Consider the following 120,133-nt stretch of genomic DNA (forward strand, 5'->3'; position numbering starts at 1 on the left):
TCGCTACATGGTCCGTCGCTCCCGAATCCACAGTCCACAAAGGATTAGACTCGGTTAAGAATACGGAACTCGAAACAAAAGTGAAGTTCTGAAAAGTACAAGGGGTGCATACCTTCTTTGGCTCACGACAGTCGCGAGCATAGTGACCCTTCTTGTCACAGTTGTAGCATTTCACCCTTGCAAGCTTTTTCATGCAGGGATGCTTCCCTCTTTCATGTTGGTTAAATTTGGGTTTCTTCCCTGAAGGACCTGCTTCTTCCTTGCCTTTTCTCTTATCAAACCAATTAGGGTGCTTGCGCTTGGAGCTCGAAGCTCCATTTGAGCTAGAACTAGCATGATAAAGTTCAGCATTCGGCTTAGCCGCCAACAAGCGGTCCTCTTCCAGCTCAAGATGACGCATTGCATCATCAAAGGTTTTGATATTTTCATTATGAGTCAGGTGCACCTTCATATGCTCCCAACTCTGAGGCAAGGAACGAATCACTGCTTGCACTTGCTGCTCATCTGTGAGGACATGGCCAGCATCTCTCAGCTCAGTTATCATGTTTGACATCTTTCTAAGATGTTTCTAAGATGTTGCTCCATGGTCTGACCATGAGGCTTCTTATAAGAGTCAAACCTGATAGTGAGCTGCCTCAGTTTAGTCATCGAAGTATGACCAAATCTAGCTGTCAATGCCTCCCACATTTCCTTAGCATTGTCAAAACGCCGAAACTCTCGCATGACGTCATTTTCCATGCTGCTCAGCAACGTGATGCGGGCTAGAGTTCATTCTTTTCCACGAAAAAAGCTTCTTTGTCTCTTTTGTCTTTGTGGAGTAGTTCCCTCTTCAGGTTCTACCATGGTCATGACAAGAGCCTCAAGTGCTTCTTGCTCTTCCAGCACATACTGGATTTTCATTTGCCAAATTTCATAATTGTCTCCATTGAGCTTTTCACCTTTGTTCAGCTCGGCAACTATGCTCTTTGTGGCTGAAGCCATTGATCTGAACAAATTAGACAAATATGCACGAATTATTAATGCCTATCATTTATGCATCCCTATTTACATAGACCCATCATATTAATGAATAATTTCAAGTAAGGTTTCAGAATCAAAATGTCACTATGTTTCCAATCATCTTCCAAAATCTAACTTAAAACTATCATCAATATAATTGTCTTATGCAAAATCAATTCTATGAAGCTACAAAAACTTCTAAAACTACCCACACTAATTACCCACAACCAGCAATAATGAGAAAGCAACACATTATAGGCATCCAATAAAACAATAATGCTTTCAATTAACACCAATAACATATAAGTTGCTACAAGTAATCATAATTATTACATTAAGTTGTCCACAAATCACACTTAATATATATCAGCCAATACAACTAACACCAAGTCAGCACACGAACTGGGAAAGATCCTCTTTTGTTCAATTTCTTGATCTTTTCCCTTGAAACAATACAATAATATTCATTTACAAAATCCATCACAATCTTCTTGTAGGAAGCAGCTCCGTTGACATCCCATATGCGATTCAACACATCTTGCCATTCAGGTGGAAGAGTATTTATGAAAAATCGCACCATTTCTGACTGTGACATAGGACGACCTTTCCATATGACCTGTTGAATTTTCCCATTGACTTCAAGGACATGATCAATTAAGTCACCTCTCTCCCATCAATGATCAGTTAGCTCAGCTATCAACTTAGACAGCCTATCCTTTTGTTCATCGGTAATTGCATGAATAGGTGCGCGTAATCTCAGAGGAGGCATTGTTCCTGCAACAAATGCAGAACAAATAAGGGATCACATTATAATCCACATAGACTTAATTGAAAAAGAAACACATTCTTTTCCTTTTTTTTTTCTTTTTTTTTGGGGTCAACGATCAACGGTCAACGGTCGGTCGGTCAACGGTCAACGGAGGTCAACGGTCATCGGTCGTCGGACCGGTCGGACCCGCCGAGTCGGTCGGGCCGATGGGCCCGGCTCGCTCGAATCGGCGGCACGTGCCGCGCGCGTGCGCGGGCTGACGTCACGCGGGCGTCATCCGGCACGTGCCACGTGCGCGTCGGGTCTCCGCGGAGTTGGGTCGCCCGGTGACCGTCCGGCGAAATGTCGCCGTGCGGCGTCATCGATGACGTCACCCTAGCGGTTATTGACCGTTGGGTGACGTCATGCTGACGTCGGACGCGATCGTCCGCGGACCGGCACGTGCCGCTCATCGCCGGCCGGCGGCGCACGCCCCGGTTACCGCCGACCGGCGCGTGTGCCCGCACGGCTTGGGAGACCAGCGCTCCGGGCGCGTCGCGCCCACGCGCATCGGCTTCGGCGCGCGTGGGCGCGTGCGGCGTCTCCCCGGCGGCGCACGACGTACCTCGCCGACTCATCTCGACGTCGCCTTTCTCCCCATCTTTCAGAAAATAGTTTCGACTTACGAAAACTCAGTAAAAAGGCCGAAGAATGCTCGGGTGTCGAGATTTTTGTCCCGATCCATACGGCCGAAAATTTCTTCGCGAAAAATCAATCAAAGAACATCAAATTGATCGGGAAAACGTGAACTAGGGCTCGATACCAATGTTGGGAATGACCGATCCCGAAATACCGGATTCGACACTAAATCGAACCCCTAAATCAATGCGGAAGACGAAGCCCGGAAAAACGAACACGCGTCACTGATCCTAAAGCACACCACGGATTCGAGCGTACCTTTTAGCCACAGATTAAACACCGACGCTAATTGAGGAAGAAAATCCGGTCGAATTCGATCCGATGAAGCCTTGAAGGGAAGAATTTGAAGCCGTATGCCTCTTGTTCCTTTTGAGAGAAAAACGCGTGAGAGAGAAAGACGTGCGTAATTTCTAATTCCAACGAGACGTCTTCTCTCTCTCTCTCCCTTTTATACCTCCCCCATCCACCAGCCATATTCCCGTGGGCCGGGCTCTCTTGGCCCAACTTGGGCGGACGGGCCTTAAGCCCAAATTAAATAAAGCCTTCAAATTCATTTTCCGTGAAACGAACGTCGGAAAATTCGAAAAATATTTTCCCGGAAATTATTTTCCGCGAAACGAACGGAGCCTAATTTTTTAAATAATTGGATATAACCATAAAAGGCTTTTCGTCCTTGAGTAACTCGGAGGGTATAAACGTTTCTCTCAAAAATGCCGGTTAACTGAAATATAATCTTATCTGAAAAGATGATTAAGACATGCTTAGGAAGATCATGAAGAGCATTTCACTGAATTCATAAACAGTTACCGAGAAACCCATAAGATGAACCACTTTATATAGACTACACGAACCGAGCTTAAATGAGGAAAAAATTGAAGAAAAAAAGTAAAGATAGAGAGCCGAATCATGAATACATTGCTAGAGATGATGAACTCCTCGTAATAGGGCTATTTGCACTTATAATACAGTGAAATGTACTTCTAATACGAATGAAACTTATAAAATATTCAGTGGGAGGATTTATGGTCCGTTGGATCAGTACGCCATTTACAGAGGTCTTCTTATAGATGATTTGTGTAATAGTATGTCAAAATTACCAAAAAAGTTCTAAATCTATTTGTATCAATTTAGTCCTAAATCTTTTTAAACTAATTTACTCCTAAACCTTTTTTTTTTATTTGTGTTCAATAAGTCTATCCGATCAATTTTGACCGGAAATTATTAACGTGGACGTCAAGCCATCCTACGTGGTAGTGGCAGCACTCACATAAACAATTTTTGCAAGTTTTTATTATTTTTCTATTTTTATTTTTTTTATAGTTTTTGTGTTTCTTTTTTTTTCTTTTTTCTATCCTACCATTTTCCAACTCTAAAAATTCGTTGTTTCTAATTCCTTTTAACTGGGTCTAAATTCCTTGTAATTGGGTCTACTCTGCTTCATATACGTTTCAAGAGATCACTATGGCTCTTTTCTCTTCTAGCTTTTATCTCAATAACGTTGCTATTGGCTGTGTCATATGCCACTTCAGTTCTCTAAGATGGAAAATTTAACGGGGAGCACTCGTGCTCCAATAGAGGAACTACGTAAGTAATTTTTGATCGTTTGAAAAGTCGGGATATTCTTGTCCTATAGGAATACGTCGAGTTTCTTTGCGGGCTTTGGCCGGAACTTGATCACAACAATTATGTGATCAGGACCCGATTTGAAGTTAGATTACCAAAATTAGACTTTAAACAGAAAAAGAAACGAGAGAAAATATGCTACAGGTACATATGACATTACCGTGTTTGGGCGTGCATACAAACTTCGAGCCCGACTTAGGCTGCGTTTGGGAACAGCTTTACAAAGCCCTTTGAATCTCTAAAGGTCCTTGGGCAAAGGCAAGTGTGTTTGGCATTTAATTTTGGGGATACATTTCCCAAATGCTAGCATTTCCAAAGGCCTTGTAAAGGCATTAGAATCCTTGAGCACACATCTCCCATCGGCCTCTCCGCACGATTTGCAATCGCGTTGATCCTAAAAAGAAATCTTGGAGAGGGCTTTGAGGATTTATCTGACAACCCACGTTTCATAGTTTACACAATACTATAATTCGTTTTACAAAATAAAGTTGTCAATACGAAATGTTGAAATGAGGTGAAACTCCGAAGCATGATTCGACAAACAAGACTACAAACCAGATTGGGTATGCTGAAGTCACCGATTATGGTGTAGACCCCAAGAACAGGACGTTCGACCTAACTATGACGAAATCCTTTTGCAAAAGTCAAAATACTTGCCATGGTAACTCCGGTCTCAATTCTATGTATTTAACCCAAATCAGTAATTGTCTACTCTTTAGATATTTCTCGAATGACACATACCGAAAGTCCTGAAGAATTTGTGTGAAATGCACTTTATTCCTAAACATTTATAAGAAAATGCAATCAAGTCTTCCTAATCAATTAGCATCCGATTCTTCATATGTGTAGTCTAAACATCTCATTCATCCTATATGTTACAATGATTGATGACGTAGCCAGAAACTAAAGAATCAAAACTCAAATAACAGCTCTCAATATAGTGGAGTTGATGCAACCATCAAGATAGTGGATATAGTATAATTTCTTGTAACCGCAAATAGGATTAGAAAGTTATTTCTAGATCTAAATTCAGTGACCGTTTGCATAACCACCAATTGTAGGTTTTAAATACCCAAGTGTATTCTTTGCTAGGTCCTCCCAAATCAATTATATAACTCAACATTTTTCTGCAGATTTATCTTTATCTTTATCCTTATCTTTAGTTTCCTACCATTTATTTGTAGCACTACTAGCAAAAAAATTTCTCATTATTTGTACTTTTAAATTCCTCATCATTTACTTTCCTATCCAAATCAACAAGGGATCATTCGCAACCTTTATTGATTCATATAGATTCATTCATAATTTGAAAGGCATTTCATCAATTCGGTGAAACATATCCCTCTTGAAAATTTCCATAATTTCTGCAAGTTATGCAGGGCCAAAAGCCTAATGCCTTAAAGCACAAATATTAAATCTTCGCATAACTATTATTGGATAGGCTCATTTTATAAGTGACAAAATGCACATGATTAGTCAGTGTCGCAAAAACACGGAAGCATGTATGTCATTTCCTAAGAATTAATTAATCAAATTTATAGTTATTTTTCAAATCATTGATTCGTTCTCGCTTTAAGGTGATATCGGCAATCAACATGTCCTTTTTTACCACTATGCTGATGTGTATATAAGTGGAATAAAAAATCTTTGTCACACACACACACCACAAAATGATGGGCAGCCCCAGTCCAACTAAGGCTAGCACAGTTCGTTCTCGCAAACTCAATATTTGAACCTATCCTCATCTTCTGGTTTCAATTGTTACTCGAATCATTAACCAAAACTCGAGACATTCTCAATAGATTCAAACTACCAAGATCGAATGTTCTAATTTATCAATCCTAATGAGTTGGGTTGAGCGAAGCTCATGATCCCAATGCAATAGATCCAATGTTGAATCACATCGACTCAATGTATAATTGGAGAGCATTCAAAGAGTATTAGTAAGTTGAATGGTCATATATTATTTGTTAATTAAGAAAAGGGAGGTGGGAGAATCGTAGACTTCTTCGTAGGCATATAGAAGTCTCCGTGAGCAGCACTTCGTGTTAAATGAAAGCAACATTCTTTTTTCAAAAAAAATTAAAAAAAGAGAAGAAGATAATTCTCTGATAGTCTTCCTAAGCCTTTTCTACCAAATACAAATAGCTAGATTTGATGAGTCACAAGCCAATGAATAAAAAGACTTGTGGAATTTATTTAACTTAAGACATTTTACAAGACCATTTCTTAAGCAAATGAGTACACCATACGATACAACTATAGTCCATTTGCAACTTGAACATATTGTACAACACAGGATATTCTTTATAGTTAGGGTTTATCATCAAGACGGACATGAAGCATATAACTTACTCACTAAATGGGTATGCTTCATATCGAACCCTGCAATCTTTAAGTTGAATTTGAGCACCTATGCTGTAGTCGCATGTGTCAATCAGAGCATTTTCGGCCGCCAGGATACAATCGGAGCAATCAGATTGTGTCAGTGCCCCATTGCACACACCATGACCATAACAAGAGGAGGACTCGGCATAATAATTGTAATTGTTGGTTGCCGTACCATCACTCAAATAATCTAGGACACGAGCTCTATCAACGACAAACTCATCAAAAGACCAACACTTTTCTCCATTGCATATGTGATAAACCTCTGTTGTATCGGGAGTACATTTCACAAAATTGCAAGTGGAGAATAGCCCTATGACGAGGAGTTTCACCATTTGTTGCATGGTGTTCCTAATTTGGCTCTATAACTTTGCTTTTTCTCCTTCTTGTTTTGTTTTCAATGAAGCTCGGCTTGCATGGTCTATATAATTGATGTGCTTCTTATAGGTTTTTCCGCCTAGTTTTTGTTTACAAATTCGGACCTTGCTAAGCATATCTGAAGGCCTCTCTCTCTCTCTCTCTCTCTCTCTCTCTCTCTCTCTCATCATGACAGACAAATTAGTAGACGGACACTCATATCTATAGGTCTTGTATTGAGTGGATTGAATTTGTCGCTCTCCTCACTTACGACGATTATGTCTTGTTAATTATTGTCCTTGTGTTAGCAAAGCATTGTCATTGAAGTCATCACAATAACTCGTTCTTTTTCGGCCGGTGTTACAATAAGCGGTGATGTCCGCAATTTGGTTTTTATTGCCCTACTTAACCCAAAAAAAAGAAAAACAAAAAAAGAAAATCTTCGATAATTACCCTTGCTCCATCGTAAAAGAAAGGAAATTTGTGAACTGATTTTTTTTTTTTTTCCTTTTAACACATGTAATATCATTTTTTTTAATATCCGAACCGCCCAGTATAGCCAGCGGCCGACGACATAAATCTAGGGGTACTAGCACGAGGACCCACCACTCACGACATCTCACTTAAGTCGCGCATTGTGACGAGTTGGGGAATCGAACCTTGACCTTGCGTGTGGCCAACATTTGATTCCACCAACTCGGCCACCACGGTGGATGTAATATCATTGTTTACTACTTTATTATCAAATTGTTAGATCAAAGCATCAACTTGTCGTTAATGTTGAGACCGTCAAGAAAATAACGGGTGATCTATTTTCATGTTACGCAAATTCACAATACGGCAAGGTCCTTAGAACACCAATTTATAGCAATTATCATGTGATGATGAATTCTTGACCATAAATCGTTGAAATACTAATTTCCTTTTAAAGTGATTGAGGTTGGCTATTTCTTCGTGCATTTGACTCTTTGCTTGTTGAATTGCAAAATCCCAGCTGTTATCACGCGCTGGCCCGAGAAACATAAAGTTTTTGAGATGCAGGCACTTTACTTTATCACAAATTACACACAAAATCATCGATTAGATCGGCTTGTCATTTAAATTGTTCTCTGGCTACTAAGAAAGAAAAAATATATATTATTTCTTGTCTACCCTAACTACATCTGATTTTGAAGCATTGTTCTCTGAATGGTGCGATTGTTCGACCACTATTAATATTGGAAGATTAGAAGCATGCGCATCACCATATTTATAGTTGACTAAGTTTGAATGTATGTGTGATGTGTATAATTTGTACCCCACCAATCAAATCATGGACATTACCATATTTAGTCAGGAACCCCCCCTGGGTCTCTCAGATTGGTAGATTAGAAACATTCACATCACCATAATTATGTTTAACTAAGTTTAAATGTATATGTGATGTCTTTAAATTGTACCCCACCAATTAAAAACATGGACATTATCATATTTAGTCACAAACCCCCATTGGCTCTCTCTCTCTCTCTCTCTCTCTCACTCTCTCTCTCTCTCTCTCTAGATTTTATTCTCCACATGATGGAGAGCGCCTTTTCTACTAGATCGACGTGTTGTTTAAACTATTCTCTGGCTACAAATTGTCTTTCTTTCACAGGAGAACAAGGCCAATGATCGAAGGATTTATTTTCTTTGGGTTCTGCAGGGCAGTAAAAAAAAAATTATGTATATTCAACGACTCATTTTAACGTTGGCCGAAGGAAAAAATGGCTTATTGAAACGACTTCGATGAGAATATTCTGCTTCAAAACAAGGACAATAATCGGCTAGACATAATCGTGGTAGAGAGAGAGAGAGAGACAGATTCAATACAGGACATATTGATCAGATCAGAGAGGATGTCTGCAAATTTGTCTCTCACAATGAGAGAGAGAGAGAGAGAGAGAGAGAGAGAGAGAGAGAGAGAGAGAGCTGATAATTGTTTGGGCCTCCGAGCCAATAATAGCTTTTTCACAAGATTTTTTAAATAATTTGATTTAACCATAAAAGGCTTTTGCCCTTAAGTAACTCAGAGAGGTATAATCATTTCTCTCAAAGATGCAGGTAAACTGAAATATAATCTAATCTAAAAGGATCATTAAGACATGCTTAGTAAGATCAGAAAGAGCCTTTCACTGAATTCATAAACAAAAATTCATCGGACAAAACCCGTAAGAAGAAGCACTTTTATATGAGCTTTGCAAACCAAGCTTAAATGAGGAAAAACTGAGGAGGAAAAGTAGAGATAGAGAGCCAAATCATGAACATATTGTAGGAGACGATGAAACTACTCGTTATAGGGCTATTTTGCACTTGCAGTATTGTGAAATGTACCCTCAATATGAATGAACCTTATGATGCAATTGGTGACATTTTTATTTTCAAAAATAATGTTTTCCATTTCTGCTCTAAAAAACAAAGAAGTATGCAATTTACTGAGATAATCCAGTGTATGGCATTAGTTCTTTCCTTCAGCATGACATATCTATCTTTTAAGGAAGGTTGGAGAAAATCTTACACAGTGAATCAGATGTCAAGATTACTGCGATAACACCACATGGACAGAGAAGCAATGATGCTGCGTATGGAGAGTCCACAGAAGACTTTGAGGAGATTTTGTTGTCATTCAGGCTTCGCTTCTGTAACACATCCTGGTCATTACTCTGAATGTGGACTCGTTGCCAAATCCACATTAGACATTGCATATAGGGAAATGTTAGGTTAATTATGAATATTCTTCCCCTTTTGTGTTTAGCACATTTTAGGAAGCATCATACAAAACAAAGGATTTACTATTCTTGCACTTTCGGTTTAGGATTGCATACGTGGAACATTTTACACTACATTAGATTATATTTTACTTTTATAGTGAGAAGTCCATCTTAGGAAATATACTGGATTCCCGAATAACATTGGTTCGTGTGCTTATTTTATTTTCTTTTATACATTAGTTTATTTTAGGAAAAATATATGCACGGACATTCTTTTGGAGCTTTCCTGCAAAAGGGCAATTGATTGAGGGCGAATTTTTACTTTTCACCCACTGCCCATGGGGTCTAGATACGGCTCACGTTCTTTTCCATTCCGTTATTAATTGCTTGAACATTTATGCATTCACGTGCAGATGCAAGTTAGAGAATAAAATTGAAAAGATTGCATAAATAGTCTTTTCATATAAAAGAGAAAAAAAATATACTTCCCAGAAGTAAGACTCCAGCACATAATAAATTAATGACAGCTCTTAAAACGAAAACAAATTTAATATTTGAAATCAGCAACGAAGTTATTATCGATAGGGTTTGAGAGAACTCATGCTAAGTACAAACACTATCTCACAAGAGGGGTCATTTTTGTCCGCTTGGCAATCCATCGCACTCCCTTGGGTATGCCTCAAGAGGGTCAAGACAATTATAACACGGTAGGGTGTGTTTAGGGTTTCACTCTACAAGTATTGCTATTCTAGGGAAGACTCTTGAGAGATTGAGTGAAATGTATATTGAGTAACAGGGGTGTAATCTCGAGCTTAGGTGTGAGAGATTTAAGATTGTAATATCAATCATTAACATTTGACTCATCACTGGCTCTTCATATGATAAACAGGCATATATCACCCTCAAACCAAACCACTTAAATTCTCGTTCATTATTTTTCTCTATTAGCTGCTTATTTCTCAATTGATCACGCGATTGTGTGGATTCCACGATTTTCTTTCTGCAACATAAATAAAGCTATAGCCACTCGAGAGCTATCTCTGTCCACGTATAGATACACACAACAAGATATAAATATAGTTGGGGGGGAGGATAAATACAGGGAATATACCTTATGGTTCCTTATACATGCGGTGAATCTAACCAAATCCTCTCATTTGTCAGAAGTGTCTAATCATAAACTTTAGAAAGGTGCTACAAATATAATATGGTAATATCCATATTTCTAATTGATGAAATTTAAGTAATAGACATCACCCTACTTTCAAACTTAAATTAAATAAAAATATGGTAATGTCCATGTTTCTAAAACTACCAATTAGCTAAAGCGGTTGAAGAATCACACTCTTGAGAGAACAAGGATTCAAAATTAGGTTATTTAGGGTAAAATTAAATAATCCTTCTTCTTTTTTATCTTTCATAGTACATTGGGAATAACCATCGGCAAGTCGATCTAATCGATGATGTTATCCATATTTTGTGATAAAGCAATTTGTCTACATCTCACAAACTTTATGTTTCTAAAGCCAGCGTCAGATAGCACTTGAGAATTATCAATCACTTTAGAAGGAAAGAAATATCATTTCAATGATTTTGGTTAAGGATTCGACTCACATAATAATTATCATCAATTCATGGTCCAAGGATCTTGTTGTAACGTCAATTCGTGTAACATGAAAACAGATTACCACTTATTTTTTCTTGATGTTCTCAACCTTAATGACAAATTGACATTTTGATCTGATAATTTGCTAGCAAAGTCGCAAATAATGGTAGTACACGTGTTAAAATGAAAAAAAAAAAAATCAGTTCGCAAATATCCTCCCTTTTACAGTGCAACGAGGGATGATCGAAGGTTTTATCTTCTTTTTCTTTATTGCGTTATGCAAGGTAACAGATACCAAATTGTGTATATCATCACAACTTATTATAATGCTGGCCAGAAAAGAACGAATTATTGTGATGACTTCGATGAGAATATTCTGCTTCAATACAAGGAGAATAATTAACAAGACATCATCATAGTAGAGAGCGACTATCCACTTAATACGAGACATATTCCTAAGAATGTATGTCAAATTTGTCCCTCATAATATGAGAGAGAGAGAGAGAGAGAGAGAGAGAGAGAGAGAGAGAGAGAGAGAGAGAGAGAGAGAGAGAGAGAGAAGCCCTCCATGGAATTTATTTTCTGTATTAATTATCAAATTGCGTATCTCATGGATAGACAAATAACATGCAGACTATAGAAGTCATTGCCTAAATTTGTGTTTAAACAAATGACACAAATCTTCCCATTTTCTAACTTTGTAACTGAACATACGCTCACTACGTGGTCAATAGGATGAGTCCACCTGACATTATCTTTCGCCTTCAAGCCAATAATAGCTTTTGCCCAAGATTTTTTAAATAATTTGATTTCACCATTTGAGGCTATTGCCCTTTGAGTAACTCAGAGAGTTATAAACGTCTGTCTCATAAATGCAGGTTAAATGAAATATAACCTAATCTAAAATAATTATCAAAATATGCTTAGATGGATCCAAAAGAACCTCCCACCGAATTCATAAACAAAAGGTTGGTGGAGAAACCTATGAGAAGAACATCTTTTATATAGACCATGCCTACCGAGCTTTATTGAAAGAAAGTTGAGGAAAGTAAAGGCAGAGAGCCAAATCAAGAACACAATGCAACATATGGTGAAACTCCTTTTTATAGTGCTTTTTTTTCACTTGCAATATGGTCAGATGTACGCCCGATACAACAGTGGTTTATTATATATGCAGCGAAAGATAGTTTAGTCATTCGGGTGGATATGACCTTGACAGAGGTTAGTAGTACACCAATCAATGGTTACAATTATCATACCACCTCTGGGGACTGTTACGGTTATGGTGTGTGCAATGGGGTATTGGCACAATCCGATTGCCATGATTGCCTCTCGGAAGCTGCACAAATTCTGTTCGACGTATGCGACGTAAGCCTGGGTGCTCAAATTCAACTTAAAGATTGCAAGATTAGATATGAAGATTATCCATTTCATGAGTAAATTATATACTTCACGTTCGTCTTGTTAAAAAAAAAACTCTAATATAAAGCATATACTTCACATTTGCTATGTCGTATCTTATGTTGTGCCTTATATTCAAGTTGTAAGCGGCCTACAGCTGTATCCTATTGTGTACTCACATGCTTACAAAATGGTCTAGTAAAACGTCTAAGTTGAATAAATTGCAGATGTCTTGTCGTTCGCCGGCTTGTGTGTACATCGAATCTAGCTATTTGTGTTTGGTGCAAAGGCTCATCGGAATTATATTTGGGGAATTTTCATTTTTAAGAGAAAGTTGCTTTTATTTAACATAAGGCACTGCTCACGGTGAGACTTTTATATGCCTGTGGAGAAGTCTTCAATATACCTTTCTTTTCTTTTTTTCAAATAACAGGTAATATAAGATAAATTTCTAAATAAAGGACTAAAGTGAAACTATTTTCTCAAAAATAGGTCCAAAGTGAAACTTACTTTAAGTAAATATCTGAAATGGCCAAGTCAGTCTCAATAAGAGCTTGACTTCGCTAGCCGATTAAATACTCAGGAATGTGATTTTTCTGGTGGCCAGAACAAAACACATTTGTCTGAAAAAAAAAGAAAGTGCAAAAAGTGCAATCTCTGAAAGTATAAACAGGCGACTGCTCCCTCTTCTTTCTTCCAAATTTCTGTCTTTCCCATCCTTGTTTCTTGATTTTCTTCTCTATCTTCCCTTTTCCATGTCTATGTATTTCCATTGCCTGTGCCATTGGAAGATTGGAAGAATGAGTGTCGATTCCATTCGCATACTTCTTTTGCGTTTCTCTCTCTATCTCTGTGAACCGGGTTAGGGAAATATGTCAAGATTGGCGAAATTGGATTGAAAATTTTCTAACCCATCAACCACCGAAACCAAGCAAAATGTTAGACCACAGCGCATGCACAAAAAGAAAAATAGAGCAAAAAAGGGGCAATTGTGAGGAGAGCTAGATATTGCAAGAACAAGATAAAGGAGAATTATTTGAAAAGTTCTAAACTTATTATAATTGTGTTAATTCAATTCTAAACATTCTTTTTTTGCTAATTTAATTCTAAATATTTTGTAATTGTGTCAATTTAGTACATTCGGTCAAATTTGGCCAACCGAAGCGACATAGACGCTAGCAAGCACCGATTATCCAGTTGACGCTAACATAGTAATTTTTAATGATATTTTATTTTTTGAATTTTTGAATTTTATTAATTTTCTTCTTTTTTTCTTTTCTTTTTCTCATCTTCCTCCTTTGACTTCTTCTCCCGCAATGGCCGACGAGAGTCCAGTGGGGCTCACCGACCATTGGGCGAGAGCCGCAAAGCCCTCGCCGGCCACCGGCGAGGGTTGCCGCCATCACCCAGCCTTACCCACCCTCGCTAGTGACCTCACCCAGGTCTAGGTGAGGCCTGGAGGTCGCGGGCAAGGTGACTTCACCCAAATTTGGGCGAGGCTAGCTTCGTCATGGCCTTGCTACGAGCAAAGTTGACCTCACAATCTGATCACCTTGTAACTACATCAATATGTCTCTAGTGAATGCCCAGACTTAGAAGAAAAGCTTGTAAGGCACGCCACAATCCGTCTCCTTGAGCCGATCGATCTTGTGTCCTAGACAATCCTCCTAATACTGAGCCTCAAATTGAGCCCGAGCCTTCTCTTCTTTCTTTAGCAATGCCTCTGTGTTCACCATTGTTTGTTCTTTCCTTCCCCCCGCCTCCCAACTTCACTGCTCTTCCCTCATGATGCTTCGCAAGCGACCAAAATATGGAGCAATGGTTTATTTGTAGATGGCAATGGCCTAGCCCACCATGGCCTCAACAGCCCTGGGCGAAGTCACCTTCACCGACGGCAAGGTGATGACGAGGCTGGCCTCGCCCAAATTTGGGTAAAGCCGCCTCACCAGCAACCTCCAGGCCTGGCCCAATTCTAGGCGAGGCCCTTGGTAAGGGTGGGTGAGGCTAGGCGAGGGCTGGAACCCTCACTAGCAGCCAGTGAGGACTTCACAGCCCTCACTCAGTGGCCGGTGAGCCCCATTAGAGCCTCGTCGGCCATTGCAAGGAGAAGAAGCAAAAGGAAGAAGAATAGAAAAAGAAAAGGAAAGAAAGAAAACTAATAAAATTAATAAAAGAAATCGAAAAAATAAATATATTATTTTAAAAATTGTCACGCTAGCGTCGGTCAGACAACCAGTGTTCACATGAGCACTAGTTAGCCAAATTTGGGTGGATGCACTGAATTAGCGCAATTACAAAAGATTTAAGACTGAATTGGCATAATTATAATAGGTTTATGACTTTTTTAGTAATTCTTTCACAAGATAAGGAGGAGACTTGCGGAGAAGGTGAGATGCCAAGGGGGAGCGATGAGACATGGATGTCATTAAGGAAATCTTTTCTAAAATAAAACAAAGAAGACACGATCACCGAAGAAAAAGAAGAGGAGCAAGAGTAGGCGATCAAAGGAACTTTACACTTGCCGATTGTTTCAGCTGCTCGATCTAGGGAGGAACAATGGCTGAGTCTCCGACATGTCCCGATGGCGGCGGTCACAAGAGCGGCGAGCACAGCCCTTGCTCCGACGTCCGCTAGCAGGACCAGCTTCCTCCCATTTGCCAACGTTAGCCGCATCATGGAGAAGGCCTCCCCCACCAACGGCAAGATCACCAAGGAGACCGCGCAAAAGTGCACCTCCGACCAACGAGCTTGGATAATGTTTTACAAAAGCAATTTTTCAAGAAAAATGATAATATTTTTCGGTATTCAGTTGAAACCTAATAACGAATTAGAAAATATTTCCACCATATAATAGGGAAAATCTGATTTAATTTTTCTACCGAAAAATCAAATTTTTAATTTTAAAATTTTTTTTTTCAGCCATGGCGATGGACTCGGCAACTTCACATTCCAATAGGATCAGTTAGCGTAAGCCTCACCCATTTCATGTAATGCAAATTCACATTCCAATAGGATCAGTGGACCATTTAATGGATGATAATTATTATGTGGTCATGATGTTTGACCAAAATTATTGAAATGATGCTATTCTCCCACTAAAGTGATTGAGGTTGGCTATTTATTTGTGCATTTGACTTTTTTTTTCTCGGTAGATCGCAATCCCAGGGGTTATTTGGTGCTCGCTCTAGAAACATAAAATTATAAAAAGTAGAAAAATTACTTCATTACAAATTACGGAAAAAAATCATTGATTAGATTCTGGATTACCCTATGACTATGACAACATCTTTTTTACTTGTTTAAATTATTCCCGGTGTACTAAATAGAAAAGAAAAGGATTATTTCTTATCTACCCTAACTACATCTAATTTTGAAGCATGGTTCTTTCAAGAATGATTGTTCAACCACTCTCCTTATTGGTCGTTGAGAAATATGGACTTCCCTACATTATATTTAACTAGGTTTGCATGTATATATGATGTATATAACTTGTAATCCTCCAATCAAACCATGTCTGGAAAAAAAAAATAGCCTTTTTAGGTATCATGGGTCCACGTACGAAATTTGATAATCCTATGCATTTCAATAGTATAAACTCCGGGCGTATGGAAAGCCCCTTTTGAGGAGTACTTCCTATCGAATGAAGAAAAAAAGCATTTGGAGAAGAACTTCTTTAGAACATAATTAATTCCAACCACTCAAAATAACGAACGATATGCTAATTTCAAATTTGCATGTTCTCACGAATAATATGGTTTGTGCAATTTATCGAACTTAAGTAGACACCTTATTAGTTAGGCCTTTTCCTAATCGCTTGTACAACTACTTTTGGTCTAGGAAATAACTTAATCATTCAGAATATGGGCGTTAGGCACCTAAATGTTGGCAACTCATTTATTGCATAAGAAAATTGGGGATGAAACCGGACCCCTAAACAAATATAGCATGTGCATAGTTTACATTCACATTTCATTTAGGTCATACGTTGGATGTGACGATCACGTGGCTTTTCTATGATTCTACCGTTGACCGACGCATGCATAGAATCACTCTTCATTGGACGCCTCCTCCGTGGACCAGCGTACGCTGCCATACCTCCCTCGAGGCCGGTTGACTTCAAGATAAGCTCTGGATTTTAGGAATTATATATGGCAATCTCGAGATAAAGATGCTCTTGGTACGACAACCAAGTTTTCTTTTAAAGGTAAAAAGTAGTAAGAGTTGGGATGGTGATTTCAAAGAGGAACGAGCCAAAGACAAATGTAACACCGGTGGCTCTCTCTCTCTCTCTCTCTTCCTACGTCGTTCCGGCGATTCCATCTCGATGCTTGACGGCTCCCTTCATCTTTAGGCCTTCCTCATGTGGCCTCTCATCCACGATGTGCAACACCGATTTCTCCTCTTTGGTGGCCTTACATCTCCCGGCAAGCAACATTACCGCAGGCAAGCACAATTGAAGAAATAGCAAATGGTGATCCTCGGGTCATGGAGAATTATCAATAAAATCCTAAACTTATTATAATTATATCAATCCAATCCTAACCATTTCTTTTGCAATTGAGTCGTAAACCTATTTTCCTCTCTCTCTCTCTCTCATTTTTAATCACAAAAGCTACATAAAAGATTAAAAATTTCTATTTATTCAAATAGTGTGAGTGAACTTTACCCCAAAAAAAAAAACTATATTTTGAAGTTGAAAATTAAACTTCAATCTACGTATCTAGTCAATCTTGATCAAAAATAGAAAAAAAAAATTGATCAAAATGGAAAAGTTTAATTTGTTTGGAGCAATGTTAAACATGTTTATATTTAGATTATATTTGAAGATTAACAAAAGATAAGCACAAAAAGGAGAGAGAGAGAGAACTTCTTACTATTCCACTTCTAACATTAAGAAAGTAATAAATATTAATGGTGGATCAAATTTTTAAAATATGCCTGAAGCTTTCCTCCGGAATAATTTGTTGTGAGTTTGAAAGTGAAGAAAGCGTGGCTGAATTTTTCTACCCTCATCTTGCAATTTAAATTAAAATACGAAAAGCTCAGAAGAAATCACAAAATAAGCGATTTTGAACTCTAAAAACCTATGAGGTCAAGATAGGTTAAATTTTTCACTTCACAAAAATAGATTCAATCAAACTATTATGAATACAATTAAGGAATTGACTGTGAATTCATAAATTGTCATAAAATAGAAATTGTTAATTGTCTATATAGCTTTTGTATAAAAAAATATGAGACGACAAATTAAAATCAACAACCTTCTCTAGGCATAGTGATAAGAGGATGTAAGATAAGATGATTAACTTTTTGGGCTGTAATGAGGCATTAGTCTTGTGAAATTGAGGGAGATAATAAAAATAAAGTAAGTCTTGTTAATTAGCCTGAAAGGAAAAAATACATTGAAGAAAGGGAATGGTATTTCGGTCGATTAACTGAAAAATCGGAATGTCTCAGCCAAAATGGAAGTGGAATTGCACCACCCAGAACAAATTGTTAATATTCAATTCAACGACTTATTGCAACGCAGGCCGAAGAACAAGGTGACCTATTGCGACGACTTTGATGAGAAGATTGTAATCCAACACAAGGACGACAATAAACAAGACATAATCATGGTAAGTGAGGACGTCATCGTATTATTCGCAGATATGCAGGCTGACTGAGATATTACCTAATCTAAAAGGATCATTAAAACATGCTTAATAAGATCGAAAAGAGCCTTCCACCAACTTCATAAACAAAAAATTGATGGAGAAACGGATAAGAAGAACCTTTTTTTATATGGAGCACGTAAACTAAGCTTTAATGAAGGAAAATTGAGGAGAAAAGTAATGGTAAAGAGCCAAATCATGAAATTGCGGTATATGATGGAACTCCTCATTGTAGGGCTATTTTGTAAAATGTGATTTTGATACGAGAAAGGTTTATAAAATATGATGGAAGGACATACAGTCCTGTGGATGACTATGCCAATGCCACTAATAAAGGCATTAGAAGACTCGTGCGATAGTACACCAATCAAAATGTTACAATTATTACACTAGCTCCAACAACTATCACTGCCATGGAATGTGCAACGAGGTAATGTCACAATCCGATTGCAGTGTGTGAATGCAGGGAGCTATAGCTATTGTGAACGAGGAATCCAATTAGAGCCGAGTGCTCAAGTTCAACTTAAGGACGGCAAGATTAGATTTGAAAGCCAACTACAAATGTACATATCCATAAAGGATATATCTCACATATAAAGTTCAATGCTCAAATTGCAAGTGGACTAAAGTAGTATCCTTTACACAAGTCTTAGTATTCACTAGCTTGTAAAACAATAAAATCTAGCCTGTTGTGTTTGGTAGAAAGGATAAAGGAAATTATATCCGGAGAATTTTCTTTTTTCAAAGTGTTTGTTTTCACTTAATATCAAGAATTGCTCATGAGAGACTTTTATATACCAATGGAGAAGTCTCCAGTATCCTCTTTTCTTTCAATAATGTATGATATATGACCATTTAAATCACTAATACTCATGAATGCTTTGCCATTATACCTTGAGTAGATGTAATTCAACATTAAAGCTGTTGCATTGGGATTAAGAGCTGCACTCGGACTTAACTCGTTAGAATTGATCAATCAGAACATTCAATCTTTATAGTTAGAATATGTCTTTAGTTTTTGCCTACTATTCAAGCAAAGATCGACACCCGAAGATGAAGATAGGTCCGACAACTAAGTTTGCAAAAAACAACTGTGCTCAGCGATAGTCGACCTCTGGCCACGTAGAATTTCCGAGCTATCGGCCACAAACGGACCGGTTTCGCTTAGGCCGCTCGGCACCGCCCGGCAGGTCGTTACGAATTTAAAGACAAGGCAAGTTGTACAAGAAAATGCTAGCGACGCGGATTTCCTCATACAACCCCGGAGGAAAATGAGATTAGCCAACTAGAGAGTCCATCACTGAGGGCTGTGTCTCGAATCACACACCCCTCTCTATAAGCTCACTTCAATTCCAGCAACCATGCTATTTGTTAAAAACTGGGCTACGATGTATGTCCCCACCTCTACTCGAGAAAGACAAGGTGCTTTTCTCCTAGAGATAAGAATAGTACTAAGGGAAAACCTAGCTTTGGTTGGTGGAGCCAGCCATGGAGAAGGTGGAGAGGTGAGTGTTCAGTAGCTAGATTTGGTTATATTTAGATCTGAGTAATATGCAAACATCATTTAAGCATTATCACTGCTAGATCTCATACCCAGAGACTTTTATGTACTAAGGTATTAGAATTTTTCTTTTTTTTTCATAAAACCCGTTGTTGGTCCACAAACTATAGGACATTGATATTTGTAAAACTATACTATAAAGTATGATGTAACGGATAATGCATATTAGCTCATTTTGGAAAACGTGACCGTAGTGGCTACCAGGATTTTATGCATCTCAAGTCTTAGATCCACGTCACTCGAGGTAGAATAATAGGCTATTAGTGCACCTACGACGGATTATGTGGATTTTATCCATCAATCAATGAATCATGTGATATCCTAACGATGCATGACACATGATATGTTCCTTTTCTTTCTTGCCAATGTAGGTACATCCGGTTTGATTCTCATTATTCATCGATCTTGAGCATGCATTATATCAATCCTTACATTATAAGTTTCTCAAAATTTACACCTTGGTTTGGTCGAAAGGACCATCTCGTTCTCAAACTGAGTTCAATCTCCTTGCGGTTCTTCTCTTGATATTTTCGAGTGACAAATTTCCCAATCATGTTCATCAAAATGGATGTCGAGCCTCGTATTCGGAGCTTAACAGAAGTACTAACGTTCCAAAGTAGATCCGATTCATGGAAAAAGAAGGAATGGGAATGGGAATCATAGTACGAAAATGGAGTTGGTCCCCACTCTGCAACTGGGGCTCCATCCAGAATGCTCCGTTCATATGACCCTGCCTACCCTTTGGTGTTGGGGTCCCCCCATCAAATTTTTCCTGAGGGAATCTCAATCCCCAGGGAAAAAGGATGTGGGGTCTAGCACTTTGTCAAAAAGAAAACCCCATGATGTTGAACCTGGTTATCGATTATGTGCACGGCACGTGTTTCGTTCCTCGCGTCATCGACTACAAATAATTTCATGCGAGCCATCTATTAGTATCTTGACTCGTGTTTTACTTAATTCATTGGGCCAGTGAGATATTTCCTAAAACTCAAAATCTAAATGCATAATATGGGTTTCTCGTCTTCAAAACCATGTTGGATCTTAGCAAAGCGGGTTGGGAAATACGGAGACGTGCGCACGGAAGCCATTAAGTAATGAGTATCAAGATAGACATTCCGAGGTGATTTTCCATTTGATCATACGGATTTTTTGATAGCCGGATTAATGATATGGAAATGGAGCTTTCGGTGGTTTAGTAGAAGAATTGACAACCCTTGTTCTTTTCTACCTGCAATGTGATACTTTCGGCCTCAAAAGAAGAACTTGTCTTGGTAGCACGTCATGTCCATATAAATGCCAAAAGAGATGGGACACCAACGTTTGAAAAGTTGCTGAGGAATCAAGGAACAAACAGGTCGTGGGAGCAATGGTTTATTAAAAGATGCAAAATGAGGAGCACCGATTCTCGTTTCACACGGTAATAGTAGCATGTCTGTGCATTGCACGAGCATAAATTATTTTTTCGTGTAAAATTGGAATATGTTGTTATGACTAATGCGAAAGCATGAACACTTTTAAAGGCTATTAATTCCCTCTATAGATTGCCCCCTCGCCTACTCATTTTTCACTACTCTCCCCAATTGTCACTCACATATCATTTCTTAACGCTCTTAGTCTTTAAAACTGTTTGCGATTTCATTTTTTACTTTCTCATTACAACAAAGCATTATGAGGAGATTAATATGTCAACGATATACTTCACTACTCATAGCAGAAAAGTACATGTGTTGAGCTACCAAGGAAGTAATAACACCTAAAGAGGCTAGAGCAAGGCCTAATTGAAAATCGTCTCTCCTCATTGGCACGAAAAAAAAAGAAATAAAAAAGAGGATATGTCCGGGCATAATTATTATTTTTTGTACAAATTGATTCTAGTCACATGTGCTTAAAGAAGAGGATGCTGTGGACAGTTTATCATTTTCGAATTATTGTGAGGGACAATGTCAACACCAAATCAATTAGACATTTCCCTGGGTACGCTTGGCTTCAATCGTCATTAGGGCACTTGTCCATGTAATTTCGTTTTTCAAATTTGAAATTGCACTCGTACCTTCATTTGATCGCATGAGTGTTTTTCGTTAATATTACTCGATCATTTTTCATATCATGTTTACTATTTATAAATTAAAATATAACCCCGACCAATAATACATCTTATAGCCGTTGACTGACGGCTACAACGACAACCAAAAGCCTGTCCAATAAGCCTATGAATACTGCATCATCAGTTCTGTACAAATCACGATTCACAAACATCTCACGAATCAACATTCGCAAGTTCGGAAGCCCTTATGATCTTCACATCATCAATCCGACCAAACAAAATATGGCCATCTTGAACATCAATGTACCGAGTTGGATAATCGACGCAGAGGCAAAGGCACCGATGAGGTCACGTCAGCAAAATCCGGTCAAAATTGATCGGAAATGACGAATTAGCACAATATAAAAAAGGTTTAGGACTTTTTTGACACTTTTCCCCATTATCAATCCGACCAAACAACATATGGCCATCTTGAACATCAATGTACCGAGTTGGATAATCGACGGAGAGGCAAAGGCACCGACATAGAGGACTTGCTCGAGATTGAAGAGTCCCAAACCTTGGCCATTGTGGAGTGTACAAACACTGTCAGTTCACTTTTGCTATAAAGATTGGCATGTGGGTAGGCCCCTGCTGGATGGCGAAGTGCAGCTATGTCAAATCAAATCTTAAATATCGGTAGTTGCATGTTGTGTTTTGAACGTATCAAATGTCTTAGTTATCCTAAGCCTTTATCACATTTTCACCATTTTTAGTGAGGAGTCAAATTCAAATATTTTCCTCGTGAATCTCTTCTTCATATAAAATGATTATATAAATATAACTTAGGAAGATGCTTGGACCAGCACGAGAAAATCTCGTGCTATGTGCAAGAAAGTCATGAGTAACGTAATTATGAATTTCATGGAAAGTTCGATCCTGACTCGGGATGAACACTGGCAACGTGTTTAACACATACGAGTCAGCCAAGAAGTCGTGTTTTTAATGATGGGAGAGAGACTAACACGTAAGAACCCGCGTACCTGTGCCTAGCATAATAATGTCTCGGATTGGGCAAGCACGGCCTAGTGATTAAGAGACTCACGCTCATAGCATTACCGGTCAGTGTCCGAAATTATTCAAAAATGAATTTAGAACATTTACGCAAGGACCTTCTTCACACGAAGAAAAACGCCAAGAGAATAATTCTCGCACAACTGGCGGATTATTATTTTTTCTCCTTTTTGACAGGCCACGTACCGTATAGCCCTCGGAATAACATTAATTTTTACTCCAAAATAAAGTTGTCAAAAGGGAAAGTCGAAATGAGGTAAGAACTCACGGAATATGATTCACCAAATATGACCACGACAGGAGGATGAGCATGCCCTAGTCGCACCACCAAATGATGGTCTAGACTCTAGACCGCGGGAACCGGTCGTTTGACATCACTTTACCAAATCCGTGGGTAAAGTCAAGATACTTGCAATATAGACTATATGTAGCTCCGTTTTCAATTCTATATAATTCTAAACCTAACAGTATTTGGCTGCTCCTATGGTTTCGTCAAGTGCACTTAAGGACGCGTCCGTTTCATTGAAATTTTCATGATAAAGGAAAATAGTTCCGTGGAATTCATTTTCAAAGAAAAGAGTTAGTTTTCATTCGTTTTGTAGTTTAGGAAAATGGGACCTCCAATCTAAACTTCTTATTTTCAATCCACGAACAAATATTTTCTGTCAGTTGATTAGTTTTAATTTGTCGTCATTCAAACACAGAGTTGTTGAAAATAATCTAGTAACAATTTTCCTTCGAAGAAATGGATAGTTCTAATGATTTGCAAGAAAATGCTATCTAGGTCTTCTTGACCAATTTTCATATGATTTTTTTACATGACAGTGTGGTAATCTAATACTATATGTCACAATGTCTTGATCACATAGCTGGCAACTAAATAAATCGAAGCTTAAAGAATGGCCCTCACAATCCCTCATTCCCCGATTCAATGTACGAGGACCTAATCGACCATAAGGCCTTAATTGAATATTCTTGCAAGGCCTTGAGAACTTAATTGCATTATGTAAAAGAGGTTTCGCAATTTATCGCAATATTCCCATTCGCCTTTGTATAAAAGGCACATGAAACCGAAAAGTATCTCTTCGCCAAGTATCCATCCAATTTACACATATTTTACGGCTATCTTCTATATCCATTTAACTACGTAGCCATCCAACCTTCCACAACGAGATTCCTCCCTTTCCATATATAATTAAGAAACTACGGCGCTTCAACACTAATTAAATACTCAGAAAATGAAAAAATAGAAAGGCTATCTCACAACTTTAGGTTATAGCCATGGAGATCGGTCAAATCAAACATTTGGATGCTCCCAATACCTAAGACGGAAAATGGACGAGAATATAATAATAATAATAACAACAATAATAATAATAGTAATAATTAATAGCAAGAAGTATTCTTTTATTTCTTTCAGGGAAGAAAAAGGAAAAATGAAAATGAAAAATCCATACGTGCGGGAAATGAAACGCGGATGAGTGCAACTGCTACCTGAACCAGGTAGAACTGGAATCCTCTTACACGGCGTCGAGGAAATTAACAATGTCAATTGCATGTACGACTCCTCTCCCTTCCTTCTCCTCCAATTATTAAAAAAACAAGAACAAAACATTAAAAATCGCTCCTTTTTCTCAACATCTTCTCTGCCATCCTCGTCCCCAACTTTGTCTTTCCTTGTGAGTTCTTGAGAGCAACAGTTCCGCCTCGAGCCGCCCTCTCCGGCGATCTCCACATTAGCAAGTCGCCAGCTCCTCTCGCCGTTGACTGAATTGAGTATCTCTCTCTAAAACTCTTCCTTTTGGGGGGTCTTTGTGTGAGGATTTCGTCTCCGGGTGTTGAGCTGGAGGAGGCTGATACTGGGATAGAGAGTGGGACTTTTTTCCAAGAATCCCAAAAGGGTTTTGGAATCGTTGGGGGCATTGATGAATTCGAGGGTGTGGTTGGGCAATTGAGGGGCTTTGGAGAAATGGGTCGCTCTCCTTTGCGTTGAATGTTGGCTCCTTGATCATTTTCTTTCTTTTCATTTTTGTGGGTCTTCTAGGGCATTGAGAGGATGATCAGGGATGCTTCATGGGGATTGAAGTTGGTGGTGGATACTTAGTTGACAGATTTTTACTTGAAATGCAGCTCTTGATGTGTAGTTGACAAAGCCTTGTTTATTTGGGTGGTTTCGGTCTGGTGGACTTAGAATCTGGTCAGATTGAATTTAGACACTGTAGTTTTCATGAGATGGAAGCTAGGCTCAAAGAAAAAGTACATTTTGGTCTTATGGCACCAGATTTGAACTCTGTTGGGAAAAAGAGTATGGAGTGGGATCCCAATGAATGGAGATGGGATGGCGACCTTTTCACGGCAAGTCCTTTGAATCCCATGGAATCCGAATGCAGAAGTAGGCAACTTTTTCCAGTCAGGCCCGATAATCTGGCTACTGCTGATTTTAACATGTGTTCATCATCTGTTCTGGAGGATGTACAGAATGAAATGGGAAAAAGGGAAGCTGAGAAGCGAAGAAGAGTTGTGGTGGTCGAGGATGAAGAGTTGGATGATGAAGCAGAAGGTCTTAATCTGAATATTGGTGGGCAAGGGTATCCTATTATAGATTCGAGTATAAAGGGTGGGAAGAAGATTAAATCTGTAGGGCCCGTTCCAAATGGTCCAGCATGTCAGGTGGTGGGTTGCAGGGTGGATCTTAGGAGTGCAAAAGATTACCACCGAAGGCACAAGGTTTGTGAAATGCATTCTAAAGCTAGCGAAGCACTGGTGGGAAATGTTATGCAGCGGTTTTGTCAACAGTGTAGCAGGTTAGTTTGGTCTGATGGCAACCTATTTAATTGAAATAGATTGAAAGGATTTCAGAGCTGATAGCAGTGACAATTGTCAGCATCATAGCCAATTAAAAGACCAAGTCTATTGCATTCATTTTGAGTTTGCAACTAATAGCTTTCATTCTGAAAGGTTACTTTGCCTGAAAATTTTCTTCCTGATTAGATGCAATGCAACTTTCTTGTACTTGTGGTCAGGTTTCATGTTCTTCAAGAGTTTGATGAGGGGAAGAGAAGTTGTCGTAGGCGTTTGGCAGGACATAATAGGAGGAGGAGGAAGACACATCCTGAGACAGTCGCTAGTGGCGGCTCCCTCGGTGATGAAAGGGGTAGCCATTATCTTTTGGTTAGTCTACTTAGGATACTCTCCAATATGCACTGTAAGTACTTATAATATAATTTTCTTTTTGCAATTTACTCTAACCAGTTCTAGAGAAGAACACTCAGATGCATGGAAAATTCTTGTTGAATCTGATTGGGCTGATGTTGATGTCAGTAGTCAACCTCCCCTCCATCTACTTCATATATGCGGTTAGCTTAGGGATCCCAAAAAAGGAAATGGTAAATGCCCTGTTAAATACTTATCTTGAGGATTAGTACCCAATGGCCTGATTAAATCGATGTGCTGGCTGCTGCTCCGATTTGATCAGCATTCTGCTCAAAGGCATCTTTGACAATGTCTGGTTGCTAAAGTTTTCGGTAAGGTGTCAAATGTTACTTCCAGTGGGGCGCATACATGGTTCTGTTTGGGGTGAAAAAATCTCGTGTTCGATTTAGAATTTATGTGCATGTGGTAATGGGGGATATGCTAACAGCATCATCCAGCTTTATGAAGATTACTTGCAGATGACATCTTCAAGGAGATTAAGAACATTAATATTTGTATTCGGAATTGGACTGTTTTCCATCGTTTCCTGCATGTCAGTTTTAGTAGTTCCATCCTTTAATATCTGTATCCTTGTCATGACTGGTGGTTGTCTGAACATTGGTAATGCATCTGTTTTATAGATAAAGTACCCTTTCCTTGTCTGAATTCATTGAGGACTTCTTTGGGATAAGAACATCTTATCATGCCTGATTTGTTCTCTTATGCCATACTCTAAATTATCATCTTCTATATGTCTTTGCCAGCATTGATTTTGAACAAAATTTACAATGTCTTCTTTGTGCTGTTGGCCTGTAACTGTCGTTTAGTGTGAGGATGGTGCTTTTTGATACAAGTGCTAGAAATGGACAATAACTGTCAACTCTTCCTTGTTATTTCATGGTTTCACTTCTCCACACTACAGGTGTTGAAGAATAATTATAAAACTTAACCAGCTATTTATGATTTACTGCTGAAATCACAACAATTAATTCACATTAAATACAGATCTGTACCTCATACAATGATGGACTATATGATTTGCGCATAACTTGAGACTATTTATCTATTTCATTCTTGTGCTAATTTCATTCGATAGATCTGACAGTCTTGTCTCCTCTGACTTGCAGCAAGTAGCTTGGATCCAACAAAGGATCAGGACCTGCTGTCTCACCTGTTGAGGAACCTTGCCAGTACAATTGATGGACAGAGGTTATCCAATTTACTACAGGAGTCCAAAGGTGCATCAGCCAGTTCTCCAGATAAGGTCCCGGATGTAATCCGGGATGACCCTGAAAATCCAAAAGCTTCTGTGATGCATACTGAGACTAATTTTCAAGACCCTGTGAGGTCCGTTGGACATCAGGTGTTACAATCTGCGCCTGATTTGATGCCGCAAGGAACAGGTACAGATAGTACTGGGGATGGAAGTCAACAACCTCCAACTGTTTTCAAGTCCACAGGCCAGTGTCTAGCAAGAGATGATTGTGTTGCTAGTGTGAATGAATCAAATGACACATCTCAGAGAATCAGAATGAGGAACATTGACTTAAATAGTTCTTATGAGGATACACAAGGATTTCCAGTGAATGCACAAACATGTAATGCTTCAGAACATTCACGGCAAGGAGCCAACAAATCAACTCCACCTCATACTAGTTCAACGTCGAACTCAACATCTACAGATTCTCCATCTAGCTCTAGTGGAGAGGCTCAGGTAAATTTTCTCCTTTCTTATAACACTGGCGAAATTGGACAATACATTTGTTGGCTCTGCGCCCTGAGTCAGTTTGTCTCGCCCTCTTCTTGAAAATATTTTCATAGATCTTGTTGATAATATCCATATTTTGTTCAAGTAACAAAAATAAGAAATGCTTGAATCAACTAACTACATGAGCCTGCACATCCCTGAAAAAAGGAAAAGCAATAAGGACTTTTGCTTCTGCAGTGCAGATTATTACCATCTTGCATTGCTCCAAGGGCCTAATATTGCTTTGAAGACATGCATTAGGTCTCATGAATTCTTGTTTGGCTCGCCCTTTTCTGGTTAAATTTAAATAGGAATGATCTAAATAAAAACATGCAATGTTTGGGCTCATTGTTTATTGCAAAATTTCAGTGTCGGACAGATCGCATCGTCTTCAAACTGTTTGGAAAAGATCCCAATGATTTTCCTCTTGCAATGCGAACACAGGTTTTTCCATACCTCTTAAGTTCTTCTGTCTATTTTATTCCTTATTGTATGGTACCCTAAGATTGGTGGCATGATTATGTAAAATTTATCCTGGAACTTCCAGATCCTCAACTGGTTGTCTCACAGTCCTACCGACATGGAAAGCTATATTAGGCCTGGATGTATCATATTGACCATTTATCTTTGTCTTGAAAAGACCATGTGGAGGGAGGTATGCTTTTGTTGTGATGCAAAATTAAGATCCATCTCATCTGCTTTCATGAGAAAGGGATGATTAAACTTAATCACGCTACCATTTTTTATGAAGCTTCACTCGAATCTGGGCTCCACATTAAGAAAGCTTCTGGATGTATCCAATGATTCATTTTGGCGAACAGGGTGGATTTATACACGGGTGCAAGATTCTGTGTCATTTGTCTACAACGGTCTCTCTCTCTCTCTCTATCTCTCAAAATATATTGAAAAGACTCACTCTATACATGATGTGGTAGATAAGATCACAGTTGAGGAAATTCTTGGGACCTATGCATGTGTGTTTTTTTTTTCTTTTTTGGGACATAGTGTGAATCCAATTGTTTCTTCGTAAGTGATTGGCTTAGCCTAATATATTAAGTTTACACAATAGCTTCTCTTTCTCTATCTTTATGTGACTGTTTATCAGTGGATTTTGTGTGTACTCATCTGGAATCTCTGATCGAGCCCTTTGAGTTCTCATATCATTCTTCTTCTTTCCCTTTCTTTAACAGTCCTGATAATAAATTGAAAATCCAAGGGCCAAAAGAATCTCAAATTTTGTTAGTTGTGCTGCAGGTGAAATCGTTTTAGGGACCCCCCTGCCTTTGGGTCATAACAGTGGCAAGATCTTAAGCATCAAACCCATTGCTGTTTCAGTAATGCAGAGTGCTGAGTTTGTGGTCAAAGGCTTCAACCTTTTCAAGCCCACTTCAAAGTACCTTTTTTGCCTTTTGCACACATTATTTTTCTGCTTCTTGTACCCCACTGTATGCTGCTTGGTAATAAGATTCTAAACAACGTTTATTGATATCAAATTTGTGGACATATTCTGCTAATGCATGAGAACTTATTTTCCTAAGTTTTTGGCAGGTTATTCTGTGCCCTAGAAGGGAAATATCTTGCTCAGAAAAGCTTTTGTGGCCTCACAGAAGAAGCTGAAATGATTAATGAGGATGAGGATGATGAAATCCAGTTCCTCAGCTTCCGTTGTTCTGTCCCAAAAACTTGTGGGAGAGGGTTTATTGAGGTTTCATCACTGTTTTTTTTTTTTTTTTTTTTTAAATACTTCTTCACATTGCATTTTTCCTTTGCTAAGCATCTCATGCTCTCATTCTTTCAAGCCATCCGTGAACTGTTTACTTGTCAGAGTTTGAGGCGTGTGGTGTGGAGCTTTGATGAATTTTGCTATGAGGAGTCATTGTACAATATTTCTGGTCTCATAAAGCTAGCAAATTCTAATATCAATGTGTATATCCCAAGTCGATGTGCTCAGATTGGGCCTTTTGGCTCCCATATGAGTATCCCCTCCATGGTTTCATCCTCAGATAAATGCTATCATAGATGGTATACATGCTTCAGTTCTGAGACACTTTCTCCTTTATTATCAACATAAGACTGTAGAAGAGAACCTTTTCAACTCTGCCCCTATTTCACCTTTAAGAATCATGTTGTGGAAGACATAAAGATAACTTTTACTCTGATATATGGATATGAAAATCATGCAAGTTTGAACTACTAGTGAGTTGTCTTACATGAGTATTCCATATTGACAGGTTGAAGACCATGGTCTTAGCTGCAGTTTCTTTCCATTTATTGTTGCGGAGGAGGAAGTGTGCTCTGAGATCCGTATGCTTGAGAGTGAAATTGAGGCACTTGAAACCCCACTTGACATCAAGCAGGAATCTGAAATGGCTGAAGCCAGGAGCAAAGCCCTCGATTTTATAAATGAAATTGGTTGGCTTCTGCACCGAAGTCATGCAAAGCATAGGCTTGGTGACTTGAATCACACACTGGGTCTTTTCCCTTTTAGAAGATTCAAGTGGCTAATGGAGTTTGCAATGGAGCATGACTGGTGTGCTGTGGTAAAGAAACTGCTAGGAATTTGTTTCAATGGAGTAGTTGATGCTGGTGAGCATCCTTCCATAGATCTGGCTATGCTGGATATGAATCTCCTCCATAGGGCTGTGCGGAGAAATTGTCGGACGATGGTAGAGTTCCTATTGAGGTACATTCCGCATGAAGACTCAGATAAGGCAGGGTTGGAGCAAGTGCAACAGATTCCAGAGAACCGCAGGAACTTCTTATTCAAAGCAAATGCTGTTGGTCCTGCTGGTTTGACTCCTCTTCATATTGCAGCCAGTAGCAAGGGATTTGAACTCGTCTTGGATGCCCTAACAAATGATCCATTATTGGTATCTCCTAGTCCCTTTCTATGTATGCTTTTCATTTGGTTGGTATTTTGAAATTAAAATATCATGGCATAGCTTCTTCATTGTGCATAAGTCACCACTTTCTGTGTCATGCCTCGTGGTTTTGGCTCATTTCTCAACAATACATCAACTGTTCCTTCTAACTCATATGCTGTCTTATGGATAGTGTCTTGCTTCATCTACCCTTTCAACCTCAATTTAGTGTCATTTCAAAAGTTGAAGGTCTATGTCCACATAGTTTTGAGCGGGTCCTATTACAAGAAGTTTGTGTTGAAATTTGATTGAGGAACATGTGGGTTGAATCACTTATAGGGCCTGATTTACAATTTATAGACATTTGATGTTTTCACATTGTGGCCCAAATGACAGAGTTTTGCTGTCTACTCTGGTTCAGGTTGGTATTGAAGCATGGAAGAATGCTCGTGATGACTCGGGTTTCACCCCTAATGATTATGCTTGCCTACAAGGTCACTACTCCTATATACATCTAGTCCAGAGAAAATCTGCTGGAAAATCTGAGAGAGCACACGTAATACTTGATGTTCCCACCAACCCCAAGCTGAAACCATTAGAAGGGCCAAGATCAGCTAAATCTTTCAGCATGGAGAGTAATAAGACTGAACATGGACTGTTAAGAGTGCACTGCAAATTATGCGAACAGAAGGTCCCATGCAGACCCACAAGAACATCCCTTGTGGCCCGACCAGCAATGGTCTCACTGGTGGCCATTGCTGCTGTGTGTGTATGTGCTGCGCTGCTGTTCAAGAGCTTGCCTGAGGTGCACGGCTGTTTAAGTCCCTTCCGGTGGGAAGAACTCAAATATGGGTGGAGCTGATGGGTTCACCTCGATTTCTTTCGGTGTATATTTTATCCTTCCCCCCATGTGCCCAGGAATACATGGAGCAACACGATCTCGGCGAGTTATCTTTCCCATGAGACAGCATCCTAATTTGTAATACTAGTGCCTGTAGTTCGATTTGCTTACTGACAAAAGTTTAGTATACAGAATCATCAATCAGTTTGGAAAAATATGGGTTTCCTTTATTCTCGATGATTCGTCTACGTCTATGTCCGTATTAACATGGCCATTGAAGTGAAAATCCTCGCTTCTTGTGTACCTCGTATGCACTTTTTGAAGACGACAAGCTGTAAGTCGTCGTCATCGTCTTAACAAGCACAGCTATTCATTGGTATTTATCTTTCTAATCTCCCGTTTATCATATTAATAGATTGGGGAAGAAAGCTGCTGAATAAAGCGGTTTAGTGACCGAATTGTCGTTTATCATGATGCTGTGTGATTGTAAGGTTTGACTGTGGCGTTGGTTGATACATAGAACAATATAGGGTAAAATAAGCTTGCACTAAGAGCAATGCTTTGGGTTTTGGCCTGTCCAAGCCAGGACCTTGTGTAGTCCTAAAGTAGTCAATTCATGAGCCATTATGTCATATGTTTTACTAAAGAGTTATTCATCTTTAATCTGTATAAATCTAAAAGCCTTATATAACAGACAGATCAGGTAAGTCACAGAAGCACATATATAAGAAAAAAATAGAAGAAATTCTTACTTTACATCAAATAGGAAAAATCTCTAAAACATAGTTTCCACTAGCCTCCTCCAGGAATTATGACGATCGTATTAAGCTCGTGAATACTAAGATTTTGCAACTTAATGCATCAAGCATTCTTCAAACAAAATACCTGTTTTATCCTCCTCCTCTCGGGCAGTTCAATGGACAAGCACGATGGGGTGTGGAAAAGGTTCTGTCTGCTAACAAAATTATACGTGAAATCTCTGTTCTGATGTTGGCAGAAATAATCAGCAGGACCTGCTCATCATGCTTGGTTCCATGTTCGAAGCGGTCATCTTCTTAGGCATTAACAATTGCTCAACTGTTCTAGCATTTGTGGCAACAGGCCAGGCGGTCTTGTATCAGGAAAGATCTGCTGGAATGTACTCGTCCATGGCTCTACTCACTTGCACAGGTTAGATTTTCTTGGTGAAATTGCTGTACTGAATTTGTACTGCCGAAATATCGATAGACCTTTCATTTTGGTATTATCGCAATCTGGAATATTTAAAAATGGCATGGAAACTAACAAACATTTCGTTTGTAAATTCTATCCCTATTTGAATTACCGAGAAAGACTTTGAACAATGAAATTCTTCATTTTCTTTGCAAGTGTAAGAATGCTGTACCTAATAGTAAAATCTATTTTGTTCTTGAAATTTTTGCAGGTAATCATTGAGGTCCCATGCTTGACAGCGTACTATAATGTGGTTTTTTAGCTTTTCAATACCAGCACTTTGCTGCAAATCTGCCATCGCGATTCGATGCAATATAAGCTTGGTCCCAGACCAACCAATCTTCAGCTTTTAAAGGTCGGTCCCTACTGCCTTCTTATCGGCTTCACAGTCCCCAACTACAGTTGGTTTGCCTTGAATATGTTTGACAAAGCTTATGGTAGTTCTGACTGACTTTACCTTCTATTGTAAGGCAATGCTTTGCAATTCTTGTTGGGGATGTGCAAAGGAACTGGGAACTGCCCAGAACTGGACCGGACCAGCCCAGAACTGGCAGAGCAAATCAAGAATTTCATTGTGTTCCAATGCTGCAAACCTATAAGCGTGACTATCACATCCATTAGCTAACACTGCATGATTCGCTAGTTGAAAATATTTCCAGCGAGTACTTTTTTGACTTCTGTGAGCAAAGAAGGAATCCAGAGCTTGGAGTCTACTACTGCATAGAATGCAAACTTAATTGCTCACATTGAATGTGTGATCTCCGTGGTAAGCCTGCCTGACAAAGCTCTTTCCTCACTCACATGGAATGTGATATCTCCGTGGTAAGCCTACTTGACAAAGCTCTTTCTTCCTCCTCCTTTTCTTACTATTTGTGTTCCATTTTTATGGCATCATCCAGAATAGGGTATTCACAAGGAAAAATTTCCCTAATCTCACACTAACTTTTGAACCAAGACAAATTTTACATGTGATGCCAGATGTGGCTGGGAAAAAACTGAGACTCTGGAATAGTTTTGGGGGCGGGGGTTCAAGACCCAAGGTTGAGTCCTGCATGTAGAAAAAGCCAACAAAAACTTGCTGATAAAGTGTTGTCCACCATTTTCAGGCGGAGCCAGAGGGAAGGAAAGAAAGAAACCTTAGATACGCTGAACTGGAAGGAATGACTGCACTTAAACAGGAAGAGATGAATGAAATGGAGACGAAACTGGAAGACCTGAAGAAACGACTGGAAGAAGGTGTGCGAAAAAACTTGCAGGCATTCTATCATTGAATACTCAAATTTGAAGAGATATGTGGGCACATTAACGTGTAAGGTCAACATGTGATTGAAAAAAGGGCACGTAGTGGATGCATCCTCAAAAGACTTCCACTCCAGATCGCCTCGTTGATCAGATGCTGATTGGGAAAAGCTCTTGCAGAATCCAATAGTGACTGACATGGAGACTATTGGGCAACAACAGAATTTGGCGCGTGTAACCGTTTTTTACATTACACGTATTACTGTGAACAACTTTTGATAATATACGAGCTAGTTCCAAGCATTTGCTGTTGCATACAAGAGAGAACTAACAGTCGAGATACATGATATCAGCGCTTCTGAAACTTTAGCCTGCCAATGCAGTATGCAAATAGAGATGCATAAGCAATTGGAAAAGCAATAAGAGCAACAGCTGTAAGGCCTAATCGGTTGCTTTGAAACCCGTAATATTCTTCTAGGAAGGAACTGATAGGTCTTTTTTCGCCGAATATGATTATCTCCTTCTCAATATCTCCATACTGTGAAGTTAAGTAGCCACTCAATGACCATGACGTAGGGCAAGTCCAGAAGCACCAAATCCACCACTTTGGTATTTTCTGCAGAAAAAAAAAAAAAAAAAAAGAGAATCAAATTATGTTGCAAGAATAATGGCAGACAAATTGCATTGCAGACGGTAGCTTGAAATTTGGATATGTAACGGTTAGGTTGGAGAGGTTTACCGGTCCCGGCATGAGGAAGCCAGAGAAAAGATTTAGTATGGTGTACATCGCAGATGCCAATATGGAAGCAACTTGAAGATTTGAACTCACGGCGACCAAGAGCATTCCGAGGTAAACAAAGTACGAGAATGTGCAGAATGTAGTGTAGAAGTACCACAAGACCTTGTAGGCAGACCCGTCATACCCTATCATAGGATATGTGATGGCCACGTACAAAACCGTTTGTAGAAGTATGTAAGGAACTTCGATCATCACCTATTAAACCAATTAAAAGGTTGATCTGTCAAATAGCTCGTCAATTGAATCAGAGAAAAATTGAATGCAAGTTACTTTTTCTCATCAAACCTGAGCGAGGGAATAAGCACTAGAAGAATACATTCCAGCAAATGTCTCCCGGTACAGAACAGTTCGCTCCGTTGCCACATGTGGTAGCACCGTTGAACAATTATTTACGCCCAGAAATATGATGGCGATAAACATGGAGCCAAAGATATTGAACAAGTCCTGCTCAGTCTCTCTACAGGATAGAACACGGACACTTTTGAGTCAAGAGCTATGTATCACGACAAAAGAAACTGCAAGATAAAACCAGCTAAGGATTGCAACTTGCAAGTACAGAAACAGAAGCAAGCACGTTTCGGACAGATACAGAGGTGTGCATGATCGGTTTGCGAGATCACGTGTTTGCTAAGTTGATGTGAAATATGCACTTATGTCATGTATATTATAGACTACCATGCAAACGACTTACATGTGCTGCCCTTTCTGCCAAAACAAAGCTCCAAATAGAAGCGATGCTACAACCATAAACAGGAGGCGCACTAAGTTGTATTCAGAGCTTCTCCAATACGACAAGTGTTGCTTCCATAGACATGCCACGAGTTGGACAAGTCCATTTTGAGGATAGCGGGTTGAGAACTGAAGGTCTCTTGAACCTGGAAGCGGTTCACTCAGTTGCTGAACCAGCTCAACAGTGTCCCTATAAACAAATTAGTGATTCAGCAGTTAAAACATTGTTAGCTACATCAATAATACTTGCATAAGATGCTGCTTTGCGTAAGCAGTTCATTTTACTCACTTGTAATGAGTAGAATTCCTGTATATGTCAGCAAAATCTATGCCGTTCTGAGCTTCAACTGATGTGGAAGTAACTTCTAACATCCATGTCGCCGGATTGTAGTTGTCACTTATTTTTGGCACGCCAGGGATTCCCTACAGATGTTGACTCAAAGAAAACCAGAGTGGAAAATGAGTTCGGTCTTCCTCGCGAGAAGTAAGATCTCATTTGCACACGTTATTTTGGAGTACCACATGAATGCACAAATTTTGCTCCATTGAGTTAGATATCTCTTGACAGACAAAATTGGTAATGAAAGTTTTCTTTCTCGTGAAAGAACAAAATGCACTTGAAGGGAATTGCAATGTAGCAAATTGTAGGCACACCTGAAAGTATTCTATCAGTTCACTTGAATGATGACCCAGCTTTCCCGAGTAGATAATTCGTCCTCCCACTTTCATCAGAATCAACTGCAGGAGTAGAATATTGACACTGTAATATATGACAAAATGAACTCACAGAAAACCGAAATTGTTCATCCGAGTAACTTCTCTACCAAAAAATGTATGCAGCTTATTTCTATTTAAGCCTATCAAGCAGATCGCATAAGCCCACATTCTTTCTTCATCTTTTATTTTCGAGAGTAGACTCACCTCATCAAAAGCTTCAAAAACATCAATACTCGGCTGGTGGATAGTACAGACCATTGTTCTACCTGTGGCAACAACATTTTTCACCGTACGCATCACAACTGCTGCAGCTCTGGCATCTAGACCAGATGTTGGCTCATCCATGAATATAATGGATGGATTGGAAACTAGCTCTACAGCAATAGTCAGCCTCTTCCTCTGCTCAGTTGATAGGCCACTTTGTCCCGGGATGCCAACCAAGGAATCTTTAATTTCGGTGAGCTCAATTGTTTGAAGGACTTCTTCCACAAACGCCTGCATAGAAAAATGAACTGAGACCACCTTATCTTATACAGGTGAATTTTAACTTTCGGCAAGCTCAATCATATGGCAGGATAGGATTTTTCTTTTACTACACTGATTAGTGACTTTCCCTTTGTCTAAATGTTCTCTTGTTGGATGTGACCCTTCAACGGAAATAAACGTCCAGTAGTGACTTTAGCAAGTATAAGGATGATATACCGCCTTCGTTTCCGAATCAATCTCTGGAGGCAGCCTCAACCAAGCTGAGTACGTCACTGATTCTCCGACAGTAATCTGAGGAGAATGTATATCAAACTGTTCACAGTACCCAGAAATTCTGGCGAAAGTCCTTTGATTTTTAGGGAACCCTCCAACTCTTATATCCCCCTCAATCGTGCCTCCAGTTTTTCTTCCACAAAGCACATCCATGAGAGTGGTTTTCCCAGCACCGCTCACGCCCATTAAGGTTGTCAAGACTCCAGGCCTAAATGCTCCAGTAATGCCACAGAGCAGCTGGAGCTTTTTCTCTTTAAATCCATTCGCTCTCATTTCCTGATTGAAGAATAAAATAAACTTGATCTTAGCGTAATAATCTATCGGAAAGATATGTAAGAAATTCGTGTGTGCTTACTGGAGGTGTATCGACATAGTAGTGCACATCCTTGAATGCCATTGAGAGTGGCTCAAATGGGAGGATCGTCCTTCCTGGGAAAAGAAAAAAGGTAAAACCAATATCTTATGATGCAGCAGCTATGCATTCTTCGTAATGTTAGATCGAAGGTAAGAACTTCTTCGATTCAAAATCTGTTTCCTCACCTATCCTCCTATCCAGAGTAGTTTCAGCATCAATGTCCGTTGGAATATTCTTCTTATCAACTTCCTTTGCATGTCTTGCCAAGATCTTTTTGTGCGAAATTATTGCTCGAGACACCTTGGGAGCTGCAAGAATTTGTTCGTCTTATTTTGCATAATTTTCAAATTTAACAATGATTGTGGAAACTAATGTAGGTGTACATGATGTCGCTACAAGAGTCAAAAGAACTGACCTCTGAAGTATGTGAGGGCTAAGATAAAGCCGAGATCGAAAAGAAAAGTGAAGCCAAACAATGCCCCCACCGCTATCCAGTAGAAGTAACCATTGAAGTTCAGGCCGTGGATGGTCAAAACGTCCCTTCCAATGCTTGTGTTTCCCTTCGAAAACTTTATCCCCAAAGAAAGGTAAAAAGAGTAGAAAGATGTAGAGATTGTCCATTCACTGTATACAACTTTGGGGAATTAAGGAATCCGAAACTTACCCTGTTCCAGCGTGGAGCAAGAAACTCATTCAGCGAGATACCAATTTCTCCATACGTCATCGGAGAAGCCCAGAATCCCCACCTCAGCCACAGTGGTAAGGACGCTGCAAGTGACCAAAACTTTACTAAGCCACGTTGGTTAATTTATCATGAAAATCAACCAACAAGATTTATGATAAGTCCACTTACGGCGGGGTATAATGAAGCCTCCAAACAAAAACATCAGTAGTAGCATTAAGGAACCGAATGTTGTTGCAACTACTACAGTGCGAAACACCGCAGCAATCGCCCGGCACATGGATGTGGATGCTAGATGCAAAGCAAATAGCAGGAGAAAATGTCGGAAAAACCTGGGGAAAGTGATTGGAGCAGTGAATAATTCATTCAATTCTGATGAATATAGAATGTTTAGAAAGCCTTTTTCTCTTTTTCTGTTCTATGTTGTCACATTGTATGCTGACCTTTCCACTTCAGGGCTGTATCCTATGACATAGTAAGTCATTGCAGTCCAAAGCGCCGAATCAAGCAACGAAAGGGGGATCTTCAGGATTGATGCAGGGACAGAGTAGGCCCACGCTGGATAAAGGTAAAACGAACTTTGCTTGTAGAATACTGGAAGTCTAGCTATGGTTAGAGGCAGCTCTGCGACTCCATTTGTCATGAGCCTGACCAGTGCATAAAATAAAGCACCCATGATGTAATTTGCATGGGTCAAGTCCGTGTCCATTTCGGTACGAATGAAAACTGTCATTGCTAGGAATGCAGTAATCACAAGCTGTATGAGAAGGGGAGTGTTAGAATTGTGAAATGCAAGAGACCAGTATAAAGGTAGGAACATCCCTGAAGAGTGGGTGATCACCTGCATTGTTTTGAAGATGTACACAAACCGGTTCCGTTTCATCAGAAGCCACTCTCTGGCCATGCAGGCTTTAAACAATTCCCTTTTGCTTAGTGAGTAGGTGCTGAAGGATAAAGCACCGTCATCAGATTGAGTTTTCTGACAAGGGACTGAGAGTTCACGGTCTGATCTTTCCCCTATGTGACTCAACTTAAACTTATCGGAGAAATGATCCACCGATATGTAGCTATATGGAATGTCAGTGCTAGACCAGTACTGTGCTTGATCCTTTATAGATATAACCTGCATAAAAAATTGCTAATTCCAACCTTGAGCAACTGGAAAGTTATATAAGACAGTGAATTGTAGGAATTTCTGTAGTTATTGCACCTCTTGGAGGAAATCTGCTACACCCTTTCTCTCTGGGCACTTGAAGCCACATTCCTCAAAAAAATTTAGTGCATAGGTTCGAGGGCCGTGATACACAATCTTTCCTTCGGACATCAATACTACGTCATCAAACAGATCAAAGGTTTCAGGCTGTGGCTGAAGGAGTGAGACAAATGCTGTTGCATCTGTGAGCTGCACCAAGTGCCGAAGACAGGATACTATTTGGAAGGTTGTGGAGCTGTCCAATCCCGTCGAGATTTCGTCCATGAAAAGAGTCTTCATTGGACCAACAATCATTTCTCCTGCCAGAAAGAAGGAAACCAAGAAAAGCTTCAAAAGAGATTCTCAATTTCAGATTGCGATCTATCTCTCCCTTGTATAGGATCACTAGTTTTACTTCAGTTAGTGTACAGGCTTAATTGCTACTTTCGTATTATATGTAAATTCGCTTTTCTGTGTTACCTGTTGTCAGCCTTCTCTTTTGGCCACCTGAAATGCCCCTCCTCAGTGCATCTCCAACCATTATATCAGCACATATATCCAACCCAAGTATCTGATAGGCAGTAAAATGAGCATCAAATTAGACAACATCCGCTTGGGTTAAGGCATCTTATATTTTCCCTGCTCATGAGTAGCTTTCACTATGATTCGTGATTGAATTGGTTCTTGCTCTTGGAAGCTGTAACTTAAAAATTAACATAAGCATTGATTTAACTAAAAGAGTAGCCAAAAGAAAGTGGGAACACTCAGTTTTCATACATATCCTGAATATTTTGCCTCATTGATGATTCAGTGTTTCTTCCTTTTCTTCCATTTTTTGGCTGGATAATTGAATATTTTAGTGCCAGCTAGAGAACAGAAGCACCGCATTCCACCAGCTGCCTTTAGCTTTCTGTTTTTAGTTGCTTCTTTTTGCTATTAGCAAATGGTAGGAAGAAAAGACAAATACCTCAGTGCGTTTGAGTACGTACCTTTAAGACATAGTCTGTCTGAAGATTTCTCTCTTGTCCTGCCACAGAAATTGCCTGTTTCAAAATGAATTGTCCTTTTAACATATCATCAGAAGAAAACTTTCTAGAAATAGGACCGAAGACAATGGAGAAAGGAAGCAGAAAAGATAACTTGAACCATCTCATGACTACCTTCATATAAGTGTCGATGTCGGGATCAGGGATGATTCCTGCTTCTCTCTCTCTCCTGCTGACTTCCGCCATTATTTCTTTGAACAATGAGGTAACAACGTTAAACACAAGTGAGATTAGCGCAAGACCAGCACTCAAATGAGGCACAGGAAAGCAAAAGGATCATTACCTGCTCTGCTTCCGACACCTTGGCAGCGTGCTGAGAAGTCGATGGTTTCCCTCACCGTCATTTCAGGTATGTGTTGATCAAGTTGGCTTATGTAAGCAGACGTCTTCTGAGGGACAAACTCGTCTAGATTGTAGCCGTTGTAAGTGATTGCTCCGGTAACCTAAGAGGAAATGTAGGGAAACTAATGTAATGATGGACCACAGTATTAACTATTAAGAGAATTCCTTATTCAAAGATTTATCTCGTTGCTTATACATTTCATTCCAAATTTGGAGAGAATATCTCGCATAGAGAATGACTGGAAAATCCAAATTTGATTAGTCTAATTATAGTAGCTACTTTGCTCCATGTAGACCACCAGATCGTTTGCACTATCAATTTTATTCACATGTTCTATGAACATTCATTTTTGGGGCTGCTGAGGCATGATAGTCAACTATGATTCGGAGATATTGACCTTAAGTGACTGATCCAACTTTCCAGCCAGAGCTTTTAACAGAGTAGTCTTCCCGCTTCCTGGAGGGCCAAGTAGAAGAGTCAACCTGCATACAGAGGCACTTTAGTACTTGTCCACCTGAACCCTAGCAAGATTTTTGGCTACCTTTTCACTTTAACTTTATGAAAAAGAAAAAGATATGAGGAAAGAATCTATTCCCTTGCAGTCAAGTTCTATTCAAGGAATTTAAAATATGTTCTAGTCAAGTCCATTCATGACTTTAGGACCGATGACAATATACGTGCAACTCTTTCGTAATCAATTGTACAGCTTGGGTTTTATCCTTTGTGTCGAATGGCGTTTGGGATGATAAACTTCTCAGGAAGTGGATATCTGGACATAGTTCTTTAAGCTACTGATTCTGGTATCGCACTATAGGAATTGCGGATGTGCTTATAACCTTGACGGTTTGATGATTCCGCTGACATCTTTGAGAATTCTTATCTTGGAAGCCTGAGATTTGCATGGTACTGTCCTTGCGGGAATCTGTTCCAAAATATCCTTCATTAGATTCTCGTTCTGAAGAACTTTATTGCGATACTGATTTTGTCATACGGAGGCAAATGAGAGCGGTAAAGAAATTAGAAGTGCGGATGCCTACTCACCAATAACAAGCTTGAGAGAGAGTTCCACAGTGAAGGAAGCGGCTTTCTTCGCACGATCTCGCAGTCTGCTTCCACCGAGACATGGTTGTACCTCACTTCCACAGTAGGTAATTTCACATTCACTCTGGAAAAGAAACATTAATGGAGTTGCTGATCCTAGACGCATATACTTAAGCATACACATGCCTTGGTTGATTGTCAAAGGCGAGACCGGAACATAAACTGATTGTGACCACAAGATTCAAAATGAAAGAAGTTTCGGTATACAGATGGAGCAAACTTGGTGATTAGAATGTATGAATGAAGATGAAAATTCACAATTCTAGCAGGTACATGGCTCATATGATGAATCTAAGAAGGCTGCTTGGAAATCATTCAAAGGAAGGCAAAGTTTGCGATTCTTTGCCGAGAAAATTGCCGACAAATGATAAAAATTTAGTCAATTTGTCTCAACTAAAAATTCACTATTCTTTTTCTTATAGGAGCTTCTGTAAATAGGATGAGTGAACATTCTAAAGACAAGACCAGGCGCCAGACCAGCGCCGAAGAGTTGCGCCATATCCGAAAAAATTCCAAGTTAGCGAGCAATACCTGTCTATCCTTTCCCTCAGTTTCTGTAACAAGCGTAGATTATCAGTCTCGATGTGCTGTATGAGCCTCTCGATGAACAGATGACGTTCGAGGGAGCTGAGCGTGGTAACGTCAACCACCTTCTTCTCCCTCCCTTCTTCTCCATTCCTAGGGGCAGTGCTTTCATTCTTGCTGTCAAAGAGTGATGTCCTCAGGAGCCGGATCGTTGGCAACCGCTCGATGGCAGCCCACCGGTTTCGTAGTTCCTCGTCCTCCTCCATTATCGTATCTACTCCATCATTATCACCCATATCCGAAGCATTGGGCGTAAACGATTCCATGACGAAACGATAGATGGGTTTTGATCACGGGGAAGCGAGAGCTAGTGAGCTATTTATACAAGTGCGTTTGCACTGCAGTCTGCGTTCAAAATATCGACGGTTCGAGCTCAGGTGCTCGTCCTCGTCATTTCCTTTTCTGTTCCCTACGTTCATATGACTTTTTCAATAATATGCACATTCACAGGCATCGTCCTTGTCTTTTCCTTTTCTGTTTACTATATTCATACGTCTTTTTCAATAACATACATATTCACAGGCATGACTGCAAGTATGCGGGTCACTTGTGCTGTTAACATGAGCCGTCAATTAGGGCCTCAATAGGAAAGTTTTTCTATTTAAGGTCTGTATCTTTTGATTTGTAGGAGATCTCCTAATTTGTAGCGATTTGTAGGAGATCTTCTGATTTGTAGGAGATTCTAGGGTGGGTTACGTTGGTGTATATATGTGTGGTTATATTCTTGTAAAAAGAGGAGAACACAAAAGAAGGAAAAAAAAAATATATTATTTACCGGTCAACATGTGCATGACATATATATAAAATGTATTCCCACTTTACTAGAGAGGGTCAAGTCACGTTCATCGCTTTATCTTTTTCTCCTCTTTTCTCTCTTTGTCCGACTCAAAATGTAAGATGTCCACAAATGTATCTTCGGGCCATGATTTGGATTTAGTGTAACACCAATGTTATTGCGTTGACAGATGCTTCGTCGGACGTCCTTTTCTCTGATTTATATGGAGAGAACCGATTAAACTGCAGCAATATATTGCCAAAGTTGAGTTTTGACTAAAGTTCTCTAACTATAGATGAATAAGCGGAGAAGTTGAGCTTCCTATATGTACATTTGATGATTGCATGTTCTTTCGTTTTTAACTCCTGTCTTTTCCCGGGTCGAAATTGCATCAAAAAAGACTTTAAAATTTTTAACTATATATTATATCTCTTAGCTTAAAGGGCAACAGAGCGTTTGTAGTCCAACGGTTAGGATAATTGCCTTCCAAGCAATAGACCCGGGTTCGACTCCCGGCAGACGCATTTTTTCAATACACACTTTTTTCTAAAAATATTTTCGAAGTAATTGATCTTTTTTTCTTTTAAAAAGTAGCTTCCACGTTATATTGTCTGTCCTATACGCATCTCGATTACTCTCTGATTAAGAAACGATCTCTTTTTCCATTTTATGAGATAAGGCAATCTATTGCTGCCCAGGGAAAATGAGAATTTTGACTTATTTGGGAAGACTTCTGAGGATATACCGTGGAGGAAAAGCAAAGTGAAAAGGCAAGGATCCAAATTCCGGCATTTCCTAGTGCGCGACCATGCAAGTCACTTTTAAGCTCTCTCCACATCTTTCTCTATCCTACTGCTGATAAGGCATTGTAAATTCCCCCACCCCCCAAATCCATCTTCCCCACCACCAACTTTTTTTTCTGATCACGATGGTCTTTGTGTTGAGTTCACATTGCTTTTGTTTGGGACATTAGATGTATCAGTGTGAATTACAAAAGAGTGAGTGCATAATTTAGTTGAAAGGGCTTCTATCAATAATTTAGTCGAAAGGGCTTATGTCATTAGATTACACGGGGCGGCTCGGCCAAGGACGGTGATTCGACAGGAGAATTCTATATAGATTGTAGATAAGATTCCGTGTCGCAAATCATTCCTGATAAATTGATATCATATATACCATGTCCAAAGCTTTAAGAAAGCCCCATAGACTTCACATAAAAGATACCAAACTAGATGGATGATATGGTAAAACTTTGTTTGCAACGATGTGGTAGAGAGTAACGTGTGACTTGAAGGACATGATCTGTAGTGAATTCTTACACCCGCCCCTTTTACTCTACGGGAATGGAGGTGCTCTTTATTTCTCTTCTAAATTATTAGCGTGTTTTGAAGAGAAAAATCGCTATACCACCAGCTGCTTATTCATTAGTTGCAACCATTAATTTAGTCGAAAGGGCTTCTATCAATAATTTAGTCGAAAGGGCTTATGTCATTAGATTACACGGGGTGGCTCGGCCAAGGACGGTGATTCGACAGGAGAATTCTATATAGATTGTAGATAAGATTCCGTGTTGCAAATCATTCTTGATAAATTGATATCATATATACCATGTCCAAAGCTTTAAGAAAGCCCCATAGACTTCACATAAAAGATACCAAACTAGATGGATGATATGGTAAAACTTTGTTTGCAACGATGTGGTAGAGAGTAACGTGTGACTTGAAGGACATGATCTGTAGTGAATTCTTACACCCGCCCTTTTTACTCTACGGGAATGGAGGTGCTCTTTATTTCTCCTCTAAATTATTAGAGTGTTTTGAAGAGAAAAATCGCTATACCACCAGCTGCTTATTCATTAGTTGCAACCATTAACTTTACATTTGGTGTAAGCTAAGAAAAAATTGTATAAACTCAATGCATAAACAATGAGGCGAATAGAACCAATCAAAATACAAGAATTGTATGGAAACATATGGTCTTTTACGGGACCCACGGATTTCCAAAGATGCCTTTGCCTTGAGCTAGTAAATTTAGTTTACGAAAAATTTCAAATAAGGGTTTAAAGTGTCTTCATTTTCTCAAATAAGAACTTGAAGTGCACCTTATTTCGAATAAGGGCATGGTGTATCCTCATTTTCTTAAATAATAGCCAAAAGTAAACTTTGTTTCAAATAATGGTCTGAAATGGGCATGTATGTATGAAAGAAGGGCTGACCTCCAGCACATTTTCATCTATTAAATTTTTTTCTTTTTTCCATTTTTTCCATAAAAAAAAAACTCAAAAAAGCTATAAAAAAAAAGGTAAAACTTATGTAAAAAAATCCACAGGCCATTCGCAACCCAATCATCAATGGGGCGATAGTAATAGTCAACAAGGTCACTAACAACCCTCGCCAACCGGAGGCAAGGGTTAGGAAGAGGGCAGAAACCCTCCTCAAATTTGGGCAAGGGTTAGTCTAAGCTACAGTTGTGAACCCTCACCTAGGTCTGGGAAAAGGTCATCACCCTTGCTTGATTCTGGCAAGGGCCTGCTAGCCCTTACCTCTAGTCAGCTAGGGTCACCAGCCATCATCGCCGCCCTACCAACAATGAGGTAGTGGGCGGCTAGCTAACCCTCCCACTTATATTTTTGCTTTTTGAAAAAAAAATTATCTTTTTTCAATTTTAAATTTAACGAAAATTTATTTTAAAATTGTTTTTGATGAAAATGCCATTGATCGGCCAAAATATTTTGCTAGCCAGCGAAGTTAGGCCTTTATTTAAATTTACCATAGCTAATTTAAGCCCTTATTTAAGAAAATGAGGCACTTTAAGCCCTTATTTGGAATTTACCATTAGTTTATGCAATACTTGCTAATTTAAATTGCAGAACCTATGGAGGCGGTGAGCTGATTAAGCCACAACTCAAAGTTACACAAAGAGAGAGCAAACAAGGTGAAAGTGAAAAAAAAAAAAAGCTTTATATATATATAAACAGAAATCAAATTCGGAATTAATGGGAAGGCAGTTCCATAGAACATTATTCTAGTTACTATTAAAAAAAAAAAGAGAAATTATAAACAAAGATAAAAATTCACTAAGAAAGTTATAATATTATTATAAATTAAACATTAAATCTTTCAATTTAACCAATTTAGTTATAAACCTGATGTAAAACTTCCAATTAATTTTGATAAGAAATTGCCGACATGGATATTTGTTAGGTATTTTACATGGCATGATTGACGTTAATATTGACAACTTTTACAATTTTTATATATCTATTTATTCTTTACTTTTTTTCTTGATTGTGGCCTTGGAGCTGGTAAGGATGCAAAGGCCCTCACCCATAATGAAAAATATGATAATATATAAAAAAAATTCATAAACTCTTTAGAATTACAAAAAATTTCCACATCAACACCGGTCGTACTATATAAGACAACCAGTATCTATGTTAGTAATTTCCAAGCAAAATTAACCAAAACAATATTATTGGCGAATTGCCAAAAGGTTTATAACTAAATTAGTCAAATTGAAAAGTTTAGAACTAAAAAGGAAAAATTGTCCAAAAATCATGAATCTATTGTACGACAATTAATCAATCTTAAATCTTTCAATTTTATCAATTTTATTCAAACATTTTAATTGTGTTAATATAATCATAAACTTTTTGATGATTTTTAAATTTAGTCTTCAACATTTTAATGATCTGTCAATTTAGTCTTTTTGGCTAATTTTAATTGAAAATTATTGACATGGCAGTCAATTAGCATTAGCCGTCCTACTCGACACACAGCCCGTCTAACATAGACAATTTTTTTCTTTTTTTTTTCCTTTTCTTTTCATTTCTTTTTCTTTGTTCTTTTTCCCTCCACTAGCCATTCCCAAACCTCGTCGATAGTTGGCGGAGGTCACCAACCTTGGGCAAGGGCAACCCTCACCTAGGTGAGGATCGCCCTCGGTGGCCTAGTGAGAATTACTTTCACTTGGGCTGCTGAGGCCAACTCTCATTAGATCCAGCAAGGGCGAGGGTTACCCTCGCTAGCCCAAGCGAGGGCCACCCTCGCCTGAGGCCGGCGTCAACAATGGCCGATGAGGGAAAATGAGAAAGCAAAAAGAGAAAAAGAAAAAACAAAACAAGAAAAAAAATTGATGATATTAAAAAAATTATAAAAATTGTCAACATCATCATCGGTCATCGTGCCACCTAAGACAATCAACATTGACTAGATCATCACGTTAGCGATTTCTTAGTATAATTGGTCAGATTAGCAAATCGATAAAAGGTTTAGAATTAAAGTGACAAATCATCAAAAGATTTATGACTAATTTGGTACAATGAAAGGTTAATGATTGAATCGGTTACCGTACAATAAATTTATGACTTTTTTGGACAATTTTTCCGAACTTAAACCATTGATCTGGTCAGTGAACAAAGAAATGCGATGCACCGTGTAAGGTGATCCTCGTGGAACCGTACTTTTTCTGTTCATGTTTTGATTTACGTTTGGAGAAGAGTTGTGGAAGATTGTTAGTTGCCGAATGAGTGGAGAGTTGTTGGTAGACACCACTAGAGTCCAATCGAAACAAACCATAAAAAGATGGGGCTGAAGAGGACCAATCAACATGTAGTCCTAAACTCTTTGCATAAAAAATTCGGATGAACAGAACCGATCAAAATATAAGAATTGTATGGAAACGTGTTCTTTTATGGGCCACAAATTTTTTAATATATAATTACCTTGATCTAATAAATTTAGTATATGCAATACTTGCCCGTTTAAATTATAGGACCTTTTACCGACCCAAAAAATAATTATAGGACCTTTTGAGGTGGTGCGCTAATTATGGCACAATTCAAAGTTATACAAGGAAAAGGAGGGAGAAAGTGAAAAATTACAAATTAAATGAAAATCGGATTTGGAATTTATCGCAAGGCAGTTGCAAGGAACATTCATCTAGGCCAAAAAATGAGAAATTTTATAATAAAAATTATCAAAAAAATCCAAACTTATTATACATATGCCAATTCAATTTAAATATTTTAATTTAGTCAATTTAGTCTTAAACCTTTGACAATTTATCAATATAGAACTTCTATCCAATTTTCACTAATGATTGTTAATGTGGACGTCTGTCAACTCTCCTACATGATCGATTTGTTGACATTGATAATTTTTGAAATTTTTTTTTAAATGAACTTTTTTATTTTTCTTTTCCCTTTTTTCTTTTCTTTTTCTTTTCATTGTGGCCTTGTAGCTAATGAGGGCGCGAAGGCCCTAGCCTAGATCTAAATGAGTTTCATGCCCTTTGCTGGCCACAATAAAAATAAAATAAAATAATATATAAATAATTTAGAAAAAATCTTTAAAAATTAGAAAAATTGTCAACATCAATACCGATCTTGTCACATAAGACGGCGGTATCCACGTCGGTGATTTTAGCAAAATTCATCGAAATATTATATTGACAAATTACCAAAAAGTTTAGGATTAAATAGACTAAATTAAAATATTTATATCTAAAAGTACCAATCTGGTCAGTGAACAAAGAAATGCGACACGCTATGTAACGTGACCCTCGTGGAACCAAATTTTTTCTCTTCATGTTTTGATTTGCCTTTTGAAGAAAAAGAGTCGTGTAAGATATTGTTGGGTGCCGAACGAGTGGACAGACTTTGTTGGTAGAGACTAGGAGCGCCCAATCGAACGGGCTGAATGTCGATCGGTCTCGCTCAGCTTTGTCGATAAAAAGCAACGATGCAATAATTCAGCTCGTGGACCCAGTGTTCGTGCCGCAAAGTGATGGTGTGATGTTCGTAAATCCTAAAAGCTTCGTGCTAGCTCGAGCCCCTTTTTAAGTCCCTCCCACACAAGGTTCCTGCGAAAGCATTTTCTATTTTCTGCCGATTATAATGCCGGGAGAAGAGAATTGACCTGACCAGCTCACGGATCGGACTACATCCGATGTGCCGAATGGGACAAGCGTGCTCTAAAGTGCCTAGAAGACCGTCCACGTGAGCGGCGAGTTGCAAAACGAGATGCGAATCGAATAGGCAATAAGTGGAAGTGAGAATAAAGATAAGGGCTTTATTTACGAGTGTTCCATGACACTAGTTTAAGCCAATCAACAAAGAAAAGAGATGTTTTCAAGACATTTTGAAAATTACAACAGTACACAATCTGAGAAGACGAATTACTTAAAAATGACACTTCGATGGTTTAAATGCACATTCATGAGCCTCAACAAGGTACTCTTATTCGAATGGGCATTCTCTGACGTTTTCCCAAAACGGTTTTATTTAGACCTAAAAAGTAAACAAAGAATATTACATGTCTAGCATGAAAATAAGTGGAGGAATTGAGATAACAATAGAAAGTGGTGGAGTAACACGAGGGGAGGCCTTGTTTTAGTTTGGAGTTGCCATGGTTTTGACATACCAGCTGATCATACTGATCAGTGCATAAAACTAGCGCCTTGATCTTCAGAAGAATCGGAGCGCATCGCGGTTTTAAGTGCGAAACACTAGATCATGAGACGGCGCCAACAAACTCTAAAATACTACCGGTACTTGTAAGCTAATCGATTAAGACAAGCACAACATTTTCACGGGCGCGCGCATACATCGAAGCCCGATGAACCAGAAGGAATCAAGATTCATTTGTCAATCAGATTCGGCCTTTTTATTTTTCTCGTGGGCCAAGAACATTGAAATTGGTTGAAGTCTCTCTATCCTCAGTGCATATGCAAGGCGTAATTGCACTCGAAACGCAAAGCTGACAACGGCCCTAACGAGCACAGTCCCACAGCACAGTTCGCAGAGTCCAATGACGTCAGGCTCTAAGCCCAAAATCAAGCAGACGATTTTGCACATGCGCTCGGATTTGCACGGACCTTTGGTCCTTCAAGTTTCAACTTCTACAGTTCCTTAACTATCTTTCTCGAGAATTTTGCTCCTCCATTTCCTTGTTTTTTCAAAGCTTCCGCGAGTCTCATCTCGTTACATTCCGCGTGCAAAATATGGTTGCAGCGACCAATTTCTCTTTTGGGCCAAGACCATTGAACTTCGGAGACCACAGCTCGCGTGACGCTGACCGCTGATGCTGATCTCTCCATGTTTTCTGCGTGCAGCAGACGCATGTGCCGAACGGTCGTGTCCGAAAGACCCGAGAAACAAATTCCACCGTCGAGCCCTCTCGTTCTCTCCTCGGATGAGGCCTTTAACATCCATTCCCCCCAACCTTTTTCTCCGTCGTTTCTCTCGTTATTTCGTGTCCCGCGTCCCGGTGCGGCTCGTGTCTCACGAGCCGAAAAACAAAAGGACCAACCAGCCACGTCAACTCGGGATGAATCTGGACCGGATGAACAATTCCCATCCTCTACTTGGAAATCACCTATTAAAGACCGATTCTGAAAAATTAAAATTGAGAACCATCCGTTAATTTTATGAATTTATCTGAAAATTGAACCGTTAGTTCGATCCGATTCTCGAATGGGTCTATAGAACCAGTCCCATCACGCGTTAACACTATAATATGCAATAAAGATTTACACAATGAAATCTTCTTATCAAAAACACTCCAAATTAGAGCTAATAAACCAACATTATTAATATGTTAGGAACTGTGTAAGCAAGAGAATACACTCATCAAATTTATTATTAAAATGCAGACAGTTATCTAACATAAAAATTAATAAATAACCCAAAAATTTAGGATTTTCCATTTCTATATTAAAGTTAAATATATATTATACTTATTATCAATCAAGTCGGGTGGGAAGTTCTATACCTAAAACCATCTTACACCTAAAACTAGTATTCATCAGTTCTAGTTCCTCGTAGGGGTGTGTAGAAAAACCGGAACCCGCCTAAACCGTTTAGAACCGAACCCGAACTACCCGGAACCGGACCGAAACCACCTGGAACCGGTGGTTCCTAAGAGAACTAGTCCGGTTCCTAGTTCCAACTTATGGGAACCGATGGGTACCGATCTAGTTCCCGGTTCCATGGAGGCAGATCTACCCTCTCGGATCGAATCAAACCGATTATATTATAATAATATATTAATTTTTTATATTAAAAATATTTGAAATTAGCAAATCTAAAATTTAGGATTTCAATCATCATCTTATCTCAATTCACTACTCTCCTACTCCATCTCGTCCCTCTTAGTTCAAAATCTCTCTGAACTCCCTTCCTCTCCAATTCACCTCTAGATCTACTCATCTCCCTTTGAGTCCTAGTCCGAACCTAGCGAAACAGTGAGTTAATTCTATTTTCCTCCCTCGAACTTGAACTCTCTCTCCACATCGTCGCCATCCTTGTCTCCACCTAGTCCGAACTCAGCGAAACAGTGAGTTGATTCTCTTTTCCTCCCTCGAACTTGAACTCTCTCTCCACATCATCGCCATCCTTGTCTCCACCTCTGCATTCATAGTCACTAGCATCCTCTTTGTTGTTGGGCTCGTCCCGCTTCTACCTCCCCTCTTCCTCCTCCCCCTCCTCAGGCCTCCCCCCATCATCCTCATTTTCGAGGACACAGGTGAACTCCAAGTCTAAAAATAGCTCATCGTCCCCATTTTCCTCATCATTGTCAATCTCAAAGGAGGAGCGACCACTGCCACCGCTGCGATGCCAATTACTTATAAAGCTACCATGGTCAAGAAAGCCAGAATAAGTGGTGTGGAGAAGGCGGCTGGACCAATGGATCCATCCAGGAATCGGACCGGATTGTGGTTCCAATTTTTCAGGAGAGCCCGGGACCAATGGATCCACCTAAGAATCGGACCAGATTGTGGTTCCAATTTTTCAAAACCGGTTTTTAGCGGACGATTTCCGGTTTTAGATCGGGAATCCCTAGTTCCTTGACGGTCGATTTCCAATGGTTCTCAATTCTTTCACACATGAACCAACAGCCCTAACGACATAAGCCATGGCAAGATCCAACCGTACCACTAAAAGACCCAAAATCAAAATGCATGAAATTTACACAGCCAAAAGCAAGAACTTCCTTTGAATCTTATAATATTTGGTAAAAACAAACAAAATACCGTTGCATCTTTGTGTTCTTCCCCTACCAGGATTTCCGCTAGACATCATCATCACAGCCAGATGATCACCTCGGCGCGGTTAAATCTCTTACAGCACTATAGGTCTGAATCAACAATTTATGCTTCTCTGCTAAAGAATATATGACCTATCATATCTAGAAAATCGACGTCTTGGACTGAAGCGAAACAAACACGGAAATCCAAATCTGGAAAACCAAAAAAATCGAAACGAAAAGCAAAAACAAGCGCAGACAGCGAACGGTATTAGCTGGTAGAGAAAATGCCGATTCAAGCTTGGGGCTTTTCCCACTTGAGGGGCTTCACCACTTCCCAGGTGAAGTCCGCATCGTCCCTTCCGAAATGTCCATAGGCGGCAGTCTTCAAGAACCTGCCGTTGCCGCCCCTCTTGAGGTCCAGGTTGATGGAGATCATGCCCGGCCTGAAGTCGAAGTTCTCCTTCACGATCTTCAGGATCTCCTTGTCGGGGATCTTCCCGGTACCGTAGGTGTCGACAAAGACGGACAAGGGCTCTGGGACGCCAATGGCGTAGGACACCTGAACGATGCACCTCCTCGCGAGCCCACTGGCAACAATGCTCTTGGCAGCCTGCCTAACAATGTAGGCACCGCTGCGGTCCACCTTGGTCGGGTCTTTCCCGGAGAAAGCACCGCCACCGTGCGCACCCCATCCACCATAAGTGTCGATGATGATCTTGCGGCCCGTGAGACCGGCATCGCCATGGGGTCCACCGATAACGAAACGGCCTGACGGGTTCAGGTGGAAGATGGTCTTCTCATCCAGATACTTCTCAGGGACCACGGGCTTGATGACGTGCTCCTTGAGATCGGCAGCAATCTCGTCGTTCGTGACAGTCTCGTCATGCTGAGTGGAGATGAGGACGGTGTGGACACGGACAGGGACCATGGCCCCATTCTCATTGTAGTACTCAACGGTGACTTGGGTCTTCCATCGGGCCTCAACCACGGGCAAGTGCCGTTCTTGCGGACCTCAGTGAGGCGGGCGCCGAGCTTGGTAGCAAGCACGTGGCTCAGAGGCATAAGCTCGGGCGTCTCATCAGTGGCATAACCGAACATGTGCCCCTGATCGCCGGCGCCAATCTCCTCTGGCCGCTTGGTGAGATGGCCGTGGACGCCCTGAGCAATATCAGGACTCTGCTGCTCAATGTTAACAAGCACCTTGCAGTTATCAGCATCGAGGCCCACATCGTCGGACACGAATCCGATGCCCCTGCAGGTGTCGCGCACGATCTTCTCGTAGTCGACATTGGCCTTGGTGGTGATCTCCCCGAACACCATGACCATGTTGGTCTTGGTGCAGGTCTCGCAAGCCACCTTGCTGTCGGCGTCCTGCGCCAGGCAGGCGTCAAGGACGGCGTCGGAGATCTGGTCGCAGAGCTTGTCCGGGTGCCCCTCGTTCACGGACTCGGAGGTGAATAGGAAAGTCTCCATTGCTTTCAAGCTGCAAGCCAAATGGGTAACCCCAACAATCAGTACATCTTCCAAAACAGCCTTAAAAATGAGGGTTCTCCAATCTCTTAGATCCGATCAAGAAACGACGCAAAAACGTGCTAACGATACCGGAAAACGGATTTTCCCACAGAAAAGAACGACCCAACGGAAGAACCCACGAAAAATTCTAGAATGCCAACCGACCAAAATCGAAACCGAAACAGGACGCTGGAATCGCGGGGATGAAGAGCCAGATCCAGCGCCCTCGGCGGCTCGACAACTGAGAAATCCTTCGAATCGACACTCCTGCACGCCGCTCCGCGCCGATCTAGCCCGGATCTAAAACTTAAAACAATTCAAAAGACCCTTGACTTCTGACCCTCATACCGTTTCGCAAGGACAGAATCAAACCGCCAACGCTGGACGCAATTCAAACGCAACGGCTAGCGAGAACGGCGTCGGATCCGACATGCAGAGCGACCCGAGAAAGACTCGCAGATCTGCCGACCCCCCCGAAGCGGAAGGACATCAAATTTGACCGCGACCGCACCAGACTGACTCGCTTACCGACCGAATCGCACCGCAGGAAACGACTAGAGATGGAGAAGGAAGACGCGATTCGCTTACCTAGGGGGCTCGACGGAGGGACGGACGGACAGAGTTCTCTGCGCCGGAAAGAAGACGGCGGTTTCGGATTTCGCGATCGGAGTAGTTGGCGAGGAGGAAGAGGCGAGAGCAGAGGATATTTATAGCTGGTGGAGTGTAGGGAAGTGACCCCCGCGACGCGTGATTCCGGTCAGATTCATTTAGGGGATCGGACGGGCGAGGATGGCCTGGGAAGGGACGGAGATTCGATCTCGGCCGTTGGCGTGGGGGTTGGTGGTCGGGGTTGGACGGAAGGCGGCAGTCGGTGGGCGGTCAGTCCGCGGGGACAATGACGCGTTTTACCGGGAGTAGCCGGTGCAAGGACGTGTCATACACCCGCCCAGGCTGTCGACTGCTGTCTCAAAGGATACTTCTTTTTTGGTTAAAAAAATCCCAAATTAATAATATTTGGCAAATTATCCAAAATTAAATTTTTAATCATAAAAATCATAAACTAATATGTCTTTAATAAATTTGCCTCACCATAAAATTCTAAACTAGTACATTTGTGATAAATTTACCTCAAACTAATTTATTCTACTACAAAAAATCTTAAACTTATACATTTGTGACAACTACACTATTTGTTAAATTGGATTAATATCACAAAAAATCACAAAAATTGTATAATTGTGACAAACGAAGAATAAAGTTCCAAATTAATATACCAGTCAATTGCCATGTATCATTCAACTTAGTAATTTGATAGTAAAATTTAATGGAAATTAAGATCAAGTAAATTTATCACAAGTATATTGGTTTTAAGTAAATTTGTCAAAGGTGTATCAGTTTGAGGTTTTTTGTGGTCGAAAAATTAGTTTTGGATAAATTTGTCACGCATCTACCAGTTTAGGATTTTTCAGAGTATTAACCCTTCTTTTTTTAGATTTTCTTTTGGCCTTTTCTTTGCTTTTTATTGAGAAAATTTGCCTAAATATCTCGATATGGATTGGGTTCAACTTCAAGAAGATTTTTTTTTTGGAAAAATGAAAAAGTCTTTGGATTAAAAGATTTTTCGAAATATAAGTGGTATTTAGAAAATTACAATTTTAAAGTACATTGAGAAAAAAAATTGATTTAAATGGTATTTAAAAAAAACACACACACACACACACACACTTTGTAAAGCACTTTTGATCTTTTCAAAAAAAAAAAAACTCAAAATCTTGAGGCATGCAGCAAGGCCAAATCTAGCTACCAACAATCTAGATCTAGTGCTATTGAGGTCGCTGAGCGAAGGATATTTGGATTTGTGCGACCCAATTCTTATCAACTACGTCTGAATTTAAGGTTACAAATTGCCCGCCAGTAACATGAATTCTCATAGCTAATGTCATGTAAGATAGAAATATTTCTGAAATTATGAAAGTTTAGTGAGGGCAAAGTTAGAAGAAAAAATTGTATTCATATCAGAAAACACTCAAAACTCAAATTATCTCCGAACTTGTACTAAATGCCTTTGCATTTATAACAGACGCTTTTAAGGCCCAAAGGACGTTGACAAGGTGTTGATAAATGCAGCCTCAAAGGATATTTAGCTTTGCTTGGGAAATGATGGCGATCAAAAATTAGAATGGGGAGTTTTAAGAATTTTGTTTTTTCCTTAAGAATGAAGATAAGGAAAATTTAAAATAAATGTACTTTGACTCGTCTCTCTCTCTCCTTCCTTTCCAAACACACCATAAGAGGCGATTGTCTGGACAATGTTCCTATTTTTATTTCTTGAAAATAGTAAAGCAAATGGATCAAGAATTGGGATCTTGAATCTCGTGAGGACTTTGGAAAAAAAAAGTCTCCGATTAGAAAGAATAGAAACTAACGAATATTGCAAAAGAAGCGTGAATTTTCATTATTGATGGGAAATTTTCAAAGATCTCATCTAATTAGGTCTATCTGTTTGTGCTTTTTATTAATACTTTAAATTTGAAATGAGTTTCACATATACCATAGCACAAACTTAATTACGATAACATTCGCTTGACTGTGGTTAAAAAAATTATAATGTGCAAATATAGTACTTTTTAGTTATTTTTCGGATCCCACGTTTGTTCTCTTGGGTCATTTTCCGGGCATGGATTTGTCATAAAATAAGCAATTTGCACGTTATCGCAAAACTAATTTAGGTGGAAAAATATTTGATGATAACTGCTGGAATTAGTAATCTCTAATTCTAAGCTTTGGCTGTTGCTTTTGCTTAGTCATGTGGCGATGTCTAAGTAAAGTGCACGTGAAGTTCATTTCAATAGTGTCACTTCGGTTTACATGTCAAATCAAGACATTATGTTCAGCCGAAGAATTAAAATCAAAAAAATTAGTTATGATATTTCATTGGTCGAGAGCTTATTATTTAGGTTGGAATAAGTTGATAGGATTTGTCTTTTTTAGGCCATTTTTTCGATGCCGGCCGGCCGGCCGGCCACCTGGGAGGAGCTACCACTCCTCCTGGACCTTTCATCGAGGGTATATCAACCTAGTATGCTAGGAGAAGACAGTGACCTCCCTCCAAGCGGGATCCCAGTGGAGCCGTTATCCCGCGTTTCTTTCCCTCACTTGCCTGTAAATGGCTTGCGAGGGGAAGACACCCTAGGATGGCTTGTTCAGGGTGGAGCAGTTTAAAGACCTACTCAGGTCAATCTTACGAGTGTTAACCCAGCCAATATATTTTTCGAGGTTTGGGAGATGCCTCTACCCAAGATCAGTTTTATAGACGTGGGGGGTAACCCTAGGAATTCCCCCTTTGTCTCCCCACTTTTGGACTATTTCGTTCGATTTTAAAGTCGTCTTGTAAGCAAAGTGCTCCTGCAAGATTTGACTTAGCAGTTTAAGGTCTTGCTCAGGACCAAGTCTTACGGGTGTTAACCCAGCCGATATATTTTTTGAGGCTTGGGAGCTACCTCTACCCAGGATCAGTTTTAAAGACGCGGGAGGTAACCCTGGGAATTCCCCTTTTGTCTCCCCACTTTTGGAGTATTTCGTCTAGTTTTAAAGTCGCGTCTTGTAGGCAAGGTGCTCCTGCAAGATTGACTTAGCAGTGTAAGGTTTTGCTCGGGACCGGTCTTACGGGTGTTAACCTAGCCAATATATTTTTCGAGGCTTGGGAGCTGCCTCTACCCAGGATCAGTTTTATAGACGCGGGGGGTAACCCTAGGAATTCCCCCTTTGTCTCCCCACTTTTGGACTATTTCGTCCGGTTTTAAAGTCGCGTCTTGTAGGCAGGGTGCTCCTGCAAGATTTGACTTAGCAGTTTAAGGTCTTGCTCAGGACCTGTCTTACGAGTGTTAACCCAGCCAATATAATTTTCGAGGCTTGAGAGCTGCCTCTACCTAGGATCAGTTTTATAGATGCGGAGGGTAACCCTGGGAATTCCCCCTTTGTCTCCCCACTTTTGGACTATTTCGTCCGGTTTTAAAGTCGCGTCTTGTACGCAAGGTGCTCCTGCGAGATTTGACTTAGCAATTTAAGGTCTTGCTCAGGACCCATGTGGCGATGTCTAAGTAAAGTGCACGTGAAGTTCATTTCAATAGTGTCACTTCGGTTTACATGTCAAATCAAGACAATCTATTCAGCCGAAGAATTAAAATCAAAAAAATTAGTTATGATATTTCATTGGTCGAGAATTTATATAATCGTAGCATCGAAAAAATGGCCTAAAAAAGACAAATCCTATCAACTTATTCCAACCTAGATAATAAGCTCTCGAGCTTGGTCTTATTTCACTATCTAGAAACGAAATAGGACTTTCATCTCCAAGTTGAACTTAGATGTAGCTCGTGTCCTTTTTATGTAAAGCAATGTCGTACCAAAACCTCCACCACAGAGGAAGCATAAGAAGCCAAAAGATCCTATGTACCAAAGATACTTGAATGGAGATTCCTCCGTTGATACTCTTGGCGAGCGTAATAAATTTCAGTTTATGATTTCATATGCACCAACTCCACCACCACAAGTAACTCCTTTATGAATCACAACCCTTAAAAGGGAAATAGACTACTCATAAATTTCACATTTTATTTATGTAGTAATTTATAGTTGAATAAAGAATTCTAAAAATCGAAATAAAACAAAAATAAGAATGAATCAATGGAATGTTGCTTGGTCTTCACTGCTAATTTGAGAACACTATGTAAATCAAGAAATGGGCAAATAAGTTATGATATTTCCTCTTAAGCGTGATGTAAGATAAGGATGACATTAATAACTATTTCAAACTCAAAAGTAATTATTTAGCCAATAAAGGAAATTACTTACAGAGATGATGTTTTTGCCTACTTTCTCCCGGCAGCATTTAGCTGAAAGTAATTATTCAATGTTTGGTTTTCTACTTTTGGGGGCATAAGATGATGGTTACTGATACTCATGGAGATCTATTGCTCTTTTTGCTGATGAAATTAATTCACGCGTCTAGAATTTGAAGCTCAAATTATTGCCTGATATAGTAGCATATTGCTCTCCACCGGTGCATATAAGTCCATTGTAAAAAATGGCTTAGCGCAATAATTAGCATGCATTTATATTGAGTAAAAAAAATAAAATACGATTAACTCTCACATAAGTTTAGTTATGAGTTAATGGAAAAGACAAGACCTTAATGCAACATTGGATAGATAGAGTGAGCTTGTGTACACAAATTTGATTGACTAGATCCCTATCGTCATAGTCGGTGCAAAACTTATTGCAAATGTAAGAGATACAAGGGATTCTTTTAAAAAATATATATTTTTCAAATTATTCTTTTTCGATGAACCAAACGGAACCCAAATTTTGCAAATGTAAGAGATACAAGGGATTCTTTTAAAAAATATATATATTCTTTCAAATTATTCATTTTCGATGAACCAAACGGAACCTAAATCATTACGGTAATTTTGGGTTTTCATAAAGTACCTTCATAATGTAAAGATCCAAGAAAGACCCCAAAATTTATGCCCACTGGACCTGACATTCGTAAAAAAATCTATGTCATAGAGGTAGGAGCAATTAAACATCAAATTTTCTTTTTGGAACTCCAGTTATACATATCATGGGATTTAAGACTATCAACACGCGCACTCAATGAGGAGTTGCATTGATCGGGGTCATCCATCGAGATCAGAACAACCTCATCAAGATACGTGGCTCAGCGATAGTGAAATCGCGAAAAAAGATATATTTGAACTTTTTAACACTCGTTAACTTATAAAGGGCTCGTTTAATTCAACTTTGGGAAATGAATCTAGGAAAATGTAAATATCTTTGAGGTAAATGAATTTTTTGAAATGTTATATAATTTGGTAAATTATAATGTCAAATAGCATTGAAAAGCAATTTAGCATAAACACCATTTGGCAAAACTCACATTTGTAATGATTTTTTTCTATTTATATTTTTAAGTATGAAAATAAAATCCGACCCGGCCGACTAAGCGAGACAGCGGATAGATCTGTTTGCCGAACTCGCGCAATCCGGCGGCTGAGGTCACGTGGACCCAAGCGACGTCACACGAGCCAAGCGACGCCACCTAGGTCGCGGGTCACGCCACCCCAGGCGGTGGTGACTAGGGACATGCGACCCACAAGCGGCGGTGGCAGCTACTGGAGAAGCCTGTCTCTCAGGCGAGGGAAAGATGAAGACGAATGGGGAAGAAGACGAATAATGACAGAACTTGCATTTCCAAAATGTCCAATGCTCAAAGCTGGTCCGAACCTACTTTAGGCTTTGAGTATTGAAAATGTCAATATTTGACCAATGAGCTTTCAAAATTATTTGCCAAACACAAAATATTTTTCCTAATGTGCTTTGGGGCCCAAAGCTCCTGAGAAACTGAACCAAATGGAGCCAAAAAAGCCTTCATTTTCTGGGGACCTCGATCGAACCATCTCACTCGATTGGGAGTGTCGGTGGATCTGGCGATTGCATCCTGCTGCATACGGACGCAGCTACAAGAAGACAAGGCACGAGGGGTGGTGGTGGGGGCGTGGACTCTCTCGTGTCTTAAGGAGCAAGCTTTTTGGTTGGGGGATCCCATCACATGGCGCTTGCTTCATCGAAGGGGCAGTGTCCCACCGGGACCCCATAGATTCGGGGACGACTGAGGCATCCTCCCATGTTCTCGACCATGTGGAAGACTAAGACCCACCGGGCATCTTGCGTCGAGGACCGACGCCTAGTTGGAACTTGTGATGGTAGGGATTTCCGGACCGGATCGAAATGGTGGTGGGACCCACCTTAAAAGGAAAAAAGGGGTGCTGTACTTGTACTCACCACGAACGTCCTCCCGAGTCGATTCTACTTTGTATCGTGATGTCCGATAAGTATTCGCGTCCCCTCATTCTTCTGACAAGAGTGGGTTTCAGAGTGAGTTAGGTTATACATTCAAAGTTTTGTCAAATTCGTGTCCCCTCATGGAGATCGTGGACCATGGAGTTGCGGAAGTGTGGGTTTGCTAGAATTCATTTCAAGCAAGGTTTAATCGGAGTGAGAAATTTAAGATTTCATGCACAAGTTCTAGGTTGTGCTTGAATAATTGTTTTGGATGAGCAATTTGTTAGTGTGTATAAGTTGGCTTGTTAGCATTTAAGCGTAGTTTAGTCAATTCATAATTGAGATAAAGTTATACTCAGTTTTGAACATCAATTCTCCATTAATTGTTAGGATTACGATATCGTCGCCAAGTGTAGTTAGGTTGTGGGCATGATGAGTGGTGCTATCTTTATTATGAATTTTTAAACTCATGTCTTAAAAGAGATAAAGATTTAACATATTATGAGTTATGAATAAGCATGAATATTGCATAAAATCATGATCAAACGTTTACGACGATTTAGTACTTGTGACATGGTTTGTAAAATGAATTTTGATTTACAAAATGAGTTTGCAAATAATTTAGAAAATGTTATATGAAAAGTATTTCGAGCAAATGAGCTAAGTTGTGAAAGGTTTTATGTTGGTTTAAGAAATGTATTTTGTTTGTACATATATTCCAAATTGACTTGTGAATTGTGAAGGATCCCGGTATGAGTTTGTATCGATGCTCAATATCATTTTGAGCTCATTGAAAGGTTTGTGGATATGAATATTAGTTTAGGATATCCTTTTGAGCCTAACCACCACCTAATAGTAAGTGAATATCTTGTCAAAAGAAAATCTTGATCGCCTTATCACTCGGCATTATGTCATGACCATAGTGATATTAAGATAAAACTTGATTGATGGATGGACCATCAACGTATGATTTGATATGAAATAGATCAATGAAATAGATCATTAATGTGTGAATTGTTGACATTTATCAATTGATTGGACCATTTATGTTTATGAATCTTTTTTTAAAGGCATATGATTATGTTAAATGAATTTTGATATGGTTTATAAATATGCATAACATGTATGTTTTGTTTCAAAAGGACCCGACACTTCATTAGGCTAGCTAAAGTTCGAGATACTTTGATGTTTTCGTGTATTTGACGAACAAGAGAATGGTCTCTTGCCACCAAGATAACTAGTCGACAGAAGTTCTTATTCGGCCACGAGCTTCTAGCAACCCCGCAATTTTGGCAGGTCGCCGGAGTCCCATCGCAGGAACCACTTGTGACCAAGCGCGGTGGCCGCCCGGATCTCCGCTTGGTCGGCGCGGCCGACAATTTTTCAGCTACAAAATTTCTGTAAATTGGTCCCCTGGATCCTGACTCCTAGCCACCTGATATGAAGTTCAGTTGCTAGAAATAGATGAGACCCACTTTCGGTGATAAAACGCCGAATTCATCGTCATACTTGTCTCGCTAATCTCGCTTAATCGTGCAAGACGCCAACTAAAATCCTAGCGAAACGAATCGAATATAAATATGCCATCGCGCGTAGAAGAATCAAAGCCTACAGGCACGGCCAATTGGGCACGTGTCTCTCTTTCTTTGTCACCAACTTATCTACCCATATTCCCAAATGAACGAGAGAGAAAGAGAGACGTGCACTCCATATGGTCGGATCGATGCGGTTCTATCTATTGGAACCACGACGACACGACACGGATCTCCGCCCTTAATCCGGAGTTGACTCGACCCGCCTTTTCACCGCGCATTCTTTTCGAATAACTGGAGCTATCCGAACTTTTCGTTAGGGATAAGCATATCGAACCATTCATACCGAGAACCACTTGAATTGGCCAATTTGGTCTGATTCTTGAAGGTATCGGTCCAGTTTCTGATTCCATAAAATTGGAACCGGTGATTTTCAGTCCATTCCCAATTCCAGGAAGAATCAGATCGGACCGAACCAACTATGTTTTCTTAAATATATTTAGCAATAAATCATAATATATATTATTTTATTTCTTAAACACATATATAAATTAAATTTATACCAAAATCTTCATAGGACCAAACAGTCTAGTTCCTGGTTCCCAAAATTGGGAAGCGGTCCTTCCAATCCAATTCTTGGTTTCACTTTGGAACTAGATTAGATCGAGAACCGATCACTCTACTTTTCGTTGTTAAAATTCAGGGCACAATTACAAGAAAATAAAAAGCAAAAGTGAAAATGAAAATTGAAGACCCGAGATTTTATCCTCATTTACCTTTATTCTAGGCCTACATCCAATAGAGAATTCAATCACACCTCTATCACATCCCTCAATTACCCAAAGAAAATAAAAAGGAATATGCCCAACAACTATTCATGAATCCAAGCCCAAATTACCTATAAAATATGGGCTCAAATTATAAAAAAAAAACCCTTAGCTGCTCAGAGGCACTCCCCTCACTACCCTCCGTTGGGGCGACCCTTAGCCTATGCTATTGATGGGAAGTATGAACCACACTTCAACATTCAACTCTAACCCCCAACTCCTATGCCATTGATGGAAAGTATGAATCACATCTCAATATTCAACTCGAGTAGCCTCGACGGGTGCACACAAACCGCCCCCGCAAATACGCATCGAGTAAGACTCGAACACAAACACGTGATCCGGGCCCATTAAATATCGAATAGAATCGGTTTGGGCTCCATTCCCGTAATCCGAGCGGCCCCAACCGAGGCCCAAAAAGAATTGGGGCCCGAGAGAAGGGGGGCCCAGCTTCCCCGCACCGACGGCGGGAATCTTCCCCTACATATTCCCCTCCAGCTCATCTCATCATCATCATCATCATCACTGCCTTCGAGGCCATGCACGGTCAACACGAAACGTGGGGGCGCGACGTCGTTTCGGGCCGGGCCGGGGGGAGGTGGGAGTTGTCGTTTCGACGTCACAGGAACCTCGGGTCTCCCGGCCGTTCGAGCTGTCCCTCTCCCGCAACCGATTTCTGTCCCGTTCTCTGTCGTCGCACGTCTCCTTCACCTCCTTCTCCTTATAATCTTCATCTCCTTCTCCTTCTCTGTCTTCTCCCTGCATCTCTCTCTCTCTCTCTCTCTCTCTCTCTCTATCTCTACAGCTCCTCCGCCTTCTCTCTCTAGCTCGCTCGCTTCGGTCGTATGGGGATTGCCAAGACATTCAAGGATGAGTTCTCCTTCGGTTCGTCTTCGCCCTTTCTTCTTGTTTTGTTGATTTTCTCCGTGGTGAATTTACTTCGATCCGCGATTTTTATGGCCAATCTTGCGGTTCTGATCGAGTTCGTGTTTTTTTTTTTTTTTTTGTCTCTTCCTGATTTCTCGGGGCGGAGTAGATAAGCGCTTGGAAGAATCGAAGAGCATCGTCGACAAGTATCCCGACCGAATCCCTGTAAGTTTTTTTTTTTTTTTTTTTTTTTTGAATCGATTTGCTCTTAAGATGAATTGCCTTCGGCTGCAAGCCAGCGTGTTGTCGTTTCGTAATCGCGATCTGTTCCGGTTGTGATCGTTTCGAATGCTCGAAGATGTCTCCCGTGCTCGTCTTTCTTTTCTGGCCGTTTGGCGATCGTTTTCTGTTGTTGGGAAGTCAACGCGTTTCGCAACCGCTAATTGATTTGACCGGGGAAGGGAGAAATTAAGCCTGGTCGCTTGGGTACTTTTTGAAAAAGGCGTTTTTGGCTCCGATTGAAATGTTTGGAACTGTTTGAGAGGGATGGACATCTGGGGTCAAGTCTAATGTGTAATTGATTTGGAATGTGGCTGTGAATTATGTGCAATTGATCTATGGATGATGAGCTTGGTAGAAGTCTGCAGCGACTCGATCGCGCAGAAATGCAGGCCTTCGTGCTTTAGGAACGGCCGGTACTTAATTAGCTTTAAGAGGGGTAAAGAGGAATGAGCGTGCTTTTCCGATGATCTGATGACCGCTGCAATTGTCACGCTTTTTGTCTTTTTCCGGGGAAACTCTATGTCGCTTGCAGCTTATCAGGGTTACTTCTGGTTCTTCTTGCAGGTAATCATAGAAAGATACTCGAGGACCGATCTGCCGGAAATGGATAAGAAAAAGTAATTCTCCTTGCTTGACTTTGCTTCCTTAACGTAGATAAACGGTCGAGCTTTGTTTAACATTCCGGATCTCAAGTCAAAGTCTGTTGAACACTTGTAAAGAAAAGCATTAGCATTTCATCTACACGATAAGTCTTCCCTTGCGTTTCTGAATTGGATGCTTTTCTGGGAAAGGCGAACCGTGCATTGGCAAATTCTAATACAAGAACATTAAGTTTATGGTTTAAATTTAGTTTCTGCTCGACAGAGAATTGACGTATCTTCTCATGTCTGATACACAGCAAGATGGCAACCTTGTCTTACTATCCTTTTTTAATCGTTCTATTGCGCAGATTTCTCGTCCCTCACGACATGTCAGTAGGTCAGTTCATCCACATTTTAAGTAGCAGGCTGCAATTGACCTCAGGGAAAGCTCTATTTGTATTTGTCAAGAACACCTTGCCTCCAACAGGTAATGTCTTGTCACGCGCAACGTGCATTCCAATCCTTTTCCATCTAGTGCATCGGGATAAAACTGCTAATGGGTTAATTATCTTTCATTTCTACAGCAAGTCGGCTGGACAGCATCTATCAGTCTTCCAAGGATGATGATGGCTTTCTGTACATGTGCTATAGCACCGAGAAGACCTTTGGCTAAGCTGTACATATGTCTCCGTGCAAGTCCCCTTCCTTTTAGTGAATGCTGGGGACCCCTTACCTGGAATAACCTGTTGATTCTCTTAGCACTTTGACATTGTAAATTATGTAAATTTGAACATTATTTGATTCAATAAGATGAAAGCGCTGCATAGTTCCTCTGCGCTTCGACTAATTAATGGTTCTAACTTCTCAAAGAGGAGAACTCTCTCTTGTCAGCTTTTACATACCTATCATTTACCTCCAGCATATGATTTAATAGAGTAAATTCTTCAAAGAACACCGTATCGTGGAAATCTAAAATAGAAGAGACCGCAAGATAAGAAGATTACATATGATGAGCATTCTCACTATTGAGGCCCAACAATGCAGGAAAAAACCTTGGAAACAGACAAGTGTAAATACAGTTTGTCCTACCGCTCCAATCATGAGGAAGAATTTGTAATTTAAATCACATCCATAACCAAGCAACGAAAGCTGGAATGTGCACTTCCCCAGAGACCCAGACAAAAGATAAAAATAGAAAGACTAACTTACGGAGCGATCCCAAATTAAATTGAATGAGCAACAGTAAGAAATTCCATCATCATACAGATGACCCGTCAGGCTTAGGCCTTCTGTATCCCAGGCTGACTAGCTTCTGCATTAAGAGTCTCTCAGCATCTGCCTGAAACCCAAACGGAAGGAAATTTATGTCGATGTAAAAGAGCACAGATGGAAAGCACCAATCCAGCAGCAAGAATGGGCTGAAAGCAGGAGCGGGATAATCAAGCGGACACCCGAGAGAGAGAGAGAGAGAGAGAGAGAGTCAACCTCAAGCGTGGGGTTGTTCTTAGGGATATTGCAAGCGAGGATGATGTTTACACCTGTCTTTACGACTGAAAAGCAAAAAAATGTTACCCAACGGAGCAAAGGATCAGTCACAAAAATCATAGGTAAATTTGTTACCTAATCTTCTAGCAATGCCAGATCCTGTATTATCAGAAGCTCCGCCAAGTATAGAAGTCACACTAACAAGGTTGGCCTGTGCAATCAGAGGAATCATCAGTCCACGAGAGGGGTTGTAAATATATTCAACAACTGTACACTGCAACTTACAGGTCGTGTAGGTGCAGCTGCATAGAGACGGCCAAGCTTCGAAGAGTTACAACCTATCCATGCATAGATCTACAGTCATGACAAAGGCATAATGGTCAATGAATGAGAGCAATGAGAAATAACTAGAACTAGTAGCAAATCCTATTGGAAATAAAGTTCACGAATGTTATTATCAACTTAAATGAAGTTGCTAGTTCTGCATTATCACCATCAACTGCTGTAGATGAAGAAAAATTAAGCCTTCATAGGCGTGCTTCTGACAGAAAACCTTGAACTTCCTTTTCTAGTGTAGCAAATACAAGATGGACCTTCATTTTTCTCTTTGATCAGAATGAGATGGCATATGAACAGAGAGCTCCGATAAAATGCTACTAGCAAACAACATCAGAGTTGTTGAAGTTGATTATTATATCAACCTCAAATTCATTCAATCAGCAAGTACACCGCAACTAAAATTCGGATCATAAATGGAGATATTATAAGTTTGCTTTTCCACTTTCTAATCCCAGTAGAAGAATAAGAGTCTCACGCATTGAGTTAGACAAATCTCCTGAACTATGCATGTTGCAAACTAAAAGTCTTAAGAAACTCCCAATACATTGCATCCAATGGAATGATAAGTGAACACTACTGAAGTATCAAACAAGAACACCGCATTCATCTCATTATTTTACCAAGTACCCTGTGGTAGACGTACCCTAGTACAAAGATTGTAAAATTACATTTTCCCAATAATTCCTTGGGCCAGATTTTCTATATTACTATACCAATAACTAAGTCTAGCACATTGAATGCTTGGAAGTTTCGCCAACCACAAGCAAATTGATTGGGCTATGTTAAGTCCAAAAATTCCAAAGAACATCTAAATGAAAAGCTGAACCAAAAATATGCGGTTTAAACCTCCAACAAAATCACCGTATGTAGCTTTACCATCTCACTCAACAGCACTGTAAAGCAAGATGAGCAACATTAGGAGAGAGAGTTTCTCAACAAACCTGCTTTTCGAGACGGATTATTTGAAAATGAAGAGTTGAATCATTGGCAACTTCACTGAAGCACGTGATCTGAATACCACCATCATTCTCAGAAACACCTTGTTGAGCATCCTCGGAGATGGGGGCCGAGTTGCAGGAGTCTCTTAAATTCAATCCATCAATGCCCAAACCATCATGAGCCATTATGAAAGAGAATATGGAGATCAGTGCTCGTAATGATTTAATCTACGAGACCCCAGCAAGAACTCTCCCTTGGTAAGGTTCTTCTATGCTTGACCAAGAAAATCCCTAATGAAAACAGGGAGCGAAAAACATTACGTACATTGTGGAAATATATTTATTGGTATTAGTTAGTGATAAATCTGTCAAATGGGTAGGTCGGGTAGGATATGAGCAAGTGGATAATTAGACTGACTCAACTCAACCCATTTTTACGCAACAAAACTTTAATGACTCATATCCGACCCAAGCCATCGCTGTTATTTATGGAAATAGCATATATAACAACAAAGCTAATCAATAGAAACCAAATTTCACTTCTCTTTCTCATAAACTTCTAGCAATTGCAACTCTCTAATAGCTTGTCCTCTAAAAAAGTGACAACCCTTTTGTTAGCATTTCTCAAACACAATTTGGTCGAAGTATCATCATCATCCGTCAATCTTTCAACTTTAGACCGTGACCATACAATCGAACTGCATCTTTGTGATCTTTCAGAGCAAACGTGTCTTGCATCTCTGGGCAGCTGGGTTATCATGTTCCCGTGACCCATCCAAGTGCATCTTTTCTATCTTTTAGAGCAAACGTGGCTAGTTTCCTCATAGACGTGAACTAAGAAGTAATCTCTACGCGTCTTGAACAATCTCCGGGCAGTTGGGTTATCTTCCAGATCGTCATCTCTTGAAACGTCAATTGATTAGTCAAAGAAAACACGAGCTAGAACCGAGTCATAAACAACGAGAGAAAAAAGGATAAGACACGGAATTTCTATCGAACCTTTAAACAAACGCTTGGCGTGCAAACCCAGGGAGCCACCCCCTATGGACAAGAAGAACACGAAATCGCCGAAACAACCGCCGAACTACAAAAGAGAAACACACGCGACTAGAGAAGCGTAGGGAAAATGATCATCCGTGCGGTACGCGCAAACGTCGAGCTGCTTTGACTACGCATAGAACTGAGGGGCGAAAATAGAACCGGGACGTCGGTGAGGGAAGACCAGACGAGACGCGGGCCGAGGCCCGAAGAGAAGCCCCGAGAAAATTGGCGAGGCGGCGACGCACCTGTCACGACGGAGTCCGCCGAGCGCGGCGGCGGACGAAGCGCGAGCGCGACTTTCCACGGCGGCGGAGGCGGAGGGAGGAGGAGGAGGCGGAGGCGCGGATTTCGGAAGAGGAAGATGGGCTTTTCAGAGAATCTCTTTTCGTGCTTCGCTTTTTTTACCAATTTTCTTTTTTTTTTCCAATTGCACGTTCTTAGTGTCTTGTCCATTTTGAATCTTTTCCATGGCATTTGAAAAATCTCTCTCTCTCTCTCCTTCTCTATGGAGAAAGTTTAATTTTGGACGTCCAACATTATCTAGAAGCTTCGTATTAAGTGCTTGAATCGATTGCACTGTAATTTCGGATTACTAAGTAATTCCAGTTTTGTAATTTTGAGATTGTAAAAATAATCAGGAAACGAAATCAGAAAAAAAAAATGAAGAGAATAATTGATGAATTGTTTATGTCATTTTCTTTATTACAATAAGCATGTCAAGGTGGATGGAGGATCACAACCAAAAAAGCAATAAACTAATATAACACAAAAGGGAAAAAAAAATAGTAAGTCAATAAGAATTAATAAGTTATTCTAACATTTTGGATAAATTGATTTGTTTCGATATATAATTTATTGAAATGTCCATTCCTTTTTTATGTGTTCATGTAAAAGGGATTAATCCATATAATTAGCATACATAATGGTTTATAAGTTCGATAATACTTACATTTCTCAACGCCGTTTACTTGGACTTAGAATAAAACTGTAAAGTATTCCTCTTTGTTTTTCCGCAAAAGCTTATGGTATTAGTCGAATTTTATAAAATCAACGTGATATGTGAAAATTATCAAATCTTTAGAATTTCGGAAAAAAAAAAAAAAAAAGTGAAAGTGTGTGAATTGCCAGATTTGAATTAAATAAAAAAGTGTAAAAAAATTATTAATAATTTCCGGCAGTAGATTCCAGAACTTGCGCGCACGCGGGGGATCGCGACGTGCTCGCGAGGCGCATTGACCACAATACCCCTCCAACCGTCTCGAATTACCAAACAAGCCCTCCGCCGTACGCAGAAACGACCAATAGAACATACCTCGCGATCTCCGCACCATCATCTCTCGAGCACCGATGGGGACGACGGCAGCGGCGGCGGCGGCGACGCAGGCGTACGGCGAGCCGTGGTACTGGGACAGGCGGTACGAGACCGATTCCGGCGCGTTCGATTGGTACCAGAAGTACAGCGCCCTGGCGCCTCTCGTCAATCTCTACGTCCCTCGCGAAGATCGCGTCCTCGTCGTCGGATGCGGTAACTCAGGTAAAGAAACTCGCGCGCGCGGCCTTAATCGGATCGCGGATCTCTCGTAGTGAATGTTGTTTCGATTCTAGTCGGACGTTTGATGAGGAAGCTGTGGAATGATATCCTTCGCGCGCGCGCGGCCCTAATCGCATCGCGGATCTCTCGTAGGAAGTGTTGTTTCGATGCTAGACAGACGTTTGATGAGGACCCTGTGGAATGATGTCGTTCGCGCGGCGTCTGGTTTTTCTAGAGGTGGTGGATTTGTTTCGCGACCGATTAGATGGCGTGAGGACGCGTGACGCGCCGAGGAATGCGTTTGTTTCTATAGGAGGTTAATCGAGCTGGGGACATGGTGTTGATACTTCGGATTTATGTTTATGTTTCGATTGATGCATAATGGTTCGGATACGATGTTGTGTCGTGTCATGGCTGCGATTTCATGTGCTGTAAGCCACTCGATGGACATTTCGTGAAATGTGATTGTGTTTGAGAAATGTGACGTGTATAAATAGTAATATCAGTGTGTAAGTCAGACGGATATGGATACTTCACTTAGATTTCGCACAGCATGATAGTTATGGCGAAAAGCATGAATCGATTGATGCATTCCACTTGGGTCATAGTTTTTCTTGGTGATTTACGTTGTGCCTGCAGAATTTAGTGAGGGTATGGTGGATGATGGCTATGAGGACGTGGTGAATATCGATATATCATCAGTTGTGATTGAAGCTATGCAGAAGAAGTACTCTAACCGGCCTCAGCTAAAATGTATCTTTCATGGCGGCTTTCTAATTTATGATATACTCTCTTTTTTGTCCACCACGTCACTTTTTTAGTAGATTGAATGCATCTTGTACCTTTTGAAACTCGTTAGTTGTTTCCCCCACTAGAAATAGTGTGTAACCAGGATTAGAAGGTGAAATTGAAGGAAATGGCGGATCTTGTCCACTGGAGGATAAAGGAGAGTGTAACTGCTTGTTTCACCTACAATTTACCTAAATTTTCCTTCACTGCATAGTAGATATGAAAATGGATGTTCGAGAGATGAGCAGCTTCGATTCACATTCCTTCAACGCCGTGATTGATAAAGGTACTCCATTGATTACTTCCTTTGATATGATCTTTCCATTGATTGTACCAGTGATGAGTTCAGTCAAATTATCTGCTGATTTTGTTTCTTGTGCTGTGCCAGGTACACTAGACTCCTTACTGGTGAGTGCAGCATGTGAATTTCTTTGATGTGTTAAAGCTGATTACTGACTGTGATGTTTCTTGTGCAGTGTGGGCATAATTCTCGGCAAAATGCTGCTAAGATGCTGGAGGAAGTTGGGAGGTATACTAAACTTAGTAAACAAACACTCTCAACTGTTTTGCTTGTGTTCAGTGTTTTTCTTGATTTCTTCACCATTATTGAAGCAGTCGATGACAAACTATAGGGTCCTCAAGGATAAGGGCGTCTATATTCTAGTAAGCACCTCCCTTACTGAAGATTTCACTTTTATCCTTTAGGCTTCCTTTCATAGTCTCTCATTTTCTTTCCAGTAGTATGATTGCATGCGAACTATATGCTGATAATTACTCTCATGGATGCTGCAGATTACATATGGAGCTCCAACGTATCGGTTGAATTTGTTGAAAGAGATGGGCTCATGGACAATAAAACTTCACGTGATAGGTCAGTCAAAAGCTGCTCTTGCTATCACTTACTTAGAATTCAAGGGATTCTTCTCTGTTTAGGGAAATACTACATACAGATTCTCAAAGCATTACTATTGGCCTTTTTTCTTAACATTGACACTATGGGCTAGCAATCGAGCTGGTTAAAGTTGGGAACCAAGCCAAACTGGCCTTGTCAATCGAGTCTATGCCATCTCACAAGGGCACTGCGCAGGTTTAAAAGATAGGGAAAACGGCAGTGACCAGTTCCATCCCCAATTTTGTATTGTAAGCTGTCCATTGTGATCGGTTCCAAAGTGAGTCACTACCCTGAAATTGGCTGGCTCAATTCTGGGAGAGTTGCTAGTGGAACTGACTCAGTTTTCGGTTTCAAATACCAGGAACTGAATTTAGTAGAGTGGGCCTTAAGTTTTTAATCTTGAAACTACCCATCCTAGAACCAATCATTCTATTGGGTATGACACTACCCGGAAAGTCTGAACAAAGTGATAAGGTTGTCCAATTCTTCACTTGCCTGTTGATTGCATGAAATGAGGATTAATGCGTCACTACTTGCATTGTGTGCAAACCCCATAGTATGCTCTAAGCTGCACTTGATGGATTACGCATAGTTTTTTGCCTGCGTCGGGTGATTGACTTTGTCACCCCTTGTTATCAATTCCGTCATGCAAAGCGTTTTCCATGTTCTTGACATGTATGATGCCAGTACGTCTAAGATTGATTCTAACACGCCTGCAGAAAAGCTTGTTGGAAAATCTGACCATCTATGGGAGCTAACCAACCCCCTTCCCTTGGACAATGAAGGAAGCTCCGCAGAAACACTGTTGGGCAGAAATCCCGACGTTCACTACATCTATGTTTGTACTAAGGTCGGTTAAGATGATCTCAATCAGCTACGCAGCAATGGTTTAGCTCCCATGCAAGCAAGATGACTTTACCTCACATGACGTGCCACGTGAAGCCGTCCTTCTCAAGTATGGTAATAACTTATATCATTCATAGCCTTCTCGTTTTGCGCCTGTTGTTCGTGCAGGTGAACTCTACCGTGCACCTAGGTGCGTGAAGGGGCTCTTGTGTAAGGGTAATGGAGTCATTCGACCATTCTTTTCTTTGTGCTTTGTAACAGAAACATCATATGTAGAGCCCCCCAAAAGTATGGACATGTTTGTATTATGATTAATACAAACATAGACTTCTTATTTTAGCTTTTGCTTTGGTTTGAGAGTCTCGCGGTCTTGGGGAGCTGGCCTTTGGTGATGATTTAGATAGACAGGGCGTCTCGAGTCTGTCGCGGACATTTCTTCACTCGGTTCCTGATTGAATACTTCCTCAATGAGCTCTACTCGGGCCGACCTTTGTCAGCACGGTTGTGATGCCTACCCTTGCTGACCATCTCAAAATTTGTCCAATCGATTATGGCTTCATCTATAAGCATGTCTAGTCATCTAGCTTGAACGTTCTATGAGTCTTACCTTTTCAATACTGCTGGCAACAGCGACCATTAATTAAGGTTAAGAAAATGGGGTAATAATCTCTTCGGCTTCACAATGATGGATATACCCATTAAACAGGGAATCAGGTTGGCCCAAATTTGGATCGGGTCATAAATAATCCAACCTAAATAGACTTATTTAATCTGTTTTGATCAATTTTCAAACCCAATGACCAATATCTGACCTGATCCATTTTACTAAAACACTCCCATAGTTTACTCAATTACAAGCAAAGGCACAAGACTAAAGAGAATCATAAAAATAAGTTAAATCTAAATAAATTATAAACTCATTTATAACTTATTTATGACCTATTTAACAATTATATTATATTTAAATTCATTTATAAGCCATTTACTCAATACAACTAACCCATTTACCACTTATGTAGTTTTTTTTTTTTTTTTTTCAGTAATCATATGAGTTTAAAAATAAGTTGATATCTAAGCATCGAATGAGTTTTCAATGAAATACTTGCCTCTGCTATTATAGTGCGGGGATTGTGATAAGATTTGCGTGTTGACCACAGGCAGCCATGACAAACCGATGAAATCAATTTACACCCAACAATACTGGACCTTGAAAATCGATCACGAGCCTCAAACGGATGCCCCCTTGGCAGTACGTTTCAGATCCACGATCGATCGGACTTCACAATGAAAATCAGAATCCTCTTCTTCTATCACACAATTACACGACAGCTTATTTCCACAATTACACATGCTAAATCGTGGGATCGGGCTTAAAGCTCTTAAATATTAGGAATTTTCCAAAAATCCACCCATCAGAAAACAACAGGTACGTGTGTGCGCCCCGAAGAAGTCAAGCAATGAGGCATCCAAATGAAAAAGAAGAATCCTTGCCAGAGCATAAAGAATCTACACTCTTGGCAGCACAACCAATCTGCCAAGAACCAAAAGATTCAATCAGAAAAATGTCATTCAAAATGTCGTGCAAGTACTACTTTTTGATATACTCAAATTGATGCTTGTGCAAGTACTCCTTTTTGATCAAATGTATGAATCCAAAATTAAGTGTCTTGTTCATCTTCCCATTTTAATGTATAAATTCCAGATGCAAAGTACAGTGTAATGTGTAATCGTGTATCAGCCTGTGCGCTATCTACCATTTACAAAAGGTCACGGAAAGTTCCAATTTCTTCAGCTATGTTCACGGGTTCATTCCATATATTGTAGAGAAAACAATCATTTTAACTAAGGCGCTTACCTTTTGATAAATACACAACCAATTTTCGCTTGCTTCACAGGATCAGGTTTGAAAGAGAGATCTCCAGAATGTACAGACATGTGCCTAGGCCTACGTTCTTATACAGAAGGATTGGCCATTGCACATTTAGGTGGGGGCTTCTGGGCCATCAGCATTTACCCTCTGCTTCCTGTTAAGATGCATTTGTCAGCTAGATCAAAATGAGGGCGGCAAAAAGCCAGTGCAGCACTTTGAATGATGTCTTTACCTGTTCACCCTATCCGAGCCATGTTCACAGCTTTTTTGCCCTATAAAATGGATGCCACGAGACAGTTGATACTGAGAAAGCTCATCATTCCAACGTGAAATTGGTCTTTCAGAATGTACTGGCCTCTTACAAGAAGCGCCAGTGCCAACGACTAAAGAACCATTCTCCTAATAAATGGGCAGGAAAGTTCGGTGATCGAATAGAACTAGCCTTTGCTTTGATTGTCAGGTGTTGCAAAAATGTAAGGACACGCACCTTAAATTTCGACTTGTGCTGAAGTGGCTTTTGGCTAACCTCTGCAGAAAGAAGTGTTTTTACCATCTCATCCAGTTCTGCCACTTTCCTATTTAGATTAGTTTTGTCCATCTGTGAAGGGAAAAGAGAACTTCAATATGGAATAATGTTTTGGCTAATAACAATGCCCCCTGCTAGAGGCAACAGACCTTCAACATTTCATTCTGTGCTGAAAGTAACTGATCCCGCTGTTGAAGTTGCTCCAAAGTCATCTGTGTGGTCAACAAATCTGCTTCTCTGCGGCTTACTTCCATCACGCAACTAGAGAAACAGGATAAACCTTGAGACGAATGTAGGATATAAAAAGCAAAAGAAGAAGAAAGAGCAAGACATGGCAAAACATTTCTAAAATATCCATCTTGTAGACAAAGTATGCAAACACAAAAGGACCGGATGCATTACCTAAGAAATTTCGTACTGCATATTTTCAGAATTACCACAGGAAAGATAAATGAAAGACTATTTCAACTGACCAGAAGATAGACTGACCTTTCTCTTTCCTTCACCAGATTGTCAATCTGCTTCCTTAACTTTAGAACTTCTTGCTCCTAAACAATGTAGACAGTAGTACACATCTTTTAGAGTGATCAAATGAAGCGAACAATAAATGCAAAAGGTATATTTATAACCTTTGCATGGAAATCTGACATCTGCTTATTGGCTACTTCAATTAATTTTTGCACCTGGTGCTGCTCTATCAAGTTCTGCAAAAAAAGTCATAGGTTAGAGTGGCAGTAATGGTGAAATCCCCAGTAAGTTCCATATAGAGAAAGGAAAAAAAAAAAAAAAAGAACTTACAGCATAGCTTGTCATGTCTAATTTGACACCAAGTAAATCCCGAATGATATCATGAGTCATGCTCTCAGCTGCAGCCAGCCTAGAGTTGAGTACACATACCTGATATATCATAGGCTGAGTTTATAAATGTGTATTACGTAATATGGATCAAAACTGCGGAGACTTGAATCTTAGTGGAGCTCTGTTACTGATACAAATGAAGTATCACTAGCATGAAATAAAAATAAAATCATGGGGAGGGAGACCATTAGAACTTGTGACCTCATGTCACTAAATTAAGAACAACATATGATACATAGGATTGTATTAAATTACAGAATTAGGAGAGACGCATGGGATTCTTATCCAAATACATTCATTAGGCTACAGGGGAGATGGAAACTACTTAACCTCCTGCTGCTGGCTAGCTGCAAGTGCCTCCAACTCCTGGATCTGTAGCTTTGCGACCGAAAGCTCCTGATCCTTCTCAAGGTTTGTTTGCTGAATTAGACTTGAAATGCATCTGAATGGGGAGCTGGAGCCTCTTGGCCTTGATGAGCTTTTCTCATGCTTTTCAAGTGGTTGTGCTGTTGATGCTGAGCTTGACAAATCAGTCTTTATTTCATGAACCATGTTCTCCAGTGTCTTGTACTGTTTAAATAATGTTGAGACATATAAAGAATGTCAGAAGTTAAAACATGATGGATCTTACCGAAAACCAAAATTGGATTGTAAATAGCTCAGCATTGTTTGAATACGCATGGAAATTGCTTCAAAGGACATTGCAGCTTTTGAGCTGCTGTTAATGACTTCTCAACAACCATCCACGAGGGGGAGTAATGCAAAAGCGTTAGCTATGGGTGACTGCCAACGTGTATGCCAGTTGTCATACCTTTTGTTGATATTGAGATGCCTGTGCTTCAGCATGCAGTACAAGTTCGGAGATGTACTCTTTGCATTGTTTGATCTTCAAACCACAAAAGAATGGCACGGTTTAAGGCAGAGGAAATCACATGTAAATTAGAGATGAAGCACGAATAAAGATCCAGAGTGGTTAAAAAAGGATCAGACAATCACCTCTCTCTCTAGTTCCACTCTTTCCTCTTCTAGAAATTGTATCTGCCTGTGTGCCTCATGAAGTTCTAGTAACATTGGATATTCATTCCTGCATCATTAACGGTTAGCAACAGAAATAGGGTAAAGTAAAATTCAGAGGCAGAGATCAGAAAGCCAAAGCAGACCTAGGAAGATGATCTTCTGAAGAGCAACCATTTGCGCTCGCTAGATCCTGATACTCTGTGAAACTTTCAACTGCAGCCAGTCTCTTTCTCAAACCTTGGAGTTCCTTTTCCAATGAATCTCGGATTAATCTATGCTTTTCTACATCTTGATCCATTTCATATACCTAAGTCAGGGAAAAGAGAGACAAAAATAAGAAACTACTGATAGTAGAAGCAACCAAGATTATAAGTCATTTGCAAGTTGAGAGGTTTCATCAGTAGAAAAGATGCTTAGCATGCAAGGGAAGTTATCCTCTGCAAGACCAAAAAACAATTCCAAATATTCCACTGTACATTGTACAGATTTTTTCAGAAGATGACAGATAGCAGATTTATCACCTTCCTCTCCAGTACATTTATTGTATGCTCAAGCTCCTCAACAGAATGTTCTAGAATTTTTATCTCCTCCTCCTTTTGTTCAGCTAGCGACTTACTTGCTTCTGACTCCTGCAGAAGAAAATTCTCAATCACCACTATTTATGCCTAAGCTGCAAGCAGACAAGGTGTCTCAAATGCGTACCTGACGCGCTTCAATAGCAATAGCTTCATTTTCATCAGCTAGAGAGTAGGCCAATTCAAGCTTACTAGTCAGGGAGCCAACTTCTTCGCGCAGCTGGTCCCGCTCTCTTACAACCAACTTTAGATCGTCCTGAATACTTTCAACTGAAGAAAGTACTTTTCTTTCCATTGTTGTAGTCAAATGAAGAATTTCTTCTTCCAGACCTTTTACCACCTCTCTCTGTTCATCCAGTTGTTCCTCAGCTTCGGACTTTGTTACATAAAGATCTTTCAAAAGAGCCCTTAAATCATCATTTTGTTCTGACAAAGCATCTACAAAATCTTTGGCCTGCTCAATCTCTGAAATTTTCTCTTTAAGGGCCTTCTCAGTATCAGCCAGATATCTTTCAAGCTTTTTGTGCTCAACGGTCATGTTGTTGAGTTGACTCATTTTGTTATCCAACTCATTTTGGACTTTGCTCAATGAATCCTGTACCAGTTTTGTCTCGTCCTTTACGTCCTTGCTGTGAGAAGCAGCTTCTTGCAACATGCTTAAATCAAATAACAAACCCTGTAAGATAACTTCTTTCCTCTCCAGTTCACTTTTCAGCACTGAATTTTCATGTTTCAGGCAATCAGAAGGTAGATATACCTCCCCATCATTTAACTTTTTCACAACTGCATGTCGATCAATTCCCTGCAGGCCGTCATCACCAGTGCTTATGTGATTATCTCGACTAGCAAAATAAGCTGTTTTTAGATCTTCCATCATCCTCGGGTATTCTTGCTGTTTGAACAGCTGAAATCCCAACTCTGACCTTGGTATACCATTTCTGTCTATAAGCTCTCCCAAATAACAATGCCATAGCACAGATACTGCAAATCCTCTCTGCATTATCTCTGAAGCTATATCTTCCATTGAAGAACTTGAGTTGCAAATGAAGGAAGACAAATCCTGTCCCATGGATAGGACATCACATTCTAGGGCCTTGAACATATCCTCCACATGTTTTTGCATCTGCAGGAACTGCTCTTCAAGTAAAGAGAGAGATTTTGCTGTCTCTCCAAAAGCAGAATTAATATGCCAACTGAGTGATTGATTTTCTCCTTCAATCAATCTTATTGATGACTTCAGTTGCAGAATTTCTTGAATCAAATTTTCTCTCTCCACCATCAAAGCCTCACTAGTTTGCCTCCAAATCTCAGCCAAATTCTTCGCACTTTCATTTGCTTTTAACAACTCGTTCAGCATCAAGTCAGCTTCTTTCATGGTCGCATTTGCTTGCTCAAATCTGACAAAGAAACTGCAAGCGTCATGAAACTTCTCGCCAGCAACCCCCTGTACCACATGTAGCAAAAAATAAAACCTTAGCAAGTCATAAACTGTTTCTATGGTATGGGATCTTATTAAAATTTGCGATGAGAATCAGTGGTTCACTTGAAGTAACACCTAATGTTTGCGAATTAAGCTTAATTTAGGAGTTCAAGATTGCTGTACCTCTGAATTACAAAAATCCCCTTCATGTTTCCGCTTCAATTTAGGGCACTCAAATTGATGTTCAGTACCTGCCATTTAACATGAGCTTATGAGTCTCTTTACAATTCCATCATCCTTCTGATAATATAATAATGAGCATACAGTGAGCTACGTTCATTATACTTTACCTTTTCCATAAAGGCAAGCTCCTAAGTCAATGGCATCAAACAGCGTCATAAGAAGGGCATATTGTTTGTTGAAACCATCTAATGTAGTCTCTAATTCCTTCCTTGGGCACAAAATCATCTTATCTCTGCGAACTTTGCTCTTTAAGGGCCCCATAATCGCTCCCATCTTGGTATTATCAAATTGCAAAGCCTCATGGAAGTCAGAATTTGTTGGCTGGTTAGGTGCCACCTCAGTACGCTTGTACAAACATGTGCTTGGAGACGCACCCATATCATTGTCTGAAGCTAAACTTTCAGCAGAAAAATGAGAACTTGAAGTTGAAGAATCAGAACTCAACTCATCCAGCTTGGTCACATCTTCATTTGTCAGAGACCAGCTACATATGTTTAAGTTCCTGTCAACCCAACTTTTTATGTCATTCAATCTGATATTTGTTTCTGCTAGTTCATCTTTCAACCTGTGCAGCATGTGACATGGATCTTCAATCTTTAGACTTGGTTCTTTATGAGACAATGATTTGACTGCATTCTTTCCCAGCTCTTTTAGTTGCAATTTTAAATCAAAATTATTTCTCTTTATATCATGCACAAACTCCTTGTATTCATCAAATGACTCTTGAATTTCGGACTGAAGGGAAAACATGAACATCTCTGCTCCTGCATAAGATGAATCAATAGCATATTTTGACTCCAGTACTCCAAGTCTAGCTAGCTCAACTTGAGCCATAGCATTTTCCAATATCAGAGCATCTGCATCAGCCTTCGCATCAGGTAACTTATGACCATCCTTCTCAATGTTATTAGCCGCTCGAATATCTTTTTCGATGTTGTCTGTCTGCTTAACATCATGACAATCGGAGAGCCATTTTATAATCAGAAGGGCAGCAGTTACACGTTTTTCTGCTTCAGATATCTGATCGTCCTTATGTTTCGAGTTTCTCTTAAGAGTCTTAATCATATCTGTCTTCTCATCCAACTTCAGATTCAATGCAGCTGCTTCAATGGTGCTTTCATCATCTGCTGTATGCTGAGATCCACTTAGATTCATTGTTGCCCCTTTCAAGGAACTTAACTTCAGCTCCATTTCCTGTACAATCTTCTGTGCATTCTCCAAGCTCTCTTGAAGCAACAGAACTGTTTCTTCCTTCTCAATGCAAGCTTGTGCAGCCCTCTCAACTTGTTCACTGATCAAAACTTCACCTTCAGGAAATGAACCAGCAATCCTTTGTATCGAGCCAGATGCATCCTTGAGGGATCTAGTACCATCTAAAAGAAAGTTTGTTAGTTCTAATATAGCCTTTTCCCAATCTGCAGTAACTAACACTACTTCCTCCTCCTTAGCTGCTATAGTTTCTCTTAGCGTTGCATTTTCCTGAGTCAAGTAACTTAGTTTCTCATGAAGCTCCAGCTGAAGGGAAGCAACCTCATCTTGTAACTGAAGGATTGTCCTTGCGGTTTCCATCTCAACTTGTTCCATTACTATTTCAGCTTGATTCCTGCCAAACAATTGGGATGCCTGCTCTCCTTCATAGTTGGCTGACTGAAGGTCTAGCATAGTTCTTTCCCGCTTCACTTGCGTAGAATTCATTCTAACGTCTTGACTTACATCCATAGCTTTCTTTCCAAATGCAGCTAGTTCCCAAGATTGACTTCCAGGTCCAAGCAGAGAGCTGTCTACCTTTATTTGTCTTTTCTAAAATAGCCCTAAACCGATGATTTTCCTCCTCCATATGCTGCAGCTTTTCAATTAAATGGACCTGTTCAGACTCCATAGATTCAATTAACATCCTAGCATTTGATAACTCCTGAAGGTTACTGTAGTGCACATCTAATGCACTGCCAGCACTTTGGCCTGTTATGTTCCCCAGAGACCCCTCATCTGCCCTGTTTATCATTCTGTTGCCCGAGTCACTGCTGATGGATATCATTTCTTCCTGTGAGAGTGGCAACAAGATCATAAGTTCAGAGAGAGAGGGGGAGAGAGAGAGAGAGAGGTATAAAAGCATCATAGACAACATGTTCATCTTGCTAATTGTGCTCAATAACATGTCCGGATTTTTGCCATCTCAGTATTCCATATGTTTTAGTCTGAAATGCTGATGAAGAGAGAACAAATAAATCTTATTGCACAGCACATGATGGACACGGTGAAGAGTGAGATTCTGAAAACACTTGACCAGGTCCAACAAAAGTTATCCCAGTGGAAAATTTTAATTATAGCCGAAGGTAGGTCTCATTTTGCTAATCCAGGGTAATGTCATCACAAAATAACAGATATGCTTAGGTCCAAAGGCATGCATAAAATTTTTGTCACCGTCCTCGGAGAAGTTCCATTTAAGATTTTATCGGGCAAGTTTGGCTAAATTAGAATACCAATGGTACAAGCTAAGAACAAGGAACTCACCAGTAATGAATATTTATCTGCTGATGTTACTTCTTCAGGATCCTTCGAAGACTGATCCGATAACTGTCAAGATAAAAGGTAAAAACCACGTTACGAACGGCAAGTAGATTTTGACCACCCTAAGACTACTTCCCCCTTAACATTCAACAACCTTTGCAGAATCACACGTGACTTGACTGCTGCACAAGTATTTTTGCAGTTCTTTTGGTAATTCCTCAACTTCCCTGCAGGCAAAAACAATGGATACAGGAGAAAGAAAAGATCACCACTGGCATCTTTGCAAAATGATGGCTTCCGAAACATCCTTAATGTTATGAAAGAGACAGTACAAGTTAGATCCTCTGCATCTCCTCACACTTTCAAGATCACATTACGATGATAGATAAGAATGAAATAAAATGAAAGATATCGCTGCCAAAATCAAAGCAAGTTGTCTATTGAGCTCCAGATGCGTAAGCGCACTAAGAAAAATACTGAAGTGGGAATCTACTATCTAATACCTAAAAATGGCTAAGTCGGTAAGGCAAAAGAACGGCAAAGGATGAAACTGCGCTAGTACATTGCCATCATCCATGGAGGTGATGGGAAGACTGCTAGAATGTCTGCAGTTACCCTTGAAAAGAGTATGACTAAGCAAGTTACCTCATTAGCCTTGCATTCATTTTACAGCAGTCTTCAAAGTCCTTCAGATCCTGTATAGCTATAACTGCTGAGTATACAAAGTCTAATGAGCAGAACCAAATGAATAAGGGAAATTGCATACCCAGTGTTCCTTTTGTGCATATACAGTTGAATTCTCTTCTAGCATCTCCAACAGCTGACCAGCCAAAGATGCCATTATGAACTGCATACTACCAACCAATTGTGTAGACCAGAGGAAAACACAGGAAATAAAAGGCGGATAGTTTTGAACCTGACTGCGCAGATCTGAAACTTCCGCCAGCAATATGTCCCGCTCCCTTGGTCCATAAAGGTCTTGATACCTGGCCCATACAATAGCATCAAATGGGTCACTGATATGCTCAAAGATCTGTCTATTCTTTTGTTTAGTTTCAGGGACATTACAACTGAAGTTGCTCCATGAGCCTATTATTCTCCACAGCAAATTGTTTTAATTCAGGATTTTGGTCAATTCTTTCTCGGAGCATATTATTCTCTTCCAGTAAAGCCTCGTTTTCCTCCACAAGGTACTTCTCTGCGGTAACTTTGTCATCCACAAGTAACTCGAGTCTTCTGATTTTCTCCTCTCGAAATTTTAGAGTCATATCATTGTGCCTGGCCTTCTCTTCCCTTTCGTGTGCCTGCAAATATGCGCTTCTGTTAATTAAACTAGCAGAACTGCGAACCTTCTATCAGCATTCTCAAGGTGCATCCAAGCAACATGGCTCTTCGTACAGAGGATTTCAAGTATCAGACCAGTATAGACCACTTGCCAAATAAAACATACCAGGCATTTCAAGTGTTCAATTTCATCTTTTAACTTTTTTACTTCCTTCTCTAACATCCTTTCCCTCCTCAAGGAACCAAGCAAAGTGGCCACCGAGCACTTCACATCCTGCATTAGCAGTAGTGAATAATTCATCTCTTCAATTAGGAAAGCAAGTCCCCATTGCAAGTATGAAGCTTACCTTTTTACTACCAGTGAAGTTCATCTTATAATTATCAGATGTTCTTTCTTCTAAAGAGTCACGCTGCTTAGCCAAGCCGTTTAATCTAGAATCTTCAAGACATTGATACCCATTTGACAGACATCTTGATGGATTCTGATGTTTCATCAGAAAAGACAACTGACCCTGTTTTCATACAGTAAATCCTTACTTTTTTGCAAGTCAAGATGTGTTGTGAAATCAGCAAACAGGAGAGAGTAATCCACAAATATATACCTTCAACTGTTGGATTTGCCTCTGGAGTGCACTTATGTCACCTGAAGCATCTTCATTCACTTTTGCCTGAAACATGGAAAAAGATACGTTAAGAAACTCCAAATTTATATAACAACAAAGCCTTATCCCTCAAGATGGGATCAGCTACATGAATCCTATAATGCGATTGCACGTCATTTTGTATCAAGTTTTCTGGAAGATAAGAACTCCAAATTCATAAGGCGAAAATAAATCTACTGACTAGTACACTCACATTGTTCTGAATGAGTTTCGCACGCTGAGCAAACTTCAGAGTGCTTAACGTTTCATTTGCAGAACTGTCATGAAAATGAAAGTTACATAAAGGAAATTGGTTGGCTTGTACAAGACATTCTTTAAGTGGGACTAGTTGTTCAAGACAAACCATGTGGATGGGCTGACATTTGCTATGATCATTGTTTTAGAGTTCCCACCGAGCGAATCCTGCAAAAGAAAATATCTACAGCACATATTCTTTAATGTAAAAGTACACATTAAAAAAAGTGGACTTAAACAGGATCAGCTTTTGAATGTAACCTGAAGTAAAAACGTTAGCCTAGAATCTCTGTAGGGAACATGTCTATGCTTCCCATGGGCTAAATCCACCAGAGACATAATCACCAACCTAAGAAGTAAGAAGAAATGCTCTAAGATAGTTAAACTGCAGAACAAACAAAAATCTTTGAGAACAATCTCAGAGTCGGAATCTCAAGATTGAGATGTACAGTATACGTTATACGTTAAAAAACGCGATGACTTCTCAGAATATGATGATGCCAAGAGTCTTATACCAAACATAGCATTCTGTACTGTTTGCACCAAGTTGGAATCCAAAGGCAGACCTACTTCAGTTTAACATTATATCATGTTGCAAACATCTGGGACCAAAAACACATGAAGTGAAGGACATCTCAATGCTACTATTTAGGGGTGCACTTCCAGGCTTTCCAGCATATTCCAAATATTTTTACCCTTCATGGAGGACTTGGGTAGTATGCAGGTGCAAATAAATCAATGTACCAGTGCCTTCTGTGAACCAAACCTCAAAATTATGCAGATTACCTTCCAGAAGAAGTCATTTGTACTGTTAAGTTGGACCTTTCCAAGAAAAGTATAAACCAACTATAATCTTCCCATCAAAAGATATATCATGGCTTCTCCTCTATTCACAAACCACGATCAGAGAAGGAATATGTGCCAAAGAATCTTGGGAAGAGTTGTAATTTGGTATATGACCCACACCATAAGGGGTGTTTCATGAATGGGAAATTGAGGAAAAGAGAGAAATAGTACAGAGGAGAGTTATTTTGCTTCTATTGTATTGGTTATCATCTCCTAGTAGCAGCTAATATGTTATGGCCTGGCCCCTTTATGACTAATAGCGACACATGGACTCCTTTTTCACTACATTTTCAGAAATAGAGAATTTCCAGAAGAAATTGGATATGACAAAATTCCCTCCGTCGGTAAACTGAAAATATCATTAAAATTTATGTTTCATGACATTTTAAACCTGGTAAAGCATTCATGGAAATAAACATGAGTTTCAAACACATTAAGGATTGTAACAAGCCCTTGAAATAATTACCCAAGAGTTGATAAGGACTTATTTATGTTTGCCGCTTCTTTCAAACGGTCGCCTTCTGCAGCCGAGCTTTTCTGCCTGCACATTTGAGGAAGTTAAACCAGCGTAGCGGTGGAAGCACAAACTGGAAAGAGTGTCAGTTGTGTGAAACAATAGCTACCTCTCAGAACCAGCTAAATCCACTAAGTTCAACCTTGCAAATCTAAAATGTGTCATTGAATCTTTCTCCCAGTGGCTTTCAATGATGCACGTGAAAACACTGTGTGACCTACTGCTCTCGCTATTCATGCAAGTCGCAGCCATTTTTCTGTTTGCAGCACCCTATGCAAAAGAAATTGATCATAATCATGCATTACTGAATGTGGAAGTCAGTCCAAACAGAACATAAACTGTCGTCATAAAGTATCAACCTGTGAAAGAAGCTTCACAATATCCCTGACAGTTCCCACTTTATATTCTTTTAGGTTTTCTACATAGACCCCTTTCTTCATGTCTTCTCTGAGCTACAACAAGACAATCAGATTGATGTGCACTACAGGACAGCTATCTAATTAAATAACACAAGAAAAGGATTATGAAGTACTTGTAAATTTGTGGATGAAGGCTCCAAGAGGTCCGTTATCTGCTCATTGTATATCTCCACGAATGAGCATTTACAGCTGTAAGTTAACTTCTCTTCTTTCCTACTTTCTTCATCCTGAAGAATGTAAAGATGTCAGGCTACTACATTTGCAGGAGATAGGAAGAAAGCAGAAGGTTGGCGGGAGTGAAGAGACATGAGATAAGTACTTATTAATGAACTAGCTGCACAAAAACCAAAGCAAAAGTACATACCACTCTAATCCTTGCAAATAAATATTCGAATATACGAGGAGTTATCCCACAACCTTCATTTAGCTTCCCTTCAACTTCATAGATATCACCCATCATGGTATATGTCTTGCCACTACCTGTCTGCAAGAAGTAGAGGGTTCACCTTCTACCATTATATGATATCAGAGCTAGCAAGACCAAACATCAATTACCTGCCCATAAGCGAACATACAGCTATTATAGCCAGACAAGCAATTCTCCACCATGGGCAGTCCTGCAGCTCTGAACAATTTTTCCTACAAGAAGTTTCCCACAAAAATATATCTTTGTTTGTCAGTATGATGTGTCATAAATGAGAGTATACCTAACAAAACCATAAACAAGGGCTAGGATTGGAATTTTGGCCTTTCCAGTCTTACCATCTTCTTTGATAGATTCAAAATAATTAGTCATGAAGTCAACAAACAGATGATGCGTCCTCCTTATATTAAAATATAGATCGTACCTGTGATATTGTCTCGCACGCAATATGATCAAAGGTGAATCTCGTTTCAGGATAACCAAGCCACACCAAAGTCTTTGCACTCTCCTGTCTGATGCACCTTCCATACCCTTGAGAAACCTTCTCCAAGTTACTCAATGGTCGAATCCTTATCAAAACCTGGATCCACACTCCATATACTCAGCAGCACTCTCTTGATGATGAGCTAAATTATTTAATAATATCTAAGAGTGGTGCAGACTAGCTAAATCTATCCTACAGCTCAATGACCCAAAAAAAAAAAATGAATTGAGTTCAAAAGTAAAATTTGTTTGTAATAGGAAACAATTGGGTTAGTTGCAAAGATAGTTATTCAATATTTTAGGCCAATTTCTATAAGTTGTTTTGCTCCCAAATTTTTGAATAATGTCACTATGTTTCCAAATAATCTGAATTGGGCTCCCTCCATGGAGAAAGTTGACATGCCGCTGCTAAATGACGATTTATCTATTTGTCCTGTGGCATGCTGTGATGCCGCATAAACTTGCTGTCGGTTCTTACTGGCAAAATGTATTGAATGACTTCGAATGAAACCATAAATAGACAGACTCTGATTGAAAATTTTACATCTAGATTAACTAATTAGTGACTACATATCCTTAAACTCAAAGAAGACTTGCTGTGAATGTTGAATCGTCATAGAGTACTTTATGGCCAAATAAGGAAGAAGACCAATTGTTAACGAACCTGCACGTTATTTTCAGTCCAGAAGGACGAATTTTCCTCGAGCTCGAAATGCGGAACTTCCAGCCGAGTTTCTGCATTTGCAAGCTGGAATCCTCTGGAAGCCCCCGAGTACAAGCTCATTCTCCTATGTCCAGCTAAATCATTACCTCTAGGCCCAGCGCAGCCCCCCATCGCTCCACCGAGCGAGGCTCTCGAGCCAGTAGCCCTCGCGGGCGTGCTCTGCGCCGAGCTAGGCTCCGAATGCAGCTTTCCTCCGCGAGCGGCCCTCGGAGTCAAATGCCACGCTTCGGCTTTCCTGTCCGACGGCCTACCAGCTCCGATCGATTCGCTCTTCTCCCTAGCGTCCAAGTCCGACCCGTGGACCCCGCCGTGGCGCTGGGACGGGTCCTGGATCGCGTTAAGGGGCGTCCTGGGCGGCGGGAAGTGCGCCGAGCTCGGCGGGGCGTCGAACTCGTTCTCGCTCGCCTCGAGCTGCGAGCTCCTCCTCGAGCTGAGCCGGGAGCTGCATGCGTCCTTCGACATCGTGCGACGAGCTTTGGACGCGGTGGCGACGGCGATGGAGATCGATCTACGCGCGGTGCTCCGTTCTGGACGCGGCGAGTTCGCGAGGGAACGCAGGCGCGCGCATGTTCGGGCCGGATTTGCTCCGGCGGCGGAGGAGGCGGTTCGGCGCTCGGCGGCAACGGCGGCGGCGGCGGCGGCGGCGGCGGCGGAGGCGGATCGATCGTCTGGCGATGAGAATGTCGAAACGAGGGAGACGGAGTGAGATGGGAGCTGAAGCGAAAGCGCGCCCGGAACGGTGCTCGAAGTCGAAATGAAATACAGCGGAGAAAGAGAATCGATAAAAAAATAATGATGATAATAATTAAATAGAAAAAAAAAAAAAAGGCCCGCTCGTTTTTCCATTTGAATTGTGGCTGACGTGTCCATGGGGAGGGGGGGCCCAAACGGAAATGTGGGGGCGCTGCGTTTCTTCGGATAAACGAATTTTAAATTTGACAATTTTTGTTTAGTGAAGATAAAAAAAAATTGCAAAATTGCAATTCGCTGTCGTTTTGTCTGTTTCGGAATCCTCATGCTTTCGTTACGGAAGGAGGGGAAAGGGTCGGAAAAACGGGTGAATTTTGAAATTTCTTGCAAGCAGGAGAATTTAAACCGTTATCCCAACAGGACCATGGGAAAGATGTTATAAATTCTACTGAAGGAAGGTATAAATCAAAATTCGTTCTTTTATTATTTATTTGGTGGAGGTTTGCTTGACAAATGAAATCATCACCAAAATTCAAAATTCAAATTGTGACATCATGACCTTCTCTTAATTATTGATGGTGAGCCTTTTGACCATCGCCTCCTCTCTCCTATTTTCTCGATCATGTTAGAACATCTAGGGGCAACATTAATGCTAGTAGCACGAGAACAATGCTAGAATTATGTGATGGCTGCTAGCAGCCTCGCCAAAACAATAACTTCAATTATGAATCAGAGTTATCTTGATTTTTTTGTAAATATTATTTAAAAAAAAAAACAAAATTTCTCTTATTTTGACAAAACATTTTCTATTCATTAACATTACATGAGAAGCTATCTCCCAAATGATCCGGAAAAAATAGTTTCATGATAAGTGTACAGCTCTTGAAAATTTTCTTGCCATCCATTTGCAAACTTAATTTCATTCTATCACAATTGAGTTGTGCTCTAACATCATGTACAAACCTATCTTTAACATGAGATTTTATATCATTCTAAATAGCCGAATTATATTATATCTTCTTAATAATATTTTTCCAATATGAACAAAAAAATTTCCCCTTTTTTGCATTTGAGATTATCATTGAGTAAGTAAGAATTAATTTGTGCTGCTAATTTTTTTTTTAAATGACAATAGGTCGTGACTTTGAAATTACAAAAAGGTTTGTGAAATTTTGCACCGCATTAATGATTGCACGCGTGCATTGGTAAATGCAATTTGAAGATCGCGATAATAACTTTTCCAAAAGTTTGGTAATTATCATGTCATTTGGAGCGTAAGCAGTAAGAGGCCACTAAGCTCCACCAGTTTCGTACCATGTCGATTAAAGTTGATATGACTACGGAGAATGTTGCATAAAAGTTTTTTTTTTTTCCAAAATGTCGCATTAAAGTTTAACCGTGCCGATTATCCAGACCTGAAACTTATCATATTTTTTCCGATTAGATTCCAAAGTTTATTCCTTTTTTCTTGTTTTGTTTTTTACAGCAAAATAATGTGAACACTAAGATGATTTAAATCAAAAATGAATAAAGGCAAACGAGCAAAGGTGAGCCAAGAACAAGCAAGGTTTGCGAGGCTTGAATAGGCAAGGTCAAGCCGCTAGCGAGTGAGGAGGAGGTAACTTGCAAGCTAGAGAGAGAGCAAAACGGAGAGAAAGATGGAGACAAAGATACTGAGAGAAAAAAATTATAATTTTTAGACTTTATGAAACTAGTTCTAAATTCAGTCCAATTCCCAAGTGGCTCTTCACTTGAAATCAAGAGTTGGACCAATTCCCATCGATTCAAAAAATTTGGAATTGAGAGCCTAGAATCAGGCCAATTTTTAGGACAATCCGAAATGGTTCAAGATAGAATCGGTCCGGTTGCATAGTCGTATTCATCCCGATTCATGAAGTGCGTGAGTTATTTCATAATATCAAAACGATTTGTAAAATGCCTCAATTCTTATGCCAGAGCGAAAAAGTTTGCAACAAAATAAGTGTGAGTGTACACACAACTATCGCATATCGCAAGAAAATTAATCAAATTGAAAGATCCAAACCCGTATCACTGAAAAGGTGAAAAGAAGGAATTGAGGTTGAGGATCCGATGGCTTGTGAAAGGTTGGGATTTCGAATTCAAACGATATCACCAATGGGCCCTTGCAAATCCGATTTATGATTTTTGTCCCTCTTCATCGGGGCCCCTAGCAAAGCAGGACCAATCGCGGGACTTGCCAATGATATCGTTCGATCGGCGCACTTTATTTTCAAATCTCCTGAAACGAAGGTTGAACTAAAGCCAAGATACCACTGTCGTGCTTTGCGTTCTTCAAATTCAAATCGAAGGTTTCAATTAAAACCATGGAAATGGATTCTATACCAATTTCTTAATCTATAGTCGATGGAGTGGATAAGTAAATAGATAATAAATGAGTTTAAAATGATGAATCCCAAAATAATATGAGTATTAAATAGGTTCTCAATTTAATTAGAAATAATGTAGTTTTGATTTTCTTATCTTCATTTGATCTTACATTCAGTAATATGGTGCTCTTACCTCAAATTGAATAGGGGTTTTTCAAAATTGATTTAAATATATAAATTTTTTAATAATATGGATTGTGTTAGATATAGATAGCAAAATTTGTATTGTATAAAAATGGCTAAAATAGGTTAAATTGATCGATTTGAGCTAACCATTTTCGAATATGACCTAAGCATTGGATAAGTCTCGTTTTGATGGTGCAAATGACGGGTTCAAAATTGGGCCCTAGGTGATCGAAGAGGTTATAAAATATTGATATAGTTACGGTATTATCTATTTCATATAGACATTATCCTCGTCTAGTACGAGACTGTTTGTGGCCTGGTGCGTTGTCTAAAGTTCATCTTTCGGGCAACTGTGGCCGGAGAAAAAATTATTTTGACATTGCTCACCTGTCTTCACCGGCACGGTGGGAATTGTCGTGCCCTTTTAAAACTATAGCAGAGCAGCAAATTTTGTCAAAGGGGCTTTGGAAAATTTATAAATGCAATCGAAATTCTTCGAACTTGTCAAGAATTAGTGCAATCAAATCCTAAAGATAAGTTAGTTAATGTAATCAAATTCCTTCACTAGCTCCGTCCTATTTAAATGACAAAAAATAATGATTATTTTTAATATGAAAAAAAAGTTCTTCATTTTCTCATAAAATCTCAAGTGTCTTCATTTTCTTAAATAAGGTATATTAGATTTTGTTTTAAATAAAAACCTAAAGTCACTATATTAGTTTCAAATAATAGTAGTTGATTGAGTGCATTTTCGTATGTTACCTTTTTTTTTTTGAGTTTTTTCTTTCTTTTTTTCCTTTTTCATTTTTTTTTCTAGTTATCCCTTTCCTCTTCACCAATGGTCGACTACCGAGAGGGCTAGATGAGGCGACCCTCATCTTGGTTGAGGTTATCCTCGCTAGTTATGGGCAAGGCCATCCTCATCAAATTTGGGTAAGAGTTGCCTCGCCCATGGTTGACAATCATGTCCTTCGCCAGCGATCGGTGAGGGCTTGGCCCTTGGGGGTTACCCTTGCCAAAAAAAAAAAGAAAAAAGAAAAAAATAATAATTCAAAAAAAAATTGGCTTTTGATAGAAACACCCTTGACCAGTTGAAAAATTTAGCTAGCCGACAATCGACAAGGTTAAATCTTTTTTGAAACTATCATAATCTTTTCATATTTTATTTGAGACTAATATGGCAACTTCAAACATTTATTTGATACAAGATCCACTTCGGGCTCTTATATGAGAAAATGATGGCATTTCATGTCATTGTTTGGAATTTTCCTTTTAATTTTTACTTTCAAGGTTATGGGGTATTGATTTAGTGTTAAATGGATGCCACGTTAGCAAAAATCTTAACAAAATTTAAATAAAGAAAAACCCAAGTAAACATAAAAATAGAAAATGTAGAAAACAAACCCCCAAAAAAAAAAAAAAAAACCAACAAGGGAGATCAATAACCAAGTCTAGATTCAAGGATGTTCAACGGAGTACTGGCACCTACTCCTTGAAAAAGGTTGTCGACCACAAGCAAGGGTCTATGAGACCTCCTTGAGAAGTCATGCCAAAAGAGTTCCTTTGCCCTATTCTAGGGTCTTGCATGGGTGACATTGTCATGGTTTCTTCCGGCCACTTCTTTGAGTGAGCCTCCATCATAGCTTACAAGTCCCTTAGCTTAATGCTACAAGTTAGGGCGTATTTGGTAATATTTCTGTTACAATGAATAATTTTTTATCAAAAATGATTTTTTTTGATTCCGTTCTCAAAAATAATTTATGAGCAAAAGAATGCGTTTGGCAATTCCATAAAATTTTTATTCTTTGAATAAAAATGTGTCTGGTAGGATTTTATTTTTTATTTTAATTTAGGGTTAATATCTGAAAAACTCCAAATTGATATACCCATGACAAATTTACTCAAAACTATTTTTTTGACAAAAAAAAACTCTAAACTGGTATATCTTTAACAAATTTACCCCAAATTGATACACTTGTGACAAATTTACCATATGTTAGTTTTTGTTAAATTTTATTGTCAAATTATTAAGTTTAATGAATATGTTAGTTGATTACTAACAATTTGGGTTTTTATGCTCCATTTGTCATAGTTTATAATTTTTGTGATTTTTTTGTAGTATTAATCCAATTTAGTGGAGGGTATATTTGTCACAAATTTGCCAGCTTGAGGTTTTTTGCGGTCGAATAAATTAGTTTAGGGTAAATTTATCATAAATGTATTAGTTTATAGTTTTTTATAGTTAATCGGGGTAAATTTGTCACAAGTCTACAAATTTGGGGTTTTTTATGATAAAAAAATAGTTCGGAGTAAATTTGTCACAAATGTATAGTTTTGGGTTTTTCATGGATTAACCCTTTAATTTATAATATTTTTTAAATATATTTTCTTTTTTCTTTTCTTTTTCTTTTGGCTAGCGATCGGTAGGGTGAGGTCCCGCGAGCTCACCAATGGTGATAGGTGAGCCTCGACCTCGCCTTGGCCTAGCTAGGTTGAGTCTTGTGCTGGCTAGGGAGGGCAAGCCTTGCCATGGCTATGCAAGGGTTGGCCTTGTCTTGGCCGGTGAAATTGAGCTTGCCCAACCATCGGCGAGAGGTTGCTAAGGGCCTCATTTGGTTGGTCACTCTCGTTTGGCCACCTGCGAACCATGGCCAAGGGTAGCAACCAACTAAAAGGAAAGAGAAGAAGAAAAGAGAAGAAAAAATAAATTCTTTGTTTTTGTTATTTTGATTCTTATGGATTGTTTTCGGAATAATAAGTTACTTTTTTCTATTTTTTATTTTTTTCAAAATCTATTATTGGGGAACAAAATTTTATCAAACAGATTTTTATTCTTTTTTTCGTTTCCTTGAATAAAAAACAAAAATAATTGTTTCGAGGAACATAAATTTTTTTTAACCAAACAGGGCCTTATTGCGAGCGGTGTTGTCCTACTGGATTTCTCCATTTTGATCCCCGAGCATGCCCTCGATCCACCGTTCTATGCTTTTGCAGCAGCCGCTCTCCATCTCCTCCAAAGCCTCTCAATTCTACACATCATAATTTTTTTTTCAAAAAAAAAAAGGCTATGTTAGCTATTTTCCTAACTTTATTAGGAAACTCAATTGTATGAAGTGGATAAATTTCAGAATTTAATTATATAAAATTTAAAATTTAAAAATATTATATTTTCGTAATAAGTTATAAAACTTTCGTTACACTCAATCTCAAAATTAAATATAATATATCACTCGTTAAAAAAAAAAAGCGCATCGTGTCGGGAATCTCAGCTCAAGCGTAAAGTGGCTCACTTTACATGCGACCGGTGGGGCGCGGGGTTCGATGCCCCGGCATATCCATTTTTCTTATTTCCGACATTTTTTTAAATTTTATTTATTTTATTTTTTTTATTTTCACTAATAATTTCGCCTTACTCATTATTGTCCCCAAATTTCACCTTCAGTCCTGCTCCCTCAGTCAGCTCCATCATCATTTCACATTCGCCCCCACCGCCATTTTTTTTCCCGCCCAATTCCAATCTCCGCCGCCGCGCTTCCCCCGTCGGGGCCTCGCGCTAGGGTTTCGGCGATCTCCGGAGCCGCGGCGGCGCAACTCCTCCGCGAAGAGGCGCGATGGAGGTCCAGCAGTTGGCTCAGCTCCTGAGCGCCACCCTCGGCGGCGGCGGCGGCGGCGATGTCCGCGCGGCCACCGCGGCGCTCGATCGCCTCGCGTCCTCCCTGCCTCGCTTCCCTTTCCACCTCCTCGCCCTCGCCACCGGTAAAAACGCTCGCGAATTCATTTCCAACATCGTCGTTCACGTCGTAAAATCGGCCGTCGCGCTTAAAAGAGACATGGAGTTGTATAGTTTTCCGTTCTGTATCAACAGTTACTCGCCTCTCCCCGTTTGTTGATCGGGGCGAGTCGTAGCTACCTCGGCTTCTGCGCTTTTGGCTATTCGTGTGAACTTCAGTTTGACTCCGCATTTGAAAGCTTCTATTCCGCTTCTGCGCGGTGTATGCCTGATCTTCTGTTAAGCATCAGTTGCAAATTAATATCTTATTTCGATGGATAGGCGGTGAAAATCAAGGTCTTAGAGTTGCGGCTGCCACTTACCTCAAGAACTACATCAGGCGAAATATCGGTGAAAATCCATCTTTAGAAGTTGGTAAGGAGTTTAAGGATCAGCTGATGCAAGCTTTGCTTCAAGTAGAACCGGAGATTTTAAAGGTTTTGGTGGAAGTGGTATGAGAAATGTCCTAATTAGTTCTTACCAATACTCAATTGTGCATCTAATTAGTTCCGCTAGTCATTGGTCACGTGAGAATTATCCTCCTTTGGCAGTTCAAGTTTGTTGCTGAAGTCGAGTTTGTGAAGCAAAATTCGTGGCCTGAACTGGTGCCTGAATTACGCTTGGCAATTCAAAGCAGCGACCAAATTAGTAACAATGCAAATTGCAAATGGAGGACTGTCAATGCGCTCACGATCCTTCATGCACTCATCAGGCCTTTTCAGGTACTGATCAATTTCCTCATCCTTGTGCACAGTTGGGGCATAACTGGATTGACTTATACTATATATTTGTTACTCAAACTAAATTTTGCATTGCACACATTTTGACTTTTTTATTTAACCCAAAACACCTGAAACTTTCACAATATAAAAAATCGACACATAGGTAACTATATAATTCTATTCATAATTTTTTGAACCTTAGACAATAATTTAAAATTTGGCAAGAAAGCAAAATATTGACAGTAGTTTTTGCAAGCAAACATGCCATTAAATATATCTATAAGATGAAGCAACAAATTACAGCTTTTTATTGTTTCAAGTTATCCTTTTTCGAGAGCTTTCTTACATAGTTTTAAATTACGCTGGAATAGTGGTAAGATTATTTACTCCTGTTTCCTGGGTTTTACACATTTATTATCCCTTTGGAGATCATCTCAACTCAAAATTCTCATCATTTTGCTCTGATAATGGATCAGTTGACAGACATATTCGAGATGATACGTCTTCATGTATGTTTTTTAATGGATAGTTCTGTTAGTAGATAAATCAAAGGCAGGAGTGTGAATGAGAAACTCGAAATTTCAAGGGAAAAATGGATCCTAAGGGTTTTCGTCTAAGTTAATAAAAGTCATAATATATTGTCTAAGTTTAGTAAGAGTGGAAGTTTAAATTAACAGCTTTGGTTTTCATATCGTGGATCAATTTTGCAAAAGTATGTTAAAATCAATGAAGATCTTACCCATGAGTTACAAACGTTTAGGATGAAGTGGAAAAGTGCGTTTAGTGTTTCGTATACAAGTCCAATTCCACTTAAGGGAAAATTACATAGGACGATATATAGGCCAATAATCCCAAGTGGCACAGAAAGCTGGGTAGTTAAACACCAACACTTGGTACAAGACTAGTGGAGTAGAGATAGCAATGTTCTATTGGATGTGCGAGTACACAAGAGAAAAGCAGAATGATAAATGATCTCTGGCAAAGTAAGTGTTGCTCCAATTGAGATAAGGTGAGAGAAGCATGTTCGAGATGGCTTTTTCACATTCGAATAAAGCCTTTGTATTCTTACATAACGACTTGACTCAATTTGAATAAACCGTGCTTCCATAATGAGCACTAAAGGTGATGACAATTTGGGGATAAACTGCTAGTTGTGTATTAATTAATAATCCCTATTTCATTCTACATGGGACTTAGAGTATTACACAACAATGGGGGTAAGTGGGCATGCGCGTTAGAAGTAGCAGCAGAAAGCATAAATGCGTGGATGGAAATGAAAGGAAAGGTATAGGGTACCTAGCGCTTACTGAAGACTTAGTAAAGACTTACTAAAGAATTGAGTCGTGATGTGTCTACAGGAGTTTATATAAGCCTTATATACATGTCGTCTCCCTTTACCTAGTGACTTAAGCTTTTAGATAGATTTTCTAACATAGGATCAGAGCTGCCCAGCATCCCTCCTAGTTCCAATTGAGTGGCATGGGTGGTGATGCCCAAATTGCAGTGTTGGCTTGGGACTAGCAAAAGACTGGTGCCTCCACATTGCAGGTTATGGGACTTGGGTCCCACCTCAGTGTTGTAGGACTTTAATGTGTGGTTAAGTGGCCTTGGGCTTGCCCACCTCAACAACTAGCTATTGGGGTGTGCTAGTCAATTGGTATGGCTTAAGCTTTTAGATTGGATTTTCTAACAGAGTGAATGACATAATGGATTCATAAAGCTGATTGCTTTTAGTGGATTAAGGCTTAGTTTGTGTTGCTGCTTTGATTCAACCTGATTTCTGCCTTGACAATTGATGTATGGTGGCCACTTCTCTCTTATAAGATATTTGTTTGTGTTTTTTTCCAATACTTATCCATCTTCAACTGTGATGTTTTGGCCATTTCAATTGTAGAATCTGTTTTGCTCCATTTATATACATTGTTCCTTTAACCAAAAAACCAGTTGGTAAAAGAGTCATCTTGCAAAATAACAGTGAAATGCAATACTGCAGAAGTTTTATAGTATTTATAATGAGTTCTCAATATCTGTTAAAGTAAATATAAACTTTTCTTTTTGCTAGTACTTTTTGAACCCAAAGGTTGTTGTGGAGCCGGTGCCGCCACAACTAGAACTGATTGCAGAAGATATTCTTGTACCACTGCTAGTTGTTTTCCATAGTCTTGTTGGAAAGGTCAGTTCTTTACTTTCTCTACTAATTCCCTCTTATATCATTGAAATTCACTATAATGATTTATTGTTGTTGAAATAGGTCAAAGCAGCCCATAAAATGACTGATATAAGTACTGAGAAGATTATACTTATCATATGCAAATGCGTCCATTTTGCTGTAAGTTATGCTTTTCATATCTTGATGGTCTTCCCTATTTGTTACTGCACTGTACACTTTAGCAACTGAAGTTTTAGGGATATCAAAAGCGTTCAGAGGCAAAGATTGCTTTATGATAACCAATTCATTGTTTTCTCATACTAATCATTAACTAAACATGGTAACCTAGGTTCAGACCACCGTATCCCTCAGATTCCTGGTTAGTTGCTAGTTTATTTTGTCTCTATAAAGTATGATCGAAATGGGACATGATGAACACGTAAGAAGCTGGACTTGTGGTGATAGTTTATTTTGTCTCTATAAAATTTGAACGAAAGAGGGACATGATGAACACGAAAGTAGCTGGATACAAGGCAAGAGCTATGGGGAAGCAAATTTCTAGTGAAGAAGAAAAATGCAATAGCTGAGACAGCAGAACCTTTTCTGCTGACTGAAACACCTGTCACATTGTTTCTTTCTATCTGGAAATCTAGACAGCTGGACTTTTTTAGTACATTTCCTTTCATACGTTGGTTTATTTATTTATTTATTAAGCTTGTCTTTTGCCTGTACAGGTGAGGTCACATATGCCGTCTGCTTTAGCTCCTCACGTGGCTTCATTTTGTCGTGATTTAATTGAGATTTTGGATTCTTTGACTTTTGATTCTGTAGCGCCCTCAGGAAATGAGTACATGCAGAGATTAAAAGCTGGGAAGAGAAGTTTGCTCATTTTCTGTGTGCTGATAACTCGACACAGAAAACACTCTGATAAGTAAGTTACTTAGTATTTTTTGTCGAGCAGAAGACTATTGGGTTGGGTTTTTATGGTATGCATCTGCCAAATTTTTCCAGGTTGATGCCTGACATTGTCAACTGTGCTTTAAATATTGTCAAGTACAGCAGTAATATCAGTGTAAGTAGTCTTCTAGAATTTTCAATTTCTTTTGCTTGGCCATCAATCTCCGTCTTGGCTAGCCCTAAGACTAACCTTGGCACTAGATATGTGACTGCATGGATTAAAAGTTTCCCATTATAGATAGAATCCCCTTTTCCTATGCCTAGCCGCTTCTGTCTCACCAGATTGTTTCTTATAAATGTGAAAGAACAAGTGCAATCAAGGCCAGAACCTAAGGAGGTTGTTAAGATTCAATCTGTAAGGCAGGTTTCTGCTTAGAACCCCTTAAGGCAATGATGAAATGGGAGTGAGTACCATGAGCAACTGGAAAAGCACTCTTCATTTTCTCCTGGACCTTTTCAAACTTCAGCTCATCATGCTTGATTTCACCTGCATATGTATCTAAGCTCCATTTTTCTATCTAGAGTTATGGGTTTAGCACTTGGTATTTGCTTGCTCTTTCATTGATTGGACTGCTGATAACATGTTCTATCTTGAATACAGAAACTAGATTTTCAGACAGAGAGGATTCTTTCACTTGCCTTTGATGTCATTTCACGTGTTCTGGAGACTGGACCAGTAAGTTTCCAGCTCCAATGATAGCTAATGAACTAGTTGTTACCTGGAGCAATCTCTTAAGTTTCTTCAGAAAAACTTGTTGCCAAAATATGCATTCTGCAGATTGTGTTCTAAGTCTTCATTGGGCACACTAAAGCACACATGTTTGTGTATGCAAGTACACACATCGTAGTCAGTTATACGTATTTTATTTTTAAATGGTGGATATATCCTGTAATAATTTGTCTCACTTAGGGTATTTTTTAAAATGTTCTTGAAAACATTAGTTATAATTTTTTTCTGGATGGTCATCAAATTAATTTTAATCACTTCATGTCAACATATTTAAATAGCCTAAAGGATTTTGCAGCTTGATCTATGCTGACAAATATATCTTGTACTCTCTCTATTTTTTATTTTAACAAGGGTTGGAAGATTGTTTCACCACACTTCTCTTTTCTATTGGACTCTGCGATTATGCCAGCATTGGCTATGAATGAAAAGGTAAGGTTTCTAATCTCTGTTATTCTGTTCAAAATGTAGCTGATACAGATTCTCTCCTTATTTTACTTCCGTAGCTAATTTACCCCAACTATCTCTCTTTGCAATAGGACATATTAGAGTGGGAAGAAGATGCAGATGAGTACATAAGGAAAAACCTTCCATCTGAACTTGTATGGTTGCTAATCAGATATGTTTGTCACTTTATATGTGAGTAACTATTTTTCACAGCTTCTAATCTGTACATAGGAAGATTTTTCTGGATGGAGGGAGGATTTGTTCACAGCCAGAAAGAGTGCAATAAATTTACTTGGTGTCATGTCAATATCAAAGGTTGATGCTTGGTTCTCTTACGTTGATCATGCAGAAGTTGCTTGTGTAATTAACTTTATCGTTTTTTTTAAACTGCAGGGACCTCCAATCGGGAGTTCCAAATCGACCTCTTCAAAGCGTAAAAAAGGCGAAAAGAACAAGAGAAATGGTCAGCAGTCTTCTGTGGGGGAGTTATTGGTTCTTCCCTTTTTGTCCAAGTTTCCTGTTCCTACTGATGATAATGCATCCCAATCTACGATCTTAAATAAGTGAGTAGATGGAATTAATATCCTGTATGTACATCCAAGGATCTAGAATGGTAAAACTTGTTGGAAATTATCTTATTGGGCACTATCTGATTAGCAACTCTTTTCACTGATTTTTCTTCTGTTTCTGTCCTTAAAGAGAGAGTGCACAATATTATAAGTTACAGGTCGTAAATACTTTGGTCCTGTTTACTATTTTCAACGGCTAAAGAATGCTTAGGGATATGCTTTTTCCTCATTCCAATTATTTTGTAAACTCACGCTTCCTCTCTCTGTCTCTACTTTATTGTTAGAATATTTAAATAATAAATCATGCTTTCATCTAATAGCTTAATCTTTTAGAACAGTTGGTTGTAGTTCCACAAAATCTTCATGGTATTAGAGCTAAGAGGTCTTGAGTTTGGATCTTTCAGGCCCCTATTTGCCTCCTCAATCAAATATTTTCATGCTTAGTATTAAGCAAAAAAAGACTAGATTAAGCGTGGAGGGGAATATTTAAATAATAAACCATGCATTCATTTAACATCTTAAGCTTTTAGAACAAATGGCCGTGGTCTCACAAAATCTCATAACAAAATCTCACATTTGTAATAAGATTTTTGTGGACCTATCCTCCTCTTCTTGGTCATCTTTACATCAAATGTTCACTGACTAGATTATTTCTTGAAATGCTTTCCTGTTTTTTGCATATCCAAAAGAAATTTACAGCATGATAAGCTTTTCTAGAAGGCTATTTGCAGTTAATAATAGGTGCTATCAAAGCTGGACATACATGCGAGATGACCTACCGGTACTGAAAGCGTTGCATATTTCCTTATAGGAATATTCAAAGAATTTCATGGGTGTGAATTTCTCACCTTTTGAAAGAATGTATATTTTGACTTCCATTCTCTATGCTTTATATCTTTAAACTGGTTGACCATAACTATTTGTATTTAGTTTATTATTTGGGTACCTTTAAATATGAATGTACAGTCTTGGGAATCCTAAATGTTCTCCTTTGTTCAATGTGGTTGTGCAGTTACTTTGCGGTGTTGACAGCTTATGGTGGACTGGAAGATGTAAGGAACAAACAGCCGCGTGGTGCAATTTGACATTTTTTATGAGTATAAACTGAATTCTCTGTGTTTTCATGCTGCAAATACAGTTTTTAAGGGATAAACAACCTGGATATACAGCAACTCTTCTTCGTACACGAGTTCTACCAGTATACATGATATTAGAAAAGGTTCCATACTTGGTGGCAGCTGCAAACTGGGTTGTTGGAGAGCTTTCATCTTGTCTACCTGAAGTAAGAATAACCCTTAGGAATGCTATCTGCGCAAGAGAATTTGTTTTGTTTGACGCATTGAGTAGAATTCAGATTGGTCAGCCAGTGTAGTGCTCACTGCTCAGTATTGCTTTTATTCTTATTGAGCGCTTATTGAATAAAAGCACTTATTTTTCTAAGTTGTACATTTGCTTTCAGGATATGAGCTCAGAAATATATTCCCATTTGCTAAAGGCATTATCCATGATGGATACAACGGATATTTCTTGCTATCCTGTCCGTGTTGCAGCTGCAGGGGCAATGGCTAAACTATTTGAAGTGGGGCCCCAGTAATTTTTGTATGGCTAAATGTTTAAATTTGATTATTGAGAATGATGTATTAATCTGACTTCATTTTTTTCCTGGCAGAATGATTACCCACCACCTGAATGGTTGCCACTTCTTCAAGTTGTGATTAATAGGATCAGTAATGAAGATGAGGAAAGCTGTATTTTATTTGAGCTTCTGAACTCTTTAATGGAGGCTGGAAATGAAAGTGTCATGATTCATATCCCAGACTTAGTTTTACCTCTTGCTGGCACCATCTCAAAGTTTTTACCTCCTAGTACGGAGCCATGGCCCCAAGTATGTTTTCATTTTGCAGACTGACCATCTATTTGCTGTTCTTGTTCATTTCTCTTCCATTTGTGTCTCTGGCCTTTAAAGTACTGTTATGCCTTCTTGTTCTAAATGCACTTTGATGGCTTTGCAGCTGATAGACTTAACCAATCATAAATGAACCGGTTTGGAACCACATTAACTCTTAACTCTACAAGGAGTATATGAGTTCAATGATGTAGGGTGTATTTACTTGTATGTTGTTCGCTACCTGCTTTATGTTTAAAACTTACCATGCCGCCACTATCATCACTTGTGCTCCAGCCAATATTGCACCTGATGGTGCTTGTCTTTGCATGTTACCGTGCATCCCTTTTGTTCTGATGCTATAGAGTTGGAGTTCCTTTGGGTCCTAAAATGTAGAACAGCATTTTCCTGGATTTATTTTAAATGAGTGTTTGGGACTGATATTAATATATGCGTGCTTTGCAACTATTGGCCTTAATTGGTTGTAATTGATTTTTATGATAAAGTTACTGTTTTGCTCTATAGGTAGCTGAAAAAGGATTTGCAACTTTGGCAGTGATGGCTCAATGTTGGGAGACTTTTATAAGTGAAGAAACCAATGAGCATGAATCCTCTGAAAAGCGCGCATCTGGGCGAGCTGTAATTGGTAGAGCTTTCTCAGTTCTTTTGCAAGAGGCTTGGCTCAAGCCAAAAAATCCGTTGGTTAGTCTCCAGTAACCTTGATATGTTTTTATCAGACGGTTATGTGTATTGTTCCCTGGAAGACTTGATTTTGCTTGCTAGTTTATCATTTCAAGTCAATTTCAATATGGTTTCTCACAATGATATTTAGCTTCTTTCCATTGTACTAGGTGTCCCATTGCATGCGGCACTTCGTAATATAGATGATTCATTAGCAAAATAGAAGTCCTTTCTTATGCGTTCTGTCTGCATAAGTCATTTCTGGGAGGAGCTTATTGTAGAATTTTTTACTCTAATTCTTCCTGTACGCTTCTACACAGCTCTTTAGTTTGTTGGTTAAACTTAGCGCAGTATGGCAACTTTTTTAGTATAGGAGAACTGCCCTGACACTTGGCCTTTCCCCTCTGTTGTTTCAGGAAAGTGAAACATCTGCGCCTCCCTCCTGCATAGATCATGCATCAACATTACTTCGGTCCATCATGCTATCTGTTACTGAAAACAACTCAGTTCTAGAACTGAAAGTATCAGAACTATTATTAGTTTGGGCTCATCTCATAGCAGACTGGCATGCTTGGGAAGAATCAGAGGATTTATCAGTTTTTGACTGCATCAAGGAAGTTGTCAGACTTTCTACTGAATATGAGCTGGCTGATTTCTTGTCAAGACGTGTACCATCACCTCCTGCCCCACCTGTTCCTTCACTATCTATTATTGAAGGTATTGGAGCTTTTATAAGTGAGGCCATCACACAATATCCATCTGCGATGTGCAGAGCATGTTCCTGCGTCCATATGCTGCTTCATGCCCCAAGCTATTCACCTGAAACTGAAAGTGTAAAGCAGTCATTAGTGATTGCATTTTGCCAGGCAGCATCTTCTAGTTTCTACAGAATTCAATGCAAGCGGCCCTCTCCACTGTGGAAGTCTTTGTTGCTTGTTATTGCATCATGCTATTTGTATTGTCCTGATAATGTGGAGGAGATATTGACAAGGAGTCAAGATGGTGGCTTTGCAGCCTGGGTATCAGCATTATGTTCGGTTGCCTCCCCTTCTTGTACCATCTGTCTATCAGGAGATTCCGAGATTAAGTTATGTGGTCAGTAGCACACCTGAATCTTGGGCAGAAGTCTAAGACATAATTGATTCTTTTTCATCCTTAAGATTTTGGTTCATTCACCTTGATGATATTTCTTTTGGGCCAACCTTGGTTAGCTATACTTGATTAGATATAATTCAAAATTGTATCACTAATTAATGCACTTCATTATTGGGAGGATTTTAAATAAACGGACTTTTTTACTCTTAACTCTTAGAAAATATAAAATGCTAATTCAACTTTAATTTTTAATTAAATGGCTTGATTGATGAGAGAGAAAATAAAAATGAAGTATATATATTTTTAGAGGATAAAGCTTACATAAAGATATTGACGAAAGGGTGAAAATAACGAGTATTATATATAAATAAAATGTCAAGTGGTACATTATGTTAAATTAGAAACTGAGCGAAATTTTTTATGAAAATCATGTCAAATGAAAAACCTAAACAATGGATATGTAAAGTGTATGAAGTTCCTCTTTTAACTCTTGCTCATAAATTTATAAAATCAGTCATATCTATAAGAAAGTTATCCCATACACTGCAAGCCCTTGGATAGCATGGTATTCGATATGGAGTATAGTCCTTGAATTATTTTAATAAAAAATCTTGCGTAAAATTCTTTTTGGTCTATCAGTTCTGTTTTGTAGATACATCCATTATCTAAGTTGAAACGATTAAGTCATTCAGACTTTTGGGTACTGTGCAGTAATGGCATTGGTGAAGGTGATTGAGAGGTTATTAGAACTGGGAAATTTTTCATCCGGTTTAGGTTGTGAATGCTTCACTTCACTGCTGGAGGCAACAGCAAAATTGAAAGAAGTGGAGGATAATGCAGAGGAGGAAGAAGAAGAAGTACAAGAAGAAAGTGTTGATGAAGATGAAGAGGAAACTGATTGTGAGGTTAGCTCTTTTACCAGTTCTCTTCTTACCAATGAAAAGTAAAAAATGTTAGTGATGATGGTTCTTAAGTCCAAAGCATAAGAGTATTGGTTCTTAAAATGCATCCAGTATTTACAGATCCTTCAAGATAAGATTATCCTCTTGAGACATTTGAGCTCTCTGGCTTTAGGAGATAGTTTTGAAGACAGATGGTCTTAAGGAGATGGTTTGGAGAGAAAGTACAAAGCTTGTTTTTACCCAAAAAAAAAAAAGTACAAAGCTTGAACCTATTTCCAGCTGGATGACATGTCTTGTATAAGTTTTATGGTTTAAGATGCTCAAAAGAGGAAATAACTAGTTATGTAAGTTCCAGGGACTTTGATGCAAGATTGGATAGTGTGTTCAATTGTTTAACCGGGCTTTTTTCTTGGGACAATTTTGAATCAGTCGATTCACAAATTTTAGAACTTCAGTTTTATTAAGCAGCAAAACATATCAGAGGATTATGTAACATGAAAATTCTATTTGATGGCTATAGGGTAACCTGAGAATTTTATTTTTGTAAATATATTCGGAAAATGTTTCCTTCTCTTTAAGTTGTTTTGAATTGTACCAGGATTCAGATGACGATGATGAGCATGAAGAAACTCAAGAAGAATTTCTGGAAAGATATGCCAAAGCTGCGATTGATCTTGAAGAGGGTAGTGCCATTGAAGAGGGAGATGTTGAAAATGAAGACCTTGAGCCTGATTTGGGTAAAGTTCTGTGTTCTACTTGTAAGCTGTGCGAAAAAAATCGTGGTTTTAGTTACAAACTTAATCTGCTTGAAATGTTTTGCAACCTGATTGTCTAAGTCACTTGCAATGGACACTATCATACATTAGAGCTCGATGAGATGTAACTCAAATGCTTTCATCATAATCACAAACTTCAGAAGTCTCCTGTGATTGTTAGATAGCCGTAAAGTAGAATCTTTGTATTGCTCTCGATGGCTGCTTTTTTGAGGCCTTCTTTTGGAGGTACTATCAGCTTCAAGGTTTGTGAGTTTGCTTGTTTGGGACAGATAATCAGTATGAAGGTTTGCCAAAGGGCTCAGAGGACTTTTTAATCCCATGACATCTGTCTCCAACATCTTCCTGAAACTATTTAACTAGCAAGCAAGTGGTATCGAGGCAGCCAAGTGCAGGCATATTAGTTCTTGGCCCCCCTTAGGTTTGCATAGAATTCAGATTGCACTTGGAGAAACAGCCTCAGATTTTTTTTGGGAAATCTCAGTAGGGTTTTTGTTGCATGATGTGATGTCTCTTGTGCAAATGTTTCGATTTTTTCAGTGAAATGAATTTCTGTTGGAGAATTGTGTCCGCAGGGTTTACCCGAGGGATGATTTGTATGCTATGTGGTGTTTTTTTTTTGCCTGTTTAAACAATTTTCATGCTCAGGATAAACTTTGGGATAATCTTGCTAATCTATTTGTGTCTGTATGGTACAAAATAGGCCATCTGGAGGAGGTTGATCACCAGCGACTCGTCTTCTCATTGATAGAAAGACATCGAGAAGTTCTCCTGAAAGGGCAGGTGTTGCCACCTGAGCTCATTACGACTTTGCACAATGCCTTCCCTGAGCAGTTTTCATTGTTGCTGCAGTACAGATGAAAAATTAAATCAACATTCCTGCACTCAAGCGCAGTAGAGAAGTTTGATCCCGACTTGATTGATTTCTATTTGGTGGCAGTCTTTGCCTCGAGGAAAAAGATTATTTAAAGAAATAGCTGTTGAGAAGAACTGTAGTGTCATTGGTTTGTAATCTCAACATCAATTTTTTGTCACAAGGTTTTACTTTTATTGAATGCTGTGGTATTTTGGCGCAGGACACCATATGAAATAACACTTCGGGTAAAGAGTCTTCAGTGTTCTAACAATGGGCTCAATTGTGCTTTCTTTTTCTGAGAATAGACCCAATCGCAGGAATCATGGTGCCGATTTCTGATTTCCACCAAATCGAGGAAGATTCATCTGCAGTGGCTATGGAACCGTATGCTTACTCTGAAAAAGTTATATGCTAACTCTTCAAATGACAGAATCCAAGTGGGCACATAGTGAGACTGTATTTATTTCTTGTGCTGGAACTCCTAATGCCCTTGAGTTCACGCTCGAAAGGCAATTGTCAGGGTAGGAACTAATGGACTCATGGAGTTGGGAGGTTAAAGACAACGACCATAGATAATTTAAAAAGGATTTTCCTAATTTGCACCTTTTATATTGCTATGGAAAATATATTCCTCGTAACAATAAATATTTAAGACATTTAGACATGAATTGTAGTTAATAATGAAAATAATTTTTATCTGCTTTTTTTGTATGAGATAGAAATGACTAATTAGGAATTTTTTTTATTGCTAATTTTCAACGAAACAAGAGTAGTCTCGGTGCAAATGAATTGGATTGGGACATCTTGGGACTAGGAAAAAACAAAAGCCAACACCAGCCAGAGGAGATCTGTCCTATTGCAGCAGAAGATTTAGAATTCTATTGCTTTCTTCTGTAAGAAGGGGAAGCCTAGACATGCTGTTGTCAACCTCCGAACTTTCTTATCCCTTGAGTTCTGTCTCTCTTTTTCCAAATTGTAAGAGTTAATAACTATTCTTGGTTTAAAAGGGATTATATTCCCTGTCAATCTGTACTCACAGGGACAAAAACTTCAATTGAAAAAAAATGTAAGCTTTTGAAAGAAGCCAACAATTTACAATGGCTCACACTTGGACTTGTCTCGAGTCTCTCAACAAAGGAAATCATTACTCATACTCGCCGAGGTAATCGGTTAGAAAGATTTCTTGCTGAGCAGAACGCATGCTTCTCATCAAGCTAACCACAATGCTTCGGAAATAATTTCATTCGAGGCGAATGAGATCAGTTATGAACTAAGCTCGCTACCTTTCAGTCAAGAAAGAAAAAATTAAGCACACTATCTTCCCAGCAATGCCACACGATCTTTCTGCACTGCCTGTGACAGGTTGAGATCAAAGAGCTCACACCGAATTGGCATCTCCATCTCATAAAAGGGATTCTTCAAAACATAGTCTGTGTAAAGCTCATAGATGACTTTTAACAGAGCCTCCATATGCTGAGTCCCGGGCTCACAGACCACAAAAATTTTTGTCCCTGCACAAGCACAACAAAAGCAGCACTTGTATCAGATAATTTACGGGTTTGCACCCCAAAGGATGCCTCTTTTTGGCCAGTCACCAGAGAGAACACCTTTGCTTGCATTGTTAATACCTATATACCATAAGGAACAAGAAGGGCACTAATTGGCTGTCAACAATTCTCATTAGGAAGGAACAGAAGGGGATAGATCAGCCCACTCTAATCTATCCTGAAGCTGATCAACCAATATCAAGCGATGGACATGAAATACATATCTTGCCTACCATTTGATTGTTCAGAAGACAAGCAAACATCTACTCAGCCAATTGGCATCTAAAATTTAAAAAGTTGCAGGGTTTTTCTTGTTGTCACAAGCATCAAAGGATCTCAAGAAAAACTCATATCCTGAATGGGGAACATTCTTACGGTATTAACTTTAGTGGAAAACTGGGAGCTCATAAACCGTGGTAGAAACCAATGTGAGAGTTCAACAACTAAAACCAGACGCCATTTTGCTTTCAAATGCACAAATATTTACACATAAAAATTCAATCTCAATGGCAAATGCAAGATCCATATTGTGCTTGACCCAAGCAACACATCCCAAAAGGGTAGAAAAATGCTACCAACTGGTAATGCTTAATAAGGTAACAGAAATAGTATAGATCTACCTCTCTGCAAGGCCTATCAAGTTTTGACAAATCCTCAAGCTTAAGATACAATTAAGTTACTAGACAAGTGTAGTCCCCAACATTCCAAGTTGCCAGCATCATTAAAAGAATCTGGAATGTGCCCTTTTTACCATATCTGATTGCAAAGGTTGAAAATAAAACCGACAACCACGACAGCTAACTAGTGATGATGAGCTCCAAAAAAGCCAGCTTATTATAAAACTTGCTCCTATCAAAGCAACAACTTCTCATCTATGATTTGATTGTGTTCATTGCATAATATAAAACAGCAAAAAAGTCAACTGGGAAAAAGAATTGAATCACAATCAGTTGACAATAATGGCTGCCCAACTACATCAATGTAGAATCCGACGCATTTTCTCATAAAGTGATGTCCCACCGTCTTTCTCCCATTTCTGCTTATCTTCAGCATGCACACAATGACCAGCAAATGTCTGTACAACGAACCTTGCAGGCTTAACAAAATGATCCAAAGAGGACAACAATAAGACAACTGGAAGAAGATCTCGCAATGGCAGATCTGCATATCGCGACTAAGTCGTACTCAAATCTCTCTGAATAAAAATGCATCCACAAAATCACAATGTCGCGAAATCGAATAATTACCAGTTCAAGTCTGGACACTGAACAAACCCTCTACCTCCCTATTGGAACTACAACAACCAGCAATCCTTCAAACAAGCAGACAAGATTCGCCAACTTGTTCTTCCATCTTATGCAGAAAGGTCCTTCAATTGACGGACAACTACATAGATTCCCCGTCACTAGATCAACCAACGACATAACCAAAACACACCAAAAAACGAGAAAAAAAGACAGAGGATCTCGCGAACTCAGGATCCTCACCGTGAGGGACTGGAAGCAGTGGAGATCGAACGTGTCGGCCTCGAGGAGCTCGATCCCGGAGCACCGACGGTCGGGGACAGCTGCTGGGAGATGGCGTGCATCGAGTGCCACAGGCTCGCCACCCTCAGGCTGTCGTTCGTGTCCATCCTCCCCGAAGATCCGTAATCCTGACACCGCAGACAACGAAAGCGCAGACCTTCAGCGATCAACGTCGGATCGACCGATTCAATCGATCGTCGAGACGCGAGCAGGTTCACTCGGAGGAGGAGTGGGGAGGAGGGGTTACCTTGTAGAAGATCAAGCCGCCGGATTTGTTGATGATGAAGAGGCTGTACACGGCGGCCATCGGAGGAGGAGGAGGCGGCGGCGGCAGCGGTCGGAGATCTCGCCGCGAGCTTCGGAGCGAGGCGAGGGGGTTCTCCGATTCGGCTTCGCTTTCTTCCTTTCTTCTTTCACTCGCTCTTACCGTGGTAGAGACCGAGCGAGTGTTGAATGCCTAAAAATCATTTTTAAAATAAATCCAATATTTCATTTCAAAGATTAACTTTCTAACATCACAGACATTTGGTGATTAATTTGATATCCATGAGCCATCAATGTTGACAGCAAAATGTCGACAGCAAAATGTTGACTATCATATTAACTATTTAAGAAAATTAGGAATCGATCCTAACCTCTAAACAAAATTATCAATATTGCATAATTCGTATCCCAACCTCTAAATAAAAACATCAATGTTGCATTGTTTGTATGTGCTACACCTTTAGGTTCTTATTCATTTGTATCGAGTATGTCAAAATGGGCAAAAATGATAACATTTCCTGAATTGATGCTCATTTGGACCAAGATTGAATTTGACCAAAGTTGACTAAGATTGATTGAGTGAACTGAATTTCAAGATTAGATAGTACATCTTAACGCATTTTTTGTTAGTCTTTCATCGAAGCTTTAAGTTAATTTCAAATTCAAGATTGGGTTTATCAAGATTAGATCAAAAACCAGCCATCACCAGAGAGTAAGGTTTGGAAAGCAAAAAGATGGAGTTTTGAAAATGTGAGTCCACTCTGGAGCTGAAGAGGAATGAGTGGGTGGAAAGGGAGTGAATCTTGAGCGACGGGAGAAAAGGTCAAGCGGTGGAACTGGGGATCATTAAGCAGGAACAGAAGAAACGCGTTGGCTGTTGTGTTTACAAGGGAAAGAGGCTGCGGGAACCAAAGGCGAAATCACACAACACTGGTTCCCTTTCGCTCTGATCCGCTCGTGGTGCACACAAGGCAAACCGCGAGCAAGCAAGGGTGTATTCCAATATTCACCTACAGTTCTAGCCACACGTGGGCCCAGGCCCAACAAGGCCTACTGGAGAGGAAAATGTTCCAGGCAGCTCCGGAACTTGTCCCGAAGGGCATGGGCCAACGCCATCTTTGTAGGAGAACCACTTGAGTGGTGGACCGGGCTGGACAGGACCAAGTCTCGAACCCAAATCCATTCCACGGGGTCTAGAGACAAATCCCTACTCGGTTCCCCAACCTGGGTCCCAACCCAGTTTTATGCCCTATGCGTTCCCGTCAACGGCTGCCATCCCCCCGCCCCAAAATGATTTTTGGGACATTTCATAAGAAAAATTAATGTTCTACTGCTAATGTAAATTCCCAAAAGTTACAAACATAGGGGATTATATATATATACTAGTTGGATTCAATCCCTAGAAATAGTAGAAAAATGGGCGAAAGAAACCAATCGCATTATATAAAATGTTGAGAGAATGATATTTTTGTAGGTAGGTGACAGACTTTATAAATCGGTAGCGATACACACCTACACGGAGCACCATTATAAGTAAGGAAAAGTCCTATTTTATTCACAAGCATTACAAACGACATAACAACGGAAAATTCATACACACAAATACCGCAGGAATGTAGGCTGCTTCAAATATCGAACCGAACTTCCGTAAATGGTGCACCATCGAGCGGCTGAAAAAGCCATAGAAACTGGTCGGAGCCTTTCGAGAGCAGACAAGACAATTCTGAAGCATACATTGCTAAGCATAGATTAACGACCAGCCAAGGTACAAGAGAAAGGTTCATCCAAAGAAGCAGCTTGAAGGCAAGAGTCTCGGAACCGATGTACAAGTACCAGTACACCCAATACAGGCACACCTTAGCGATCGTTAATGACAGTACCTGTCATTTCATCTATCGTTTGCTTTTTCTCCACTACAACAGCAAAAACATCACCATAAGTACTCCCATTGTTACGAATGAGTGCATTGTATCATGTAACAGGACATTAACCTATTTATTCACCATCCTCATTCATCCTATTATGTGTTAGGATTCGGAGAAGGGGTTGCCTTCCCTCGAAAGTTTCTCTCAATATCTGAAAAAGAATTGCCGAAATAAAAGAAAGCTGATATTTTATAATTAACACCAATCCCGGTTACAGATTTCCAACATAAGTGAACATTGACGCCAAGATATGTTACAATTACTATTGACGAAGAAGAGAAATCTATTTAGATAGAAATAAGAAATATGCTATGGTAGACTGCATAGTAGCTTCTTTTTATGATCTAGTACTACTAAGTGATTGATAATTCATGTAATCCCTAGCCAGTTTTTCCCAAATTTGATCGTCTGGTCCTTGACTAATGCGTGGGCTGTAAATCCGAGGGCTCTGAATGCCTTGTAACTCTCTAGATGGCGTTGGGCAGGAGCTAGTCGCCTTAGAAATGCCTATGCACCTGATCTTAACCCTGCTTCGAGTAATCATACCATCCAAAACCTCTCCATCGTTAGCAAATGACATGGCCCTGCTCATCCTTCCTTCCTGATATGACAAAGGCACATTTCTATTTGGGAGAACTATTTCTTTTCAGAAATAGTTTTTTTTTTCTATTTCTACTCCAAGAATAAATTCTAAGTAAAAGAAGGTGTTTGATAATTATACAAAATTTATATTCTTGTAATAGAAAAAGAATAGAAATGCGTTTGTTAAAAATTTATAAATTTTTATATTTATTTGTTTTTTCTTCTTACTCACGGACCGCCGACCGTCGCTCGCCACCGCACAATTGCTGCACGACCGCCGCATGATCATTGCACGACCACCGCACAATTGCCGCACGATCGTCGCACGACGCCACACGACTACCGCACGACTATTGATCGTAACCATCAACCGCCGCCGCAGATTGCCGCCCATAGCCCATCGATCGCCGCCCCCTCCCAAGGTCGGTGGGCTGTGGGTGGCGGCGCGATTGACAACGATAGTCGGTCGTAGTGCAATGGTAGGTGGCGATTGGCAATGGTGGCGATCGTCAGCCGGTGGGTTGTGGGCGTAGCCGGTGGGCTACGAGCGGCGGCGACCGCCGCCGTAGTTGCCGGCGGTTGGCTACCGACAAAGGGCCACGGGTGGTAGGAGGTGCCCGACAGGTTGGCGGCGGCCGACAATGGCCGCAACAAGGAAGAAGAAAAAAAATAGAAAAGAAAAAAAAAAACTTATTTCTAGAAATTGTTCAAGGGACAAGAAGTACTTTTTATTTATTTATATTTTATGTTCCAAATCTATTCCCTAGCCACTTTTCTATTTCGGAGAATAGAAAAATAAGTTGGCATTACCAAATATAATTTTTTTTTTCGGGGAACAAAAGAACAGAAATCGGGAGAAATAGAAACGTTACCATGCAGCCCTAAGATGTCAAAGAAATGAAGTCACCCAAGTCGAAAGCACTTGCCATGCTCTTGCTCTCAAAGCCCCAAGTTCATAATGCAGTGAAATATCACTTGGAGACCACACAGATAAGATGATTGGAGTAAGTGGTAAGAAAGAATTATTTGGTGGAGAAGGCCTCTGGATCAAGCACCGATGTCATGATTGTCTTGGGAGGGACAATAAATGTAAATTTATAGTTGATCCAGAAGTTCCACCGTTCGAGGCTGACAAGAAAGTCTTCATTGCGATGAGAGGACCAAGAGGGAATGATTTGGAGTTTGAATCATATATGTCATAGTAAAAGAAAGTAAAAAGTAGCAGCCATGCTTCTTCCCATGCACCCTCTATCTATAAGAAGCAACACAAGGGGTCCATGTCACTTGATCTATAAAGCATCTTAATGGGGTCGCTCATCTAGAATTGCCTTGTAGAATCATAATCACTGTATTGCATGTAGTGTCATGGTGAAGTGAAAAAAGTACTCCCTTTGCAGAAGATGAATCTAGGCAACTCTTGTTGGTCGGCCACACAATTTCGCTCAATCTAGCGTAAGAAAGAACTAATAAGGGCGCGCATGACAACCATTCTATTTCGTAAATAGTTTGTGGAACAAAATAGATTTTTCTATTTCTATTTCTAGAAGAATTTCTAAGCAAAAATAACCGTTTGATAACGACACAAAATTTTTACTCTAAAAATAGAAATTCGTTTGATAACAACACAAAATTTCTTTCTTTTCGGATGGCGGCGGCGATAACCGACGACCTTTAATATAAAAAAAAAAAATAAAAATAAAAATGATTTAGTAACAAAAAATAATGAATAAAATAAAATAAAATAAAATAAAATAAAATAAATCATAAAAAATAAAATAAAAATATCCTTAAAAATAAATTTATTTTATTTATTCTATTTTATTTTATTTTACGAATAAATTTATTTTAAAATGGACAAAAAATAAAAAATAAAAAATAATTTTATTTGGCAAAACACTCAAGGCAAATAAAAATAATTTATTTTTATTTATCATAAATAAATTATTTTTAATAAATTTATTTTTAATAAACTAAAAATAAAATGATAAATAAAAATAATTTATTTATTTTAATAAATTATTTTTATTTTTAAATGAATAAAATGAATATATGTATTTTTATTTTTAATAAAATGAGGAGAGGCGGAGGAGGAGGAGGAGGCAGAGATGTAGAGGAGATGAGGGAGGACTTATCGAAATTAGGGTTTAATGAGAGAAATTATTTATGATTTCTCTTCCAGAAATCAGAAGTAAAAAATTTTAACTTCTGATTTCTCTTCAAACCTATTTCGGAATAGAAATCTATTCAAGAAATAGAAAACCGAATAGGTTTATCAAACGGATTTCTCTTCCAGAATAGGTGTGGAATGAAAAACTATTTCGGAATAGAAATTTTGGATTGTCACGCGCCCCCTAATAGACTGAATTAGCTTGGAGAGTGAAAGGGAGCATGAACCTCCGGCTTTTTCAAACTTCGTTTGATGAAACATTGCATTTCCCTGGCAGGACTATTACTTTCATATAAGACAGTTCTTTGGATATGGGCAACAATTAAAACATCACTTTTTTTGGCTAGAAACAACCATAAATTGCTCATTGCTGTGAAAATAGATCATGCAGTCAAATGCAATTCTATTTTGAGAGGTGACATTATCACAAATTGTGACCATATCCGTTCGCAGACCTCCAAAAGCGACCCATTGACCCATGTCCTGTTCTGCAATGCACATTGCTTGCAATTTTACGTTACCATCACTATCCATTGAAACAATGGGGAATACAAAAAGAGCTATCTTCTGGCTGATGAAACTAAATTTACTTCATAGACAGTCGAAACCTCGTCAACAAATCCTTTGAAACACATAATAAACAATGACATTATGAACCTTTGCTGAATTTGCGACCAGTCATCTTCTCTAATTCATACAGTATATAGTTTATCAGCCCCCTTGCCGCACTGAAAATAATAAAAGGATTAGTTAGAACCTCGGAAACGCTTCTTCAGTCAAGATATCAAAAAGTTCCACGTTTTGTTCATCTGCAAATATTTTAGGAAGGTCCTTTTGCAGTCTAACGCTGGATCCCACCAAATAAAATAGACTCTAACAAAGCTCATACGGCCTAATCCAGGTCTCTGCAAAATTATGAAGATAACATGCGTTAAGAATTTTGTCATATATCGGTTGAATCCTTTCCACATAAATCCTAAACAATTTCCTTTTCTTTGAAAGAAGAAAAACAAAAACAAGACTGTTAATGCTACCAATAGGCATTTTCAAACTCACTCATCCTTTAGTTTTTGGATTTTCTCAGGATCTGTCTCATGCACGTTCCTTCTAAATTGCTGCCTCACCAACTCAACAAGAGGCTGAGTAATGTGTAGCTGCACAAATGTAAGTGAAGAGAAAAAAGTTTCAGTTCCTCAGCCGCACGAAATACAAAAAGTGTATACATGGAAGAAGTGGGCTCGAATTATATACAATACACCCTGCTTAAACTACTTTCAAATTAGACTCCAAGTTTTTCTCTCAACCTGGGTTGAGTTTTTCTTTCTATTCCTCTTGGTGAGCTGTTTCTACCCAACAAATCCCCAAAAACCCTAACCCTAAATCTGTAAATCATGACAGATTCCAAGTATTTTCCACCCGATTAGCCCCCCACATTCCAGTTTTTTCCAGCTCCATGGCGTCCCATTGATGACGAAAGTGCAGTTTTCGATGGGGCTTCTTCATTCTAGATTTTCCAGCTCCATGGCGTCCCACTGATGATGAAAGTGCAGTTTTCGCAGGGGCTTCTCTGTTTCTTCTCCAGACCAGGTTCTTCAGTCGCATCTCAGGCTTCTGTAGCTAAGGTTTTCTCCTCCCAATCATTACCTCTCCATTCCCGATTCTCCCTCCACTCCAAGCGAATCCCCCATTCCTTGTAGCAACACAAACCCTTGTTTCGCCCTCCATCATCAGAGCTCCCTTCATTCCATATTCAAATATCCACAGCACCTTGGCCAACACAGAACTGTGAGTAGAAAATGGATGAGAAGGAAAACAATCAGCTACGATTGGTAGCACTTTTTAGACGCATGGGAGATCTATAGTCTGAAGAGGATATCACGGATCTAGGAGATGATATACCAAAAGAAGGAAAAAAGGAAAGTGAAGTAACTCTTTATGGTAAGCTGTTTTCAAAGCCTAACGTTAATTTCCAGGCTTTTACTACTACTATGAAAAGAGCAGGAAAGTAGATTCTGTTAAATGCGCGCAAATTGAAATAGGCTTTTTTTCATTCATATTCCAATCAAGTGAAGAGAAATGAAGGATTTTAGAATCGGGGCTGTGGTCCTTTGCAAGCAACCTCTTAGTACTTAGAGAAGGTGACCCAAACATACACGAGCACTGTTATGAATTCACGTACTATGCTTTTTGGGTACATTTTATCGGCCTTCCACATGCCCGAATCACTGAAGATGCTATTCGCCTTTTAGCATCCAGACTGGGGAAAGTTGGGGAGATAAAAATAGAAGCAAGAAGCAAAATCTCCCGGAAATATGGAAAAGCTCGAGTGCTGCTCAACTTGTCCAGCTCGCTCAAAACGGGATCTGTGATTACCTGTGGAGACAAAAAATGGTGGATTGACTATAAGTATGAAAGGCTTCCTCATTTCTGCTACTCTTGTGGTCATATCGGGCATTATGCCAACTATTCTGAAATACCTTATGAAGAAACTAGACTCGCACAAGATCAACCAGGTCGATTTGGCTCCTGGCTAAAGGCGGAAGTCCGTGAAGTCAGCCCGTATTGGAAGACTTTCTATGGTAAAATTGAACTCTCTACCTCAGATGAAGAAGTGGTGATGGAAACCCAAGCAGTGGTGATTGAAACTCTATTGAGAATAGCTGAAGATGAATCAAATGCAATGGCAATTGTTCCTGTCCAGCATGGAGAAATAGAACAAATAAGTAAAAACAGGGGGCAAAACTCAGAACAGCAGATATCGCTACACCCTACTCTGATAGGGAAGGAGATACAATCTAAAAAAACCAAGAAAGGAAAGGCAATATATAAAACTCCTATGGCAAAAAAACAAAAGCGAATCAATCTCTATGAGAAGAAAACTCTTCAGGAGTTTGCAGTGGATGAGAACCAACTTCTGGATACCCCAATTCAGTCTTGAGAAGGGGTAAGTACATGGGCCATGGTGGCTGATCCTAATAAGCCACCAAAGGATAGATGAAGATAGTGAGCTGGAATTGTCAAGGGCTGGGCAACCCCTTGACAATCTAGCACCTTAGAGCCCTAGTGGCTCAAGAGAGGCCCAACTTGATTTTCCTCAAGGAGATAAAAAAACAAAAATACTGTTATAGAGAGAATGAGGAAAAGGACCGTGACATCCCGATTTTCTAATTCTATTTTCAATAAATTGAGATGGGCATTTCGTTGGCACGCATATAGTTATTTTCCTTGAGTCAGCCACTCATGTGAAAACTAGTTTATAAGGTGAAGTCGTTAAGAGATCCTAATGCATCAAACTCGAGAATTTGACCAAGAAGCAACCTTTTGACCGAGCTAATCTGCAAGGGTCATTATGACATAAATAAAAATCGATTAGAAATCGGAGATAGGTTGACTCGACAGAGGCATGTGATCGAGTGTGGGTGATTCCACCCGCATCGCACAATTCTTGTTGATCGACATTTGACCGACTTTTCTATTGATTGGATACCCTGTGTCCGCATTTGAAACCTTGAGATTACCCCGACAACCGAAATTCGCAAATGTGTCAAAGATGTACATTATGGTTTGAATTGATTAACCACAGGTCAAATGCATGAAAATTTCTAAAAGCTGCCCGATAAATCAGGACACACTAATATTGTGCCAAAGTGAAATTAACCATGAAATTGAGATCGAATTCTAAAATTGGAAGTCAGGGTGTGTCACAAATCTTATTAGGAATATTGGATTAATTTGTGGACTTTAATTGGACTCAATTGGAAGAGAATTGAATGGAATTGAAGAAATTAGCACACAAGATTCTATGCCTCGGCGGAAAATGAAATTGAACCTATTGGACTAAGGTTGTGGGAGGTTGAAGTTAGTAGATTGTGACATCACAAGTGATGTCATGGTGTGGGGGCAAGAGTGTATAGGATGATGATAAGTGGATGGTGGGGGATGAGCTCTTGGAAAGGTGGGATGTTACTTCCCCCTTATCCCCATCATCTTCTTCATTTGAACTTGGAGGAGAGAGAGAGGAGCCGCACCGTGCGACAGCCAGCTCGACCCCTTCGTCCGCCCTTCGCTCGCCCGCTCGTTGCCGCTTGCTGTTCGCTGCTAGAGCTCGCTGTCGCCACTCGTCCGCGCACGACTGCGTGCTGCCTCGCATGCGAGCTGCTCCGCCTTCGCCCGCGAGTTCCAGTCCGTCGTCCGCCATCTCGTAGCTGCTGCTCGACGTTGCAGCACCTCGCCGAAGCCTCCATTGCCGCCGTCCCTCCGCCCGAGCCACCGCCGGTCGTTACTTGAGCCGCCACCTCTCTCTTCCGCCGGGTTTCGCGTCCAACCGACCGTTGTGCCGCCTTCCTCTGAGCTTGGTCAGTGACTGGAAGTTCCAGCGAGATCCGGTCCTTCAAGGCTTGATTTGGTCGCCTTTTGGTTCTCATTTGGTGTTGCTCCGTGTAGGTTTGTCGTTGGCATCGTCGTGCTCTTCGCTGGAGACTCGTTGGAAAGCAATTCCAGTGAGTTTAGCTCACTAAGCCTTGATTAGAGGGTTAATTATGCATTAAGTGTGTTTAGCTTAGGTTGATTGAGATTAGGTGGTTAGATTAGTTTATTTAGTTGTGGATTAGATTAAGGTGATTAATTAAGTTAAAGTATGTTTAGTTTAAAGTTAAGTAGGTTTATTTTAATATAAGCCTTGATGTGACTTAAAGGAATTTATTTATGATTTAAATAAATGTTTCCAAATTATTGGATTATTTAATAATATATTATATTCCGAAAATCATTAAAATATTATTATTTATAATAAAAAAATTCAAAAATTATTTTTGATCCCAATTGCTCGAATTTCGTGCCGATCGCAGCTGTGTATTTAGAATTTGAATTTGATGAGTGGTTAATACAAATTGAGTGTTGATTGTGAAAATGTGAATTTTATTCGGAAAATCCCAAGCGTTGGGTTTGACATCGGAATTGATTTTTAAGGATTAATATTATGATTGGAGCATATGAGTGATATGCAAAGTGCTTTGGGTTGAGTATGAATTGTCGTATGATAATTAAGAGAAATTTGTCTTGAGCTATTGAGCTGGAATTGCTCCTATATGGGATGCCTCATACAACGGATGTGGATCGCAGTTGATTCTGGGCCCATGCTCCTTCAAGAACGCCGTCGATGTATTGATGAAGCCGCGCTCCAAGGTGGACAGGCGATGCCTAGCTATATGTCAGTAAATAGCCGAACTGCGAGTAGGCTATGCCCTTGTGTGGCAGTGAATAATAATTGGAACGCTTGCTGTGATTGTGAATTAAGTGAAATTGATTGTGTTCCAATGGTTTGAGTTCCTATTATTGCATGTGATTGTGTGATATGAATTGTACTAATCTGCAGGAAGGCAAGAAGGCGAGGTAAGTCTTTTGTGCTGTGTGGCTAGACCACTTTGGGACGTATTTTCTTTCTAATAGGGGTTTAGGAGGGGTGGACTTGCTGAGACAATGTCTCACCCCATTGTGGGAAAAATATTACAGGGCTGTAGATGGCAGGACCTCCTGAGAAGAATAGCATCCCAGTGCAGATCATCGAGCAGGTGCACAGCTTTCCTGATCCTGGGAGCCATTGGGTCTACGAGCTGATCAGGACCACCGTATGGATTTAGGAGACCGAGGATGTAAGGTTGCCACATAGGTTTAGGGCATGGTTTTGTTTTGGAGCTGATGGCATTAGGGTTGGCCCACTGGATAGCATGGACATTCCGCTGGCTATGATGGACGCCATTTTAGGTGAAGGCGTGGCGGATCTTCCTGACGGTAGAGTGGTCAACGCATTGCCTCTGGTCTCTTGGGTGGCAGAACCTGAGGATGTGGGATCGTCGAATGAGTCCAACTAGTAGTTATAGGACTATTCCTCTTCTTGGTGGACCGATCCATGTTGTGTAGACTGACCCTTTTTGATGTGCATAAACCCTAACCCATTTTTGGTGCATATAGTCTCTCGATCCTGTTGGTTGGTGTATGTAAACTTTGGAATGATGATATATGAAAGTATGTTGGTTTGATTTTGAATTGATTTTTCCTGCTGTCCTATACCGTAAGTTTTGTTAGGGGTTTCTTGGTACGTTCCGCATGCGCATAATAATTGAATGGGGTCGACGACACTATCTGGGAATGTCGCATTTACATGACCATGACGGGTTGTTCACGTGTCTCGGGGTTCGGGGCATGACAAGGACTCAGTTTAAATCTTTGTTCACTATTAAGCCAGTTGGAATAGTAGGAGGCTTGGCAATAATGTGGGATGAGGAGGTTAAGGTGGAAGTGGAAGGAAGTTTTAGGGAGCTTATTAATATTAAATGCACGGATCTTACTAGAGGAGACCTAATGCAGATATCCTTTGTGCATGCATCTA

The 120,133-nt window shown here is 39.6% G+C and overlaps 9 protein-coding genes and 1 non-coding gene across 10 annotated transcripts; 5 read left to right on the plus strand and 5 right to left on the minus strand.

Moving 5' to 3' along the window:
* The first annotated feature begins 24,368 nt into the window (after positions 1-24,368).
* On the plus strand, positions 24,369-31,883 carry LOC104415290 (squamosa promoter-binding-like protein 1). Its single transcript, XM_010026563.3, has 10 exons — positions 24,369-25,663; positions 25,883-26,064; positions 27,179-27,765; positions 28,168-28,242; positions 28,346-28,453; positions 28,550-28,667; positions 29,053-29,191; positions 29,347-29,503; positions 30,030-30,668; positions 31,081-31,883. The coding sequence occupies exons 1-10, from the start codon at positions 25,092-25,094 to the stop codon at positions 31,519-31,521; spliced, it is 3,018 nt and encodes a 1,005-aa protein (XP_010024865.2). The 5' UTR covers positions 24,369-25,091; the 3' UTR covers positions 31,522-31,883.
* Positions 31,884-33,949: 2,066 nt separating this feature from the next.
* Positions 33,950-42,633, minus strand: LOC104415289 (pleiotropic drug resistance protein 3). The gene is made up of 24 exons (XM_039310018.1): positions 42,206-42,633; positions 41,615-41,738; positions 41,410-41,495; positions 40,971-41,055; positions 40,514-40,673; positions 40,345-40,421; positions 40,174-40,227; positions 39,665-39,755; positions 39,203-39,504; positions 38,834-39,115; positions 38,436-38,749; positions 38,164-38,324; positions 37,975-38,078; positions 37,726-37,879; positions 37,496-37,618; positions 37,311-37,384; positions 36,899-37,231; positions 36,401-36,691; positions 36,134-36,217; positions 35,769-35,902; positions 35,442-35,669; positions 35,036-35,207; positions 34,691-34,945; positions 33,950-34,567 (listed from the first exon to the last, which is right to left on the minus strand). The coding sequence occupies exons 1-24, from the start codon at positions 42,523-42,525 to the stop codon at positions 34,301-34,303; spliced, it is 4,275 nt and encodes a 1,424-aa protein (XP_039165952.1). The 5' UTR covers positions 42,526-42,633; the 3' UTR covers positions 33,950-34,300.
* An 853-nt stretch (positions 42,634-43,486) lies between these two features.
* On the plus strand, positions 43,487-43,558 carry TRNAG-UCC. Its single transcript has one exon. It is a non-coding gene; the product is annotated as a tRNA-Gly (tRNA).
* An 8,443-nt stretch (positions 43,559-52,001) lies between these two features.
* LOC104415288 (S-adenosylmethionine synthase 3) lies at positions 52,002-54,311 on the minus strand. Its single transcript, XM_010026561.3, is given in 3 exon segments — positions 52,002-53,032; positions 53,035-53,546; positions 54,164-54,311. Coding segments are annotated over 2 exon segments (1,179 nt in total). The 5' UTR covers positions 53,537-53,546; positions 54,164-54,311; the 3' UTR covers positions 52,002-52,355.
* A 9,071-nt stretch (positions 54,312-63,382) lies between these two features.
* Positions 63,383-65,357, plus strand: LOC104415287 (autophagy-related protein 8h). Its single transcript, XM_010026560.3, has 5 exons — positions 63,383-63,665; positions 63,817-63,872; positions 64,494-64,546; positions 64,879-64,997; positions 65,095-65,357. Exons 1-5 carry the CDS (start codon positions 63,626-63,628, stop codon positions 65,181-65,183), a joined length of 357 nt encoding a protein of 118 aa, XP_010024862.2. The 5' UTR covers positions 63,383-63,625; the 3' UTR covers positions 65,184-65,357.
* A 115-nt stretch (positions 65,358-65,472) lies between these two features.
* On the minus strand, positions 65,473-68,743 carry LOC104415286 (proteasome assembly chaperone 4). The gene is made up of 6 exons (XM_010026558.3): positions 68,559-68,743; positions 67,276-67,563; positions 66,281-66,349; positions 66,131-66,206; positions 65,996-66,060; positions 65,473-65,849 (listed from the first exon to the last, which is right to left on the minus strand). The coding sequence occupies exons 2-6, from the start codon at positions 67,456-67,458 to the stop codon at positions 65,769-65,771; spliced, it is 474 nt and encodes a 157-aa protein (XP_010024860.2). The 5' UTR covers positions 67,459-67,563; positions 68,559-68,743; the 3' UTR covers positions 65,473-65,768.
* An 848-nt stretch (positions 68,744-69,591) lies between these two features.
* Positions 69,592-72,885, plus strand: LOC104415285 (EEF1A lysine methyltransferase 4). The gene is made up of 8 exons (XM_010026556.3): positions 69,592-69,847; positions 70,484-70,597; positions 70,851-70,919; positions 71,022-71,041; positions 71,110-71,162; positions 71,266-71,296; positions 71,426-71,504; positions 72,245-72,885. The coding sequence occupies exons 1-8, from the start codon at positions 69,661-69,663 to the stop codon at positions 72,382-72,384; spliced, it is 693 nt and encodes a 230-aa protein (XP_010024858.3). The 5' UTR covers positions 69,592-69,660; the 3' UTR covers positions 72,385-72,885.
* A 573-nt stretch (positions 72,886-73,458) lies between these two features.
* Positions 73,459-87,576, minus strand: LOC104415284 (kinesin-like protein KIN-12C). Its single transcript, XM_010026555.3, is given in 37 exon segments — positions 73,459-73,902; positions 74,227-74,395; positions 74,474-74,640; positions 74,729-74,839; positions 74,917-75,028; positions 75,257-75,315; positions 75,397-75,471; positions 75,566-75,664; positions 75,956-76,195; positions 76,437-76,511; positions 76,622-76,709; positions 76,786-76,949; positions 77,164-77,271; positions 77,345-78,661; positions 78,821-78,888; positions 78,988-80,590; positions 80,592-80,921; positions 81,392-81,454; positions 81,543-81,615; positions 82,034-82,083; positions 82,155-82,208; positions 82,305-82,374; positions 82,457-82,692; positions 82,839-82,946; positions 83,020-83,184; positions 83,275-83,340; positions 83,528-83,591; positions 83,678-83,736; positions 83,830-83,917; positions 84,881-84,955; positions 85,038-85,198; positions 85,288-85,380; positions 85,461-85,574; positions 85,712-85,831; positions 85,903-85,986; positions 86,196-86,351; positions 86,919-87,576. Coding segments are annotated over 36 exon segments (7,080 nt in total). The 5' UTR covers positions 87,441-87,576; the 3' UTR covers positions 73,459-73,902; positions 74,227-74,352.
* A 6,075-nt stretch (positions 87,577-93,651) lies between these two features.
* LOC104415282 (importin beta-like SAD2) lies at positions 93,652-105,993 on the plus strand. Its single transcript, XM_010026553.3, has 21 exons — positions 93,652-93,958; positions 94,254-94,423; positions 94,523-94,693; positions 96,756-96,866; positions 96,945-97,022; positions 97,577-97,773; positions 97,854-97,914; positions 98,401-98,475; positions 98,881-98,958; positions 99,066-99,128; positions 99,205-99,288; positions 99,367-99,536; positions 100,555-100,594; positions 100,681-100,824; positions 101,002-101,121; positions 101,212-101,427; positions 101,953-102,129; positions 102,525-103,203; positions 103,915-104,108; positions 104,704-104,842; positions 105,582-105,993. Exons 1-21 carry the CDS (start codon positions 93,814-93,816, stop codon positions 105,737-105,739), a joined length of 3,270 nt encoding a protein of 1,089 aa, XP_010024855.2. The 5' UTR covers positions 93,652-93,813; the 3' UTR covers positions 105,740-105,993.
* Positions 105,994-106,767: 774 nt separating this feature from the next.
* On the minus strand, positions 106,768-109,270 carry LOC104415281 (trafficking protein particle complex subunit 4). Its single transcript, XM_039308096.1, is given in 5 exon segments — positions 106,768-107,245; position 108,556; positions 108,769-108,839; positions 108,842-108,935; positions 109,055-109,270. Coding segments are annotated over 5 exon segments (423 nt in total). The 5' UTR covers positions 109,115-109,270; the 3' UTR covers positions 106,768-107,048.
* Positions 109,271-120,133: the final 10,863 nt, after the last annotated feature.

Source organism: Eucalyptus grandis, chromosome 3 (genome assembly GCF_016545825.1).
Source record: "Eucalyptus grandis isolate ANBG69807.140 chromosome 3, ASM1654582v1, whole genome shotgun sequence".
Taxonomy (NCBI): domain Eukaryota; kingdom Viridiplantae; phylum Streptophyta; class Magnoliopsida; order Myrtales; family Myrtaceae; genus Eucalyptus; species Eucalyptus grandis.

Excerpts from the sequence above, each read along its gene's own strand:
- LOC104415290 (XM_010026563.3), top strand. The coding sequence starts at position 25,092 with ATGGAAGCTAGGCTCAAAGAAAAAGTACATTTTGGTCTTATGGCACCA. Across the intron at positions 27,766-28,167 it reads GCTCTAGTGGAGAGGCTCAG|TGTCGGACAGATCGCATCGT; the intron begins GTAAATTTTCTC and ends GCAAAATTTCAG. Across the intron at positions 28,243-28,345 it reads CTCTTGCAATGCGAACACAG|ATCCTCAACTGGTTGTCTCA; the intron begins GTTTTTCCATAC and ends TGGAACTTCCAG.
- LOC104415289 (XM_039310018.1), bottom strand. The coding sequence starts at position 42,525 with ATGGAATCGTTTACGCCCAATGCTTCGGATATGGGTGATAATGATGGA. Across the intron at positions 40,422-40,513 it reads AGGTGTCGGAAGCAGAGCAG|AAATAATGGCGGAAGTCAGC; the intron begins GTAATGATCCTT and ends CATTGTTCAAAG. Across the intron at positions 39,505-39,664 it reads AAAGAGAAGGCTGACAACAG|GAGAAATGATTGTTGGTCCA; the intron begins GTAACACAGAAA and ends TCTTTCTGGCAG.
- LOC104415287 (XM_010026560.3), top strand. The coding sequence starts at position 63,626 with ATGGGGATTGCCAAGACATTCAAGGATGAGTTCTCCTTCG. Across the intron at positions 63,873-64,493 it reads AGTATCCCGACCGAATCCCT|GTAATCATAGAAAGATACTC; the intron begins GTAAGTTTTTTT and ends TTCTTCTTGCAG. Across the intron at positions 64,547-64,878 it reads CCGGAAATGGATAAGAAAAA|ATTTCTCGTCCCTCACGACA; the intron begins GTAATTCTCCTT and ends TCTATTGCGCAG.
- LOC104415286 (XM_010026558.3), bottom strand. The coding sequence starts at position 67,458 with ATGGCTCATGATGGTTTGGGCATTGATGGATTGAATTTAAGAGACTCC. Across the intron at positions 66,061-66,130 it reads TGGCATTGCTAGAAGATTAG|TCGTAAAGACAGGTGTAAAC; the intron begins GTAACAAATTTA and ends TTTGCTTTTCAG. Across the intron at positions 65,850-65,995 it reads AGAACAACCCCACGCTTGAG|GCAGATGCTGAGAGACTCTT; the intron begins GTTGACTCTCTC and ends TTTGGGTTTCAG.
- LOC104415285 (XM_010026556.3), top strand. The coding sequence starts at position 69,661 with ATGGGGACGACGGCAGCGGCGGCGGCGGCGACGCAGGCGTACGGCGAG. Across the intron at positions 70,598-70,850 it reads TAACCGGCCTCAGCTAAAAT|ATATGAAAATGGATGTTCGA; the intron begins GTATCTTTCATG and ends ACTGCATAGTAG. Across the intron at positions 71,042-71,109 it reads GTACACTAGACTCCTTACTG|TGTGGGCATAATTCTCGGCA; the intron begins GTGAGTGCAGCA and ends TTTCTTGTGCAG.
- LOC104415282 (XM_010026553.3), top strand. The coding sequence starts at position 93,814 with ATGGAGGTCCAGCAGTTGGCTCAGCTCCTGAGCGCCACCCTCGGCGGC. Across the intron at positions 93,959-94,253 it reads CCTCCTCGCCCTCGCCACCG|GCGGTGAAAATCAAGGTCTT; the intron begins GTAAAAACGCTC and ends TTCGATGGATAG. Across the intron at positions 97,915-98,400 it reads AGTACAGCAGTAATATCAGT|AAACTAGATTTTCAGACAGA; the intron begins GTAAGTAGTCTT and ends TCTTGAATACAG.